The sequence below is a fragment of the Rhipicephalus microplus genome, chromosome X (genome assembly GCF_043290135.1).
Source record: "Rhipicephalus microplus isolate Deutch F79 chromosome X, USDA_Rmic, whole genome shotgun sequence".
In the NCBI taxonomy this organism is placed as follows: domain Eukaryota; kingdom Metazoa; phylum Arthropoda; class Arachnida; order Ixodida; family Ixodidae; genus Rhipicephalus; species Rhipicephalus microplus.
Genome location: NC_134710.1, coordinates 360,025,051 through 360,169,229, shown reverse-complemented (window position 1 = coordinate 360,169,229; position 144,179 = coordinate 360,025,051). Strand labels below are relative to the sequence as shown.

General features: G+C 44.2%; 1 long non-coding RNA gene across 1 annotated transcript; it reads right to left on the bottom strand.

Annotated features, from left to right (window-relative positions):
• Positions 1-49,644: 49,644 nt before the first annotated feature.
• On the bottom strand, positions 49,645-135,144 carry LOC142777291 (uncharacterized). The gene is made up of 3 exons (XR_012888012.1): positions 134,942-135,144; positions 118,590-118,691; positions 49,645-50,062 (listed from the first exon to the last, which is right to left on the bottom strand). It is a non-coding gene; the product is annotated as an uncharacterized LOC142777291 (long non-coding RNA).
• Between the last annotated feature and the right edge of the window lie 9,035 nt (positions 135,145-144,179).

The window sequence follows — 144,179 nt, the reverse complement described above, 5'->3', positions numbered from 1 at the left end:
CTAAGACTGATGCATGAATGTGCGAGAATACTTTTGGTAAAAGCCATTTTGCGAAAAATGTGTTTCATTGGTAATTTTTTGTGCGCGACGACCTTGTATTCGAGAAAAAATGTAAAATGCTACTAAGCACAGCAGCTAGGTCATTGGTGCATGCGGTTGACGTTGCTTGTGAAGGAACTTAACTTCTATGCTCCCTTATTTCGGGCTGTCTAAATAAAGCAATAAATAAACACGAGACCGATCAGTTTTTCTTTTTATCAAGGTTTGCGTTACTTACACCAAGGTTTGAGCCATTTTCTTTACCAATAGTTCTTGTGTCTCAAAAAGTAGCTATGCTGGGAGTATTAAGTGTCACCTTCCAGGAGGTCCGCGCTTATCACGTAAGTGTGGCGCATCAAGCACAGAGTATGTTTGGAAAGAAAACCATCAAAAACTGCTGTCATTCTGTTTCGGTGATGGCGCATAACGTGGCCTATGTAAGAGAAGAACGCCGAGACAAGAACACTTCGACTGGGCATTTGCGCAGGATATTGAAGCTGCGGCCGCTGTCGGTTCACTTCTATACATAGAGCCTTCCCTCCGTGAAGATAGCCGGCGTGTAACGGTTAGTCGGTATCACTAACGTTTCTTTTCTTATCGGTCCATGTACGTCCACGAAACACGACCTCATCGTTCTTCAGCTGCTCACTGAGAGTCGATGTGTCATGAGCCATTTTATCCCCACCGGCGTCGGCAAGAGCAATAAAAGAGCACTCGGCCACTGATGCCCTGAGAGAAGCAGGGTAGCGGACAAAATGACAGCAACTGATGATAGCGTTACAGATGATCGCTGAGACGAGCAGCAAAGCAGCACTGTACTTTATATCTCGCCGCACACAAAAAAAAAGACGATGCAGAGCAACGCAAAGTGCTGTTTGCTTCATCCGATCAGTAGTTACGTTCACTTATTCCTCGATTCAGACAATAGGTTGTTCCCATTTCGGCAAACCTTCCATGCGTGATGACCAGCCCAAGAGACTGTGGAAAAATATTGCGAATTGTGGACAGTCGCCTGAACCTTGGTTTTTGGTGAAGCTGGGATCGCCGGATGCTGCACAGTTGGAGGAGAACTCTTATGCTGCTGATGTAGATATACGGAAAATGCTTTGCAGTCTGCGTGGCTCTGCCAGTGTCTTCTGGCATGGTTCGTGTAATCGATTTGCAACTGCACTGGAAATGGCGGAGACTGATACGGGTGGTTTGCTTTTGGCTGCAACTAGGCAGCGTGCGTGAGAGAAAGAGAGAGAGAAAAATGTAGAAGAAAGGCAGGAAGGTTAACCAAGCTTTTGCTCGGTTGGCTAGCCTACACTTTGGAGGTGGGATGATAGAAAGAAAAGAGAAAGATAAAAAAATTCGTTCGCATGCGCTCGTGAAAGCCGGTGGTCGTCAAGAAATACAAAAGAGCTCTCGTGGCTTTTGTTTATGGTTCGAAGAGAATGTAACGAGGATGTAAAATGATAGAGCAAATAAGAAAGAAAATAAAATATAGGTAAAAAAAGCAGCAATAGTCCTTCAAATGTGATAACCAGACAGGTAAACGATATAGTGTTCAATTAAGGTATGAGGCCAAGTGACCAAACTTTTTTTCTGAAAAAGAAATAATCACTAGAAATTACTTGTCTGAAATATGAAAGACACATTTTTAGGCATATGTGAGTGTTAAAAAGCAAATCATATTGAGATTCATTTTCCATAAATAAAACTTTCATTAAAAGTACGCCTTGCGCGAACACTTTTAGCTCATGTCCCACTCGTTAAAAAATTTAATTTTTTGCGGGCCAATGTAAAGAGTTTTGGTCTGTGCATTAAACTAAAACTAACAAGATCTGTTGAAGGAAACAAAATAGGAACTAAATAATAAAAATGCTCACCGTGATGGTCTATTGGCTAAGGTACTCAGTTGCTGACTCACAGGTCGCGGGATCAAATGCCAGCTGCAGCGACTGCTAATTCGATGCATACGAAAATTCTGTGGGCCCTTGTGCTCATAATTAGGTGTCCTTTAAAGAACCACAGCTCGTATAAATTCAGGCGCCCTCCACCACGGCATCTTTTATAATCATATGATGGGTTTGGGACGTTAAACTGCACATAGCAACTAATCAAAAAAGTATGCGGTAGCACCATGGACTCCTTCATATAACAGGGAGCCACATCAAATCTTGTGGCACGATTTTGGCTGATTGAAGTTCAATGTGTCTAATAATGTTTTAAAAAAGTGTGCCTTGTTTTATTACAAATGTTAATTACCAAGAAAACTATGATTGTTCACGTATGGGAAAATACCAGAAATATAGCTTTTGTGAGAATGGCCAAAACGATTTGAAACAACAGGTGCATTGCTTACACAAGATATTCAAGAGGGCTGAAATTCTCAATATTGGTAGCCATTTCTATAGTAAACCTAACTACTGTGTGCCTTTTCTCTGAAGCGGCAACGCTTAAATTTTTTTAGCTTGTATTGCAGCGTCAGTAACAAGATGGGGCACTTGCATACTACAGTGTTGATCATTTGTGCGACACGCTTTTCCAGTGTAGGGGCCAGACTCAATCCTAATTTGCCTAAAATTATCAAATGTTCTTCTGTTGCAATTATTGTAAAGACACACATCGTCAAACAAAGCAAGTCTTACAGTGTCTTTGAGTGTGAATAACACAGGTGCCACTTTAGGCGTTCACTTAGTCAGAAGTCAACGCCTTTTATGATTAAATCTGAAATTTTGTCAACGCTTTTCGGGCATTATGATATGTTCGCACTTGATATGATTGCTAAATAGCCAATGAAGTACTACATATCAAGATAACACAATGATGCGCACAGAACTGGCACCTTCAGTTTCGATTTCGTAGGTGAGGGGTGGCCAAACACTTTTGCTTGTATCTTTGGAAAGATACTGCGTAGACGGAACTTTAAGCAGTGAAATGGCGGGCAATATATTAGGCAATCAACGTAATCAAAAACCACAAAACTACATTTTGAGTAAACGTTTGCTTTTTCTACTTGGCCTAATACTTAACAGAACAGGACGAAAGCTGATGCATCAGTAGTTGTAGTATTTTATTGAATACACCTCAGTATTTCCCAAAAACTTGTCAAGTATAAATCAAAATCTTTATAAATGCTTCTCTGCATCTTTAACAATAGCAAAGGATTGACATCCGGCCTCGAGACGGCCATTGTACAAACGATACCTACATAACATATGCACCTACAAGCGCGAACTGCCAAATACCAACGTACCTTTAACTATATATAGATCACGCATTACAATGAATATCGTTCTGTAGATGGTAAATGAAAAGAAAGCAATGCAGCCGTAACTATGTCAGGCACCTCCGCAACCCTTGAGACTAATTTGTTTATAATATTGTTCCATTTTACCGTGCACCTTGTTCAGCCTTAGTATGATTATTTGAACAAATATGTAGAAGATGAAAAAAGAGTAAGTTATCTTAGCATCCACTCGACGTGTCAACGGAGCTGAGTAAAAGTAGGAATTATACTCTGCTGGAAGAAACGCTATTATTTATTTTGATGCGAGAATACTTAAGTGCTATTTTGTTTCCGGAGTGAAGCTGAAGAATTCTTTAGATAGCTAACGTGAAAAAAATCACACAGACTGCTGTGTGTTGGCGCTCTTTCATTTGGCTTTTTAGTTTGATCATTTATGGTAAGAGCAAGACTTGGCGAAATATCATCAAGGTCCTCAAGATCACTTCAGCCAATGCGCAGCCGGAGGGACGTGCTGACTGAAGGATGACAAGACTCCTCCATCTCCTCCAAAAGCCACGAGTTGGCACTCTTGTCTACGGCCACGGAGATTTGAAATGCAAAACAGGAGATCCTGCGGAAGCGATGAGACGCGAGAACTGGTGTGCGAATATGATGAGAGTAACCTTAGGTTGGCTTTACTGTTCGTGTGCGCAATAGCCTCATCTACGCATACCACCTTCTCGACAATAATACGCTTACACGCTCTGAGCTACGCTCTATAAGGGCTATGGATACCCCCTGCCGTTGGAAGCAATGGCATGTGAATATATCCTGCCTCGGCGCACTGTTGATGTGCGCTTCGTAATCAGGTTCTTGCGATGGGATGACAAGCCGTTGTTTCCTGCCTTGTTCTTAGTTTTCAGAGCTACAAGCGTTTGAAAACGGAAAGATAGCCTCGCGTGTGGTGCTTTGTGACTAGACGCAAGAAACAAAAATTCCTTATATGACTGGATTTGGCTGTTGGCCCTGTGCTCCACTTGTTCATTTATGCAGGAGTGAGAAGGGCTTTCCACTTCAGGTGGTTCTTTTATATTCCCGCCTCAAAGAATAAGAAAGCTCTTATCGCTGATTCAAGGAAGTCTCACCAAAGCTCTTTGCTTTCTCTTGTAAGTTTGTTGGGACACTTGGAAGTAAAAACATTGAGTTTCGTTTTGACGTCACGACGTTGTCCTTATTTTCTGTTGAATCTTCCAGACAACTTGTAGTTATCAAGGTAGATTTGGAGAGGAAAGCTACGAGCAACTAAACGTTTAACTACTTTTATTGAAAGTGGTGAGAGACGTGTTAGGCTTCTGAAACATGTAACAGTTCCGTAGTATACTGCAGTATTAACATGCCCTGAAGTAAGCTCAGTGACAAATCGCGCTAAATTGTGGTTTATTTTTTACATCATTTCTTGTTATGTACGAGACGTGGTCGACACGGCGACTTCTGGGCAGGTGGCGCGCAAACACACACCTGGTTTATTGAAATATTTTGAAGTGTCAAATTAAGATAAAAATCAGATAGGAGAGATAAGTCAAAAAGCAGGGAGCGGCAAAAAGACTAAAAGAAAAAAAATACTTTTTACAACGGTGAACGCGAAAGCAACAAACCGGAATGCCACACGAAAGACCACAAGCAACTCGAAACTTGCAGTGCGCTGCTCAGCACAAATTATGCACGAAAATCACACGCACAACACGAGCGCGAACTAACTTTCACAACTCTACGCTTAAAACTCGCTGCTCAAATACAGAAAAAGGTTGTGCGAAACGGATACACAGGTATGCACTGGATGAGGACGAAAATGTGTCACAGTTGGTGCTTTGCGTTTGAATAGCGCGCTCCTTCTGCATGCGCGATAGTTTCAGTGAGTGAAGTGACCTTCGTGCGTGAGGGTAGTGATTTGTAAGCACGAGACTTCTCCGCACAAAATAACCGTGCGTGTGCCCGCGTACACACGCGCCCTACAACGTAAAGTGCAAGTGGTAGATGTTGAAGGAGTGTAGATATTGTGAGAGAGAAATTTCTCTGTGAGGAAGCGGCGTTGCGGGCAAAGCGGCGTCAACGTGGTAATGGCAGAAGCGCGTCCATCGGGATGAACGCCCACTTTAGGCTCGAGTTTTTCAAGTAGCTCTATTGCTTCGGCTGCGACGTCTGCAACAGCCTGTGGCCGCTCGTCTCGGATTCGCTAGTGAACCATCTGTACGGAATGCTTCGGCGCTGATTGTTTCTCCGCAAATGGTGCCATAACCTCAAGTCAGTCATTGGCTCATGTGAGTATCGTGAGCTGCATAGTAGCCGTGGTCACCGCAAAGTGTAGTGATGTGCCAGCACTGATGCGCTTGAGATCACATTAAGAAAAGCTGTGCGTTCTAAGCGACAAAGAAAAAAAACATCAAGCGCTCAAGTTTATGACGCTCTGACGAAAAGCACGCGTCTTATTATTTCCTTGCTATCCTCTGCCTCACGAATAGCTTATAGCGATCTGGAGTCTGACAAATTCATGTACCTCCGCTCTTACGTGAAGGATTAAAACAATTGCAGAACGCTTGCGCTTCGCTCTCAAGAGTAGATCGCGATAGCCTAATCGGGCCTCGTGCGCATCGTCATCTGAACTACAAGCTATTCTCGTGGAGTCCACTTACATGGTAGAAATATTCGAGTCAGACCCCACTGATTGGCTGGAGCTGGCGAGCAGCATGGCGCCTGTTTTCGGTCTTTCAGCAACATCCCTTAACGCCACGATGCATTCACAACTCTTGACACAAATGAGAAAGACGGAATGCGCTTCGCCACAACGAATGCTGCCCCCAGAGATTCGCTTTTGGATGCACATCTCTGAGGCCGTTCATGAACTTTATTCTCGTTAGCCCTCGAATTAGGTTTAACGTGGCCGCTCGCCTGGCTCATCTGGAAGGTCGCTCTGCATTCCCTGCATCGCTCTTCAAGCATCTCACCACGTTCATACGCACGTTCAGACTTGTCAAGGTTTTTTTAGGAGTTATGTTAATGCACATCTCGCACATTTACTTTTTCTGCTGGAAATGTGCTTGCCGGTTCGGTGCACCAGCGTCGTGAAGAGCACCATCAAGTCACGGCTCACCATTATTTGTGCAGCTAAGCGCACTGTACTGAAGTGGACATGTTCATATGTTTCCTCTTTTTACCTGGTACTGTGATAAAATCGGTTAGGAGAAGCACACGAGATATTGTCAGAAAATGGCGTTTCAAGGAACCGCCGGGTTACTAAACAGAAGAGCCACGAATAGTTTTTTGTTGTTACCCCAGATTGTGACGCTTGTAAGAAGAATTCCCGTTCAAGGCTTTCACCAAAAGACGGAATGGAATGGAATGAAAAAACTTTATTTCAGTCCTGCAGGACGCGCTTAGCGCGTGGCGGGCGTCTCCCACGTAGGGACCGACAGGAAGTACCTGGCGGCCGCTTCGTGGGCCTGCTGGACGGCCCATTGTTGATGATGATGATGATGATGATGATATGTGGGGTTTAACGTCCCAAAACCACCATAAGATTATGAGAGACGCCGTAGTGGAGGGCTCCAGAAATTTCGACCACCTGGGGTTCTTTAACGTGCGCCCAAATATGAGCACACGGGCCTACATTTCCGCCTCCGTCGGAAATGCAGCCGCCGCAGCCGGGATTCAATCCCGCGACCTGCGGGTCAGCAGCCGAGTACCTTAGCCACTGGACCACCGCGGCAGGGTGGCCCATTGCTGGTCAGCGAGAAGTGAGCTCCTGAGGGACCTCTCCCACTTGCTTGAGGTAGAGTCGGTAGCAGTTGTTCTACACTCCCAGAGCATGTGTGCGAGTGTCGCTGTGTGTCCACATGCTAGGCATGTGTCGCTGGGGTATGCATCGGGATAATAAACGTGAAGCGTGGCAAGGTTTGGGTACGTGTGTGTCTGTAAAAGGCGTAGGGTTAATGCCTGCGGTCGGTTAAGTTTCGGATGTGGGGGTGGAAAAATGCAGCGTTCCAGGTAAAAGTGCTTTGTAATTTCATTGTACGTAATTGGTGCATCCCGATTGGTATCTTACCCAGCAAGATGAGGTTGCCCTGTGGCAGTGCGGTCGGTAAGTGCGCGCTGCATCATGGGCGATCTCGTTAAGGTTGGATAGGGCACCCGGCAGCTGGCCGAGATGGGCGGGGAACCAGATGACAGTGTGGTGCTTCAGGGCACTCGGGTCCGCATTGCGCAGGATACGTGACGCCTGGTCGGAGATGACTCCGCATTCGAAGTCTTTGATAGCCGGCCTGGAGTCGCTGTATATGAATTCCCGTTTGCTGTCGAGCATAGCTATAGCTATAGCTACTTGCTCCGCTACTTCAGGGTTTCGGGTGAGGATTGTGGCTGAGTTAAGAGAAGGCTTGGTTGTTGTGATAGGCAGCGGCGTCCACGAACGAGACGTTGTCCGCTTCCATGTCTATGCGCTTGAGAATGGCCGTCGCCCGCGCAAGGCGCCTGCCTCTGTTGTATTCGGAGTGTACATTTCGTGGTATGGGAGCGATCGTGATAAGGTCGCGGATTTCACGGGGAATTAGAGTCAACTCTGGGGGGTCCCTGGCCCTCGAGGAGAAGAAGCCGAGCTCGCGCAGAATATGGCGGCCCGCCTTGGTGGTAGTGAGTCGGGTCAATTGCACGCATTCCTGAGCTTCGGCGATCTCTTCTAGCGTGTTATGTACGCCAAGCTCACGGAGGTTGTACGTTGGAGTGGTGATAGGGAGGCCAAGGGCTCGTTTGACCACCTTGCGAATAAGCGCATTGAGTTGATCGTGCTCAGCACGTAGCCATTTGTGTATAGCGGCAACGTAGGTAAAATGGCACAAAACAAACGCGTGTACGAGACGCAGCAGGTTGTCTTCTTTGAGGCCATGGTGCCAGTTGGCTACTCTACGTACGAGTCGTATGGCATTCTCAGTCTTAGTCTTGAGCTTGTGTACTGTTTGTGTGTTGGTTCCGCGGGACTCGATGATCATGCCGAGGACCTTGATGGTGTCTACCCTGGGTACAGTACGACCATCTCTGGTGTGGAGGGTGATATTGCGTTCCGCCGGAGGTTTCCACCCTTTGGGCTTGGCACCCCGGCGTTTGGGCAAATATATCAACAGCTCCGACTTCGCAGGTGAGCACCTGAGACCGGTGTGGTCGAGGTAAGACTCGGCGGTGTCGATAGCCTCTTGCAGGGCGGACTCAATGAAGCCATCCGACCCTGTGGAGCACCATATGGTTACATCATCCGCATAGATAGTGTGATTTAGCCCGTCTGTTTTTGAAAGTCGTTCGGAAAGCCCGATCATCACGAGGTTGAAGAGCGTGGGCGAGCGAACGGATCCCTGAGGAGTGCCTCGCTGTCCGAGGTCTACTTCTTCCGACACTAGGTCTCTTACGCGGAGGACAGCTCTGCGTCGAATGAGAAAAGAACGGATAAAGTAGTAAAATCGATGACCTAGGCCGAGGGCTGCGATCGCTTTCAAGATTGACGAGTGCGTTATTGTATCGAAGGCCTTTTCTAAATCGAGACCGAGTATTGCACGAGTGTCCTGAGTGTTTCCGCCATCTAGAATTTGATGCTTTAGGAGTAACATGGCGCCTTGAGTGGATAACCCTGGTCGGAAGCCTATCATGTGGTGCGGGATGCAGTCGTTATCTTCGAGGTATCGACCAACCATGTTGAGTACGACGTGCTCAGCCACTTTGCCCACGCACGACGTGAGAGATATGGGGCGTAGGTTATCTAGGCTCAGCGCCTTTCCCGGTTTGGGTATGAGAACCCTGCAAGCTAGTTTCCAAGCATAGGGTATCTCACCCTTTTTCCATATCTCGTTGATAGTTTCGGTGAGGTAAGTGACAGAGGAATCGTCCAGGTTGCGTAGGAGCTTGTTGGTGATGCCATCGGGGCCAGGGGCTGAGCGGCCATTGAGCTCATGGAGAGCTCGGCGCACACCTTCAATAGAGAAGTCGGCGTCTATGTTAGTGTTGTCACTGCCAGAGTAATCAGGGTGAGGGGTCACAGGGCCCGTGGGAAGCGGGAGATATTTTTCCACGAGGTTCTTGACAACATCTTCCGGTGACACTGTCCGTTTAGCCTGATGAAGTATCTTCACGATCGAATGACGCTGATTTGTGCGGGTGTTGGTTTCATTGAGGAGGTGTTTGAGTAAGTTCCACGTTTTTCCATTTCGAACCTGACCATCAATCGAATTACAAATTTCGTCCCACTGCTGTTTTGAAAGGATGCGGCAGTGATCCATCATGGTCTTGTTCAGATGAGATATGCGTTTGCGTAACCTCCGATTAAGGCGCTGGCCCTTCCACCGGGCCAATAGAGACTGTTTGGTCTCTAGTAAGTTGGCGAGACGACTGTCCATCTTTTCGGTTGGAAGGTCTGTGCTGATAGTTTCGGTTGCCTTGTTTACATCAGCTTTGAGCTGGGCCATCCACGTCTCGAGGCTCGTTGGGGTATCGGGGGGAGGTCGTTCTGCGCGGGTCTTACGAAGGAGGTCCCAGTCGACCTACGTGTACGACTTGGTCTTCCTGCTTACTGTGGGGAGGTGTACAGCCAATATGAAGTGGTCGCTACAGAGATATACCACGAGGTCGGACCAGCGGGCATCGGAAATATTCTTGACGATGCATTGATCCGGCGTAGTATCTCCTTGCGTGGACGTACCAGTGCAAATGGGTAAGCCTTGTCCGTAATGAGAATAAGGCCCATGTCATTCGCATTTTTCCAAAGCTCGTTACATTTGGGTGTGTCGTACGTGTAGCCCCAGATGCTATGCACGGCGTTAAAATCACCTGCAATCACTAGCGGGTTAGGCCCCGCGAGACGGACAGCTTTCTAGAACAAGCGTGTGAATCTTTGTCTATGGTGGCTGGGACTACTGTATACATTGAGCATGTATACGCTTTGTTGTGATAGGTTGCCAGGGAGAATTTCGACCATAACGTGTTCAATTTCGGGCACATTGAGACTGTGCGCTGTGCAGGTAATCTTGTTAGTGACCAGGGTGGCGATACCGCGTCCTTCCGAGGGGCCGGGCAACCACTGGTATCCTGAAAACGTGGCGGTTGGTACTACAGTCTCTTGTAATAGCATGATGTGAGGTTTCGCTTCGTGGCTACGGATGTATTGCTGCAGGAAAGCTTTCTTGTGGATGACGCTCCTGCAGTTCCATTGCCAGATTCGCAACGCGTCAACAGGCCTGGCCATCTTGAAGCATTTAGGAGTCGGCCTGAGCACCCGGCGGGTGCATAAGGGCCGCGTGATGCGGTGGACTGGGCACGGCTGTACGTTGCGACAACGGCTTACCCACGGCAACGGCAGGGGCGACGACGTGACCAAGATATTGCTCCACTTGGCCCAAACGATTACCGTGAACCGCGAGAGTAGACTGCACGAGAGCCATGCTTTCGCCAAGAAAGCGAAGGCGTTCCTTAATCACCGATAGCGTGCTCCTAATGTCGTCTAACTCTGCCTTTAAAGCTGGCTGGTCGTGGGCTACCACGCGTTTCTTGGGTGCACTCTCGCCGTCGTCGTTACCGGCGCCTACGGGTTGCGGCTGCAAAGGGGTGAATGCATTGTCGTCGTTGTCGGTTGTGGGCGTAGCAGCGTGCGTTTCTGTCAGTTTTTAGTTCGGCGATTGCGACTGTGAGTTTGCGTATTGTTTCTTTGATCATCGCATTTTCGTGCTTTAAGATTGCTATCTCAGATGTGGTGTGTGTATCATGCTCTGGGAGTGAACCCGACCCTACCTGTGATGTAGTGTTTCCTTTTCTCCGGACGGCATCCGCCCAAGTGAAAAGTCCCCGCTTATTCTTGTTGGCGTTGCCTGGCGATGGTGGTGTCGATGGGCTAGGCGATCGTTGACGCGAGACCCCGGTGAGACTGAGGTGAGGCCTGGAACCGGCGTGAGGCCCGGAACCCGAGCGGGAGCCGGAGCGTGACCCGTGCCGGGAACCTGAACGGTAACCGTGACGTGAACCAGAACGAGACCTGGAGTAGCCTCACGATATAGATCTGGTTGGGGTCCCACTTCGCGCGCTGTGGGAATGGGTCCGAGGGTGGCTCCGGGACCTCGATACACGCATGATGCGGTTCCTGGGACGACTCCGGGATCGGGACCGGGATCCTCTGCCATCGGATTGACCATCTGTAGAAAGCTTCGAAGCCTGGTCGTCGTCAGTGGTTGCGTTGAACTCGTTCATTGCTTCGTAACTGTTGTGTCGCGTCGAGTGTGCTCGCTCCCATCGTCGTCGGCGCACCACGTATGGAATGTGGTAGCGTTCTTTACATTCCCTGTCGGCAGTGAGGTGGGCTCCTCCACAAAGCTTGCATGTTGGTGTGCAGCGGTGTTCTTTTTCGGGGTTCGGCACGCTGCAGCCTCTGCAGATAACGTCTCCAGGGTTCGGGCACACGTCCGCTCGATGGCCGAGCCGACCGCAGGCGCGGCAAATATCTATCTGTCTACGGTATAGTGTACATTGAAGTAGCACCGATCCGTATCGCACAAAATTGGGCACACGATGTCCATCGAAGGCCACGATCACTGCAGTGGTACTTCCGATGCGCTTGGCAGCCAAAGCTAGTGGATTGCGGTCGTTGACAATCTTCGCATCAATGTCCGCCGAACCGTCTTGCACGGGAATCCCTCGAATGACGCCTTTGCATGTAGAATGTGGTGCCGCTTCGTAGGCACTAACTTCATAGGTCTTGTCAGCGATTAAGATTTCTTTAACACGCACGTAGCGATTAGCATTTTCTCTCTTCGGCGTGCTTGCTACTAAGATATTCTGTTTAATGTTGGGGCAGGGCGTGTCTGCTTGCTGTTCCGATGGGCTGATACCTGCCGAAGTCGAAATGGCTTCAGCGATTGTCGTTGGGCCAACCCTAGCGTTGTCAAGACCCGCTCTTGGCCTAATGATAATGCGGATGTTGTTCTTTGGTAGGTGAGGCATTCAGCTTGCTCAAATAATTTTGTTCTTTACATTTTCCCTGTTGCGGGGCTTGTGCTCGTTGCGTTTCAAAGCGCTATATGATGGCACACGTTTGGAGCCTTCATTTTTTGCTCGGCGACACGAGGCGGTCTGCCAGCCTTGGTCTGGCGTGATTTCTTCAGGGTCAATGTCTTCCCCTGTCACATGGTACTCCATCGCTCAGCGAGACAGTGCGGCTACGGGGCGCGCGAGCAAGCACGCGCCACGTTAGAGCAAAGAAGACACTCGTCAGGGCTAGCTGTCGGTGGGCGAGCGACGATGGCGGAGGCGAAATAAAATGCAAGAAGCAAGCACTCACTGCGCCCAAATTGTGTCGGCAGAGTCCTTGTGTCTTCTGGAAGTCGTTCCACTAATATGACGTTGAAATCACAAAGTGGCATCGCAAAAACGTTGAAAAAAGCAGGAGCCGTAGTGGAAGCATTCGCACACTTCGGCTTCTTCTTCTTCTGTCACCAAAAGACGGACCTAGAGGAAAAAAAATAACGCCAGGCCTGCGCGGTAGGTGCAACACAGTCACAGCGAAAGTAGAAGAGCGGTCTTTCAGAGCTTTTTCAATACACTCATTGTGTAAATACTGCAAGCACACTTGCATGACACCCACTAGGGCATTATAATAAACTTTTGGGTAGCAGGCCGGCATTCGCTATGCTTTTTTTGTCATTTTTCTGATAAGAGTGGTATCCGCTGAACACTTGCAAGGAATTTTATGCCAATTGTCCATGCAGTGGCCGACGACGATGAGGAGTTATGCCTCTAGTGGGTATGCGCCACAGTTAATAAGGAAACAAGAACAAGCTTTTGTAATAGGTAGGAGCATTGGACGACCCACTCGTTATGCTAATCACCTTGTGTGACGACTGGTTGTCCTTTTGCTGCTTTAAAACGTTTCATAAGTCGTATTAACGCAATTGCTTTCCCGACATCAAGCCTACCTAAGGCAAGTTTGACAGCAAGTCACAAGCACCGGTGTAGCTCAGCCTGTGTGTGTTTGTTTGACGTCTGATGAAGTATGTTCTGTGTACTTTACTGGTGATAATGTCATTCATTAAAGAAAAAAAATTGCCCGCAGCTTCCCTCGGGGGAACACTGAGGAGGATGCGGACCATATAATTGGTTAACGGGGTGTTAAAGTGCGACTTACTTGGGTCGATGGCTAAATTGGTTAACGTGGTTGTGAAATGGGGTGTTAAATTGCGACTTACTTGGGTCGATGGCTAAATTGGTTAACGTGGTTGTAGGAGGGGGTGTTAAATGAGTGAACACGTACACACGTATGCGAAAGGGCGGCGCTGGTCGAAGGGACGTCGATCATTGTGTTTGTGGATTCGTTGGACTTCATTTCACCGCGACCTTGGACGTCGACGCGCCATACAAACCAACCGACGAGCGGCAACTGAGCGAGCGAGCGCCGACCTTGAGTATATATACAGCACGACGGCGCATGCACTGTCAGCTGTTGAATGTTCTCGAAGCGCGACGCCACATGCGCGTCCACTGGAGAATCAGGAGATTTGTAGATGTCGAACGCGGTGTGTAGAGGAGGAAGGGTGCACAGATGGTGGAGGAGTGAAGCGCGCGCGGTGTGTAGAGGAGGAAGGGATGCACAGATGGAGGAAGAGTGGGCGACGGCGCGACGGCGCATGCGCGCGCGTCAGCTGTCGAATGTTCGAGAAGCGGTGCGGGCGGCGCGGACGGCGCACTACAAGGCGCGAGTATAAGATGCTCCGCATCTAAAAAAAGCACCGGTGTAGCTCAGTGGTAGAATACCGGGCTGGCACCCAGCGGACCCGGGTTCGATCTCCACTGTGCCATTCGCGCTAGGTCATGCCTGCCTAAGGCAAGTTTGACAACAAGTTACAAGATACGGCATAAATAAGTGGTAGAATATTGGGCTGGCACCCAGCGGACAAGCCCAGCTGTGTCATTGGTGCAAGGGCTTTTGTTTTTATAATTTCGCGCGGTGTGGTTACGGGCACCGGCGTTGGCGGACAACATTCAACTGCGCGTGATCCGAAAAGTGATCTCATAACAGCTTTCGCTGTAAAAAGCGCACTTCCGTGAGACCCATACACGTGCAGCCCAAGTTGCAGTTCCATGTGGCATGTTGACATGAAATGAAACTTTTTAAAGAAATTTCCAACTTATAGGATAAGAACTTCAGTGTTTATATTAGGTTAAGCATCATCTTTAGCTTGAAATTTCTTCTAGGCACAATGCGAAGAGAAGCTAGTAGCTAAGTGAGTCTGCATTCTCTGATAAAGCGAGCGAACTTCTCCATCAGTCGACAGAGGAGGCACAGCATTCAAACTCTGACTGGCAGTATGCGACCACAATCGTTTTCTCGCCGAGATGACAGGAAACGAGGAATCGTTCTTTTCGAATGACTTTGGTGTTGTTTATACACTAGCATTTTTTTTTCATTCAGGCAATCGAAAGTTGATGTAGAGGCAATTAAGCAACCGTATTAGTCTTATAACTTCTTTTATAGGTTCCAGCACGAAATGAGTTTTTTTTTTTGCATTACGAATAAATATGCCCGGAACCTGGCGACAGCTTCCATCTGGTTCAATAACGCAATATGAAACAGTGACAGCTGCTATATGGTAACGCCAGTGGCCAAAACGTTTTTGACTTTCGTATTATGCCGTAGAGCTTTATCGCAATGGTCTCAAGATGGGACTCGTATCTCCAATCTGCCTGCGTGTGTGTTTTGAAGACGCTTTGACGACCTTAAGTAGACTGTAATCCCATTACTGGCGTATGTAATACTATGCCATCGACTGAATCTTCCCCCTTCTTTTTTATATTCTTCGCAGCACTTAATCTATCATGCTTCATTTTGAAAGTAAAGTTTATTCACTTCCTCATATATACGGTGTTGAATTTTCCAGCAGAAACCTAAGTTTCAGCTGTTCTAAAATGTTTTAGTAACGCGTACTACTTCGCTGCAAAGAAACGTAGCTTCAGACAAGTCGTCAATGTTCAATTTTAGCTGAACGGATGGCATCTCTGGTTTTTTAAACACTTCAGGGTTTATAAAGATGCGACACATAGGGTCCGCATTAGCGATGAGAAAAAAAGGAAGCTGCTTTGCCGAGACGAGGGGAGACGACTTTTCTTTACTGCCCATATTTAACGCCCATCTTCTCGAAGGGTCACAGGCGTGGCTCGTGGCTCCATGGTTATCGTTCCGGGGGCAGTAAAATTTATGGTGTCTCCAATAAATGCCACCGCAGATTCCACCGCACGCTAACGACTCTACGCAGATGAGCCGGGGACCTAGAGGGCTGCCCAGACAGTACATGCGCCTAATGCAGGCCATCTTAACTTAATGAGGCCGAAATTGAAGGTTTAAAAGGAAAACCACAGCCTTGTGTTTAGATACGGCTTCTTACATTACGTCAGTTTCTGTTGGCACTAAGACGACTCTTTTTATTTATATTTTTCTTTCTTTTTTCGAAACGCCGAGTTTGTTGGATTGTAAATGGCTTTCAGTATTGCGCACAATGAGCGTGGGTGTTTTCGGATGCTCCTGGGCTTATGAATAGGCTACATCTGCGTTATGAACTGTTTTAAGTCGAGAAATGACAACTTTATTTTGCTTGTTTGTACTGAAATAATACTATGAGCAGAGGCAAACTTTTCGTGCAGGGTTGAGGTCCTACATCAGCTATTTAAAATATTTCGGCAAGGAGGTTTTAAGTTTACTTGAGTAATTCATGTATTGTTATACTTGTCGTGGGTTAACTGCTGATGTCAAAGAGTTAATAGAACTGCGTCTGCTAATATACCGAAAGTTCACCATCCGCATTGACACATGAAAGCTCATGAGGTATCTCTCAATTCTTTGTTCATTTCCATCAGTTTTCTGCTTGAAGCTTTGCTTAATAAGGGATCTCTATATATTTATTTCGGTTTATGCTAAGACGTGGCGTCCGATAGTGATTTCCAACTTTTGCATGCTGTGGAATTGAAATCGAGAAAGCAAAATGCAAAACTTGTTTCTACCTTCTTGAGTGGTAGTACTTAATTAGTCACTTATACCGCTATATTTATACTTCATTGTGTGTTGGACAACACAAGGATAGATCGTGGAATGAAACATTGAAAGTACCTTTTCACTTTCTAGACTTAGCCTGTGATAGATTCAGGATCGATCAAATGATTCAAATCAGCAAATGTTGAATACTTTCTGGAATATTGCGAAACCTTATGACCCCATTGTGTAGGAAATGGTGTAGGCCCGTGTGCTCAGATTTGGGCGCACGTTAAATAACCCCAAGTGGTGGAAATGTCTGGAGCCCTCCACTACGAAGTGTGTCATAATCATATGGTGGTTTTGGGACGTTAAACCCCACAAATCAATCAAAGCCCACATATCAATCAATCAATCATGAACCCATTGTTCGCTCCGGTGATTTGATCCTTGATATTATCATTGAATCGTGAAGGCAGAGCCACTCCGTGCGTTTGTCTTCAGAGACAGCTCTTTAACAGTGAAAAATGGTGTCTGCTCGATTGAAGCCCTGTAGTGAAACCCTGAATCTGCACAATCAAAACCACCAAAGAAACTCGTGTCGGAAAGCCAGCAGTAAATGCTGCACTGTGGTCACATCAATATTCGCGTGAGTGTTTTTACTTCGTGCGTCTGCCGCACTGGTTCTGGCAGTAACATCATTGACCGAAGAGACTGATATACTCAAGCAGCAATGTAATTTGTTTGATGTTCTCTCTATAATTTTGAACAGTCTATTGTCTCTTAACTAACCTCAGAATAAATGTCACTGACAACCTAAGAAGAGGGTGTTCCATTTCCGCAGCCATCTATAACTCGATCAACACAAAGTTTTGTGATTGTGCAAAAAGGTAACAAAATAACGCTATCTGCTCCTACTCCAAAAGGGCAGATGATTTCTCAGATAAGACAAAAAAAAGTGAGCATTCATTTTGCTTCGACTATTTTTTCTACTGTAACATCTCTTCGTGACCACGTGGCTATCACATTACACTGGAAATTCGGGCCAGTAGTCTTACTCGAATAAAAAATTGGCGTGAACTCACGGTGCATAAAAGAGCAAGCTGCGAATACATGCAGAGTGTCACGTTTATAATCATAGATGTCTTAACTTCGCAGCATTTGAAGAGACCGTCTTGTCATCGTCTCACGTTTCGCAATGACGCCTCACATATCCCATGTTTGATACCACTAAGCACAGCACGTTGGAAACTTGGGGTTCCAGCGCTTGCTTTCTGGTGAACGCCAGCGTCACCGAAGGGCTCATTCGTCTGTCTAAGCCAGCGAAGTGAAACGCCGGCGACGCTATTTAGACCTACAGTGATCCGCACAGCAAACAGTAAAAAAATTGCCCGCAGCTTCCCTCGGGGGAACACTGAGGAGGATGCGGAGCATATAATTTGGTTAACGGGGTGTTAAAGTGCGACTTACTTGGGTCGATGGCTAAATTGGTTAACGTGGTTGTGAAATGGGGTGTTAAATTGCGACTTACTTGGGTCGATGGCTAAATTGGTTAACGTGGTTGTAGGAGGGGGTGTTAAATGAGTGAACACGTACACACGTATGCGAAAGGGCGGCGCTGGTCGAAGGGACGTCGATCATTGTGTTTGTGGATTCGTTGGAATTCATTTCACCGCGACCTTGGACGTCGACGCGCCGTACAAACCAACCGACGAGCGGCAACTGAGCGAGCGAGCGCCGACCTTGAGTATATATACAGCGCGACGGCGCATGCACTGTCAGCTGTCGAATGTTCGAGAAGGGGGAGAAGCGCAACGGCGCATGCGCGCGCATCAGCTGCCGATGTTCTCGAAGCGCGACGGCGCATGCGCGCGCGTCAGCTGCCGATGTTCTCGAAGCGTGACGGCGCATGCGCGCTACATTATACAGCTAGCGAATGTTCGTGAAGAGGAGAAGCGCACGCGGTGTGTAGAGGAGGAAGGGTGCACAGATGGTGGAGGAGTGAAGCGCGCGCGGTGTGTAGAGGAGGAAGGGATGCACAGATGGTGGAAGAAGGAGGAGGAAACTTGCGGACGGCGCCGCACTACAAGCCTCGAGTATTAGATGCTCCGCATCTAAAAACAGTAAAAGGACGGCCATGAAACCGGACATAGATAATCGCAATACAAATGAAATAACAAAATAAAATAGCAAAAAAGGATAGAAAAAGAAGATTTTTAGTAAGCTCTCGTGGTTCACGAATTTCATCTTTCGTAATACTAATTCCATCTTTGAGACGATCAAACATGTGTGAAAGAAATGCGTGTATGCTATAGGTCATGCAGGTCGCTAGTTAAATAGACAAAAAGAGATTGCTGTTTTCATATACAAATAGAACATAATGATACGTGTGTTACTATAGTCGATGTGTTACGGCACAAATTTTAGTCAGTGTTTCTTACGATATATACAGAGCGAATACGCTAGACTGGAAAAACAATAAAAAACAAAAACAAAAAAAAGCTTTTCTAACGTAAAAATATTGCTTAAATATTTGACGCGTCGAGCATTCCCGTAACTATCGCGTAAACGAATTACACGCATACCTATCAAAGCACTGTATTTGCGTTTTTACAGAATAATGCAAAAAATGCAAACCTGTCATTATTAAGACTGATTCATTCAATGAAGGACTCGGGTAAGGTAACTTACTGAAAGAAAAACATTCTGAAGCGATTCTCAAGTACCTCCTTAAATGCATACGTACCAGATATAAACTAGGGACATTACCATTTCTCCACTCCAATAAAGGGGCTCTGTGAAAGCACCAAGCAGTTCATATGAACAGCCGCAATCCCTTAAAATTTTCCTACGCGTCAACATGGCATATTTTTCTGGGGGAATTTCGTTGATAAGCAGAATGACAGTGTTACGTTTATACTAAAACTGCCTATTGTGAGAGCTCTTAAAAGCATGTATTCAACAAAACTTACGAAATGCTTTTACATAACGTGATATACTTGACCAGGTAAGTCATCAGTGCCACTCTTTGGCGACAGGTATTTTTTTACTTGATATAGGCCAATAATAGTATAATTTAGAAATAATATTGGAACCACTGTAAGCAGACTTACTGTTTCACTTTAGCGTCCTTTTGTTTTACGGAAGCTAGATTACATAGCAGCTAGACTTTATTAAATTATGAAACCAACGTGATGTTACCAATGAATGGCTTTACGAAAGAGAAAGATTACAACCACTCGTTTGTAGCCCGAAGCCACAAGAAAATTCGTACGGAGTTCTGAGAAAGACACGCCTTTCATTTGCCGAGAAATTCGCCTTGTACCGGGGTTGGAACATCATGGGACCAGCGCCTTATTATGGCAGTCACTCGGCAAATTGGGCCAACCAGGAGGTTAGCAATTGACAGTGCCAGGGCAAATTCATCGACAACTTGAAGCACATGGACACAAGTATTGTGAATGAAGGTGGCGTAAGGGGTGAGACAGGGAATCAAGACAACCACCGTTTGTAGCATGAAGTCACCTTGCAGGTTTCCACAGAACAGATTTACAATAAATGGTTTTTCTGTGTCGCTCCTTTAAATATGGCTGCCTGCTACAAACTTCAGCAACAGTCGTTCTATCCAGTTATGTTTGTCAATTTACTAGTGGTCTGTGCACGCTTAGAAAACATTATTAGCAGCCAGCATTTAAGATGTGCAATGAAACAATATACCTGAACTGCCCATACAGCTCATTTACACCATTATTACTTTCGTTTTGTATTTCTGCTCTGAGTTCTCACTTTCTTTTTGCATGCATTTTGCATACTTTTCGGACAACAGCCGTGTATTACGAGTCAGTGCAGGTAAGAAATGTTTCATGTGCTCATTTATCTACGTCGTAAGGTCTATGCAAGAATAACACCGAGAGATGTAGACGTTCTGCTCATAAAGTAAAGTATTTCAACATGTGAACAGAATGAATTCTTTCAGCGTGGTTTTGTAAGATCGATTTGAGTAAGAAATATGCTTGTATTGTCCTATACTGCATTACATCTCAAGCAAAACCCCAAAAGGCAGGGAAAAAAAACAGGGAAGACACAGAGATCAACAGGGCGTGCCAGCGATTTTCTACTCTGTTGTAAGGAAGAGAATAAAGCCACAAAACTAAAAAGAAGGGCGAAACGTGACGCTAGGTTGAAATATGTGTAACTGTCTATTACATGCCTGCGATTGATCACTAATCGAAGTCGGTGTATAAACAGTAGGAGCACCCTCGTGGCTTTATCTGTGGCTCGTAGAGCCATAGTAGAATTGGTTTTGTAAACATTCCTTTCCCTAACTTTTTGATCGTACTACGCAGAAAAGCGTGTTAGGCGAAAAAATGGTCAAAAAGCACACGTGTTTCAACAACTCTTTAAAGTTCCACACATAAGCTGTAGATACGTTTTTCATGATACTGGAAATAGCTGATACCATAAAGCCACTGTTATCCTCTTGCTGCATACAGTGAACGGACGCATCATGCCCCAACTGGGTTTCACCGATAGCCATTGAGATGAATGCATCCCAAGCCACTGGTATTTTGCCTTGCTCTATGGTGGTTTTGGGACGTTAAACCCCACATATCAATCAATTTTGCCTTGCTCGAACTACAAAAATCTTTTGACGTTGGTCGATCACTGGTTTCTTTTCTTTCAGCTGGCCCATACGATGAGAGGACCTCCTACAATGAGGCGCACGTGTTGCTGGAATGCAGATTGCCATCTTTCCTTTCTCACGGTCACTGAATTCCTCGCGATAAATACTGCGGTATTCTCGAACACTGTTGGCTCCGTTTTGTTTTCTTTCTCGGTGCGACCGAACAATTAACGCGGGAGCAATTTCATGTTTGCACAGATATTTGCCATTGCTTTGAAGATTCCTATTGTGCCAGATTGCTTCGTGACTTAGTGAATCAAAATTTTTACAATCAGCTCGGCATTTAAAATGTGGTATTCAATTGATTCTGGCCATTATTCCGTTTCTCCGAACTTTTACAAATGCCCAAACGAACGAGCCTTTAAATACACTCGTAAATTTTTATTGGAATAGTTTGCTGCGCTCTCTGTTTTTTTCACTCGAGCAACAATATGAACCAAGAGTCTAGACACTTTTGCTGTGGATTTCGGCGGAGTACTATTGCTTTAAAACTTATACTATGTCAGTGCCGAAGCACTGCCTAAGCAGTATTAAGACATTTCTTTCGAGCACAGTGCAATGACTCAGCATTTTTTTAGTCCTAGCGCCCTAATAGTTGAGGCAGTGCTTTTAAAAGTATGCTTGCTTTTTTCAGAATAAAATGTAGAGCGCTGGCCGTCGTATAAATCACAGTGGCACGTGTTTATATTACACTGAACGTTTCGTCATTCCTGTTTCCGATTGCTTCTTTAAGCAGCAATATCACGAATTCAAGCTTTCTTTACACAATGAAACGCTCGATCGGTGGGACATCTGTCGTAGCCCGTAGCAAGAATTTAGTCCCACCTAATTTTCCTGTTATTAGAGAAACGTCATATAGGCTTGAACTCGAGCCGTAAAACAAGCCAAAATTCAAGATCGGGCCTTTTTTTTTTAGATTGGTCATTGATTTCCATGGTTGGTTCCTTCTACGTTCGGATTTTCGATTTTCTTTCTTGCCTCATGTTTTATGTATAGTAGTGAATTACCCTCTCTTAAACTCTTATGCAGAACGAGAAAACATTTTTGTTTTCCCTAGCGCTGGCAAAAACGAGTTTACATGAATGTTTTGTTCTTGAGCTTGTGTGCTTTGTGCTTTAGCCTCCTAACACAGTACTTCAAGTTCGTCCTCCTATGTTCGAAATGCAATTTCAAACTTTTTCAGCTGTGTCTTCGAAGTTCACAGCTATCGCATGAAACAAGAAAAACAAGAAATAGAGTGAATTCCCCGTAAAGCGATCATTTCTTTTTCGGAGCAAACAAGGTTCCAGGAGCTCTTCTACACAGACCTTTGCAATAAAATCAGAATTCGAACTGCATCTTTTAGAAAGATAACGGTGCATACAAGCGACTTATTCTTTGTTCGATCCTTATCATGCAGGCTCGCACCAAAAGTAGGAACTGAGCCCGCTCTCAGGAGAATAATAAGTTTAAAAGTCATTACTACTTCCATTCCCAAGTGGCAAAAAGTCGATGAGCGCATGGTAATCTCCAGAGGTAGGGGTGTTCGCAACAGCGAGGACACTATAGTGTACAATCGGTGCTCTTTAAATGAAGCGAGAGCATTTCTATTGTTTTCGCCACGCAGTCTATGTATGTTTGTGTGGGTTCGTACACAGTTGAATCTACAAGAGAAAGAAAGAAAGAAATGACCATGTTTAAAGTTGCGTTCAGGACACACTGCGTACCATGAGTTTACCTGTCGAATATAGTAAAATAAAAAGAAATACTCAGATATAGATTATAATATTCTTATAAAAAGCAAAGTGTAAATGAAGAACGAACGCTGCTACTGATCTTCCTCAGCAGCCTGTCGTAGATAAGCTAAGCACTGTTCTTTTTTAGAAAGAAATGGTGTGTATTTTCTAACCTTAACTACTCTGACTGGTAAGAAACAAGTGGGCAAACTAACAAAAATGACATTAAATTACACCTAACCTGAAATGATGTTACAAAAGCACTAGAAAATTTTACAGAAGATGGTTACCAATTCTTCTTATGTCTTCTCGCCATCTGTGTTCTGGCGAGTTGCACTTAGCTATTAAGATCAAGAGACCAGTAACCCAGACTTGACAGTACAATAAAAAGTGGCATCAAGATAAACACAAGAAGATTAGCGATCCAAAAAAAAAAGCTCCTCACTTGCTGTCTGTGCGTTTCTCCTTGACATTACGTTTTGTGCGAGCCCACAGAAGCGACATGAAAAGCATGCATGCAGGTTGACCTACAGTGTAGAAGTCGCCAGCCTGATTTACTTAGTCTTCCGTAATCTAAAGATAACGAGTAGCTTATCCTGCGTGTTGCATAATCAACCAATTCGAAGCTTGCTTAACCTCCCTAAATGTCCTCTTTGCTTCGCTCTCCATGTGTTTTATAGCTTAGCCCGTAAAAGAACGTGAAGTTCTCACACTTGCGGCATTTGTGAAAAGTAGCATTAGGAAGGTAGCTTTCAGGTCATAATTAAAAACAGCTTAGGAACTGAACAAGCACATTTGACTAACATGGCGGGACCTAATGTTAGTTAAATGTTATCAATACTAAGATATCAACGTCAGCACTTCATTCCTACCTGGTCAGTGTGTGCCACGGTCGGAAGCAGTTTCACGTCTGCGTAGACATCCTCTTTTATGGTTCACTGTCAGAATCATTCAACTGATACCACTGTTACGCGAGAAGGTTTACTTTCACTTGTATGTAACGAGCTTTTAATGAACCAAATGGCATTACCAGTTATGTGCTGCTACACGACGAATATAAAGTGTTTTGCTGATGATGACTATCGCAACGCAGCTAATACTAAATCAATGAAAAAGGGGCATCATGTGTGAAAAAAGTAATAGTGTAATTATTTGACAAAATTTTTCGTCGCAAACGTGTCGCGGACTGCGTTGACGAAATCGGTGGTACGCAGGCGGAACGTCGACAGTGACGCTGCAAAAGAGTATAACCTCAAACTATGGAAATATCAAGTTAAATTGATTGAAAAAGCTAAAACAATGGGATGAAAAATAAACGCATGCAAGTTGCTATATTCAATCATCTACTCCCTATTTTCTTATTGTAGATATGTGTAACCCCAGTGGCGAGAATACAGATTAGCGACAGATACGCATTTCAATGCGCTCATAAAACTGATTCGATTGCACGAGTCATTTTGGTGACAAAGGTGATGTGCTGAGGGCAACTAATCATAATAGAAGCTAACTATCATAACATTATATATATACTGCAGGTCCGCGTGTAGAAGCCAACTGATCAATATAAATGCAAACGTAAATACATATAAGTGGCACGAAAGTTTCAAGTGTGACAAAAGTAATTGGAATGAAATATGTAGTGGTGTACTTGAAATGGCACGTACAATATATTTACGCAAAGAAATCTGAACTATAGTTGAATCTATTGGACACTGCTACATCAGGTAAATATAGCATAGTATTTTAGCTGCGCTTTGTTTAACATAGGCCTAGACACGTTAGCCTCACTGCCAACCATCTCTCTGCTTTCAAGGAACAGCATACCGGAAAGAACTATTCATCTTCTGTGCTCGCAGCTAAAAGCCATTGCATCTAACATTTTTGCTGGAATCTCCTTAACGTTGCTTGGGGACCAGTCTGCATGAGGAGGCAAACTCGAACTTCAGTATCATCATTCTCTCCAGCAACCGTTATGTTCTACGTAACATGGGCTTCTGTGTCATCCCATATTGCGTAAGTTTTTGAGAACTTTATTATACCAGCATAGCCTCAGAGGTATGAATTATGAAACGCCCTTACCAGGATAACATAAAGAGACAAGGCTCCTTTGTGTTTTTGTAAATCATATCATGGCCGCTTCCACAAGAAAAATGCACTCGTGGGGTCCGTAGCACTGATTGCTTTTTTAGATTAGTTTTTTGAGTGTTGTAGTATAATGACCATGAAAACATGGTTAGCCAAGATGTCACCCTGGTGCAACATCTTGCCTTTCATTCGGATTCTATTTCAGGACGACAAGCCCTGTTTCGCCGAAACCTATGGCAAAGTCATCAGCATTCTTTGACTAAGAAACGTGTTTAAAAACCTATAAAAGTTCCGAATTGACATGGTCTGGCACCCCGTATACAATGTCCATGATAAGTGTATCACTGTTTGTAGCATAAAACCACGCAATAAGATTTGTTACAATGTTACAGTCTCGAAATTTTGAACTTTAGTGCAAAATTCGCCACTGAGATAAACTTGAAGTCATAGCACTTAAGCCTGAAGCCTGAAATCATAGCGCTGCGGCAGGAGCATCCTGCATACCAGTGCACATTCATATACAGCGTCCACGTTGATTTTTTTTTTTGCTACTTTATGTGCTGTGGTTGTAACCTTCTATTATGAGACTTATAACACCAGATGCTTTCCCGCCCGTTAAATTTCTATTGTCATTACTCACTCAACTGCCTCTCATAACTTGCGCGCTTTTACGCGCCAGAACTGCGGTATCAGGCACGTTGTTGCGGGAATTTTCGGGAGAAATTTTACTGCTTCTAGTACTTTAACACGCACTTGATTTTAAGTAATCAGATGTTCTTGAGTATAAACTTGTCTAAATGTGGCTCCTATGGGCGAGAATCGAACCCGCGTCCTCGAGCTTGATTGACCAGGCACCATAGTTGACAAGCTGTCATTGATAATCATGCCATTTTTCTTTAGTATTCAGTTTATTTCTGAGTGGAGTAAGACTTTCACTGGAAATTGACTAAACACAGCTCTTGAAGAGCTGCCTACGGTAAAAACGAATCTGAAGAGAGACAGCGTTTTTGCTATTACCAAGATAATCTTCTTTCAACGTGTGATTTCTATAACGCTAGTGATGTTATTGAGCCTGTCAATCATCAAATCTTAGTCGCCCAAAATTGTGGGTGTTCGCTTTTTTTAATGCTTCTTTCTAAACATGGTGATGTAGTCGCACAATTCTAAGCGTCGAGTGACGTGAACAAACGCTGACGTTGAAGCAGCGGTGATCGTGTCAGAAAACTAACCGTTTGCGTCAGTAATGGTAGTGTAAATTCTTTACCTGGTAGCGCGAGCAAAAACTCACTCTTACAAAATAATATTATTAAGCGAGAAACTAAAATGAAGAGTGGTTCACAAACACGTTTTCTCTAAAATTATTTCGCTTTGGTGCATTATTATCTTTACGATGAACGCACTGCTTAGAAGAGTCGGAAATCTTCAAGAAAAGCTTGGAAGATAAATTCGAGCACTTCTTGAGATCGTAGTTCGAGCTACTGGGAAACACCGTGAGTACCAAAATAAGAATGACACTCGTTGTACTCCGCCGCTGAGCTCCCAGATAAAACTGTTGTCTAAGAGGTTTGCCAGATCAAAGAAATGGTTCGAGGTGCTAATGACGTTTTCATTTCGAACTCATTTTCGCGCGAAGGTAAGGTTTCTTATCCTCTTTCTCTGTATACAAAATCCTTGGTTCAACGAAAGATTTAAAAAGTAAGTTAAAAAAGTTATTTAGGTCATTTACAAAGAGACCGAGAGTTCAAACAGTGTTGGAGCGAAATTGGCCTTGATGCACCATTTTCCGCTTGATTTATGTTTCGTGATGCATGTTTAATGCGTCCATAGTGGAAGGGTTTCCTTCGGAATACTCGTAGAGTGTCGAGGAGCTGGATTAAGGAAAAGTGGTGTTCTCTTAGGTGCTCGAGTGTTTAGATGGCTTGCGCTTTTCCGCTAGAAAAAGACAAACAAGAGTATGGGTCTTGACATACGTTACATAGAAAAATTTAGGTAACACAATAAAATAAATCTACATTTTTGTATTCGATGCAGTGCTCAATTTGGAGCTCAGAAACAACACCAAACATTGGAATGCTGCAGATGAACAAGCTGGAACAAAAGAATTACCAAGTCAGTTAATGGCATCCGAAACTCTAAACGTGTCCCCCACTTTCACTCTTTTTCTTTTCTTAAAGCGAACGTGTTTATTTTATTTTTAACTAGTTTATATGCTGTCATTGGTATATAATATATAGGTGTTATTAGGTCACATCTTTTGCACGCAACAACCACTGACCCCAGTAAAACTATTTTCGAGAGGAAAGACTAATAAACATTGTCCCATATTCCTGTATTTCGCACCACTTATTACGTACCTGCCCACAGCGAATCGAGTTCTTGGAGAGAACTGGGGCATCTGTAAACTAGAAGAGAAGCTGACAGCAGAAGAGACCATGTTCGGGTGGACAGTGCAGGGCAAAGCTACGTTAGCTGGAAAATTATTGATTTGGTAAATTTTTACTGTATTTCACGTTGAAGTGAACAAGTCCGGCATAGAGACGGAACTAAGTCATTTTTGGGACATCGAAACCATCGGCATGAAGGGCACAGAGCAAGACGCAAAGAAAGAGGAGGGTGTGATGGAGTATTTCAGCAGGAACGTTAAGTGTGAAAAGAAAAGATACTGAGAACTACTTTCATGAAAACATATCGTGGAACTTAATGAAAACAAGCGGATCGATATGGCAACACTGAAGTAATTCACTCGAAGGTTACAGAAGTACGAAATTATACTGCGACGTTATTACAGCGCCATCAGATAGTACTTGAATAGTGGAGTGTCAGAAGTGGCTGCAGAACAAGAGGGGGGGGGAAATTATGTAAACAAAAAAGGCAGGGAGTTCAACCAAAAATTGCAGCATTAGGTTTGCTGACCTGCATTAAGGGGAAGGGAAAGAGAAGAAAAGTGAGGAAAAAACGATAGCGAAGAAAAAAGTAGACGCGCTCCAATCTATGAACAAAGTGATGAACCCATGACACACAGCTATACTTGCCTCATCAAGCCGCCATCAGGGAATATTGTAAAACAACAACGATAAGAACAGTATGTGATGCGTAATCATCAGCCACACAGGGGCTGTCGTTAAATGAGTCTCGAAACTGAGCCTAATCTCAATTGTGATCTCGTGCACACACTGATGAACTTCTGGCGCCATTTCCTTGCAATGAAAGCTGATATTGAGAATGCATTCTTACAGAATTCAATGCTTGAGGCAAACATAGACGCACTGTGTTTTTTTTATTGTGGCACAGAATTCCACGCGGTAGCGATGCAAAGGTTGTAACTTGAACGTACTGGAGAGTAACGTCACTGCTCCGAGTACGTTCTTGCCTTAAGCAACAGTACGACACCACCTCAGTGACATGGAAAATCTATTTCTGGAGAAAAAAAAAAACAGCTGAGGAGAGACATCCACGTCAACGATGTGATAATCGGAGTCGAATCGCCCAAGGAAGCTGAAACAACTTCGATAAGAATCAAAAGAGAGTTGTCAAGAGGCGTTAGTCACCCTGACGAAGTATATATATATATAAATATATATATATATATATATATATATATATATATATATATATATATATATATATATATATATATATATATATATATATATATATATATATATATATTGGAAGGCATATTGAAAAGTGGCCGTAGCGCTGCAAATAGCAAACTTCATTCTCTATGAGAACAATAACAACAGAAGCATTCATTTCAAGTTTCGGCCAGAGTCTGGTCTTCGTCAGCAATGAGGGTAGATGCTGTTCGCGCTCACATTTATAATAATTTGCGGAAAACATGAAAAGGAAAAAATGGCAAAGACAGAAAAAAAACGAAAGAAGAAAAGTCTATAAAAATGAAAAGGTTTCTGGGGTCAATCCGCTATGCGATTGGCGTCGTCAATGTTTATTTTCTTAGAAGCAATGCGTTCAGTGTATTAGAGTGGCGGTCCCTTTAGTGTAGACAGTGGTCGGCTAACGTAAAGGAGCGGCTAAGGTAAGCACTCACGATGCCTCTTCCATAGTGCAATGACACCTGGTACTTTTCATATTTTTTTTCTGTCTCTTCCATTCTTTCCTTCTCATTCTTTCACGCAAAATATTATGAATTTGAGCGCGAAGAGCATGCACCTTCGTTCCTGACGAAGGCCACACTCTAGTCAAAACTGTAAAAAAAACGCCTATACACACACACACACACACACACACACACACACATATATATATATATATATATATATATATATATATATATACATATATTAAACAAGTCAAAAAGAAACGAACTGCTAGCAAACGTATCTGTAATGGTTGTGCTCACATGGATGAGGTAGTTTATTTTTGATCATTTCGTTCTGTGTGTAGTATACGTATATTTCCATTGTGAAAGCAGTATTCGAAATAAACAGCTATTTAGGTCACGATATTTCAGCACCGGGACAGGTTGACGTCACTTGCGAGCAGTTGTTACTAACCATCAAAACACACAGCTATACTACTAATAATATTATGTGGAGTTTGAAGTCCCAAAACCTCTAGGTTATTATAAGAGACGCCATAGTGAAAGACATCAGGAATTTCTACCCCCTGGGCTTCTTTAACGGGCATCAAAATCTGAGCACACGGGCCTACAGCATTTTCACCTCCATAGAAAATGCGGCCGACGCAGCTGGAATTCGATCCCGTGACCTGCGGGTCACATGGCTATACCATTAGGCTAATGTTCAACAGAGCAGTTAATAATAATATATAAAAATGTGATGCAAAAATAAGTACCAGCGCACCGAAGGAAGTGAATGATGTCCAGTCATGTAATTCCGACATTGTCATTCGAGCCACGTTTCCTATAGTGCCCACCACACCGAACCAAAGGCAACGGGCCTGACGCTGGTCCCGTGTTCCGGTTGCGTGGGGCTTCGATCCATCAGCTGTATATGTGCTTCGCTTTCACCGAATATGGCAGATAATTCACATACAATAAAGTCAGAGGACGGGAAATAACCTCGCGGGTGTCATACGCCTATACGACGACCACTCAAAACGGCAAAGGCGTTGTCACGTACATTTCAAAACGACAAAACCAAACAGAATTGAATACGCTGCAAGCGCAGATTACTCGGTGTTTGTGGAGTCCTGAATTATTTCATGTGTCTGATCTCGCATGACATGTCTCGTCGACAGAATATCTACCAACTATACCAGCCTTGAGCTATTTTAAAAGAGATAATTAGAGCTGATGCTACGTCAGGCACAGGCGAAAGAAAGTGCATGATAAAGTGAGATTTAGATTGAATAGGACAAACACGGCCGCTACTCTGTCCATTTCGTGCTACTCTGACTTACAATATGAGCTGCCACATATTTGCTATAAGTATATATTTAACGCACGCACATCATAAAGTGTGGAACTGTTTGACCTTATTAAAGAAACATGCGCTTACAACAGTGAACAATGTCATAGCTTAGCATTACGTTCCACGCTGTGTAATATCAATAATGCGAATCTGACTAGAGGTTCTGGTGGCCAAATTTCCCTAGGCGTGAAATAAAAAAAACGTAATATACTGAATGACTCAGAAGAATATTGCAGTTTTGGCACTTAAAATCCCACAGACTTTCATTCTACAACACTACCTACGTTCACCAGCTTTGATTTATATGAGGGGTTTAACGTCCCAAAACCACCATATGATTGTTAAACACGCTATAGTGGAGGGCTCCATAAATTTTGACCACCTGGGGTTCTTTAACGTCCACGTTCATCAGCTGCCACGTAGCCTTGGGTCAAAGCAGATTCAACCGACTGGTTCTGTAAACCGTTTTGCGGAAAGCTAGTAGGTCACTTTAGGTAACCATAACCTCACCGCCACATGTCAAAGTTTACAGTAAGAAAAAAGGCGTTGCCTAACGCGGCACTGCGTTACGAATACGGAAGAAGAGAGTCTCACCACGTACTTTATTCGTAACAACGTTACGGAAGAAGTCCTCCCGCATTTCATCGCTCATACGAGGGTTCATTGCTCAGGTCCAATACCTCGCTACTCTTGACTTTTCTCTTTGTTTGTTCTCTTTATGAAGAGGCTGTAAACATTTTTGTTACTTGGGCAAGATCACACAGAAGCGACATATTTTCGTTATCCCATGCTCCATTCGGTCTGGGCGGTAGAGCTGTGGAAATAAAGGTGGACGTAACTATTAAAAAATATTGCCCAACATTCGTGGTCTTTGCCCTGCACTGCAATTTAGAAACGGCTAAATGATTTTTGTTTCCATTCCTTCAATAAGTTTATTCCTAAGAATTAGGAACACTCCCAAGATAATATCCTATGTACTCTGTTATTCCCTTAATTTCTTTCTTTCTTTCTTTCTTTCTTTCTTTCTTCCTGTATTTCCTTCTTTATTTTTCTCTTTCTTTCTTCCTCCCCTTCCTTTGTTGTAAATTCAGCTGCGGCGCGCCTGAATAAATGCACTCATTTCATCGAATCAGCTGTCTCATGTCTCCTCCGCCTTGATGTTTGTTTGTCTGTTTGTTTGTTTGTTTGTATCCTCTGATCCATGGCTCGTACCCACTCTGGGGGATTGGCCAAGAGAACATATAGTCTTTAAAGACTCTTTCTTCCTCCCCTTACTTTGTTGTAAATTGAGCTGCAGCGCATCTGATTAAATGCACTCAATTCATCGAATAAGCTGTCGCAAGATTCCTCCGGCTTGAAGAATTTAAAGACTCTGGAATGAAAGCCATTTCTATGCATATACGTTAAATAAGCTGGCGGGAGCCGGCGTTTACTGGATGAATGGAATGGTCCCGTAAATTTCATTGTGCTAACGCAGATAGGACCACGTGTCCTAAGTGCACGGTTTCTCATTGCACCTGCCCCACAAAGGGGTACCACATACCGCTTGTAGTGGGAGAGTTGCATAGTGGAGGACGTCCCTTTTGTCCCATTCTATAAACAGCTCGCGATCTTCCGTCCCTTTGCATCGCCTGTTTGCAAAAAAGCAATGGAATTTCACGTTCACTGTTCCCAATGTTATGCGGAGAACAGTGGTACCATCATACAAAGAAAATAAAAGATGGTGTGGAAGGCATGATCGTGACCTTTGGTGCTTTTAGCTGTTCCATGAAACCAACGTACACGAGCGCGATTTATACCTTATTTGTTTGTAAAAGGCCGAGAGACCTGTTCCTAAATTTGCGGACGTAATGGCTACTCGTTGTTCTTGTCCAGCTAAAAGCAATAAGCGAAATGCTTTTCTCCATACTGAGATGCCAAAACACGATGGTTTATTAAGATAAAATTGTATATTCTTAGAATCATTCGCATTTAAATGTACCTTGAATGTGAGCCTTTCGTGCTTCCAATGATGTTTTGAACAAGGAAGTGTAGGTATTAATTCATAAAAAGTAAAAAGAAAATGGCAGGTAATGAAGGGTATAATGCGGACTAGATACGAACACAAAGTTTAGCGTTCGTCAATTCTTTTTTTGAGCTACATTTCTCTGTTGCACAGTTATTTTCCGGAAATTTTTTTCTATCCAATATACTTTGCATGTTCATTCTTTCCACTCCATAATGCTGACTATTCGCGCCGTTTCCTTCAGTTCAATGTGCGAAAAGCATTTCTGGCTTCATTGGCCACTTTTAAGCGACCCAATGCGGTGAGTTCTATGCTGTATATTACTGCGTGATTTCATCGAAGCTCCGAAGCTGCCTTCCAATTTCATGTAATGTTCCTTACGTTCCTTTGTTTTCATGGCCTATTAATACAAATTTATACAATTTCATACAATCCGTACAAATTCATACAAATTCATACGATGTCGTTTACGGCATATTGCCATTATGTCGCCTTCACGGACCCTATCTGCCTTCATTTTTTCATAGTTCATTCTTCCTTCCCAACAGCAGTAAATAACCCACAGATGTCTTGTCTTAAATTCCCTGACCTGTATCTGCTTCCTCTGTCCCCCCCCACCTCTCTCTCTCTCACACACACACACACACACACACACACACACACACACACACACGCGCGCGCGCGCGCGTTTTTAACGTGCACTCAAATCTGAGCATACGGGACTACAGCATTTCTTGGAGGCACAAATACTGTAGGCTTGTGTGCTCAAATTTGAGTGCTTGTTAAAGAACCCAAGGTCATCTAAATTTCCGGAGCCCTGCACTACGGAGTCTCTCATAATGATATCGTGGTTTTGGGTCGTTAAAACCCACATATCAATCAATCAACACACTCGCACAGAGACAGAAGTTCCGGAATTTTATTTTTCTCTTCGCTCGATATCTGCTTCCGTGTGTTGCCTGTTTTTATTTCCAGTGAGAGAGGGAGAAATATGACTGAAAAAAAATTGTCAGCATATCCACGGAGTGAATGATGGAGAGTGGGGCGAAGCATTCGTCCGTCCATTCGTTCTTGCTTTCGTCCGTCCATACATCCGTCTCTGTGACCATCCATGCGTCCATCCGCCCGTCTGTGCGTGTGTCTGTTCGTGCATATGTCCCTGCGTTCATCCATGCATCCGTCCCTGCGTCCGTTCATGCGTCCATTCATGCATCTGTCTGTGTGTCCGTTCGTCCATCTATTCAACACTCCAAGTACCACAATCTCACATCTTTTCATCATGTATTCCCCATATGGAAGCACCGCCATGCAGCGGACATTCCAAGGACTAAACAAGAGGTGGCACACGCACAGTTTCTTATGTCTCACGCTTCGGGTCTACTTCCCACCTTTAATCACCTCGAGTTCATGGTATATACTAGTTCACTGTATTCATGGCACTGCGGACCAACGCTCGCTAAACCTTTCTAAAACCAAGGAGGTTACGCCGAGCGAGTACAATGCAGCAACCTTTTCCTGTCAGATAGTGCTCAATGTACATGCCGATGGCTGCTAATGGGGAATGAGAGGCAGGAGAATTCGGCTTTTACTTTCTTACGGCTTGCGCTTCGTACCTACTTCCCACCTTTAACCACCTTGAGTTCATGGCATATACTACTTCACAGTATTCATGGCACTGCGGCTCAACGCTCACTAAACCTTTCTAAAACCAAAGAGGTTACGCCCAGCGAGTGTAACGTAGCAACCCTTTCTTGTCAGATAGTGCTCACTGTATGTACATGCTTATGGCTGCTGATGGGGAATGAGAGACAGGAGAATACGGCTTTTAGTTAACGCGCACGCTAAGAATTTTTTATTGTTCAACAATGCACAAGAGAAATCTCCCCCCGGCACCACCTTGCAGGTCAAAACGTAAGACTGGTTACACACTATGACTACGACTACGACTACAAGAGACGAACGGGTGCTGCTATAAGGATCTTCATCCCTAAAACTTCACGTAGCGCGCATCCCTGAACACCACATCTGCATTCTCAATAGATGGTGTCCGTGTGAAATAAGCGCTACTTGACTTCTAAGCAGTGCAGATATAATCATTTTAGCTCGTAGCGTACTGGCAGGAGATTTGCATGAAACAAATTGTGATGTGAAGAAAAGCAAGGAAGACAAAGTGACTCGAAGAGCGCACATGTCAGTGCACTATTGCGGCTCAGTGATAGTACAAGGCATGCATATTTTATGCCCATGCATTTTCAAGATGTTCCGGGAAAGTAGGGGACCATTAATTACTTAACCCAATGATTCTTTGCAGATCTGTTTTTAATTTTATATAAGCCCTAGCATCGGACACCAAGTGATTGTGCAACAAATTGTCCTCGAGTGTTGGTCTGGTTGTGACATCGTCATGACGACTTTGTGATGCCTTCAAAGCCGGCCCTTCTTTTTCATCACCCTGCTGCACTTTATACACCTTTTTCGTTTCCCGATTACAGCGCAGCCAACTCGGTATCGCTTCGCACTAACCGGCCTTTGTTTTCTTTGCGCTTTAGGTTCTGTCAGTTTTTTATTATTTTAGACCATTGAAGACGAAACACGATCGTGTTACAAAAGCAAGCGATCCACAACTACGGGTACAACAAGAGCATGAGGTTACATCCCGAACTGTCTTGATTCGCAGCGGTAACGTTGCACCGTCTTATTTCCCTCCAAGTTGACTTCTCTACATGCTCCCATAGCACCGTAACAAGAACGCGAGAAGTGTTCGGCGAAGTGAAACGTGAAACGTCGGACATTGTACCACGACCGATCGAAGGACCATTTTCTGATAATTTCCCGGAAATGTGGCTGGCAACAGAAATGCTCGCCTTTGACGACCTATAGCTATATTACTTCAACACATTTACATGTGGTATAATGAACACGAATTGGTCATTTCCAGAGCCCTTTACGGCGATATCCCTCATAAACATATAGTGGTTTTGGGTTGTAAAACCCCTAAAGCTATTATTACAGTTCTTCTGAGAAAACTTATCAGTGAAGGCTGAAAAAGATTTTTCGAAAAAAAGAAGCTGTCGCTAGTGAATGGGACTGCCCCTGCTGCTTGCAACCTATCGCCTTGGGGGACTTCACGAGGCACCGTGGAGATGTTACCACTAATGATTTGTGCCTCGTGTGTTAGAAACTATCTTATTCAAAATTAGTGCACAAGTTTGTCATTTATATTTTTTAGATTGCACTGCTTCTACGATAAATAGTGATTAGTGTATGTTACCAGCATTCTCGTACGCCTACCAATCCCATTCCACCACTATTCAATTTAGAGAGTAGTCTTCATCATAGCCGTTGTCATAATGCACCAATGAATGATTGAAGGCATTCGCGCAACCAATTGGTGCTTTTCATCAACATTACTAGCGCCAGCAAGCGCCGACTGTTAGGTAGTCTATCGCTGTGGTTATCAAAGGGTCGATAGGCGTTCACCTATCCCTTGGGACCTGTGTGCATATCTTCACGTCATTTAAAAAATCTTGGAGCAAGTCAGACTTGTCAGCATTTATATATAATGTTCACAATACACAAGGATTAAAGTCACCTGATTCGCTTCCTTAAAAAAATTATGAAGGAAAGGCGCCACGACCCGCAGTTGAGTGAACTACGTCCCGCAGCCTCAATCTATGATCTTGTCTTGAACGTCAATAAAAAGTTTTGTATTCTGTTGTTAATTTTAACGTAAGCTATGGACTATCTGAATGTCGTAGTAACTGAAGAGTTGCTGCTATTGAGTGAACTGTCACCAGTGCATTTAGTTGCTTCTTCATTCGTCATCGCATTGAGAAGATGCTGCTGGTGTTACAAAATGCTTTTTTCGTGAGAAATAAAAATGTTCGGAGTTTGTGCAGTGTAACTTTTTGTTGCGCTTGCTAACGCAATCATTTCTTTTGTTAGAAAGAAAAAACGGCGTTGTTAAATTTGGGGAGTCTCCTATGTCATCTCACCAGTGTCTCATGTGAAACTGTGTAATGCTCAGATTTTCTTAGTTTCCTTTCTCACTCATCGAGACATTACTGACTTATCGTTACACTTTGTTGATGTTCTTCTGTTGTCATGTGTGATTTATAAAATTACCAGACTAGTTAATTATGATGACAACCTTACCGCCCCCCTCGATCTTTTCTTATCAGGTTAATACTCTTATCAGTGGTCTTTATAATTGCAGATGCTTAATATGTTGTCTAACCAATCGTCTATTTGTCAACTGAAAGGCATGAAATTAATTAAAAGCAATCTGTCATCCAAAAACACAGAAACGGTACCATCGAGATAAGGAAAATATTACAATAGGACTTTTTTTTTTTTTCGTAGTTCTCTGGAATACCTGCCAACAAGCTGCTAACTTGCGTGAGACTCTATGAGTTCAGTAATCTCAAATTCAACGTGGATATAACGTCCGCTCACCCTAACATCAATGACGCAATTGCCGAAGAGAATGTTTACATGTGAGGAAACCTTCAGTGAATATGAAATGCTTTAAAGAAGATTTTGCAAGTCGAAGCGCTTTTTGTATAGAAGTGATGACACTTAGTCAGGGCCTTCCTTCGTAGGCAGACCGATGAGCTGAATTGCGTTTCCACTTAGTTCAATCTGATACATCAGACGAATTCGTTAATTTCCTGTTCTTCTCCTTATTTTTCAAGTTGAATATAGGTGTGGTAGTTAACTACTACTATACTCATTCTTGAGAACACCGGTTGAGTGCACTAACGGAGGCTAACACGTGTGTTTTTCTATAAAGATTTTACCCCAAATGACCATAACAGGACGAAAATAGAAGCGAGCTTACACGGGAATTCAATTTGCCAGGTGCTTAAGGAAGAATATCGAGGTCGTTTGCGCCACCTTAATAGGGTAACGTTAGGGCAGCCGATAGTAATACAAAGAAGTTGCACATGTGCCGGTAATTTTAAATAGACATGTTGGTTCAATGCAGCGTTATGTCTTTATGACAAAGCTTACAAAATTAAGTTGCAGTTGGAGAGCGCCCTTGCTGAGGCCCCAGGTGTTTCGCTATAAAGAATGTATAGGAACGAGTGTGTTACATAGAGGTATCCCTAGAGTGAAAGCTAAGGTCGCTTGGTATGTATGTATAAGAAGCTGAAAATATTGAATAGCTATGATTTACTTAAAAGGTGCTTTAGAAGTCGTAATCGATCACGTGCAGATAACAGATTCAAGCGTCATTTAGTACTATATTAAGGTGGTGATGGTATAAACGAGTTGGCAAAAAGTTATTGGTTCTATGCTGACAGTAGTAGCTCGCGGAATAGAATATAATTACTAAGGTATCAAAATGTATTTGTCTATCATCATAATAAAACTATTACGCCTTGTCTGAAGAATGAAAGAATTTTGAGATTTCGCGAGACGTTGCTGTCGGCGTATCAGGTGAACTATGGGAGAAAAAAACGTCAAGCGATACTGGAGTGAACGCGCGTGTGTAATCGGTGTAACAACAGTCACTTGACACATATGTAACATGGTGCCATTTATGACGCCATCGCGTGATGTTGTGATGTAATTTTTCGCACCAGTACGATACACTCTGATCTATAGGTAGATAGATAAAAAAAAACATGATGACTTTCGTGCCCCGTTGTATGAGACTCATTTTAAAGAACTACGTGGCTATGTATTTGATGCTTTAGAGCCGAATTCGGGTGTAAAGTGAATCAAAATAACGGTTTCTCTGCATTGATGAGCAGGTGAATACTGCGCATTTTTTTACAATATTTTATTCAGAAACTGCAGTAAGTACTCACACATGCGTTTAAAAGGCAAGTGTAGAACGAAGTGTGGGAAATTTCTGGCCGTGATTCTATTTTCGGGCTCTGCACTCAACTGCCCCTGCAAATACAACGCAACTGCACCTGCATCTGCAAAGCACCTGCAACTGCAAGTCAGAACATCGTATACTGTCCCAGCCCGCCGCGTTGGATCAGCAAAATTTCTATTATGCACGAAAATTTCGTTGCGAAAAGTACCGTACAATGATCCCGCCTTTCAATCTCGTCTTTCTACGCTGTTTTGGAGATGTATGCTGAAAAAAAACACAAAAACAATAAAAACAAGGAAAAAAGAATAGCATTGTATACGAAAACGTAGGCTCGTTTTATAGAAGACGCTGCATGGAAAAGATTTGCGTGTTTTCTGCTTTCCACTGTAGGAACGCCTATTATTCGTGTTAGAGCTTCGATCTATATAGGCCAAGCGAGAGCTTGTAGACAAAGCATCGCCGCCGGCTTATTGCGTGAGTGAAGAAAACAGAGATTGGGAAAAGGCGCTTTCCCCTGAATGCATAAACAGAGTTGGCGAAGTACATGGTCACACACACGTTGCATGCACGACAAAGGTATACTTAAAACTAAAAGTGAATGTGCAAGGAGAGGGCACGAATGTTGTGGGGAAATTAGTTTGCCAGTTGAAAAAACTAACAAACGCTACAAGTGAATTTTTTCCGGAAAACAAGTAGTGATGTATATGCTGCCATCACCGCATTTTTTGTACCGCTGTTAAGGCAGATAGGTTGCGGTGGCGTTCTTGTGCTCTCTTTGCTTCAGTTGTTACAAATATGACTTTTTTGTAGGATCTTGAACGCTGCATGGAGTACTTCTGACTCTTGAAAGCGTGGACGAATACGAGAAGTTACTTATTAGGCAACGCAAGGAACTACGTAAGCACCGATTTTATGTTGATTTTTTTCATGCGACCCATGTTGTTATCTTCTAACAGCTTTCGCTGCAATAAAAGCGTCTTCAAAGAAATACAAGTAAAGATTTACCGTACATTTTTACGCGATATCGTTAAAGAGCCCGCTTCGCAGAAATTCCAGTGTCGGTTTCGGCACTGGCGTCGTTAGTGAAAAATTATTATCTTTGCATGACCAGAATATCAAAAAAGATGCAAACATTCTGGGTGGAGCGGGGATTCAATCCGAGTATTTTGCGTGTCCAGCGGTTGTTCTACCACACAGCCATGACTGTGCTTGTGAATACAGGGAAAATAACTGCATGTGCTTGGAAATGCACTTAATGTACCTTTCTCGCTTTACAGGCAAACGCATCCTGTATACATGCTTCCGAATAAAGCATCAAATAACGCCGTAATAATGCAGAGTAAAAGCGTACATTGTCATTGGGCTTCAGAACATGACATAATTGTAATGACTTCATATTTTAAAGCTGGTCACACACCACAGATGACACGCGCTTTACTGCACTCTTAAGGTCACGTAGTGGGTGCATAGCAAGTCCGAAAAGATTTCATACACCAAGTGTTATAAATACGCATTATTATCGGTATCGCGTTCAACTCCTCAAGTCGGAGCTTGACGGTGCCCCGACTGTTTCAGCTTACTGCTCCACAAACTTTCTAATTGAAAAATTCACAAAATCGGCTGATCATCCGTACCTTTTGGAATCGATGTTATTCTAAGCGTGCTGATGGAAGGTGACTGGATGGTGTATTTTTTATTGAGCGAAGCGTTACTAAGTTGCGCTGAAGTAATGTACAATTGCACGCACAGACATACGTTAAACAGCCGCATCAGTTGTATATACCCTGTTGTATAACAATGGCGTAACGATGCCAACAGGAACATTGATACTAGAAACACCAGAAATCGTTAGGCGATACGATGCGTTGGTGCGCGTCCTGCAGGACTGAAATAAAGTTTTTTCATTCCATTCCATACGATGCGTTGGTGCTCGCGGGAGTCGTAGCCGTGGACATTGCTACATAAATAAAATTGAGCAGCAGGTGCCTAGCTACAATAGACAGCGCGACATGATGGCTGTATCATAGGTGTATATATGTGATAGTTATGAAAATTAGCCGCTGTTTGCGTGCTTCGCTGCAAAGGAAGTCGAAAGACGATAGCCTTCCGATTGGAGGCGCTGCTCGTGCTATGGCGCTATCTCGCAGCAACATAAAGAAACAAAAATATTTTTATAATGCAGAGCCACTAGTAGGTGGCAGCACCAGGTTGTTTTAGTGAATTACAGGGAACACCTGCTTTTTCTGTAATGCCCTACGGGCCCTGATGGTATTCTAATAAATAAATAACTATACATTGCTAGCGTAGCGTCTTTATATTTATGTATCTATGCGCTTTCTAAATAAAGAAACATACTACATAATACTTACGTACTGATGGCGGGCCTGAAGTATACGTAGTATTTGCTTTTTGATTGACACTGTTCATAAGTAAGAAAATAGCCACCAGGTCAAGAAGGTTGGCTTTCAGCAAAGGGAACTTTTGTTGTTTGGCTGTATCGTTCGACGTAAAAATGAACAGACAGACATAGCAAAATTTCTGCGTTTGAAATATCACAAAAGAGACTATCCTATTTAAAATTGGATAGCCAGCACTGCAACTGCATTTGAAGTTTCAAGAACACTAGGGACTATATGAAAAGTAGTTCTGAGACCTAGCGTGACTCTGTGGTAGAATACTTGATTACCACGCAGAATGCTTGGGTTCGATTGCTGCTGGGACCTTGACATTTATTCCTTGCCCGAGATTTATTCCTTGCATCTATCAGTTCAACGCTGCCGATGCCCCCTTTTCTCAGCGCTCACGCATTGAAATTACCCATGTCTACTCTTGCCGTTTCCAGGCTGATATAAATTGCCGATTTGACATATAAACACTTATGAATGAGCTGCGTCTTTCAGGCTTTTTTAACCGATGGCAATATTTGCAGACGACGGAACAGTAAAGTATGTCATCACAATAAAAGCACTGACGACCTATTTTATAAAAGTTAACGGCATTTCGCGAAGACTTCTAGCTATTAAACATGCTGAAAAAAAAGTAAAGAAAAAGACAAACCAACGAAAACGGCACGAGAGGATAGACATGTATACGTTGGGGGCGAAATTCCTCTCACACACTCGTGTTTGCCAAGGTGCATTACATGGTGACAGCTGTTGCACACAACTACAACGTTTCAAATACAACCGGGCCTTGAGCACGCGACGTGTCACCTGACATTGCTTCTTTCCTGAGTTTCTACATGCACCAATATTTGAACATGTTTTCTTATCTGTTTGCATTTTTGCTTCAACTTGACATCAGCGCACTTCTCTTGCCTAACGAGTAAATGGAAAAAGTAACAAGGACCGCCCTAATAGAAAATAAAAACGAAACGTTGGGCGAGCAACAGCGCTTCCCGTCGTCTGAAAAGGCGTCACGTCACTTCTTAATTAGGCGTGAAACGACCTGGCGACGAAACTGATGAATAGCCGGCACCCAACCCCCGCTGCACGCAACAATTCTTCTAGGCTTCCTCGCGGCGTGGTTTCGTTTCAGTGAGTTGCACGGCAAGAGCCAGGTAATGAGCATGCTGTTCGGCAATTTCTTTCGTGGGCAATGGTGAAAAATTGGCTAATCTCGATCAAATCCGTCCTGTCTAGAGAGCCCGCCCCGAAAGCGTGGCGGCAGTGTAATCCTTTCATAGAACGTTTCACTAGAGCTTCGTATAAGCTTTTCAGGTGTGAAGCACTTTATACGGTCGGGCTGTCGGCCTCTCCTTTCATCGTAGCCCGTCATGCCGTTTCTTGCAATCACCCGTCACGGTAAAGCAGGTGGGAAATGATACGGCGTGTTGACTCAGGAAAACTTCTGTTTTTGCGATGGAGGCTGTTCTCGATGCTGTCGGTGATATTAATATTGACGTGACCGGTGATTCGCATTTCGTGGCACTCTTTTTTTTTCAAAATAGTGGTAAATGATGAACGTGCTCTTCTTACAGCGCACAACTATAAAAACACCTATATATGTGAAGCATTTTCTTACTACTGTGCATTCATTTCCAAGAAGAAAAAGTGTATATATGAAATAAATGATGACTTCATGTTTTTTGATGCAACCATCGCTAAATCAAAGCATTCAGGAAATACGCAGGGTACAGTATGTCCTGTTTGTTTCCGATATGAGACGTTGCTTTCCAGAATTGCAGAAGCCGGCGTCGATCTTGAGATGATGCTTTCAGACAGGACTTTATCGGAGGGTTCAAATAATCGATATCTACCCCGCTGCGGTGGTCTAGTGGCTAAGGTACACGGCTACTCACCCGAAGGTCACGGTATTGAATCCCAGCTGCGACAGTTGCACTTTGATGGAGGCGAAATTGCTGTAGGCCCATGTGCTCAGATTTGGGTGCACGTTAAAGAACCCCGGGGGTCGATATTTCCGGAGCCCTCCATTACAGCGTCTCTGATAATCATGGTGGTTTTGGGATGTTAAACTCCACATATCACATCATCATCAAGATTAAAGCCACGTACTCTCCTGTGGGCACCACACATAACGCTCGCGAATAAACAAAACATATCGTGTGTGTGTGTGTGTTCGTGTGTGTGTGTGTGCGTGTGCGTGTGTGTGTGTCACACAGTACGTTCTGCAAAGCCCGACTAGGGGAAGGTATGACATTGTATAAAGCCGTGCTTTACGTTTCAAGTAACTCTGATTATACGAGCTAACAATGTTCACAAGTTGTGTTGATATATCATCCACTGTGATCTATTAGGTTCTGATAATTGCCGACTATGGAGACATCTGTCCTAAAAGATAAGACAAACAGGAGTAAATGCAGTATTCTTCAACAGAAAGTGGTAGCTGCACACTCCCCTGCAATGAATGACGTCACGTTTTCCTAGAAGTGAATGTTAGTTGAGTTTGAAGGCTGTCTCTTTGCTTGTATGGCAAGTGCAGCAACGGCTGCGTTGAATCCCCAGTGCACGTGGCGGGTATAAGTTCGGTCGATTGATTATTCAAGAGCACTGATTAAAAAACTGTGGCTTCGTTAACGGAATGCTTCACCGGCACGCCGCCTGACTACGAAACAAAACTTTGGGAAATGATGAAAGCAAGCGTGCAAGATCAGGTGAGGTACTCTGTCTCTATTTTGCACACGCGGTAACACTGGCGGATTTTTAATTAAGCATGTAAACGAGAGTAGAAGCAGGTGAGCTTTATACGTTCCAAATCATAGTCAAAAGTTCTAAAAAAAGGATTCAAATAATTTTTACTCTCTCTGACACCCATACAAAGTCATAAAAGTTGCTAGGGTACAGTAATTCTTGCTGTGCGCTTTTCAATCAATGACATAAGCCGGCTCAGCCAAATACTCATTTAATTACATGCAGCAATTTTTCTTTTGCATGTGGGCTTGGTGTGAAGACCGCTCATTTGTTGAGCGTGCTGTTTGTTTGTTGGTTTTATTCTTCGAAAGGGCTACGTGCGCGCTAGATTTCTTGTCGTTTGCTTGTCACACAGCAAACAACTCTGATATAAAATAGGGAGGCGGCGTACCAGTTAGGAGTTAACCCGCTATTGTTACGTACTGGCAGGCTGCGCCGGGATTAGCATTTTTATTCTATTCATTGTCACCAATCTGTGCTGCATACAAGAAGAATGCCAATACTGATTCTCATTCCTTCACGTCTTGTTTTATCTTTAGTTTGGTGCTACCGACTTTTTAAAATTCACAGTGAAATAAAAGAAGTGTGAAAGAGAAGAACTTCGCATTCGGCCTAACAAGGTGTGTTATAGAAACCCCGTAAAGTCGCCACTCCAGGCATCCTCGACGACCAGGAAGGTTGTGCAGACCCTTTCTTCGGGAAAGCCGTATACCTCTCACGGCACGCGTCATAGTTTATTAGTTACGGTATCATATTATTGTGAGAGTACCCGAGAGAGAGAAAGAGATACAGAAGGCAGCGAAGTTAGCCAGACGATAGTATCTGGCATGCTACCATCCAGTGAGGAGCAGAGAGATAGGACTGGAATGACAGAGCAAAAGAAGTTATTAAGGTGAACGAACAACTACGCTCATGAACACATGAGAGCAATCCACTCAATGTCGTTCTGCGAGGCCAGTAGATCACAGGAAGCCTTGCGCTTGCAAGCTTTCAACTTCTGTGTTTAGTCTGGACGATGGCGTAGTAGTCTTTTTTTTTTTTTGGTAAAAGCTAGTCGTTTAACTTCTTGAAGACATCACTAAGATATTTTCTCTTTGTGCTATTATACCCAGGACAGTCGAACTGTTTCTTCGCCGCCACAGTGTTCACAGGTGGTGGTGGTTGCCCTCTAGGCTGCATTAGTATAGTAAATGACTCAATGTTATCAATCAATCAATCAATCAATTGATTGATTGATTGATATTTCATTCAATGAGTGAGTGGGTGATTGAGTCAGTCAGTCAGTCAGTCAGTCAGTCAGTCAGTCAGTCAGTCAGTCAGTCAGTCAGTCAGTCAGCCAGTCAGTCAGTCAGTCAATCATTCAGTGAAAGTGTGATATACTTGGATGTTTCCCTTCTTCCGGATTAATTGCAGAACGCTTCCGTTAACAATATTTTGAACGCTTTGAGCTGAATCTTTTCAGAGAGTCACCTGGCCACTTTGTTTGTTCAATGGAACAACAGTGAAACACCGCCTAACGAGACGTCCATCAGATCACATGTGGCTACCAAGGCACTGATCGCTGAAAGCAAAACAATGTCACTGCGTAAGTCGAGCCTGTAACCTGTAAGAAGTAGAATAAGAAGTCGTAAACTTCATAGCAACTATACTTTACAAAAAAAATCAATTTGTACAGTAATGTTGCAGTACGTCAGACCGAACGAAGCTCAGTCTTCGCCAAAACAAGCTTACCGCTTTGTCTACTTGGTGCAAGAAAAACGGCTAAACACACAACGCTTCCACTCCTCTTTCGTTGTTTCGTTTTCAAAACGAGGTGTTCTACAGGTCCCGTGCTCTTCTTTGCAGAGTACTGGGCAGCGTCGCGTTGGGGAAGTGATGTCACGTCGCGCGAAGTCTTTCCGCGCTGCCTCGGGCGACGCAGACATGTGCAAGGGAGAATTCGGATGCCGAAGTGATGGACGATCATGCTGCGCAGCAATGTGTTCAGAATTCGTGGTCCTGTGTGCCGAACAAGGCACCCTGCTCTTGCTGCCGCGATCCGGCGCGGTCTTACTATAACTCGGATCAGGTGGCTCCCGTGTTCAATTTTCCGTGCTCATGTTCTCGTATGAGTATATATCTCGCACACGTCTCTTCAACAGTTCCCTCGGCCCCCGTCGCGTTTTTTTCCCGTGGGTCCCTATCCATTATCTCAAACAGGCGAAGGGGCATTGCCGCAACTCCCTCGTGAAGCAAGGCTGAGGCCGTGACGAGAACAGACTATAGCTTTTTGAGCAACATTTTTGGGAGTCCGTTTGTATTCCGAACTAATTTCAGCTTGTCAGGCGGGATTATACCGTAATGCTTTGACTTGGAGACCATAACTCTGCTTTGATTGTGGTTATTGCTGAAGCATTGCTAACAATAATCTTGACAACATTGTATTCAAGCAGACTTGAAGGTCTTAAATGAACAGAAAACAAAACAAAAAAGTGTTCTCTTTGTCGAACATTATCAATCTGGCTAACCATGTATTTCGAATATAACGTACGTTAAGCTATTATACATTATTTGGTTGGGTTATTGTACGAAGTGATTAGATGTGGTGCAAAAGAACGAAGTTGTAAACCATGATGCCCTCCATGCGATAAGTTATAAACTGTTCCTTATAATAGCGTGATGCCTTTCGTATGCACTGTAAGCCGCTTTTGATGGTCGGCAAGTTTTCTTGTTATGAGAAATGTTTCTTTTCTGTAATTGAACAGCGGACGTGCTTAATTTTTTTTGCCCATATACTGAAGCGAGACGTCAAATCACGTATGTTTCTTTTGCAGGCAATCTGTGAAAATAAGGACATCAGAGAAAACATCCAGACAACAAAATGTCGACGACCATCGGTGTGTTTGCAGCCGACGGGTGCTCGTACCCACGTGTCTTAGCTTCTTTCGTATCGGATCGTGGCAAACCAGCTAAACTGTCTTTGGTTTCGCACAGTCTTCTCTTCTTCATAAGCAATCAAACGTTGGCTTTGTCTTCCATGTAAACATCTTCAACATTGCTCTTACGCTCCAAGAATTTGCGCACTCATAAGTCCCTTCTATTGGCATTCTGCCGCATGCTCTACGTGCGTTTCATTACAGAACCCTGTACGTGGCATTACTGCTATGGATCTGCGCAAGTTACCTATATTATTTACAATATAAAAGTGCGTATAACAAGAAATAAACCACGAAATAATCCAAGCATCCCGGTGTTTCACTCTCTTGACTGTTTTACATCTGCGTTACAAACGTCGAGGTTTAGCCTTGCCGCTTCTGAACTAGATTACTAGGTGTTGTTATTGTACCAGTGTACCCATAGCTTTTAACCATGGCCAGTTATTCATAAAAATAATTCAAAGGGGTAAAAACATGAGCTCGTTGGCATGGCTTCATCATAAAAAACAGCGTGGGCACACTGGACAAGTGCTGTTATCTCTTTTGTCCCGTGCGCCCGCGCCGTTTTTACAATATCAAGATAAGGTTTTACACCAATTTTTGTTCCTATACATTGACCTAACCATGCACAATGTGTTAGATGTCACTTCGTGCGTAAGGATATTCCGTATCTCTGTAACTCGTCTATACCAGTTTTACTGACCGGGCGCTATGAGGCGAGTGGTTTTCAGCATATTCTGCATTTTGTGATTGCATTTGATACGAACTGTAGTGCCGTGTGGCTAGACTGCATATTGTGTTGGTCCTCATGTGGCGGTAGCAGACGAATTTCTGATTTTGTCGTTTGGTTAAGCTTTGACTGACTGAAATGAGTCATTTTTTTGCTCTTCCTTGGCTGTGATAAGTCGTCGTTATGATATCTGTGAAAAAGGGTAGCCTTCACCGCAGAGGATCACCCAAATATCCTGAACAATGTACAATAAAAATATATGTGTTGAGTCACACTGCTAATACCCTAGGACGTATTCTTAAGACCTAAAATAAAGCAGAGTTCAAATAAATAGAGTTTGGCACATTGTACACTTAATAACATGCATAATACGCGAAACAAGCGTCCTCAACTGTAGATTTTGACAAATTCTCACACATATAGGAGGCACTCACAATTTTGTATGCATAGTCAGCACAGGCGGGGCACTTTATATTTGTTTGTTGCACACAATACCTTATGCTGTGAGATGCTTCAGCACCAGTTTCTCTAAAATCGAAGACTACCTTCAACTGTCAGTCTTCAGCAAAGAGAGAAAGACACACACAAAGTAAATAGATATCTAGAGGAAGGCTTCACCTTGAAGTCTTCCACAGATGAGATGTACGCCCGCAGGAGGACTTAAAGATGAAGAGGAAACTTGCACACGCCCACAAAATACACCTCACAACTGTGTACAAGCTGAAATGCACGCGTCGCGTTGACAAACACATATACTGTGTAAATACAAAGGCACACAATAACAGCTATTTCCTCATACCCCATTTCAAGCTAACATACTTGAGTACACTTAATGGCAGACACAAACGTATACTATATAGCACACGTGCATAACAGAATGGAATCAAGAATGTATAGGTTTTTGTGAAGTCATACAATCTCAAAGACCAAAACACTGTATTTATTATTTGATTTCTTTCTTCTCAAGGTTCACTTGCCAAAACATCTTGTAGATTTTATGACGTGTGTTTATCAAAAGAGTTTAACAATTTAGAGCGCTTGGTATTCTACAAGGGAGAGCAGAAAGCCGTCCCAATTTCTCGAAAACATGTGAACGTCAAAGCTAGAACAATACAGTATGCACTCTATTCAACTTAAGGAAGACTTACTATTATCTAACATCCTCCACTTGCTGCCTGCGTTCTTCCCTGAGTCACAACAGTCTAGTACACGCAAACGTATATTATTCGAAACCTAACGAGATGTGAGGATATATTTGCGTGTGCGGAATCATATTTATATAACAACCACGTTAAAATCTATTGTGAATATAAAGACATGTTCCTTTTTTAGCGCACTTTTTTTTCTGCACTCAACAACAAACCGCGGGCATCAACAAGCATCAAATATAGCCTTCGTCTTCATGAAGTGTTTAGATGCGTCAAGCTTTCAAGTCATGCATTTGCCTGTATTGCTGTCAATGGGGCACTGCTTGTGAACAGTGACAGGGTATAACGTAAAACATTGAATGATAATAGTGATTACTGCGAATAAACATTCATGATATTTGTCATTACAGCACATGCGAATTCAGAAAATCTATTCATCGCAGTGCACCTAGAAGCACGCTGTTCAGTTATTCGCTTCACGAAGCCTTCATTTCACACATTTCAGTTTGCATTGTGAAGTGTGCGCAATTCGTTGTGTGGCTATATCGACTTCTTTGTTAATGCAGTTTGATCTTCACGCCAATGTGGCTCTTTTTCAAGTCATATCATTTAGTAAACTTTGCTAAAGTTGTCTTTCATTATTTATTGCAAACTTAGGTCATGTCAAGTATCACGCCTTACATTCTTTCTTCAATAAGTTATGCGTAAATTAGCTGACATCGTATCGACAAATACCATACATCCACTTCGAAGATGCATCGATCGAGAACCTTAAAAATATATTTGATAATTTTTCTATCTCTTATATGTCGTTTAAGAAAAAGCCATGGCATGTCAGAACCACTTTCTCATTTTCGATTCATTTTTTATGCCAAGAACACTCGCTTTCTAAGGTCATATCTAAGCCACAGAGTCGCTGATTGCAGGAGATAGTTCCAGGCAGAATTGGGTAGCACAACCGACTACTTTGACAGTTGTTCTCTCACTTGGCGTTCACTTTTACATGATCTTACCTGATGCATCAGTTCATTCGTCAAGCCTCTTGCACGCTTTCTTTCCTTCTTGCTCAGTTCTGACCTAAGTTTCCGATCGAAGCGTCAACTGATTCGATTAGGATGAGAGTGGAGGGAGCAGCTCACAGAATTCGATAGCGGCAAAATGTGTTGTGAATAGCTTTGTAGGGGTTCTCGGAGCAAAGATAGGACGCTTTTATTAGGCAATTTTCTCGTGTCATCGGGCGGGAAAGGTCAAGGTGTTTGGGGTAAATCAGACAAGGCGTTTTTCACGCCGCTGGCTGTGATTTCGAAAAGCGAGGCCATATAAGAACGTGACCCCTGGGGGCGTATTTGGTGGCTTGCGATATCTATTCGTCTATCGGTTTACAGAGGTTTAGACGCTCTGGTGGTATTTTTCTTTCTTGTTGGTTCGCAGGGTACTTGAGCGGTCCAATATCTCGTGCCAGAAGCTCAGTTAGCCAAGTGTAATTGCTGAGGTCTTAGTGAACAGAGTATAAGGGTATATTATGCTCATGTGCAAGATTAAAAGAACAGAAATTCACATTCATAAAGGTTATGGATTTTATGGTAGGGCGAGTATTGCGATGAAAGAATGTTTCCAAGGTATGTAAACAGAAATAAAATACAACATTGCGATACAATACACCAAAAAATTGAAGTCACAGGCTAGGGTGAATTCCGACATTTTCGGCATCCTCTCGGCTTTATCTTGCCATTATATCTCACCATATATACTCTGCTTCCTAGCCGGAAAGAAAAATCACAGCATATTGACGGAGTGAATATGAGTGGCTTGAATCGTCCGTCAGTCTGTCCTCGTTTTCCTCGGTCCATTCGTTCTTGCTTCTGTGCATGCGTGTGACCATCTGTCCATTCGCCCATTCATCTGTCCGCGCGTCCTACCATGCATCCATCCGTGCATCTGTCCGACCATATGTGTGGCAGTCCGCGCATCTGTCCCTGCGTTCGTTCATGCGTCCGTCTGTCTATCCATGCATTAGTCTGTTCTTCCGTTTGTGCATCCGTTCATGCATCTGTTTGTGTGTCCATCTGTCCATCCATGCGCCCGTCTGCTTGTCTGTCCGTGGGTGCTTCCATCCACCTAGAGAACATTCCAAGTGTCACCATCTTACGCATTTTCATCCTATATTCGTCATGTAGAAGTACCGCCATCAAGCGAACAGCCTAAAGGTTAAATGAGAAGTGGTGGGCTATCTACTACTACTACGACGACTACTACTATACCTATATTGTGGATGCACGACACACTGCTTGAGGAGCTTCGCCCCTAAAACAAGATTTATAACTCTCACTTTTTTGCCTTGCGAAGCTGTTCTCATCGCACGTCGGTCTGATTTAGACCAACGTGCGATGAGAGTGGATGGCATCTCAATACAACAGCTATTGCAGGGTGTTAAGGTACGACTTTTATGACTTTTTAGACCAGCAGAGAAAGCTAATGATGTCATTCGGGCTCGTTTAGAGCTTAGAAACAGAGAGCTGGGAGAATATAGAATTCCGCCCATATAAAAAAAATTGTTCAATATCATCGACAATGCTCTTGTTCTAGCAATGCGTCTTTTTGGTGACAAAACACCCAAATTACCAATTTAATTTCTCCATTCACCAAGCAAATAAAACGAAATAAATTTCGTACAGTAGCTTGACATTTCGCAGGCTCTGTGAAACACCGCGCCATCAACAAAGAAATAAGGCCGGACTTTGTAACAAATTCAGCTGAGTAGTTTTCTCTTGGTCTGATTCTCAAACACAATATCGATCAAGCATTTTTTTATCAGAGACTCTTAAAGAATTACCACAACGTGGTCTTGACCTTTTACATCTCTCCTCTTTTCCGAATCCACTTACACATGACCTTCTGAGTCTTCCTCGTCAGCCCACAAGGTCACCAATCTAACCGAGTTCCTGGTATGCTCATCATCATCTGTGTTGTATTTTTTCTGTTTTCTCTTCGTCTTTTTATTCCTCTACAACCTGTGTCATAAAATAATAAGTGGCCAGGGTGATAATTACAGGCCACTTCTGCTGTAGCCGTCATCATGTCTAGCAACATTCGCATGTTATCCCGTTGCATGAATCAACAGCAAAAAAGGGAATAGTAACAGTGTAAATACGTTTGTCAATACATTGATAAATTTTGGACTAGTGGCTTTGAATTCTAACTCTGTTCGATTGCCTTCCTCTTTCACTCGCAAGAGAAGTACACATACTCGCACTTTTAGCAGTCAACGACAGATTGTCTCGTTTGGCTCACAACTTTATTCTTCCAATACTTACCAAGCGGAAGAATTTATGAAAATGAGACGGAATAAAAGCAGTCTTGCATATTTCAAGACTTTTGTCAATAGATTACAGTACACCGATAGTAATAGCAGTCAGACTATCCCTTTTATTGGCACCCATCTATTATCACCTCTTTTAGTAAAGAAATTTCTTTGTTGTGCATACGTTATTGACTACTGTTTGTTGTGCAAGGCAGGGTCTGTTATACACCCACTTAAATATTTTAGGTTGCAAAATGGCGTGGAAGCATTATTGTTGTAGAAGCCTATTGCAGTATACTTAAGTGAAGCAAAAATTATCATCACGTGATGACATCATCATGTTAGTAACAAGTCATTAAAACTGTGACGCAAACGAAACGTCAATATAATGTCATGGCGATGTTTTCCAAGTAACGCCACGTGATAACGTCATCACCCGACGTCACCACCTCGTCAAACGTCGGATCACTTTGAACGATGATGAAGATGACGAAGAGAGCGCATGCCTGTTCATGATGATGATCATTTCTGTTTTCGTGTCCTTGATAAATGGCCACCGTAAACAGCCCCATGACTAAAAGAGCACGCGCAAGGGTTCACACCTTCATAATGCACGCACACGTGAGCGCATTTACGTAAGGACTTCGTGCACAACACACTAGACGGGGAAGACGCAGGTGCGTCCAGAGGCATCCTCTCGCTATTCATCCCCGGAGTGTCAGCAAACACGGTGCGAGGCACAGACGTTCGAAGACAGTGCTTCAACGATACTGACTTCAGCCTCCTTTTCAGGAATTATCTTGTCTGCAAAGTGTCGACACCTGTGTTCACTCTTGCTGCTTTGGGAATCGGCTGTTCGGCAAAATGCAGCGTCATATTTTGACTCGTTTGTGACGGGGAAACACGGCTGTTATGAGCAAAAATGTTACGAGATTCCAGTGTTTTTGCCATTAAAGCGAGGCAGCTTGGTTTTAGACCCACGTAGGCACGGGTTTATCCAGAAATGTCAAAACGATAACGCCAATAATATTGACCCCCCCCCCCCCCCCCACAGTTTACGGCATGCGTAGTTCCGAGTGCCAAGCGTGGCCTGCGAATACTCGACGATCACTGGTTTCCGCTGGTTATGTGCAGATGCGCTGTAAGCGAGGTCTTTTCCATTTGAGACACCCGCAAACCATAATTGCCCACTTTTAAATTCACCCTAACTGAAGACGACAATTTCGTTATCTCGCTGAAGGTTTCACATCCCGCCCCAACAGCGCCGTTGCACTGCTAGATGATACTTGAAGTATTCGTGTAGAGTTACATAGCTGCGAGCACCGCCACCCTATCGAGACTGAGCCCCACGCGAGCATTTGCGCCAGCGTCGGCCACCAATGAAACAAACGAAAGTGCAATTACAATAGGCAGATATAGAAACAGCATGTACGCAAGGCTTCGCGTTCGCGTTTGTCGCCACTGCGCATGCCAAGTACAATAACCTCAAGGTGGCGCTCGTTACGTTACGCAAATGGTGGGTGACCACAAAGAACGTTCGAGTACGCTACTTTAAGTGTCCCTGATGTTACTTTACCAGCTGTCGACCGCAGTGGAATCGCGATGAACGTGCTAAACATTGCATATTTGCTTAGGCGCACTTTCATGTGTGCCACATGTGTTACCTTTTAGTTCGGGCAATTGTGTTTGTTAGACGTCAGGGGTGGCACCTGGGGTGTTCCTGCTGCGGAGTGGTAACTAAGAGTGTTCACTGAGTTAGCTCCAAGCAAAGAGAAAGGAAGCGTAGCAAACGCCAGCGCTGTATACAACACGGCCTTCTGGTGGTCACCTAACTAGAGCACGCAGCGCCTAGGGTGAGGGCGCTGCTTGCGTCGCTCATTGGAGAGACCACAGCTGCGAGAGAGCACAGCGGCAGCCTGGCGGGAGCAATAATGAGAACTTGTCTACACGCCGCAAGCAACGAACCAGACGCGAGCATAAGAAGCTTGACGAGCTAACGAGGTCCCGGAAACTCTCAAGTTCAAGTGATCACCTGTAGAGGGCGAAAAAATCAACCGCAGCGCGTTTTTGTTTCAAACACCCATAGTGGATCTACTAACCTCTCTCGCCACTCGCGCTATTGCGCTGATTTGTAGGGGCGCCCTTGTCCGGGTTAAGTTTTATTTTAAAATGATTAAATACTACATCTTTGCGTACACATACAAAGCAACTTGTTCTTCTAGCAAGTAGTTTTTTTTTTTTAACATGTGCTGCGTCATCAGTTTTTTCGTAATAGTTTTTGCTCCAGCTGACTGGAGGTCAGCAGCAGCTTCTTGACATCATTATCCTCATATCAAAGTTTGCGGCGGCCAGCGGTTGTGACCGTTGCGACGGCAGGTAACGTTTCGCGGTACGTTCGGATGTGTCTCGGACTGTTTCGTTTCGCTGTAAATATTTCGTGCCTCTGCAGACCGACACACTCTTTCTCGTCCTGTTTATTTTGACTCGTTTCAATGCTTTCGCGAAGGGAATTCAAGTTACTTCCGGGGAACGAAGCTGGTGGGTGTTCTGTGGAGCAACCTCCTCAAATTTCTGTTAACGGCCCTGCTCGACACGACGTACGCACTTTCGGCTTCCCTGGAATCGCCGACGCTCTGTGTGCGACTGCGCCGACCGCTGCCAGGTGAGTGAAAAATGCGCGACTGCATACGTCACAACTTTCGTAGCGAGAACGTCATTTTTCATACGACATTTCGGTGGTCACCACGTGTTTTCGAAAAATCGGCCGTTTATGTTGCGCTGATCGAGCGAATAATAGAGCAGAAGAATCCACATTCTCGCATGGCGTATGCTACGTGTTCAATGAACGCTATGGCGATTACGGCTATTTGCTTCTGGAAACCTGCCAGTTACAAGAAAATAAGACATATTGCACAACAGCATCTTGAGTCCTTCAAGGTCCGGCTGCTTTCAGTGACGTCCTGGTAACCATGAGTGTGGTGACAACTCATGCCTTTTAGCTTTGCATACTTTGTAACCACTTATTGTTAACCCTGCTACTCGTCATGACAATGTTTGACTTAGTACTTCCCTACAATGCCCGTGCACGTAGTGTCGGCGGATGCACTTGCACAAAAGCGCCACAAAATGCATTTATGTTCAATTAATTGTTTTATTTAACCAAGTTTTTCGAGGAACGTGAGAAAAAATGAGAATACAAAAAAATGATATAGCATTGCTGTCTTAAACTGAGGACCTTCTTGAAGACGTGCACCGTGGCGGTGTAGAAGTGATAGTCCCTGGCTGCTAGCTCCAGGGTCGCCGACTTGATCCCGGCTGTGGCAGTCGCAGTTCGGTAGCGGTTAAATGTCTGAGTCTCGTTAATTGGGCTATATCAGCACACGTAAAATAACACTAGATGGTCGAAAATTCCGGAGCCCGCCCACCACCAAACCATGTCTCATAATCATAATCGACACGTAAAACGACTGATGTTTCAAGAAGGTGGGCGTAAGTCTCGTTTTCTCAAAGCCTACATGCTTTGAGCACAAAAGAAAATGTGACGCTTCAGCCAGGATGCGAAAGAGCGGATTGTTTAAAAGTGGTTCTAATATAAATGGAATTAGTCGTGTGTATAACGCTACGGGTTCAACAATATGCGTCAGTGCGCTGGTTATTTCCTTGTTAAGAATAATCTTTTGGGGTTTAACGTCCCGAAATCACGATATATGATTATGTGAGACGCCGTAATGAAAACCACGGGAAATCTTGACTATTTGGTGTTGGGTTTTCACGAGCACCCACATCGCACAGCACACGACCTCTTCCATTTTGCCTCTATCGAAATGTCACTGCCGCAGTAAGGAAGCGAATCCGCGACCTTCGAGTAAAGAGCGGGAACTGTACCCGCCACAGCACCGCAGCGGACTTCTTTCATTGTTGTACCATAGAAAAAAAAGCACTAACATTATAGAGCATGAAGACTGATAGAAACACAAGATTAGCGTCTCGACATGCACTCTTGTGCGGCGTAGTTTGCGTGTTTCACTACATTCTTCAATGAATTATCTAGTATACAGCTAACGATTCAATTATGTTCTATTTTTTTGAAGCAGGCCTTACTTTTTGTTGTTTATTCGGACATTATCTTATGATTTGTCCGTTGTCTCTTTCCTTCTCAAGAATTAAGTACGCTAATTTGATGTGTTAGTGCACTGATCATGGTTATTTCAACGCGACTGCACTGAAGAGCTCGTTTCGCAGAAATTCTTGCGTCGGCGTTGTTGCTGGTGAGCGAAAAATATTATCTTTCCCGTGACCGGAAATTTGTCGAAGATTGAAATAAAGTGAATCAAACGTTTCATTCGTGAGAGAATCAGGTGCTCCACCACAAAGCCATGGTCCTGTCTGCAAATGCTTTGAAAAAGATCACTACAATAATGTTACGCAGCGAACAGAAATAAAGTAAAATATAAAAATAACTTCGTTCAAATGAGAGTGAAACCAGGCCTTCTGCTTGGCAAGCAGATGTCCCACTATATAATCACGGTGTTTATGCAAACCACGCACAATAAAAAAAACACTATATTCACGTCAAGTAGGGAAAGCAATCTCCTGAAAGAGGAACTTTGGTGCATATGAGACCGTAATAAAGGAATGCCGTTTTGAAATAGCATTAACACCACTGTATCAGCTCGGTTGGTTCATATTGCTGATAGAATCATCAATTATTTTTAAATAAGCAAAAAAAACAACTAATCGAGACCGAAACAGGCAGCTGCTCCGTGCTGGGTTCACGATGACGTCACGACACGCCACCACGGCTGACCAAGGTGTAAACATAGCAGACGTTATTTTTCTATCGCGCCAAAAGTAAGTTGGCGATGTCATCTGACGCGGAATCAAGCTGAGCCAGCTCGTCTGAACTCCACTGCAAGGCTGAGTGATTATTGCAGCTACTATCTGATCGCTGAAGTATCGTAGTTTGATTTTGACCCACCGGCGCGTGAAGCACCTGACGGGCCCGAAATCGATCTCCTTGTTGCTCAATATTGTGCATGCTTGGTGCAAGACCTAATGTCAACGACGACCAACATGATATGCAGCTAGCAAAACCTAACTGGTGCTCGCGTCCTCGTCGTCTCATAGAATAGGGCCTGAGCTGTGCCCATCTGCTGGGCGAAACAGGGTTTTGAAAAAGAGAAGACACATCACATACACAGGGGGACCCATGTTTACAAGTGTGATTCCAGAATGGGCTACCAAGTTTGAAATTCAAAATTACTGTTTTATAATTTGGAACATATTACCATGGTGCCAACGAGAATATACGTTCAAATTGAAAGTGAATTATTAAAGTTACGCGTGGTGGAAACGAGCGGAATAAAATAAATTGTTTCCGAACGTCAGTACTCATGCTCAAATTAACGTTCGCACAGTTCAGGTGCGGTACTTTGACCACACACAGACGAAAGTTCCGTTCAGATACAAGTACAGCTTGACGATTGGCTTAGATGCACGACTGCTGGCATTGATTGATTGATATGTGGGGTTTAACGTCCCAAAACCACTGATGATTATGAGAGGCGCCGTAGTGGAGGGCTCCGGAAATTTCGACCACCTGGGGTTCTTTAACGTGCACCCAAATCTGAGTACATGGGCCTACAACATTTCCGCCTCCATCGGAAATGCAGCCGCCGCAGCCGGGATTCGAACCCGTGACCTGCGGGTCAGCAGCCGAGTACCTTAGCCACTAGACCACCGCGGCGGGGCCGACTGCCGGCAGTGTCACGCAACCTATGGTGAGCGTGAACGAAAACGTCGGTAAGTACAAATTTGACACAATGAAACGAGTCAGAGCGTAGGCGGCCTTCGTGAGGAGCGCCTAACGCGAAGCAATATGCTGTGTTGTCACCCCATGCGTCAACTCGGGTATCACGGTAGTTTTAGCGCCCAAAACGCAGAAGGACGCAAAAGAACGGCGTTGGCACCACGCCCTTGTTTTCCGTGCTCTTTTGTTTTTTGCGATAAAAAAATAGAGGGGAAATGAATAACCAACATTCACAAGCATATGACTCTTAGACAGGGTTGACTTAAAAGCTAACAGGCGCCATCCCCACGCCGTATTATTAAACGAAACTGGATGTTCGTCGCGCGTGGGGTGCCACTACGATTCTATTCAAATTCCTCGCTGTATACCAAAGCCGCAATTGCGCACTTTGCTTCTACTCCAAACAATTCAAACAAAGAAAAAAACTAGCCTGCATTCGCACAATTTTTCTATCATCCGGGTGAAACACTTCACAAAGAAATGCTCGCAATGTAAACAAGCGCTCACTTACCGTTAACTTGTTCAAAAAATTGTTTCAAGGCGTTACTCTTGCGTTCGTGCAGTTAACAAAGTATTGACCGCAGCAACGCGAAGCGGTACTTACTTATACTGTTTCACTTCGAGTACTTGATGACGTAATTCCGCAAGTCTCCTTTTCAGTATAGTGCATCTTCATAATAAGCAGCACGGGATAGGGGTACAAGAAGCCTATGGAGAGTTTCGCATCTCGTATAATTGAATACCTCTAGTTTTGCGTACAATCAGTAACACTTTTCTGGCTGTCACACCAATTTCTTTGATTACGCTTTCATGATTTTCTACGATAGCAACTACGGACATCCATGACCACAAAGGGCATGTTTATTTACTAATCAATCAATAAGTATGAACGTTAGTTTTGTTGTAGAGATATATCAAAAAGCGTCAACGTGACTGCCATATATCTGAAATGATGTTTTAGCTACTAAACACAAACACAAATTGTATAGGCTCTCTTATATCATACTTATATCAATGTACAGTTTATATTTCTGCAGGAGCACGTTTTACATTCGCGTTACACCGATCCTTATGAGGGAAGGATAAACCGTGTTTTCTTTTTCATTACCCGGCCATCGTTTGTCTAAAGAATAAAGCGTAAATTTCATTTGTTTTTTGCAGTGTTTTGTAATGGGTCAGTTTTTAGGAAATCTATATTTTTAGGACTCAAAACACCATCATTTCACAACAACATGCGAAGAGGCTTTTCAGAATAGCTTAAACCATGGGCGCACTTACTCATTTGGGTTCACAAACATCGATCGAAAGGTCACACCGTTGGCTGAGAGTGTAAGGCCCACGGTATAGCTTTATGCTCTCCCATAGCCGAGTACCAAGTACTCTAATAAGTTATTACCTTTTTTCTAAACATGTGGTGGACAATATCCGTTCTTTACAATTTCCGGCGTGAACTTGTTGACGGCGTAATTTTTTTTTCAACACGGCCTTGTCAAGTATGACGTCCTTGGGATGCCTTTATGCTCTCCCTTAATGGAGTACCGAGTACTCTAAATAGTAAACCGCTCTTACCCCTATATTTCACACTGAAGTGTCCACTTTCTACAGCGACCGAAATTTTCTTGCCACCGAAACGCAGCATCGTTCACACTGGAGGCGCCACGCGTCGCCGATTACCCATCTACTACGGGGCGAACGTGGGATAGATGTGCTGTCACCCGGTTCTTGTCGTGGCTCGCAAACAGGCTATCCGATGGTCTAGTGTTCGACGATTCTCCTACGCAGGAAGCAATTGGAAGCAGTAATATTTCTCTTCAGTACTGCTTACTTTCTTGGCAAGTCGCTGTCTTTTAATGCATGAATATAAAAAAACCAGCAACGCCGCTGGCGTCGGTGGATTCGTCATGCTCTGCAAGACCACGACAAGCTCGGTCACCTCTTTCACGAAATAGGGACGTGAAGTAGGCACAAAGTGGGTTCGACTCCCGTTGGTTACAGCCCTCAGTTACGTGCACTGTGACATCACAGGGAAGTAGGGCTTGGCTGCGATTGTTCGAAATTGCTTTACAAGCGCTCCTATTGGTCCGTGGCGACCGATTCAGTGGCAGACGCCGCAAAAATTGGTCTGAGAGCAATCGGTGCTAAGAGGGCCCTCTCGTCGGATCTCACTGCCACCGAATCGGATTCGGCGCACTTTCGGTGGCCGGAATGCTCAGTGTGAGCGCGTTCTTAGGGGCGACGCTCCTTACGCCACGGGTCGTATGTCCCGTGTCGTAGTCGTAGTAGCCACCTCTAGTTAAGTCCTTAGAATGTCCGCTGGATTGCGGTACTTGTATATGATGAATATATGATGAAAAGATGCGAGATGGCGGTACATGAACTCTTCACTAGATGGACGGACACATGGATTGATGGACAGACAGACGGGCACACGAACAGGCGGGCGCTTTGCCCTACTCATCATCATTCACTGCCCTGCCGTGGTGGTCTAGTGGCTAAGATACTCGGCTGCTGACCCACAGGTCGCGGGATCAAATCCCGGCTGCAACGGCTGCATTTTCGATGGAGACGGAATTGTTGCAGGCCCGTGTGCTCAGATTTGGCTGCACGTTAAAGAACGCCAGGTGGTCAAAATTTCCGGAGCCCTCCACTACGGCGTCTCTCATAATCATATCGTGGTTTCGGGACGTTGAACCCCACAAATCAATCATCATTCACTCTAGGGATATGGTACATTTTTTTTCTATTCCCTCTCCACCTTCTTCAATCGTCTACAGATCAGCGCGCTAAAATTATAGTACGGTCCTCCTGTGGTTAGCTTTAAGAAGGCAGCGTTACTGTGGCAGGTTGTACACTTCTAGGGCGGTACTTGTAAATGCACACCTTGTATATTTAGATGCACCCGTCCACGTCCACGCATGAAGAAAAGTCACAGCATATCTACGGTGTGAGTGATGAGGAGTGGTGTGAACAGGACGGATGTACGGATGGACGCACGGACGAACAGACGCTCCCCCTCTCTCCCCTCGCATTGCTGATGCGGGCATGCAGCGTCTGCTAGTGAGCTTCTTGATTTAAAAAAAAGGCTGCTCGCGAGCTGTTTAGCCCTCTCCCCGCTCACTAGTATGGACTCCTGGCCATCAAGGCCTCACAGGAAATGAGGCGGTGCACTCCAGCGCACTCAATCCCCGGGTTATTGCCTCGTCCACAGATGAACCCCGTGATCCAAAATAAAATGTTCGTCTCTTAACTTATAGAGAGATAATTAAACATTACCGGAACTCTTACCGCCGCTTTCCTCCACCCTACAAAGGACTCAGGAAGGCGAAGAAGAGAAGCCTTCTCCGTCTATCCACCAATACGCTTCTGCGCCAGGCATTGAGTGCTTAAACACTTTGACTCTTCCTTTTCCGGTCTCAGCCAGTACTGTGTTGAGGTGGCTGACAGCTCAATCCTTCTTTACCCCCAAACCCAAATCCAATCAGAAAGGACTAGTCAGCCGTCCTGCTTAGTTCGCAGGACATTCCGGCCCAACAAGCCATTGTCCAGACTGCCAGAACAGCGGCCACGACCGATGGGGTCCCTGACTAGGGACGCCACCTGACGCTGTAGGAAAACTCACCCATGAAAGGCTGGTTTGCCTAGCGACCTTTCTTTTTTTAAATAAATGTTTACCACCACCATCACGCTGCACAATCGTCCAGTGGCCAACAGAGGGAATACTGCGCTTGCACAAGCGGAGCCATGAACGCGGTGGTGTTCAGTGCCAACGCGGCTGTTTTCGCGTCGCTGGTGTGACAGCATTCCGTCAGAGACCGCACGCGCGGCTGTTTCCGCGAGTGTCGTGTCTTCTGCATGCGTTCGTCTGAGGCTGGATTTCAGGTCAGATAATTTTTTGTATGGGGGGGGGGGGAGGGAGCATTTATTGATAAAGACGAGCTTCCATACGAAGTAGGCCATGTGCATAACTCAGAAGAGCTTGTCTATGTGGGCGCATGCGTGTTGAGCATGCTGAAAGGTCCATGTGTGTCCCAAAGGTGCATCCCAAACATTTCGCAAATCTAAAGGAAACAAAAAAATTGCCCGCAGCTTCCCTCGGGGGAACACTGAGGAGGATGCGGAGCATATAATTGGTTAACGGGGTGTTAAAGTGCGACTTACTTGGGTCGATGGCTAAATTGGTTAACGTGGTTGTGAAATGGGGTGTTAAATTGCGACTTACTTGGGTCGATGGCTAAATTGGTTAACGTGGTTGTAGGAGGGGGTGAACACGTACACACGTATGCGAAAGGGCGGCGCTGGTCGAAGGGACGTCGATCATTGTGTTTGTGGATTCGTTGGAATTCATTTCACCGCGACCTTGGACGTCGACGCGCCGTACAAACCAACCGACGAGCGGCAACTGAGCGAGCGAGCGCCGACCTTGAGTTTATATACAGCGCGACGGCGCATGCACTGTCAGCTGTCGAATGTTCGAGAAGGGGGAGAAGCGCAACGGCGCATGCGCACGCGTCAGCTGCCGATGTTCTCGAAGCGCGACGGTGCATGCGCGCGCGTCAGCTGCCGATGTTCTCGAAGCGTGACGGCACATGCGCGCTACATTATACAGCTGGCGAATGTTCGTGAAGAGGAGAAGCGCACGCGGTGTGTAGAGGAGGAAGGGTGCACAGATGGTGGAGGAGTGAAGCGCGCGCGGTGTGTAGAGGAGGAAGGGATGCACAGATGGTGAAAGAAGGAGGAGGAAGCTTGCGGACGGCGCCGCACTACAAGCCTCGAGTATTAGATGCTCCGCATCTAAAAAAACAGGAACCGGTGTGAACACTGGCGCCGGCCGCAGCGTTCGAAACCATATCACCCCACGAACGCGCGCGCCGCTAGAGGCGTTCCACTCTGCAGAGAGTTGAGGTCCCTAAATGAAACAAGGAAACTAGTATCATCTAGGGACCTTACAGAGAGTTAGAAGCGCCGTGTATTAACTATAAGGGGAAGCGCCATGTATTAACTATAGGTGCTATGTGGGTCTCTGTGTCCAATCTGAATTTTCTGCCTTTCATTGCCCATGAGCAGTGATTGGCATGTTACAGTATACGAAATACTGGTCCATCACTGTGTGTTTTGCACCTCCCCAGATTTCTCTCCTGCGCAACGCTGTGATGAGCACCAACGTCAGCGTCACCGCCAGGGTAAAAGTTAACGATTGTTGCTTCGAATCTACACATGGTTCCCCTTAACGGGAGATGACGTTATTTTCTAAAGCTTGGTACTACAAACTTCTTCCTGTTTTGTTGTATTCCGCCACCATTCTAATTGGGCTTCCACGCAATCAATAGAGCTCATGATCATGAGCAGTATTAATAACGCATTGCCACAACCACTTGCCTGCTGCTGTGTATCAAGAACCAACGCAGTGTGCAAAATTCCCGCACAATAGTCAGAAGCCAGAAGCCATCAGCTCCAAATTCCCAAAGATTCGTCCCGTAAGTGTAGAACGCGTACCCCGAAAATAAAGTTTCAAATTGTAGTCTTAGAAACTGCGCTTTTCAAAGGCACGTTTAGCGTTCATACTACAATTATGAACAGACTCGGCAGCCACTGCTAGAGCACAACAAGCGAAGGCCGTGGTAGGACTGCATTTGGCTGTCCCATTAAATCCCTGCATTCAGTTGAAACAACATATCCCAGCTTTCAATAGCGAATCCATTGACCTTTCGTGAGGACCCAATCCAAGCCACTCGACGATGGGCTGGTTCGGCCGACTAGATATATCGAGTGCGCGCAGATGCTTTCAGGGCGTTCACAGGAAACCTATTTCGGATGAGAGCAAATCGATGTTGCACCCATGATGACAAAAGTGGTCTTTATTGGCAAAAACACAGATGCTTCAAAAAGTCAGGCCTTGGTTAGTCATTGGGGTGCTGCGCTATCAAACATACTGACAGATGCACATGATAGATGCGACGAGCTGACGCTATTTCCTTTTTGTTCAACTGGATGGAGCAATGCCGGCGCAGTCATGAATAAACAGCTGGAGGTGGCATCTGCCACCCACGTTTTTATTTCACTAAGTTACGTGCGAAAAGAAGATACGTCGTCATTCAATTTACCTTCATAGATATATCGGTAACTCAAGATGTCCAATGACACGAAAGCCACATTAAACATCTCGTTATTATTTTAGACCTAAGGAGAGGCGCTGTTTATTTCAGAAAGCTAGTCCTATCTTGACGATCCTCTACGAGTTTGTGCGGGTATAAACTATTGGCCGAGAGCCCACACATCTACAAAGCAAGTGCTGCTGCGATAGGTCCCGTCTTTGAATCGCTTCACCACTGAAGACAGCGTGTCCCGACAAGCAGTGTGCAAGAATTTCGATCGTCAACGACGTGTCCGCAGCAATATCAAGGGCATTCACTCAGTAATAGAAGTGGCGTGCCCAAAGATGAATGTTAGAGATGAGCTTTATGGCATCCTGTTACACTCTTTCGGAAATCACTCTCAAGTCTTGTCATGCATTGGCCTATGAGAGATTCAGCCTTAAATGAGAGAGTAGCTGATGGAATCATGAGATTTCCCAATGGCATGTTTTCACACAGTATAAAGTATTTCAAATGTTCAAGCTTGATTACTCTAGAATTTTTTAAGGGTATCATCACTAGTTTTGAATTGTCCACCGATGCGGAACAATGATTGTGTTGCCCGGCAGCTGACGCGATGTTCGCGGTGTCGATCCCCGCCGCGGCAGTCGTCTTTGAATGTTAGAGGCCCGTGTAGTGTGTGATGTCAGTCCATGCTAAATACCAGGAGGTAGTCAGAAACTGCACAGCCCTCCACTACGCTACGCAAGCTCTCTGTCGTATATTGAATTGAAGAACACACACACACACACACACACACACACATATATATATATATATATATATATATATATATATATATATATATATATATATATATATATATATATATATATATATATATATATATATATATAAACCGGGCGCCCCGCCGCGGTGGTCTAGTGGCTAAGGTACTCGGCTGCTGACCCACGGGTCGCAGAATCAAATCCTGGCTGCGGCGGCTACATTTACGGTGGAGGCGGAAATGTTGTAGGCCCGTGTGCTCAGATTTGGGTGCACGTTAAAGAACCCCAGGTGGTCGAAATTTCCGGAGCCCTCCACTACGGCGTCTCTCAATATCATATGGTCGTTTTGGGACGTTAAACACCACAAATCAATCAATTGTATAAACCGGGACACTTTAGAGACGTAGTGAAGCACGAAATTACATTTCCACCATCTTCACTTCAGGTCATACCGGCGTAGTTTGAACTCGAACACGTAGATCAGCGCGAGCATCATCTTTAGAGACCACATATGCCGCGAATTGAGTTGGTTAGCTCGGGCGTTTGCGCATACCAGTCGTTACACTAAAACATTTATTAGCGTGTTTGAATACGCGTGTACTGTACAAATACTCTCTTCGCTACAGGCATTTGATTCGACCCCGGTGTATATTACATTGACCGTCAACATCGCATGTATCAGCTGTGATTGGAAAACAGTTACTAAACTGGAAAGAGCAGTAACGGAAGGGTGTAACATAAATCAAGCTCAGTGCGGACCATAACCACTACTACAGAAAAGGACCAAAAGAAGAATAGAAGTACTAGAGGAAAAGAAAGCTTTACAGCACGTGAAAGTAAACAAAATTATTCAAGAGGTGGTCATTCGGTCACGAGTAATTCTGTACACAAGCTGAAAACGTAAAGCAATGGTTCTGCGTAATGAAAAACTCAGAATGCGTTCGCATCGAAGTCCTGTGAAAACCCTATCCAATTGACTTTTATGAGTGCCATGTCAAAGGTGGCCTGTTTTTGTTGTGTTAGGAAAGGGAGAGTCGACGCCTTGCCATAATTTTAACAGCCAAGTGGTTGACTTTATATAGGCCTGACTTCATACAGCGTTGGTTTCAGCTGTCGTTCCAATTACAATTTGGCAGGCGCTCCCCGGATGCTACGAACGGAATTTGCCGGTATTGCCATGTTGCGGAATCGTAAGAAGTTTAGCATGCAACTTCCCAATCGCTTCAAGCTGACAAACGAACCATATATGTAATCATATATGTAATACAGCATTTGACAGTATCCTGCGTATTACTATTGCACTGACCATTATCAGTATTTTGCTCGTAATGATTGATCACTTCGGGGATTCCTAATGAATAAATAGGGTGAGTTCTTTATCGCCTATAGTACAGCATACAGCATAGATGTGTTTTTTAAAGGAGACAGAGAGGCTCTGTTTTGAATGTGGGATCATGCATTGGGTTCACCTAGTTCGGTTTAACGTGGCTAAAAAGCTGGAGTGCCATTGCATGTCTCAATTCATCAAGACTGAGGGGTGCCTGGCTTCCGTGAAATCAGTCAGTTCTCTGGGGCTGTCGATTGTGGACTTTTTATGCCCCTCGTCAAAGCATCGTTCCTGCAAGATGGCAAGTTTAATATTTGTTCCTGTTAACTTCCTTGGCCTTCCTGTCTCTCCTTCTTCTATGCCAAGTCAGCTAGATGGAGTGGAAAAGCAGCATTTGTTGCTTCGTTATTGATGCATTCATTTATTTGTTTGTTTGAATGTTTGTTCAATTAACTGGCTGATTGATTTTGTTACATTTTGAAAAGTCAATGTAATTACACTAAAATCAAAGTAGTCTGCTATTTAACGTATACTTCTTGTTATTTTGAAGAGGACCAATTCTGTAATTTTCTCCTTACTGCTTGTTAAGGAATGCTTTCCGTTTTGATATATCACGCTTTAAATCAGCAGCATCCACTCCTGACCAATATTTGTTCATTTAAAAGATTTTATCCCTTGCTTGAAAGCTTGTTCGCAAAAATGCGTCTCTCGTAGCAGTAAACTGCAGTTAATTTCCGTGCGTGTGCCTGTGTATTTTAGTATTTGTTCCTGTCTAAAAAACTGGTAGCACTGCTTATAAAATTAGAAAACGCTAGCAAACGCTGCCTGGTCGGCGTTGCGAGGCGAGAGAAGGAGAAACGTAGGAGAGAGAGACTGGGGGATTCTCATTTGCATTAGTTATTAATACGTGGGGTTTAACGTCCCAAAGCTATTATATGATTATGAGAGATGCCATAGTGGAGGGCTCTGTGAATTTTCACCACCCGGGGTTCTTTAACGTCCACCCAAATCAGAGCACACGGGCCTACAACATAGCCGCCTCTATCGGAAATGCAGCCGCCGCAGATGGCATTCTAACCCGCGACCTGCGGGTCAGCAGCTGAGTACCTTAGCCGCTATACCACCGCGGTGGGGCGACATGCGCATTGGTGGCGTAAACGCTACTAAGAGGAATGGCTACAGTGGGGATCGAGTGTAGGCTAGCAGACGCTACCTGAGTCGGCGTTGAGAGGCGAGAGAGGGGCAGCGCAGGAATGAGGGGGAGAGGCGCGCATGCGCTGTAAGGGTGGTCATGCCGCACACCGGATTGAGGTCGACCATAAAGCGCTTTGCTTCTGCAAAACGCTGTAATAATAAGGCAATGTCTTCAGCTAATAAGGCGCGAGCCGAAGAAGAATTATTTGGGGACGTAAAGCCCCATGACTGCTGTCTTGTCCTTGATTTCGAACCCAAAAGTAGCGCTTAGATAACCGTAGCAAACACGTTTAGCTGCCCGTTTTAAACTATATTTCGCTAGAGTGTTGATAGAACTCAATTTGATAATCATTTGCACGCTGGCATTGCTTGCTCATCAGGTATCAGATTAACAACGTTCGGGTGGCTGTTTTACGTCTATCACATGGCTGCAGGAGATCTGAGCACAAAAATAAGGTAGCAACTAATTGTTGATTCTTTCATACCTGCTTCACAAAACATACAGTTACGGTGCTACGTATCAGTTAAAAAAGCATCGTGTTTATAAACAAGAAGTTTGAATGCACTATTGCAAGCGACAATGTCGCATACGGGCAGTGCGTTGTGAACGCATTGGAAACCACGCTGTAATTTGTTTTACTGAACAAGCATCGATACAACGTAAACAGAGAAAGATTCAAATTTATTGATTTAATCATACACCACGGTTACTTGAGGTGACGGTGTATATCACAGGATATTTTTACTGGAAATTTAAATGTTTTCTACAAGAAAAAGGATGCCATATATTTTGCGTGAATGGGTTTTTGGTTAATTGAACCAATTATAAAAAATTGCGCTAATAATACATTATATGCGCTAAACACAAGAAAAAAATATGGGCAGCTTGCGTTATGCATTCATCTGTGCAGCGAGTACATGCTTACTTCCTCCAATACAACGCTGGACCTCCGGCAGAGCTTTCGCCGACAGGGCCTTAGGTCTCCCACGTGGGGACGTCAAGACCTTGTCTTACCGCCACCTCGCGGACCTGCTGGATGGCGCAGAGTTGGTAACCGAGGCCGGGGCTGCACAGGGCTGTGGCCAACCACAGCGGAAGGGTTCAGGATTTAGCACCTTGTGGATTTTTGGCGCAGTTAAAGAGCATGTGATTTATAGCGGCAACCTCAATATGACATATCTTGCATATATTCGTCGGCTATATATTGGGGTACAGTCCGTTAAACACTGATGGGATGGGATACGTGTGCGTCTGCAGCTGTCGTAGGGCCGCCGCCTGCATCCTGTTCAGCTTCTCGCTGGGTGGACGAAAGGTTCGGTGGGCCAGGTAGAAATTCTATAATTTATTTGCGAAGAGTGGATGAAGCATGTCTACTTACAAATCTTCTTGACATTTGTGGCTGAAAGATCACGACTGCTCTTCTGCCTTTCCCACTGAACTTCATTCACAACCAGGAGGTACATTAGGCAGCGTGGTGTGTAGCTTCTCTCACTGGAAGAAAAGAAGAGGAAGCAAAGAAGAGAACACTATCATTGTCTATGCGCCTAATCCAATTCCGAACGTAGGATTATGGCTTGTGCGTGGGCTCCAGTGAGCAGCCTTGAAGCAAAAGCGAAACAGTTGACGGACGCTGTTGGGCAAATCCCTCGTATAACAGGATTAAGGTTAGCTCTGTCGACAAAGGCTGAGAGTCACTTTGCGTCGCAATACATTTGCATCTGATGGGATCGGCTCAGCAAGCGAAATAAAATTAAAAAAAAAACAATGTCCAAGGCCCTCTTTCAGCAACGTTCTTTGGTGCGTTTTTATGCTTTTTAGGAACAGCTTCTCATGCTACTTCGCTGTATTATCCTTTCGAATTGACATTAGATTTATGTGGGGTGTTTTCCATTCGATAGATTCCCACTTTTTTAGACTTTCGCAATGGCCTAATTATAAAAATCCAACCAGAGAATTGAAACTAGCTGAATACGCAAAGTCACTCGAGGGATACTGTAGATGCCTAGAGCGTATTGTGAGGAGTCCCCTGTTCATGTGTAGTCTGCCAGAGCGAGTACTCTTTTTCTCTGCACAATAGTGAACAAACTTACAATTGCATTACCTAAAGCCAATGCTTTAGTACACAGGCTGCTTTTCAGTAGAAGTACTTGAAAATTTAGCCGCGGTGTCTTTAAAATAACTCAGTTTGGTCAACACTTTTTGGGGAAGGACACATTCCTGTTACACTTCAAGTTGAATCTTGTTTGACGAATATCATTTTCTGCAATCAATGACATGACGGGTGCCACCTTGTGTGTTATGAACAAATGAGTGAATAAAATCACGCGGCTACAGAAAGTCAACTGAATCTGAGAGAAAGCTCATAAAAAGCTATCACTGCTGCCACTGAGGTCTCTCTCGTAGTGATATCTTTGTCTTTGCGATCAGACATGTAGTGAATAATTAGCACCCCTTCATATGTGTACACTTAAATACATTATTTCATGCAGGTGACTAGTCTTTTTGAACCGTCTTTCCGTGTTTTCAGAGCGCACTATTTCTCCGCAGTCTGATGGTTCCTTTAAGGTTGTCGTTGCTATAGAGGAGTGCTAGAACGTATTGCTTTTAGAACTGCAGTGAACATGTCTGTGCGAACTGCCCCTTTTTAGAATTTATATTTACATCAATCGAAAGGGCCATGATACTTCTATGTAATTTCACAGACCATTAGGACAAATCATAAGCCTGCTTCAATTTAAAAAGAAAGGAACAAAGTGCGTTAAAATCTGTGCCATTTAATGAAGTTTGGTGCAGACCTAGGCAAGACTTCCACGTTTGCTTTCTCGGTTACTTTCTTCCCATGGCAGTTCCGTACCATTGACTGTACATTGTCTAATATAATAAGTATTATTGGACGTCTTCGCAACCGGTATACACTGAAAATGGGAACGCGAAAATCCAGAAGTAGGTCACGAGTGGACTGGTAAGGCGCAGATGTGTCCTCACGTGAGTGCTTCAAACACAAAATTGGTTTTGGAGCGACAGTGGCAAGATCGCGTGATCTTATTAGCATCAAAGAACTGTTTTTTTTTTAAATGGCTGCAAGAAACTGAATCAAATAAGGCGCAAGTTGTAATATGACAATGGGTACACGTTTTGTGTACTTTCTGCTGTATCTTTTGGAAAAACCATCCGGCATAAATCAATTCGAAAATATTGCGGTATGTGTACTCACAATCACAAATTTTCTGCATTGACTTTTTGGCACTTTTACAGCGAAAGCTCTTAAGAGATCACAATGGTCGCGTGCGCCGTAGTCTCACCGCAGCCGAAGCTGGTGTCCGAAGCCACCATCGCACAAAATGAGAACAAAACTAGGTAAATAAAACATTAATGACACAAAAGGATTCAAACCCTGCAAGCCCTGCAAGCCACCCATGTATTCTACCACTCAGCTACGCCGGTGCTTAAAACTCCTTTGAAAACTGACCACAGGCATGTTTCATACCGGCAAAGGAATCGCATAAATGTGTGTAATAAAGTGCTTTAGAACAGATAAGAAACAGTAAAACGTTACAGAATGCGAATCACTCAACTAGTGGGTCTTTTAGTGGTACAGCTCATTAATATAGCGCTAAGCATAATTCTTCATCGTCAGCCACAGAATCGAAATATGCACAAAATTCCTTGCAAGTGTGTAGCGGGTACCACGCTTCTACGAAGAATGATGAAGGATGGCTTGGTGAATCCTCCACGCTACGAAAATTATGACAATTTATGTAGTGAGTATCCTGCAAGTACTTGTGTAGCAGTTACTCATATAGTGTTTAAAAAGTATCTGAAAAGCCACTTTTTCATATTTCGTTGTGGTGTTTTTTAACTTTTTTAATCACGACTATACTCAGCTTGTCCTTCAACTCATCCTATAGCTCTTCTTGCTTTTTTCAGCGTAGTTCTTTCTTTTCTCCTGAAAATATCGCGTTTGTGAAGTACTGATGAAGCCGCTTCTCTCAGTGTTGTTTCCGTGACCTGAATGGTTATGAACAGTCGCCATTGATAAATATGAGTGGTTAATAGCTTCTGTCACTATCATAAGTGTTTCAAAGAGTTGAGCCACGTTCGCTGTGAAAGAAACAAACTACCTAAATAGCACAACCTCAGTTGCAACTGTCGTGCTTTTTACGGTTCGTATTAAGTGAGCGTTCTCTGTATTTAGGATAACGGTTACCCTAAACTCAGTTGGCTTAATCACCTCATCAGTTTGAACAAGGAGAAACTGAATACAAAATAGGCTGGTGGTGTCATAAAGACGGATGACGGAAAGATTAAAGACCACGGGCTAACTTGTCAGCCTCCTGATCAGATCGCCACTGACCTTACTAGTCACACGATCACGCATGATAGTCTAATTTTACGCCTTCAACTTCGCACTAACTTCTTCTTGGCATGAAATCTGGCAAAGGACAATGTTTTGAAAAATGATTTCCATGACTCGGTAATCTTGTGCACGCGATGAAACACAGAGATACTGAAGGTTGCTCTGTTGTCGAGCATGCATAGCTGATCACGGTACGCCACCAAATTATCGCAGAGCACTTAAGTATACAAGAGAGTGATCGCACGATTACTAGCGTTCCCCTAGAAGCGACATGGCGCCATACAAATGCTTTCGTGCGTGCCAAATTTGTAGCTTGCTGTTCGTGTTCTGTATCGATGCCCTTCACTTGATACTTATTCTTACCTATACTAATACCTCCAGAAAAACGTCAATAGTAACTCTATACCAACAGGTACGCAGTTTAACCCACATTCTTGGGAAAGTTATGTCGCACGTCCATCTGCGCAGCTAGCTTATCGTTCTGCGCGTTCTCGCACGCCACGCGTTTCTTTGTTTATCTGACAGGATACTTACCATACACATAGTCTAGCGACATCATCGAGCGTTCAACGACATCACGTGCTTGCTTTATTGAGGTCAGAGCCGGGAGCTTCATTCGATTGTTCGCCTAGTGATGCCGCGTAGACAAACAACTCGATTGTCGACAAATATACAACACATTCCTCGTTTGTGGCAATTCTATAGCGACCAGTGTGCATTCCTGAAAGTTCTGAAGTTTCTTTTGCAATGTTTCTGATTGCCCACACAGTAGACTGCGTTGTCCAAAACCGTCCCGCTGTTTCCTATCTGTGCTGCGTGCCTGTAACAGCATCATAGGTGCAAGCAAGGGCTTCGGCTTATGGCCGACATAACTGTATTGTTCGGGCACATTTTCAAAGTTATGCAAATCATGGCATTTTTGTCTTGCAGTGATGCCTTTGTTTTCATAAAATCGTTAGATTGTGCTACGTAAAGCGGTCACATTTATCTCGCAGCTGATTTTGAGTGACATCATGAACTTTTCTGACTTTATTTGTCTCGAAAAAAAAAAACCTTCCCTTCTCTACTCTTTTTCCGGATCGTCAGGGCAAGTGCATTAGCTAGGAATTCATTCTAAGTGGCGTGTTCTACTACTGCATTAGTCACGTGATCTCGTCAATGCTGTGTTTCATTTCATTCGACAATACTGATCTTGTATATACCACTGTGTCACTCTGATCAAAGTGGCAAGAGTTGTCTGAACTCATGAAAGCTCATTCAGCTTTCGCTAGCATCAATTACTGCCCCATTGTGTGCCGGGTTAGCAGGGAAGTCTGCCAAAGGAACTTTTTTTTTATATTCCTTTGTCCGTTTAAATGTGTGTTCGTATACGTACACATCCAAAATTGAAAAACTGGATGAGGGAAAAGGGAGGTTTGAACACTTCTCGTGGCTACACCAGTGGTCAGGAGGCATACAGAAGAGAGGGAGCAGGCACGAACGGTAACCAGGTGAAGTTAGGTGGTACGTTAGCCAAAGCAAGAGAAAGGGGCGTAGCAGCTTGAACGTTAGAAGAACAGTGATAGTGCGTTTCTTTACGAGAGAGAGAGAAAGAGAGGCAGCTCACAGTATATGTCAATTCTATGCGGTTTAGGCACCACATCACTACTATGCAACCGCCACTCGCGCCAATATTTTGTCTTCAACAATTTTATGAATGCTTTGGTCATCAATATGAGTCGTGAAAAATTGCACAATATGTACAGAGTAAATAAGGCTATTCATAAAATCGCATCTTTGTTTTCTTCAGCAACCTGAACTACAAGCTCCTTTTGGGTGCCCATGCAGTGGTGAGCATTGTGCTATCGGAAAAAACGAGCGTCTTATTCGCACACTCTACCCACCCTACGCACATTCGCCATGTTTTTTTTTTCTAATTTATGGAGCGTTCTTTATCACACTACTGTTCAAATTTATGATCTTACTCAGAGAAATAAACGCAGCACATTGTAACACGAATAAGTGTGAATTGCGCACGGCAGCGCAGAGTGCCGTGCAAACATTAAGTACCTGCAGTCACGCATTCTTGGACGCCCAATAAAAGGAGAAGAATCTGGACGCATAACTAGCCACGCATTCAACTTTTCGAGCAATACGGTCAAAATCTCGTGCGTCTGTTATACCGCTGTTACTTGGGCAACCTCGTAACGACTTTGCACTTCCGAGTGGTTCCGGAGATTGTTTGTTTCATTGCTTTGTTTGCTGATTTTGTTTGTTCGCATTTGGCTTGCTCAGTACTGGTATGTGGTGCAGCATTTCACCCTCTTACTCAGTATTTTCACGATGTTATAAGCTGTATGGGCGAAAAAGTGTGGACAGGAACTACGCTTCTACCACTTCGTCCTGCCTTCTTGGTCATCGCACTTCAATCGGCTTTCCTCAGTTCGGAAAGTTCACCTCATATTAGACAACCAAACAAGCAAACCGAAAGCAGAGCCAACCAAACACTAAAGAAGTGAAGTGTCCGCAGCACTTGCCGGAAATGAAACATTGTGCCACACTCGATAAAGCAGCGCGTTGGAGTAACGAAAACAGCCTTTTTGTGGCTTCTCCTTCGAAAGTTCAGCTGGAATTCAGCGTCCCCGCAATTTCACCGGCTATTTGTTTCATTATCTTTTTTTGAAACTCTAGTTCTTGTCAATGTATAGACGTAAAGATGTACTTAGCACCTGCTGTCGCCTTTTTTGTACAAACAATTTTGCCATTTCTTTTTATCTAACCTTTCGCAAAATTGTTTTTTTAGTATCTCTATTTTTCCATCATTCACCCAACCAAGGCTTTTATTTGTCTCAAAGTCTTTTCCCAACCAAACTCCCGCATTGGTGTTTTATTGCAACTTCTTCTGACTTATTCGAAGAACAGGCAAAATCAAACTCTGCAGCAGGGCCCTCTGTATAGATTGAATAGATGCTCAATGTATTTTACGTTGGCTGGTTGGAACAATTCACAATTCGAATTCAGGAAAACAATCATCTTCTCTTTGAGATAGAGCTACCGTAATTCTTTTCACTTCCTCGCTCCATCAAGCTCTCCTTAATGCATATAACGTTGACACTAATGTTGTCTTGAACTGCGCTGGGTGATTGCGAAAGTGAGCAAAAAATGCGGCTATAGCACTGCTTCAATTTGGCGTATTTAGCTTGACTACACAGTGTGGATAATTTCTCGTGCTTTTCTACTGCCCTATATATTGTACATTACGGAACAATAATAGGGCGGGCCAAAATTTGGGCTGCTTGGTTTGCGGTGAGCTGAGTCACTTGCATTAGTACTGAACAAGACACACACACACACAGATATATATATATATATATATATATATATATATATATATATATATATATATATATATATATATATATATATATATATATATATATATATATATATATATATATATATATATATATATATAAGGGAAAGAAGTGTATACCTAACGGCTCGTTTTTCCGTATTTTAACACAATATTAACGAGATCTAACAGACTGTAATGCCAAGGAATGTACAGGGGAAGTTATTAGAACCAATGGAATGTAAATAAGAAGAAAGAAAAGTGCATGAAGCCCACGGTTGGTTATTCTTTCATCCACTTTTCTTTCTTCTTATTTACATTCCATTGGTTCTAACAACTTCGCCTGTACATTCCTTGGCATTACTGTCTATTAGATCTCATATATATATATATATATATATATATATATATAAATATATATATATATATATATATATATATATATATATATATATATATATATATATATATATATATATATATAGGCACAGCCCTAGTCTAAATCCCTTTATCGCAAGGCAACAACGTCCGAGTACTCGAAGCTTTTCCGTAGAAAACGCCCCGTGACTAAAGTTTTCACCACCGGAACCAGCGTGCGTATTAAATAAAAGTGGGCTGCGTGTCTCTGTGTCTAGAGGAGCCCCCAGTATAAAGGGCGAAGCTCCTAATGGCCTCGGCATGTTGGAGTGTCTGCAGCATTAGACTTCTCAAGTCGGCTGGCATTTTCCAATAAGAAACAGTGGTTCATTGCGGGGTGCCCCGCCACGGTGGTCTAGTGGCTAAGGTACTCGGCTGCTGACCCGCAGGGCGCGGGTTCGAATCCCGGCTGCGGCGGCTGCATTTCCGATGGAGGCGGAAATGTTGTAGGCCCGTGTGCTCAGATTTGGGTGCACGTTAAAGAACCCCAGGTGGTCTAAATTTCCGGAGCCCTCCACTACGGCGTCTCTCATAATCATATAGTGGTTTTGGGACGTTAAACCCCAATTATCAATCAATGGTTCATTGCGGGGTCTTTTGCTCCTCCCCAAGTTTCACGTCATTACAAGCTCTTTTATGCACCCATTTGCGTGTATACTGGGATTCTGTGTGCGCTAAAAACATCTCTTGTTATTTCGACACAGTGACGATTCAATCTTATCTTATCTACATGTAGTTTAAATGCAGTATATTCCCCATTTAGTGGCTTCTGCAAACGTAAAGATATACATTTACGTACGTACTGCGTGAACGTTTAAGTATCGGAAGCTAAACTTTCTGTTTCACCGCAGCATTCACTGTATCGTCTCATCTGGAACTGTTGAATGACTTGTGCATTACGGCAGAACAAGAACGTGGCTAGGGTCGATGACTTGAGGAGAAACGATAACCCCTTTACACCACCGGCGCTAATTACTTCCACTTGTTCCCGCTCTTTCGGCTTCACTGCGCACTAGATCTTAAATTCGCGCTCCAAGACTGTGCACCAAAATTTACAAACGAGGTTGGCGACTTGAAGTCGCCATCAGTCATGCCCGACTTTCGGCTTGGGCAATCAGCGATGAGTACCAGCTGCAGCTCTCGATGTCTGGCCCAAAATGTGCCTGTAGCAGTGCGTCTTGAATGAAATAAAAGACGGAGGAAAAATTGGCCAACTGATTCTTCATAAAAAAACTAACCTGAAAACATGGAAGACACACACGAGGGCACGATAAATAATAGGTATAGTGACGCACAGGTGCGAACATGCATGCATGGTATAGAAAGCAAGAAAGACATGAAAAGTGAGAGGGTAAGGCGAGAAGGTTAACCGGAATCGACGCATCTGCTTGATGAGTCATACCGAAAAATAAGTGTCGAAAAAAAAGAAACAAAAAAGTAAATCTGAGGAGTACGAATTAAATGGTCTGTCCAACAGGCCATCTTTCTGTGCGACGATACTTCAACTCGAAGTTGCAATACTATTCCGCCAGGGGCCGGTCGTTAGGCGGGCCACGGCCATTAGTGGCAGCCTGTGCGTGGTGTAGCTTGAATAGCGGCAGTGTGTGTGTTCGCTGGAGACACGCAGAGATGTGAAAAGGTCACACAGAGTTCATCCAATGGTACAGATCGATAGAGGGCAAACACAAGTACGCAAGGTGTCCGCCACATTAGAGAGGAGGTTTTCTCGAAAGATCTTCCCGAGGAATGTGGTGGTGTCTACGCGCAAGTGGCACAGAAATGTTCGACTAAAGTAGAAATTGAATGCTCCCCACATGAAAAGCTGGTAAACAAAATGGACAGCTGAGGAAAAGCCAGCGATTCAGCGTCTTTCGTATGTGTTTAGGGCATTACATCTCTCTCGTTTTTATGAGTGGCTCTCTCCCTCTTTTGTGAGTGCTCTCTGTCTCATACATGCACCTATCACTCTTATTTGGACTGTTTGTGCTAGCGATAATATTTACTGATAATGGTTACTGATATTTATCGACGCACTTTCCGGGCGGCCGGCAAGCTCGTCGATACAACCTTGCACTGTTCGAGGAAAAAAAGGCAAGGAATGAAATATTATTTTGTGTATTTCCAAAAACCAAGACACGATTGTGGGGCAGGGTGTAGTGTATGGCGCTTGGTTAATTTTGGTCTGCTGGCGCTTCTTGAAGTGCTCATCTTTTGAAACACATCAACAATTTATTACTTTGTTTATGTGGGCTTCATAGCTGGGGATCGAACGTGTGACGTGGACATAAGCTACCAACACCATGTTCCTTGATCTATTCCTGCTTGAGCTTGTTCTTCGCAGTATCATTATTGAGGTCGGGCGAATGACGACTACTGGATCCTTCCTTCCCCAGATCCTTCGTGCCGTAATCTTTAGCAGCGGCATAAACACGTGCGTACACGTCGACACGATGTGGCACACTCACTCACATATATTATGCGCTTGCTGTATACAGAAAGCCATACTGCTTTCATCCATCCTGGGAGTTTGACGCTCTTTTTTTCCTTTCGCAGTTTATCGGTAAGCCACTAATTTCTCACTGAGACCCGGTAAAACATGGACCATTAACCCACACTGAGCAAGTATTTCTTTTTATTTCAGCTTATAAGACAGAACGTAATGGGAAAACACCTTTCTTTTGTAAATTAATTGGCACATTTTTTCCCATATTCTCCCTCTTTATCCAGCATGCGGTTCCTCGCGCGCTGAAGGTATACAATATGTACGAACTCGGGAGCGCTCACTACAATTTTTCTTTCGTTCCACTCTTTATTGCCCTTCCCAATGGCGTAGGGAAGTAGGATGGGTGTATGGTTGGCCTCCCTGCTTTTTCTTTCTTCTCCTTCTAGAGGCGTGGTTTCACTAAGCATTGTTTGGAGGGGCTTGGAAGGAAGCGGTGCTATTTCCTGAGGAAACATAACTACAGCCATGTTTACTACGGCTATTTTGTACACCCTGAGTTCAGTGTAAGAAATAATTCTAGACAATTTCAATTACAGTAGAATTGACACAAGTATATATGAAGGGCACAGGATCCCGTGTTTTTGTTACAACAGTGACACGAGTTTAATGTTTACACAACATTTTTATTTACCTGTACTTTTTTCAATATGTAATATTTAAAAATTTCCTGGGTATTGTCAAAAAATTGCTCATATATTTTGGAACGATGAAAACGTGGGCTACTTCGGAGGACTTCGGGCTAAAAGTACACGAGCCATGCTAATGCGGAGATATTTCATTTTCGAAGGTCTTCGTGGGAAAACTTTCCGGCAATATAATAGAAATGGGCTTGTTAGGAGCGCCTTTTTTCCACCTTATGTACACAGCACGTGCTAGATTGTTCCATCAGAAACTCCCACTTGCTCGACATTCCAGACATACAGTGAGGGCTGAATGAAATAGTTCACTTTATCGGCACGACGCAGTGCCGAACACGAAAAGAAACGAACGGGAAACGTGCGCAGTGATTTTACGCCGTTCTTTGCCAAGCATCGTTTTCTTCACCAGTCCGTCGAATGAAGTTCTTTAAACAATAATGGTAACTTCTCGATTGGATTGTTATTAGCATATTCTTGGCTTGATATGTAACGCCTAGAAATTTGTGTGCTTAATCTGAGACACATTATATTTGTGTATGCTGTTTCCTATGCATACATGGAAAACATAAAGCAGAAACAAAAGTTAGCGAACACATGTCGTATATTAAGAAAACACAATCAACATTTGCTTAAACTTATTTCTATTTTTTATGCGAAGATCTTAGGGGCTCGGCTTTTTGGCGTCTCTTGTCGACATGGTGTGACTTGTAGCCATGATTAATCACAAAGTTCACTTCAGGTGATGACACTTGAGCTGATGACCTTTATGATGATCGCACGGTTCTTCATGAAGTTCAGTTTAGGCGATGACCTCGTCCTATTGTGGCCTGACGATGACGCAAGGTCAACAAATATTGTGCTCCCATCATGAAATAATGATGACATGGTGAGAGGTTTAGGGCATCGACTTGTCGGCGTCTAATGTCGTGATGTGTCATGTTGTCATGGTCCATTGCAAAATATATATGCACCTCAAAAATAGGGTAAATCATGCTACTCGCCACCAGTCCATTAAGAACTAAGAAGGCAACAGTTAGACGAACATATAGCATATGATGCTAGTGCAGCAGAAACACTATTCCCTACAGGCTTTGCTCCTCTCCAGTTTATTTTTGACCGCGCCCCTACGTGTGCGTACATGCATGTAAGTGGTATTCATAGCAACTCGCTCACATCTCCGTATATCATTATTTTGGTTTCTTGCTTCAGTGGGCTTGTTTTCGTTCCTAGCGCACAACACCGAAAGTGGATGGGAATTGTTGACAAGAAAACTAAGTTTAAGGAAGAACGGGGATGTGAAGCTGGTTGCTGCCGGAGTGCCTCCAAGTGGCACCATAGGAACTACAAGTCTGTACCACTCCTATAGATACAGCGCAGCCCACTGAAAGAAAGGCAAGAGTTCGGGCGGGCACTTGGTTGACGAAACCCGATTTGGCTGACCCAAAAGTCACGAAATCAAATTTGTTGCACTAGCAAAGTGTAAGGCTAGTGCATTCTATTTACTCGATTTGATTTACAACTTGATGAAAACAAAAACATTATTAGGAGTATAAAGAAAATTTCGCAAAGATGTTTCAGGATGGTCAGCAACAGTCTTGTTCACCAGCTGTTAAATGGAGGTGTGAAGTCATGGGAAGTAGCTGCGTGAGGGCACAAAATGATTTGTTCTACTAATTGAATACCAAAACTAGAACTTGTGATTACTGTTATAAACGTCCTGGGCCTTGCAAGATTCTGGCAGTGTTCTGTAAACCCTGTGAGGTGTACTTCCTGCACGCGTCGCTTAACCTCCCATGTTTTAGAGGACGTGTTATGTATGCCGCTTTTGCAAGCCACAAGAAATAGCTCTGATATGTGTGGCTTAACATCCCAAAACCACCATATGATTATCAGAGACGCCATAGTGGAGGACTCAGAAATTTCGACCACCTGGCGTTCTTTAACGTGCACCCAAATCTGAGCACACGGGCCTACATTTCCGCCTCAATTGGAAATGCAGCCGCTGCAGCCACTGCAGCCGAGATTTGATGCAGCAACCTGCGGGTGAGCAGCCGAGTACCTTAGCCACTAGACTACCGCGGTGGGGCAACAAATAGCTCTACAGCGCCGCACATTGCAGCCTGTGTTTGTCTACGTTGCTAAAACTAACTGCTGATGATCGGAACTTCCTAGTCTGTTCTGATGTCCCACCCATGATGCCTATTACACATGGCAAACAGTTGAAGTTCGTGAGAGCAGCATATCTGTTTTCGTAAATGCTACAACATATTTAAAACGAGGATGCATTGTTACCTGGGCATCATAGCTGAATCGCTCGAAAAAAAAAGTGCTGAGATAAACGGTTCTCTAATGCACAAATTGATGTGGCATATATATCCTACAAGCACTTTCAGGGCTGCTTTTTGAGATTACGTGCATTTATCTCACTAACTTTGGGGTTATGTGAAGCGTGCTTTAGAATGCATGACTCCATGCATGTGATGGTCGTTGCCGTTAGGGGTATACGGCGCTGAATGGTATGCGCTGAAGCATCGGAGGTGTTCGACTTCCGGATACATTTAGTTGTCTCTTAATCAGCGCTAAACGGATCAGTTATGCTTGGACTTATAGCAATTAGTTGTGATGCAAGAAATCGAGTGTCTTATTTTAAACCATATATTTGTGTCCGCACTGAAGGATTACTCCTGTTAATCTGCAGTTTTACGAAAGGAAATGTACAAAAGCCCTGGTTTTACTTCTGAGTTTTGCTTGCTCAGAAGAGTGAGTTGTTCGTCATTTCTGTCCGCGTCTTCATTATATATATATATATATTATAGCTTAGTCATAATACGCTGCTGGGTTTTTAATCTATCATCTGCATAAAAATGTCATTTTGTTTGCGGTTATTATTATTAGAGCTAAGTTTCATCTTTGTATACTACAGTTGCTAACTTTGCTCCTTATATCATACATCTAACAGCTACATAGTTATGAAAAGGCAAATTATCGAAGTAGTAACCGCGAAGTTCTCAACGTTGCATTGATTGGGATGGCTCTGATCATGAGTGATCGCTGATGTGGCTTGACACTTCGGCCTTAGATATCATTTAGACGTTACGTATTTTTTCGTATTATTTTTAGCTTTCCTTCCAGTTACAAAATTTATCTCTATCAGGCGACGTTTGACGAACGGAAGCACTACGTGCACAACAGGGGAAAATGTTGCGGTTCAATTTCATAGCGTGGTATTCTTTAACAATCACTCAATGTTGCGCAATTCATGGTTTTTATTGCACTGTGCGGAATCCTTCTCGTTCTTAACAGTGGCGTAGCCGTTGCGCTGCGTCTAAGTGTAGCTGGATTGATGGACGGAGGAATAAATAAACTTCACTGGATCCTTCGGAACGCACTCGTGACATTTTAAAACTGAGCCATTACTTCTTTCATCTCGGCAGCTCGCGATACGTGGTCGCGGTATCCGTCAAGTATTTTTTCGCATATTTATACTTCTTGAATTCTTCTTGAGAATCAAGGTAACTACTTTTAACACTAAAAATCTGCGAGCTTGAAAATCTTGGCAAATATGCACGCTTTATCGTACTTACCACAATACCCCAATAGCAAGCCTACCACATTCTTCTTGCTGGCGACGTGTTTTCATCCACCGGCATAGGCACACCATTAGGTGCATTAATGTGGAGCATAAAAAAACTTCATGTATCTTCCAGAGTATTCCTGAGCAATCAGCATTAAGTGGCAAGCTTTATATATGCACAACCATTCACCACTCTATAAGAAAAGGAGTTTCCTACAGTCTATACCTTGAAACGATCTTGAGCAACAGAGGTCGCGTAGAATTCGAGGAGAATTTTGAATGTATCATATTAACCCTGTTCGCGCATTTGTGCAGATGTTAACGTGGTGCGTGTTTTTAACATGTTGAAATCCATGGCAATTCACAAGTTTTATCACACCAGGTAGGCATCGTAGCTGAAGTGTTAGAGAGTATTTTAAGATTATAATGTTTTTTTAACCTCTCGCGAAATGTGCGATTTTTGGCGTGGGTAACGATTTACCTGCACAAACGCAACCTGAAAACTTCTATTGTTCTATAGAGGGTTCACATTATTATCAATTTACATTTGGAAGTGTTCTTAACGGCTTCTTCGAGCGCTAAATGCGGAGTCTTTTAAAGGGCCAGGCATTCGTACGCTGTCGTGTGCTGTCGTAGTCGCTTAGCGCAATGCAAGAACCACACGGCATTGCCAGCGCATGCCCGTGCCAAAGAGAACTATGCTTCTTCGAGCAACTTGATGACAAGACCTATGATATATATATATATATATATATATATATATATATATATATATATATATATATATATATATATATATATATATATATATATATATATATATATATATATATATATATATATATATATATATATATATATATATATATATATATATATCTGCGTGACTCGCGTTTTCGAAGAGATTGTCTCGAGTGACGAAGGCTTGCACTCTTGTCGCAGCAGACGTAAGAATACCTTATAAGAGGCCTACCTCTGCAGAGAGCACGTACACAATGGACTGTCTCGTGTGCCTGTGCCTCCCATCTTGAGAATAAAACGAAAACGAGAGAAAAATCTCCAACGTGACTATAAAGTGCTCGAGTGGTTTCATAAAGTACTCCTTTCTCTTTTTTAGATTCCCTCCGTTTCTTTACTCAACCAGCTTTTAGGGCGCTTGCGGTTCGGGGAGAATAGCTTTCAAGGAACCGCAGTCGCATCAGCTGTTGAAAGCGGTGCGCTTAAAGAGGCACGCATTTTTTTCCCCTCTCTTCTAACATGCACCGATTTTCAAACGCGACCCGGCGCATCCAAGTTGTCAAAAAAATAGGGGGGGGGGGGGGGGAGAAATCGAAAGGAAGAAATGCGATCACAAGCTTAGCTCCCGGCGGGGGCGTTGCACTGCTTCGGTCTGAAAAAAAGATGACGCTGAGTTTCAGAGAAAGTCCGCGTCAACTCATGGCTTTGCTCAGCCGGCACCGGCAAAAATGAAAGGGTTTGAATGTAAATTGCAGAATGCATATATATATATATATATATATATATATATATATATATATATATATATATATATATATATATATATATATATATATATATATATATATATATATATATATATATATATATATATATATATATATATATATATTAGTGAAGGTTAAATAAACAGCGATCGTTCTCGAACTCATACTTGGTGAGAGGAAGAAAATGACGAAGAGAAAAACAAGGCGGAATAAAAACAGCCGGCCAACCATACGGACGTTGTGTCTTATTTTGCTGCGCTAACAGTATATATTTATAAATGATATCCCAGAACTAAGAATGAAGCAATATGCCTCAAATGTTGAATCAGCCACGCCGAGCATTCTTTTCCACTGCAAAGTACTGGTGTGAAATATGCCCGTAAAATTGTTATCTGCACTAAATTGAACATTCAAATAGAACCACAGAATCCCGAAACAATACACACAAAGAATACGCCACACACTCATGCATTTCAGGCCACTCGATATTTTCCGTGAGCCCATTCTGCTACATTGTGCCTTGTTTCTAAGTTCATCACTTAAAACGTTTGTCTTATAAACACAGCGGTCGCATTTCCTGCGTGCTTGACTTCCTCAGTTTAATATTTTACTAATAGGGAACTTCACCTTCAAGAATCAGTGTATCAAAGAGTAGATTTCTTCGAAAAGTCATTTATATAGAGGACAAAAATGCTTCTCTTGATTTCTGCGCTGATGTCAATTACAAAAAGCCTAATAATTAGCTTTCTTTAGTCATTTCATTGTAACATTAGGTGCGGAATAGTACCACCAGCTCGACGTACATTTCGTACGCGGCGACAACGATTGCTTCAGTATCATGGCAGCCTTTCTTTACAAAGAATGCAAATATCCAGAACAACACCTTCTACATGGAAGCCTAGTCCTAGAAGAATCTCCCAAATTAGAAGTTCTATAAAAGAGAAATAGAAATCCAGCTGCTTCTAGCATGACACCGCAAAGAATAGCATACCAGTGTCGCAGCTAACCAAGCTGCTCTGTGAGCGATAATTCGCCCTTGTAGAGGTATTGAGCCTTCGAAATCGCATGCATATATAACTGGAAGGCTCACACGACACAAGTACATTCTGTTTATGGAAGTTCGTATCACCCAAAATGGCAGATGTTGCCTTCACCCAACATATATGCTACGATTACCGCTAATTTAGTGCGTTATATATGCTCAGGCCACCGCCGCAGAAATGAATGTTTTATACTCGTACACGACTGCCCCAAGAGCGCCACTAACAGGGGAAGGAGTCACTGTGTCGCTACTTTCTCGGCGCCAAGCAGCATCAGGACGTGCGTGGGAAGCACCGGGCGGTTGTTTCGCCTCGGGGATCTTTGAATATCGCCGCAAGCGTGGGCGCAGTGGAGCATACTGTCCCTTCGGTAGAGTAGCGTGTACACTCTAAAGCCGAATGCCAATACCGCAGGCACCATTTACATTGCTTGGAAGTGGGCCATACAGTGACAGCAGAGTCAGTTCACTTGCAAAGCTTCATGGCATGTCCTACCTATCACTGTCATCGGGAGAATGGATAAAACACCCTGTGGTGAAAATAGCAATATAGTTAGAGGCGGATTTACGGCCTCACAATGCTGAAGGTGTGATAAAGGGTGCTGAGCCGGAGGCACGGCTTACTGCACAAGCGCCGCCCAAGTGCACAAGAATCGCGAGAGTGGAGAAGCAGTCGCAAGCCTTAATGGGTAATATCCGAGACCTCAAGTACGGTCCGCGTTACGCTACCTAAGTCATGCGTTGTCCGAACCGCAGCCTGCTAGCTCGTGTCTCCTAATTGAATTGCGCCAGAAGTCGCCAATTACTCAGACCTACCGGTATGACTAATGAAGCAGCCAAGAGGCTTAGCGAATAACGTATGATACTCTTCAGCGCAATTATCGGGTCGTTGGCTCGGCATTCATTATTACACAGCTTGTGCACGCTTAAAACTGCCGCGAGTTCGAGGACGTATTCGAGTGGTTTGGTGTATAGCCTCTAAAACATGCACGTGTGCATAAGTTCGGGCATACACCGAAACACGGCATCCGTCTAGCCGAGCTGCCTTGTTGTCGGCGTATTTTCACGGTTAAGGTTCTGTTTCGAGACCAAATTTCCATACTCTGCCTGCCGAACAAAACCACCATACACCACCCCTTGTATGCTGCACTGTCGGAAACAGGTAATGAAACGGTTCTTTTCTGTGTGGTTAGTGATTCGTTGTCCTAGTGGCTGCTAGCACTGATGTAAAACTCACGTTCACGGTTTGTGCTGGTTCACAGGGACAGAGATTCTTCGGGGCCTAAACAGTTTCTCTTGACTTTGGTCGTAAGAACATTATTATATGCGTAGAGGAGGCACACGATAATAATACCTGTTCTATAATTATTGATAAGAGTAGAATCAGAGCACGACAAAGTGTAATGTCCCTTAAATGTAGAACTCGCTTCGACCTGCAGAAATATATTCCTTTAAAAAAAACTGCACTAGAAACTTGCTGATAATGATGGTCAACGTTTCTCAAATTGTACTTTGAAGAAATATATTCAACAGTAATTAGGCTTTGCTATACGTCACTTGTTATTAAAGTGATGGCAAAAAATTACGTATAGCATCAATAAATAACAAATGAATGAAATTCTTATTAGCTAGGTTACAATTCTGTTACAACTGATTTTCGAGATAAAAAGAAGTGGCATCCTCTGAATGTATTGCTACAACGCGCTGTCAGAGATAAAGAGGAAGACAGCAAAGACGGAACTCAACGCTCCCTGATATCCACGTGAAAAAAAAATAAGTAAAAGGGCTGTTTTTTACTACGATTTTAATAGTAAAAATAATTCTTAAGCACGTTTAGTTGTAGTCAACAAAATTACTATTCTGTCTGGTCTGAATGCGAGAACAACACTTATTGAACTTTTATTGTTTTACGCACATTATTTTCCATAAATATTCAATGTTTGAAATGTCACTCATGTATTCAGTTCTTGGCCGATCTCCCGGAGTGGGTATGAACCATATTTAGGTGTCATCATCATCCTAATCATCATAGTCATCCTAACCATCATCATCATCATCATCCGTGTGGAATTTGTTCTGACTTGCGTGCCTGACGTTATTTTCTGAAAGTATATTCTGCAACGGCTTTTCTCCCCTGAACACTTTGGTGGAGAGTGCGGATTCTTTTAGCCTTAGCCTTCACGACGATTCTCTATATCGGACGCTGCTTGGCTGCCCCTGCTATGGCTAGTCAAGACGAAAACGAGGATTCTTCGGAGGAAACGTCACCAACTGTGCCTCGGCCAGCCGGTCGGAACAAACCGCCTCTAGCCTCACCGTCGTCTGACTCAACCACCCGACTCAGGCACCTCTTCCGGCAATGAAAACACTGATTCTGAAGATTGACTTCAGCTCTATGAAAGGGTGGGTGCACTGTATAACTGGTACTCGACGCTCATGCTGGCGAACATCCTCTTTTACCTTGAAGGCACAGCCAAAGTTTGGTATTGTAATCACGAGTAAGAGATAACAAGCTGGGACATTTGCAAGCACAAATTCATTGATCTATCTGGCAAGCCCATTGGGCGACGTCGAGCTGCACAGAACGAACTCGCGTGCCGACTCCAGACCTGCACCAAGTCATACTTGACTTATATTCAATATGTGCTCTCGCTATGCCACAAGGTTGACAACAAGATGCCAGAACCGGATATGGTGGCGTATATTCTCAAGAGAATTGCAGATGAGGCCTTTACTTTTTTCTGTATTCAGAAACTCTACGAGAGTGAACGACGTCATTAGCGAATGTCGGCATATTGAAGAAGCGAAAAGTCGTCCCATTAAAATTCAACAAGGTCGCAAAAAAAAAAAACGTGTACACCCTGTCACGCATAGATGACGCCCTTCACTCTCTCAGTGGTGCAAAGTATTTCTCTTCAATAGACCTCCGTTCAGGGTACTCCGTTCATGTCATCAAGATTGCACTTGATGACATGGGCCCTGAAAAAACCACAATTATAACACCTGACGGCCTTTTTTTCAACTTAAAGTGATGCCATTTGGGTTATGCAACGCCCCAGCTACATTCGAACAAATGATGGACGCTCAACTGCATGGTTTCAAGTGGTTAATATGCTTACGCTACCTTGATGACGTATATATCCTTTCGCCGACATTTGGGACACACCTCGAGTGCCTCTCGAAAGTTTGTTTTCCGAAAGGCAGGGCTTCCACTCAACTCGTCGAAGTGTGACTTCAGCCGTCGGCAGCATACTGTCCTCGGTCATCCTGTCGATTCTTCTGGTGTTCGACCTGATCCCGACAAAGTGCACGCAGTCAAGGATTTCCCTTTTACGACGTGCGCGAATGATGTTCGAAGCTTTTTAGGCCTCTGCTCCTACTTTCGAAGATTTGTGTGCAATTTTTGCTGACATTGCACGCCCTCTAACAGACCTACTGAAGAAACATGTGGTTTTTATCAGGGGTACCCAACAAGCCACTGCATTCGCTGAACTTATACATGTGCCTCACGTCACCGCCGATTCTTGGCCACTTCGATCTTTCCGCTCCAACAGGACTGCGCACCGACGCCAGCGGCCAAGGCATTGCCGCTGTTTTGGTTCATCTACATGGTACTGACCTTGTCATTGCATACGCTAGTCACCTTCTATCACCCGCGGAGCGAAATCATTCCACCACTTAACGCAAATGTCTCGCTCTCGTTTGGACCGTGGGCAAAGTTCGCCAATACTTGTATGGATGGTCATTCATTGTTATCACGAACGACCACTTCTTATGCTGGCTGTCATCGTTGAAAGACCATACCAGCCGGCTGGGATGGTAGGCCTGGCGGCGACAAGAGTACTGATTTACCGTCCCCTATGAGACGGGGCGCCCACACGAGGATGCTGATTGCTTGTTTCGTCACCAAGTAGATCCACCTGATCTTCCTGAGAAGGTCTTGTCCACGTGAGTGCTGGTGCTTTCAGCATTGGCAAACATCCGAGATGAGCAACGACGTGATGCTGCCTTGAGAGATCATCAACCAGCTGAGTAACCCCACTACTCCTCCATTGCTCCGTATGTTCGTGCTTCATGATGGCGTTCTATACCATTACAACATGCGTCCTGATGGTCCTAACTTGCTGCTGGTCATACCTACCCACATGCGTCAGACTGTTCTCGCGCACTTGCATGACATTCAACTGGTCACCTGAACGTCTCAAGGACTACAGACGGTGTTCGACGTCACTTCTTCTGGCCCGATATTTACGGCTTCGTTTTTCGTTACATTGCTTCGTGCAAATTGTGTAAGCAACGCGAGACACCAACCACTATTCAAATCTGAACGCAAAACAACTCGGCATATTTTAGAGGCTTAAATCTAGTTCCTTTCCTTTGTTCACAATTTTATTTTTATTTCGTCTACTCAAGCATCGTACAATTTATGGGAATGCCCCAACGGAGTGTGCGTGTGGAACAAGATCACGTTTTGTTTGTTTTTTTGCTCATGCGTATGCTACAATTTTACGTTGCAATTTTTTCATAGTTTAGGCTCCCAGATTGACCAAACTTTCATGCGTGTAAAATTTTGAAGAACAATAAATAAGTGCGGTGAGTATTCCTAATGATAATGGGTCTGTGCAAAGAATGATATGCACAGTAAATACTTTTCAATGGTAATAGGTAATTAGGCAACACTTAGCAAACACTAATTAGGTATAGCTCATATTTCCCATTTACGGAGTTAAGTCAAACGTTCCTGAAGTGAAGCATAAAATCAAAGCTATCAGTATTATATGCGTTTGTGAGTGAGATCTCCGCGTCATATATCTACATAAATGGCAGTTAAAAATAGTCTGGCTATGAGGACGTTCCAGCAAAAACTACGCTGACATTATATGAAGTGAAATCGGTGAAAGAGAAAGTACGTGCATATATTACGCCTATATTAGTGCATTTGAGACTATGTGGCGGCCTTTTATCCTGCCATTTATCTGATAACTTATTCTGCCACCGTGTTTCAGTCCATAAAACTTTTTAATGGACTTCTAAAGTGCTTCTCACAGCTTCGTCTGCTTTTCATATTGTTACGTGAAGGAGACTGACTCAGAGGGGTAGTCACCGATGTATTTACAGCCGGTTATAGGCGAGCAGCGCCAGACACACAGATTAGCTCGCGCTAGTCTATCTGCTTTATCTTCTTCAACTCCATGCACTGGCACGTAGCATGACCCCCGGCGTCGGAGGCACCGTCCCGGTGCTTTAAAGATCGTTCTCTGACGCATTATTGCAGGGCTTGATCCGCGAGACGTGTACGATATCACTGGGCCGCATAGTGGATGATGATGGCCAGATGGGGCTGATCTCGTAGGTGACAGGTGTTACTTGACGCAATATATGGTAGGGTCCCGTGTAATGAGGCAGAAGTTTTTCGGATAACCCAGCCAACGATGAGGGGACCAGAGTAAAACGAGGGTACTGGGAGCGAAATGTACGTCTCTATGTACCACATCGTACCAACGGCATTGGTTGGTTTGCGACGCCATCAGCCGAGCGCGAGCGAGCTGACGGGCATGATCGGCTCGCGCAATCGCGTCGCGGGCATACTCGATGGTGGACGAGCTGTGAGCTGAGATGACTGTGTTCAGTGCTAAAGTCGGCTCTCTTCCGTACAATAAGTAGAAAGGCGAAAAACCCGTTGTGTCGTGACGGGATGAATTATACGCGAAAGTTGCGTAGGGCAAGGCAAGGTCCCAGTCTCGGTGGTCGGGCGACACGTACATAGCGAGCATATTTGTTAAAGTGCGGTTAAATCGTTCTGTGAGGCCGTTTGTTTGAGGGCGGTAAGCGGTTGTCAGTGTGTGTTGCGTGGAACAAGAACGCAGAATGTCGGCGATGACTTGAGATAGAAATGTACGGCCACGTTCTGTGAGAAGCTGTCTCGGAGCACCGTGAATCAATATAACGTCCCGTAACAAGAAGTCAGCGACGTCGGGTTGCACAGCAGGTCGGTAGAGCTCGCGTAGTAGCGTAGCGTGTAGCGTAGTCTGTAATAACGGCTATCCATTTGTTTCCCAATGTTGATGTGGGAAAAGGACCAAGCAGGTCTAACCCAACACGGTAAAATGGTTCCGCGGGTATGTCAATTGGTTGAAGATGGCCAGCGGGTAGCAGTCACGGTGTTTTACGACATTGGCATAGGTCACACGTGGCGACGTATCGGCGTACCGAACGAGCAAGGCCTGGCCAGAAAAAACGGTGCCGGACGCGCTCGTACGTGCGGGATACGCCAAGGTGTCCAGCCGTGGGAGCGTCGTGAAGTTCGGTGAGAACACAGCGGCGCAAATGCTTAGGCACAGCAATGAGAAGGTTGGGCCCGTCTGGTCGGAAATTGCGACGCTATAGCACACCCTTTTGAATGACAAAGTAGCGGACGGAAGCATCATTTGTGGAGGATTCCATGCGGCTGATGATGTCAAGCAGCTATGGATCACGCTTCTGTTCTTCCCCAATAATAAGGAAGTCGGACACTGACAACATACTTTGAGTTAAATCCAACATGAACTGATGTGGTACAGTAACCCAATCCTTAGATGTATATTTTCGTACCATCAGTTATACATTACATTTTACATTTCATTGAGGTTGTTATGACCATATTTCAAGAAATGCACAACACTGATTAGACCCATAGCCATAGGCTAGTAAGGGGTCTAACGAGAGAAAGTATACAAGCAGAATACAATTTGTGTATAAGAAAGAAATCAAAACATCAAAAAAAACGTTGATTTTTCAACAAACGAACAAAAATACAAGAAGATACACATTGTTGCACTTTGTTCATAAATAATGAAATAATCAAGTAGAGATAAAACATCAAACTATGTGTAAGGCTTAGTACATGGTCATTACTATTGATCTACATGTAGCAAATATTTTTTGAGTGCGCTCGAGAAAACCCTAGAATCTTTAATTTGAAGTGGTATGTTATTCCACACTTTAGCTCCTACGAACTGTAGTAAGCGTTCAATACACACGTTTTTAGTGGGTGGAAGATTAAAATTCCGCAATGTCATGCATCTAGTGACGCGGGACAAAGAAGAAAAGATAGATACATCGAAAGGTACACTGCGTGCAATAACATTGTTGATGATGACTGCGGTTTTATGCTGCCGTATGTAATCAAAAGGTAGAATATCCAATTTGTGAAACAAAGACTCACTGGGTTCATTATATGCCGCATAATCTATAATTCTAAGTGCACGCTTTTGTAATATCCGGATAGGATCAAGGTAAGTTTTAAAGGTCCATCCCCATGAGTCTAAGCAGTATGGTAGATGACTATGAACAAACGAAAAATAAAGGACTATGAGAATATTTCTGCTAAAATAATTTCTAGCAGCCAGTAGCATACTGCAGCCAGATGCTAGCTTAGTACAAACAGAGTTAATTTGTTTTTTCCAGTGTAATTGGCTGTCAAACACTACACCAAGATATTTAAATTCATTTACATGCTCAAGTTGGCAGTTGTTCATTTTAAGTCGAAATGACTCACAGTTTACATTTCGGTAACGGGAGTGAAAAATGGTGTATTTGGTTTTCTTTGTATTGAGTGTTAATTTGTTCACTGTAAACCACCTAAAAATATTTTCTAGTTCTTCATTAACTCTACATTCTAGATCGGCTATGTTATCGGCGGTAACTATTAAAGCTTTGTCATCAGCGTACATTAACAACTCGGCCGATTTGAGTATGCATGGCAGATCATTTACGTATAGTGAGAATACTAGTGGCCCCAGGACGGACCCCTGAGGTACCCCTGTCTTTATGTTTAATAATGACGACGTAAGATCTTGCATGTTGACCATTTGATGACGTCCATCAATGTAGTTAGAAAGGAGCCTAAAAACTTTACCGCGGAATCCATAGTGTTTTAATTTCATAAGCAAAATGTTATGGTTGACGGTATCGAATGCCTTTTTTCGATACCGTCGAATGCCCTTTTTCGATACAGTTTCGTACCATCAAAGATGCCGCAAAATGAGGTGGCCTCAACACCGCATCAAAGTTAAAGCTGCTGAAGAAGGTGCCACGCAAAACGGCATCAGCCTGCGCAGTGTACAGGAAAGAAGACGCATGATAAACTGGGTTAAAAGATAGTGGTTAACGGTGTTAGAATAAAAAGTAAAAAAATAAAAGAACGAGAACACGAAAGAGAACAGAAAAACACTGCTGTTTTTTGTTATAGTTTGGTGCGTGTGCGTCTGTGTACGTGCGTGCGTGTGTGTGCGTGCGTGCGTGTGTGTGTGTGTGCGTGTGCGTGCGTGCGTGTGCGCGCGCTGTTACACTGGAAAGCAGTGGAAGTTTGGGTGCTGCGGAAGTAAACATTCTCGCCTTACAGATTAATTTCAGGAGACCGTGACAGTCTATCAGAGTTTGGGGAAACTTCGGTGAAACCCCGCTAATTGATTGCGTTAGCGAAGGCAGCGGTGTCGGATGTTGCTTCCGAGCACTCGGTCTGATTGCAGTTCTTTTGAGGGGAATCAACGTTTTGCGCGTTGAAAGCACTTGATGGTGCTGGACTTCTATTTAAAGGGAAATACTTTGCGGGGGTGTCGTCAACTGCTGCAGTGCTGCTTCTCTTTCAAGTAAATTGTTGTCCCTTCACAAATTTTATTTTTCTTTGGAGGTAGATGGCAACGCAGGGGCATTATGATGTGGCCGTCGTTTATAATGCTCTCATGGTTTCCTCACGGCTATTCACCACATATACTCTCTCTTCCTTAACACTTTTAAAGTCTTCCTTCACCACATCTGGTGATGGATCAAAGAAATTTGCTAAAAACTATCTTTAAATGAATTTTGAAAGACACAGAGATAAATGAAGCAGATGGAAGGAAAATAAGTTGGAAAGTTGAGAGCACGCTACACACAAACGCTTGGGCTAACATGGCTTTTCATTTTTCCATCCTTCGATACATTGGTATCGCAAAGTTGTAGAGCGTTTTTATACATTATAAAACATACCTTATCTAGAATGTTTTTTTCAACAAATAATTTTATAAAATATAGATTCATTGCTTAACCGGAGTTTTCTACAGAAGGTGCCACTCATTCATGGGAATCGCTTCCCTAATACAGTTTCCAAAACACCTATACATTGCGGAAGGACTTGTGTGGGAGAATTATGTCGCGCATAACGTGTAAACTTTGAACCCATACTTTGCAACTAACAAATAAACAATGTGTTTTTATAATAATAATAGGTTACATCACTTTCTTCTATAATTAAATTATGTTATTATTACAGAAATCGCGAAAGACCGGTGCTATATTGGGCTACGTTAGTGAAGTGACATAAGAAGAAAAATCCTGGATCCGCAAACAAAATAGGCGGTTTACATACAATGCTGTTTAGACCACACGGCTGATATCGCATCCAAAATGCTGTCGACCAAAACAAAATAAAACTGTTTGCATAAATGATTTTTGAGAGACATAGAAACAAAGAAGATGGTGATATATATATATCTATCTCTCTCTCTCTCTCTATATATATATATATATATATATAAATAGATAGATAGATAAATAAATATATATATATATATATATATATATATATATAAATATATATATATATATATATATATATATATATATATATATATATATATATATATATATATATATATTTTTTTTCTGGGTGGAAATGTATACGTATTTTCGTCATTCAATAGAGTCATTCGCATGATTGCATAATTAAGAATGCTAGAATTTGTCTGCATAAATAAGAAGCGCTGACTCAGCCTTTACAAAACTTACTATAGCAATTACATTGTGTATCTAATGTCTGGATGTGATAACTTGGCTGATTCTATTTTCAGGTTACGTCGAATGCTTTGTTTTTGTGAGGAAGGTAGGTGTTCACATACCCCCTAATCGTCTATATTGAAACCATATTAAAGTAATACTCTGAGCAAGGCAGCCTGAGCCCTAGGCTTGAACTAGCCTATGGATAAGTTCCCCGCGTGTGTAGAAAACATGCGGTATTGTGGAGCTTAATCTTGCGTCAGAAGCACGTCATCTATGATAAAGGACGTTCTGTTTTCAGTATGAAGTATTTTTACGGTTACTGACCATCTGGGCTTGGTTCGGTGAGCAAGAAAAAAAAATAAAGAGTGTGAAAGAGCCAGAATTGGCTAAATATGCCCCGGCCACGGCACTGGCTAATGAACAAAATGAGTCAACAGGTAGATTTTATTCGGATGGACGACCTTAGATAAGAGAATAAAACTGAAACTTCATGCTGGGTTCCATGGCACGGTATATGAAGTGGCCTACGAGCAAAATGACTCAGCACCACGTTTAAACTCTGGAATCAGCAGAAGATAGACTCAGTTGAGTAGGTGCTAATTAATTTCTAAAAACCTATAGCACCAATCACACGACAATACCAACAAACCCGCTTTCTGTACTAAATTCGAAAAAAACAAACAGCAAAATACAAGTGGCACAAAAGCGGTAAAAGAAACTTTAATTAATTTATTGTATAACTGAAGCAAAGTTAAACGAGGAAGCTTTTGACTCAAGATATCAGATTAAAACGTATTGCTAGTTACCCGCGAAGAATAAAGATCATATACGACAATATCAGAGAGAGTATAGAGAGGACCACTTCTCTAATTAACACCGAAGCTTCATCTCGTCATTTAGTTGAGATACCGTCAACAAAGCTTCACTACATCGTCACGCCCACATTGTGTTGTTGTAATGGTTGAAGTCTTTATTAGTGCTATGCAATTTGCAAAATGTGAAGGTCACCTTGCCGGGTGCGGCAATATTTAGTTCGATGAAAAGGAGAACAAACGAAAAATCATGGAGGAAATACTAGATTATTTACTTCAACATGAAATGATGTTGCTCTCCGGTAAATTGATTACTGTAAATTCCAATGCGAAAAAGTAATGTTAGCACTCATCTCACAATGATTGTCTACATAAAATCTTGAGAATTCGCATGTATGCCAGATAATTTAAGTTTGTCTAAGCAGTGAACAGCCAACAAGTACCATCTTTCCTGGTCAGGATTTTTTCTTAAAGAGGCAGGCACCCTGAATTCTACCTGGCCATCCGGTCGCACACATTCACAATATCTTCCGCGTGACAGCAATTAGGTGTACCCCCGGTATTGTGTTTCAACGCTGTCCCCTTATCGTGAATAAATATTCGAGTAAACTGTGCACAATGTCACCTATATACAACAATTTATATCTTACAGAAATACCAGAAAGTTTGATATACTCTTCAGGTTAAATCAGCGACGTGACTTTATAGGTATACGGCGCGATACAACAGCGTTTACAACAAAAAATTCTTTTTTTCACCATGACAGTTCGTGAACTTCGGCAAATAATGCGAGCACCTATGTATACGATGGAATGCAAATTATCGTAGAAGAGCGTTTCCTGTATACACATGTTATTAGGAGTGCACTCGCCGTGGCGCACCAATTTCTCTCAGCACGATGCCTATATTCACATAGGCACGAGGGTCGTGGAGAAATCGGGCACATCTGATTTTTTATAAATTGTTTATTTTTTGCCCTATATATATGTAGCAAAATATTCATTTCGATATGCGTGTTGTTAACTCCAATAATGCTTTAATGATGTCAAAATCAATTTCATAAGGAATAAAGAATCCGCTTTGTTTTATTCTTTGCCCTTTTACCAGAAAGAGAAAACGCGATGTGATATCTTCTATGCGCATGGCGGTGTATTGAAATAGTTCATCACGTTTATACCAACTTATATCAACCAATCGTTCTCTTATTTCTATTTGCAAATTCGACCTTAATATTTTGAATCGCAGAACTTTTTTCTTTATTGTTAGTGATATACTCAGGTCACTCAAACCCTCCACTGTTGTTGTAAATATTTCGGCTTACGTTTGTGGTTCAGGAATGCCATCAAGTGGGCAGAGATAAACTAATTGAGAACATGCACGAAAAATAAATAATGCAGAATCCAAGGTGAACATCTGGACTAATTGTGTTCTATAAAATACTTTCTCTATCCACCAAACAGCCAGAATGTACCAAATCCTTTTAAGCGACTTCTCTGTGTTCATTTCGCACGCGCATATGGCGCCCCAAGGGAATGCTCTCATAAAACACGAAAGATTAAAGGACCTGTTTGGAATAAAAATGCCGTAAAATATTGCCATATATATTGTACATCCTTGGATATTTTTCTGTGTTGCCAGGATGAATGCATGTTCTTCTTCACACTCTTCCATCTTCCTGAATTCGTCCTAGCAAGCTCGTGAGCTTCTTTTTCTTTCGTAAGCGTTTGGCTACAGAAGAAGGTGACCCCGAAAGAGTGGTGGTGTTGTGCTGCTTGTTCGCTTTCCCACGCAATGCCTTTCTACAAAAGGCGTCATGCAGAGACGCCTGCCGGGAAACGATGCTGCTATTGAGTGGCATGTGGGTGCGGTCATATATAGCATGGGCTACACCCGTATATCTTGAAGCTTTAAGGGCTTCTACTAACTAATGAGTACTGGTAATCACAGCTAGATGCTATCTGTATAACCAGTACTCGTTTAACGTTTCCATCAACGACGCCTGCTCAAACCCACCCTCTCCGCCCCCTATACCCAAGGCACATTGTTAGTGCCTCAGCCATAGTTGGTGCCGCACTTCTCTAAGGAAGAGGAAGTTCCCAATTTTCTGGAACTATACGCACAACATGTAGGCCTAACCAACCGACGAATAAAATTTATAGTTCAACGACATAAAGTGAAAAATAGGCGGTGAAAAACATGCTGGCGTAAACTTGACGAAGCTTTATTTGTGGTAGCCAACAACCTTCCGTCTGTTCGTCTGGACGCTCGGACGGACGCTTCGCCCCACTCATCATCATTCCCTCCGTGAATATGTTGTGACTTTTCTTATATACAACCAATCTTTCAGTAAATTAGAGAAATTACTCCACTCACAGATTAAAATGTGGAACTTGACGACTAAGTAATGCACGTACTTTACGTTTACGGCAACGACAGCTTGTGTGATATGTACGTAATTTTATCTCGAATGCTTATGTGAGAATCAACGTTACCTTTAGTGGCCAGATTTGCAGTTGCTTCACGTGAGTATCGTGAGCAACCATTTATAGCAGTCGTTAAACCAAAAAAATAAAGGATGTCATGCTTCAATCTCTGAATTTGCGCTTAACCTGTCTTGCTTTACCTTGAGTGCACAACAGCTAGATATATTCTGCTGGTTCAACATAATGTCGCTACTGTATACAATGTGCTCCAATACGCTCTTTTCTCATTTTGTAATGTCAAAAATATGTAAAAACTGCGAGCATGGCTAGCTGGTGCCAACAAGAAGTATAAAGGTTTCAGCTGCTTCTATAACATTTCTATGAAGGGAGCGTGCACTTTACCGAAATTTGCCGCTTAATTTGAAAAGAGCATAAGTTGCCGCTCACGTATACATTCATCTTCCCCTTTGTTAGTGTGTTTTATTGTATCAGAAGTGCAATATAGTTGGTTCTTTTTCTTTTTTGTACTATGCGTTGGAATGCGTGAGAGTGGCCGCGCTATAAATGTGGGTGGTCGTCGTTCTGATAAAATGCCCGTCTATAAGCGCCAGTGTATATATAATGAGCATGCATTTAAGAGTAGGAAGACGACATACTCCGTACAGCTTTAAATACTTTCCACAAGCGTTTCATATATTTTCTCAGACAAGACTTATAATTGCGTCGGGGTGCATTCCACAACATTCGATATCTCATTCCCTGGCATACGAGCTACGAAGGAAGCATAATCAGCATGGCCGAAATACAGACTGTATGTTTTTGTTTTGTCTTTCCCTCAATAAGCGACCGTAGAGCTTGGTGCTGTAGCAGATACAAGCAGAGTCATTAATAATGGCTCGCACGCAGACAGCCACGCACAAGCACATCCGTGCTATCAACCAGGTAACAGTTTCGCTCGCTTTTTAATAATCTGGCTGACGCTTTCGCACCTAATGCCACTCCCTGTCCCTGGCACCTAATTGTTTCATCCACGCGGTGACGACGCAATGGGACGCCAGGTCTCGACAGTGATGCCATCAGCGAGAGGGAGTTAACGATGTCAGCGACAACGTTGCTCACCAAAGAATAAGGAAAGATAGGCACCTGCATTTCGGTAAAAAAGGTACTTTGACGAAAGAAAGCTAGTGTTTCTGAAGGAAGAGGTTGAAAAAGAGAATATAACAAAATGTACAAATTTATAAATTGTATACCAATTCGTCTTGTAGGGGTACCTACACAGGAGTCACAGGAGGACGATTCTTGAAGATGGAACTGTTGATTTGTGCGATAGCATAACCATTCTTGTAACAGCCATTTACTGAGCAGTGGTATCGCGGCGATAAAATGAGCTTCGTGATTTCGATGAGTCCCTCCCGCAGCTTTAGTTGCTGATTTGTGAAAGGCTGAGCAGTGCTTTTCTCTGGGCTATTTAGTACGACATTTGTGAAACAAATCGGCATGATGGATGGGACAAAATAGACAGCACAACAAGATCAGGGATGAACTGCCAACTGAACTTACCTTGATGAAAGTGCCTTTTTATAGTGTCACATGTCACCGCCGTCAAGAGGCCACATGCAGAAAAAAGTCACAGCTTTGCCGCAAAGGCGAAGCAATGAACATGACAGCGACAAATTGGAAGGTGACGCACTGAATGGCAAGTAAATAGAAGCGTACTCCAGTTTCTAAGTTTCTCACGTACAAATGACGCATAAAACGTACTCAGAAGTACAGAAGAACGCGAAGAAGCGTCTCGGTTGTTAATTCGCTGTGTCTGAAAAGCGCGCCATTTTCGCAAATGGAGGTTAAGGAACAATTGCAGTGACCTTTGCGCATGCGGTAACTACAGCAGAATCGTTCCGGCGAAACCCAAAGGCTAGCCAAGACGTACGATCCTCCCCACAGCAAGATAAAGGCACTCGATCAAGCATACCCCCCCCCCCCCCTCCTTATTCTCTACGTGGGCCAAAGAACGCGTGAGAGATGAGAGCCACCGCGCGCTCCATACGCCAACTTGCTGATAACGCTGAAAACACGATAATCTCTCGCCCCGAGATGCCCGACAACAGTGGTAAGTAGTAAATATAGATAGCTTACAGTTTGAACGTCGAAGACGTACTGTCACCTTTTGCTTTTTGCAATTTATGTGGAACCATTATGCTTAAGTGTGCTTCTAAAGTCCAGCATAAGAGGCTACCGATATGATGCTGAGGAAGCTAAACTTCTAGCTTATGCAGATGACATTGCCTTCTTTTGCGCTGATAAACCCAGCGTTCAAGAAGCAGTCAACACTACTTTACGTTTCTGTGAAGCCGCTGGCACCAGCATAAATTTTGATAAAAGTAGTGGATTCTGGCTAGGCATGTGGGGTACAACTCCTTCGGTCTTCGCAAATATTCATTGGAATGCGACTCCTATGAAATACCTTGGTGTGCCTCTCGTTAACTATCGTAACAGCGGCCCACACTGGACCGCTGCGATAACTACGATCCGCCGAAAGGTGGCAACATGGCACGGACAGGAGCTTTCCATTTTTGCCAGAGCGAAAGCGTGCAATATATTCCTTGTATCGAAGCTTATTTATATTCTGCAGGTGTTGCATTGCTCTCGGGTACACATTCAAGCCTTTCATAGGATATTTGCCTGTTTTATTTGGAGCTCTTCCTGGGAACCCATGAGAAGAGACAATCTTTTTCTTCCACTTGAAAAGGGTGGCCTTGGCTTTGTGCATTTGTTCGTGCGACAGTTGGTGTTCCGATTTTTCTACCTCAAGGATGTGTGCCACCCATTTCTATTAGCAATTCTTCGTAACCGTCTATGTTACCGCCTTCCTTTTATTCTTGTCACAACAAGTGTTGCTAAGGAATTGCCGTTGCTAGGATTCCTAAAAGAAATTGTTGATACTGTCAGTTTTTTGAAAGCAAGGTTTACCTTAGAGTTTTTGTATACTATTGACAGAACAAATTTAACCGCTGCACTTGTGAATAACCTTTTCCCTGAACCTGTTTATTGAAAGCCATATTCGCTTCTGCCTGGTCACGATGTATTATTTCGTGTACGTAGAATGTGTATATCTCCTTCAGCGAAAACATTTTTCTTTAAACTGCACACTTCCACGCTGCCAGTGAAAACGTGGCTGAATGCAAAATCAATATACGTACCCTGGACAGTAAATTGTAGACTCTGCAACCAACCTGAGACTATAGAGCATTGTTTTATTCACTGTCGTGATGCTTTTTATTTTTGGGACATTCTAAGAAGAACGTTAAGAAAAGAACTTCTAATCACAGCCCATGGTATTATGTTCCTTCCGTTCAAAAAGAGTCTGACTGGTAATACTCCTTGCGACTTGTTTATGTGTTTGGGACTTTATTCATTATGGAAAAGTCACATGATCGATAGACACGCCGAGCCACCACGGTCGACGAGATCTGTTTTCCGAGAAGCAGCTGCTCAAGTGCGCAGTGTTGTCGAGACTTGTGACCCCGTTCCGGAGTGGCTTCCCGTTCTTGACGCTTGTGTGTGTTTGCCTAACTTCTGATGAAGTATGTCCTGTGTACTTTACTGGTGATAATTTCCTTCATTAAAAAAAGTACCCCACAGTGGCTCAGTGATTAACGCCTCGCATTCATGACGTGGAGGTCCCACGTTCGATCCGTGGACTGGAGTCTTTCTTTCTGGATTTTTTTTTTCTTTCTTGCGTTTTCATATCGGCGTCGGCAAGATGCCGACGCCGATGCCGACGCTGGTGGTGAAATCCAGCCGAAAGTATCTATATAGTCGCTATCGCAATAAAACTAGTAATAGCAGCAACCGAGAACGCTATCTCTTACAGTTGTGTGAAATACCCAGTGAACTAATAAAAAAATACTGTGCGGCGTACATCCTTATTCGGTGCTATTTTAAAGTAACCGCCGTGTATATAGAACTGTGCGTTTTTGGAGAAACCTGAAGTGAACGTCATTATTGCATCATGCTGCAGCATGCAAGCAGTAAATCTGAGAGTCCTTATGAACAGCGATCGTTTCCAGGACAAGGAACGTTAAAGCGATGCAGTGGCTCTCAAAATGATCGCCGAAAGCACTTTTCACAAAAGGATGGCCATCACTCTCGATTCTTCGGCTGTGTAATACCTCCCCTTTGGGTTTCAATCGCACTAAGTTCGTATAGAGACAACGCTGCCGATATTAGTGACGCAGTAAACAGACGTAGCTAAATTAACCTATACAGCATTGTTGAAATTCTGTTCATATTTCTGAGAAGCAAACAAAAAAGGTTTGCTATCCTTTCGTAATTTAACATACACACGCAGGTAATACAAAATTTGCTTCTTTCTGCATGTGATTCGATTTCCCGTTCCTTGATAAAGTATAAAAAATGGCAGCATATCCACGGAGTGAATGATGGAGAGTGGGGCGAAGCATCCATCCGTCCATTCGTTCTTGCTTCCGTCCGTCCATGCGTCCGTCTGTGTGACCGTCCATCCGTCCATACGCCTGTCCGTGCATGCGTCTGTTTGTGCATCCACACGTACATCTGTGCGTCCGTCCCTGCGTTCGTCCATGCATCCGCCCCGAAGTCCATCCATGCGCCAATCTGTCCGTGCAGCCATTCATGCGTCCGTCCATGCGTCTGTCTGTGTGTCCGTTCGTCCATCTAGTCAACACACCAAGTACCACCATCTCGCATCTATTCATCGTATATTCCACATATAGAAACACTGCCATCCAGCGGACATTCCAAGGACTAAACGAGAGGTGGCACACGCACGCTTTCTTACGGCTTGCGCTTCGTGTCTACTTCCCACGTTTAACCAGTTCGAATTCATGGTATATACTAGTTCACTGTATTCATGACACTGTGGCCCAACGCTCGCTAAACCTTTCTAAAACCAAGGAGATTGCGCCCAGCGAGTATAACGTAGCAACCCTTTCTTGTCTTCTGTGCGTTGTTGAACAATAAAAAAATTCGCAGCATGCGCGTTAACTAAAAGCCGAATTTTTCTGTCTCTCATTCCCTCTTAGCAGCCATTGGCATGTACATTGAGCACTACCTTTGATTGTTCTACAACGCACAGAAGAAATCTCTAACTGGCACCACCATGGAGGTAAAAATGTAAGACTGGTTACACACTACGACTATTACTACGACTACGAAAGACAAACGGGTGCCACTTCAAGGAGCTTCGCCCCTAAAACTGAATTTATTATGTACGCTTCTGCCATATTTTGCAAAACAAGCCCGTGGACCATCGTGGTTGTAAAATCTATAGAAGGCTGCAGAATCTATAGATGGTACTAGGGTATTCATAATAAGTTCTACAACCTATGCTAAATAATTTACTGCGTTGGCGTGTGCCCTGCCACTTTTACAAAGTTTGTCCGAAAAGTAACGTCAATTATTTGATGGCGTAGTGAATGTGTAACGTGACGCGCTGGGGCCAATTTCTGTTTGTTGAGGGGGCAGAAGGGCGGGGGCAAATTTCGCTTATGCGCGCACGTTGGCTGTGTAGGTTATGATCTCAAAAGCAAAAATAGGCTCTTCCGTGAAGTTCTTTTTCGTTTGTCGTGGAAGATGTAATACTGCAGTCATTTATACAAAGGAGAAAGGCTCGGCACGACCTTTGTGTGAAATCAGCAGATTCAAAGCGTAAGCTTGTCCTGCCATAAAAACAACCTACATAGGGATTGTTGGAGAAACAAACGTCCCACCAAAGGGCGTCATTTTGACACACTTGAAAAAGTCAAAGGTGCTGGCTGGAAGGCTGTAATGGAGATTTGAGGGGGGCCTCATTGACGCCAACATTGGACTAAAATCTTCCTAGAACCGCCGTCTATATGCAGACGGAGGCAATTTTAAAACATTCGAGCATGTTGTAATGATATGGTATTTTTTTTGATCAACTCACTGAAATTACTTCGTGTATATACCTTGCGTATGTCACCGTCGTTGTTGGAGTGTTTTGTTTTTTTATGTAAGCATTTACTTTATCTGCAGATTCGTGGAGTTCCATCATGCATACTGTATGACACTCCTTTGGTTTTGCAAAGAAACTTCTCAACTTGCTTTTTTTTCTTTGCTGGTAAATAATGTGATCTCTTTTGTACTGACATTGTGAGGACTGTTCAAACAAGTGCATAATTTTCCAACAAAGGTTGGTCGAAAGCTGGTGGTTTGTATATCTGTGTAAGCTCTAATTAGATTCCATACCAACACGCATCATGCAGGCATGATCAGTTTTCACGACAAATAGCACCTGCTGACTTACACTTTTTCTGCTGCTAGCCTACGCCAGTTATCTTACTCCACTATGAATGGATGGATCGTTGAAAGAACTTCATGATTACCCTCACGTTCTTTTTTTAATTGCGACAGAGATTTGTCACAGTGCCCTCGAAAAATTGACGCCCATGAAGCAGAAGCGTGTTAGCTGTATTCAAGTGATCACCCCTGCCAAAACCTCACACACGCTCAAGCACACATGTGACGCAAACAGACGTACCCTTTAGGTAGCGGTGCATCACGACTTCTCCTTGAACTAAGGTAGATCTATGGTTATCATTGAGGAGCAAGATATTACTGTGGCCTTTGAAAAAATGGAGGGGATGTTTGCGTGAGAATACCTAGCCTGATAAGTGAAAAATCAAAGTTGAATTTTAGGAATTTATTAAGCGCGTTATGGATGCCAAAAAGAAGCAGACAAAACAATGCCTAATGCCTTCACTATCGCAGAAAAGGCGTAATAAATTTTTATGCCAGTGCACATAATTTCGAATGAACACGTGCGTGGATTCTATCTACAACGAAAAAAAATGTTATTTTTAAATATGGCACAAAGTAACCAACAGGTGAATAATAGTTGTGCTTTGTGTGGCAAGGTTCACAGAGTGCGGTCTATCCGCTTATTTTGTGCAAGGCAAGTGAAATCTCCACTGGCAAATCAGCATGGCCCTAGCTGTCATTTCGGCATGTAAGAAAGGCAGAGAGCAAGAAAACAGCCAAAAAATACATAGACCAGAAGAGAGTGATTCCTTCTATTGACCGGTTGATTTTAGTACAACGTACATTTTCTAAAGGTAAGCTCTTAGCAATTAGCACAGCTTGCATTGGAGGCGCAGGGTTACAGTGACAGCAGAGGTGTAGTCCCCAACAGGAAACAGTTGTGAAAAAGCCAAATTTAGATTCATCGATGATTGATATGTACGGTTTAACGTCCCAAAACTCTCATGTGATTATGAGAGACGCCGTAGTGGAGCGCTCCGGAAATTTCGACCACCTGGGGTTATTTAACACACACCCAAATTGAGCACCCGGGCCTACAACATTTCCGCCTCCATCGGAAATGCAGCCGCCGCAGCCGGCATTTGATCCCGCGACCTGTGAGTCAGCAGCCGAGTACCTTAGCCACTAGATCACCGTGGTGGGGCAAACTTGAATGCAAGAACACAGCAACTTTTTACACCTCTTCATTCTTGCATTTGCGGAAACTGTTGCGATACCGCGAGATGTTCATGCAATTTTAAAGTTTGTGACTGAGTGTAACTCAATTCTAATTCTGATGATTTTTGTTGTGAAAATCTATAGCTTTCCTCGATGTTTAAATACTTTAAGTATTGTAGATTATAATTGACTGGGTCATTGTATACCATAGCAGCCACTGAAATTCCTGGTAGGATGAGTAATGTTGCGTAGCCCCGCCGCGGTGGTCTAGTGGCTAAGGTACTCGGCTGCTGACCCGCAGGTCACGGGTTCGAATCCCGGCTGCGGCGGCTGCATTTCCGATAGAGGCGGAAATGTTGTAGGCCCGTGTGCTCAGATTTGGGTGCACGTTAAAGAACCCCAGGTGGTCGAAAGTTCCGGAGCCCTCCACTACGGCGTCTCTCATAATGATAAGGTGGTTTTGGGACGTTAAACCCCACATATCAATCAATCAATCGAGTAATGTTGCGTAAAGCCACGTGCAGTGAGAAAAACTTTTCACCGCACAGAAACCAAATGACGTGAATGCAGTAGAACTGGAAACGTTTTTAAAAAATCAGGCATCAGAGTGCATTTCAGAGAGTATTAGGAGCTTTACATGACTTTTATCTGCTAATATAGTGGTACATGAATATTTAACTCTGAACAAAGCGAAGTCTTCTTTTATTTCTGATTGAGCGGAAACTCGAAGACGTTTATCATCCAGCAGTTCTCGATTATCGGCGCAGACAAGCTTCTTTGCCATTCTACGTAACCACTAATACTGCCTGTTTAAAGGCTCCCCCCTCATACCACTCAAACAATGTATGTCACTCGAACAAATGTATGCTTGATGCTAATTCATCTTCATAGAGCTGCTGCCACAGAGACGACCAAAAGTCCTTTTTCAATCGGACAAGGCATTTTGCAATCTGCATGTGTTAATAATTTGTTCCTCAGTTCTTGCAACTGTTCAAAGTGTGTTGGTATAAGCTTCGAGGTGCACCGAGGTTTCGAAGTGTATTGGAATCAGTACAAGTAGTGTATACATTTTTCGCAACAGTGATCAGCCGTAAGTAAAACAAGGTTGTAGCAGCTTGCAGACAGGTGCGTGCTGTGAGAATTGGAACAGGCTGATTATATTGATTCGTCTTCTTTCATACACTGTCGGGCTACTTTTCTTTTTAGCAATAACGCCAAGCGATCAGTCTCACTGTATTGGGAAGACGAATGACTCGTGTAATGATTAACACCCTTGCATTTCTTTCATCCTTATACTGAGTCTCATGAACGCTTCACTACAGCGCTCTCCTTTTTCATCCCCATTGTCTCGAAGAAGTACGCCTCTAAGAAATGTCAAGGCAAAGAGTCAGACGCTCTTCGAACATTTCCGTAAAAACACAGATCTCCAATGTCACAGAGTCTGGTAGTTGGTGCACATGTACGTAACAGATTGCGAAACTATAAAGAACCACAGGCCATTTTGGCAAACAAAAGCATGAATTACACGTTGCGTCACAGTTTCTAGCGCCAAAATCGATTTCGTTTTTTTTCCTTAGAAGACAAGTAAACGAATCGGAGCCCACGAGACACCAATGTAAATGTCACTCTTTGGAAATTTCTCAATCTTTTCGCTTTGTCTTGAGTCAACTGCTAATATTGCAAAACACTCTCAAGAAAGATGTACCCTCAATCAATAAAAAAAACAGCCAATAGCGAGTAGCGAATGGGGCATTAGATCAATCTCAGCTGCAGGTGAAGCGGAAGAGTTTACACAACATTTCCCTGAAGCTCACTCCCGAAGAAAGCATTCCTTACTGCTTGTTTTCCAGGTCATGACATCTTCTTTTCTTTGTTTATTTTTTCCATAGTGGCACCGAGGCATGCACACTGAAAATTCGAATCTGAGTCACATTTAAAAAGTTGGCTATCGTAGCCAACTTTTTAAATGCGAAGCATTTTTTTGCGTACTACAAGCACATTTGACGTCTATCTATCTATCTATCTATCTATCTATCTATCTATCTATCTATCTATCTATCTATCTATCTATCTATCTATCTATCTATCTATCTGTCTGTCTATCTATCTATCTATCTATCTATCTATCTATCTATCTATCTATCTATCTATCTATCTATCTATCTATATATCTATCTATCTATCTAGTCACCTACGGTGCTCTCATGATCACCCCCTTGGCTTGGGGTACGCAAAATTTGTACGACATGGTAAGATGGTTTGACGAATACGACTCGCTGGTCATGAGATGAATAATGTCGCAATCCCGTCGCGTACGTACTTGTTTTCCACAGAAATGCCAGGTCTGCGCGAAAAGTGCAGCACGGTCACAGCGAAAGCTGGAAGAGCGGTTTATAAGAGCCTTTTAACGCGGACCGAACCAGGGTTGTTTGGGTTTAAGTGGAGACAGAACCGGGGTCGTTTGCGTGGCAAGTGCATGTCCTACCACACGGCCACGCTTTTGCTTGTAAGAACAGTGAAAAGAACTTCGTCTGCTTGGAAATGCAGTGAAAGTAGCTTTCATGCTTCACAAACACACACGTCTTGTATACATGCTTCACATCGCAACATGAAATATTGCGGTAATATTGATGCGTGGTACAAGCGTTCATTGCCAACGGGCGTCAGAATATGTGATTATCATTTTGGCTCTATGGGTGAAATACGGTATCCCACTACAAAAGGCGCACACGCTACTGCGCCTATTCCCTTGAGGCCACGTATAGTTGGGGCATATCAAGTTCGAAAAGGTTTCAGCACTAAGTGTTTGAAACACCCACTAGAAATAGGATGTTGCTATCGCGTTCAACTCCCAAAGGCGAAGCTTTAGGGTCCCCTAATTTTTGTAATCACTCTAAGTAACTGCTACAAGCACACATGCTTGGTGCCCACTACGCTAATAATCATAATTTCTGGGTAGTAGGCCGGCATTCTCTACGCTATCATTTGTAATCTTCAGAAAAGGTTGGTATCCGCTAAACTCTTGCGAAGAATTTTGTGCCAATTTTTTATGCAAGGGCTGACGATGATGATGAATTAAGCCTGAGGTGGGTATGTGGCACAGATAATAGGTGATCAAGAAGAACCTTTTGTAACGTGTTGGAGCATTTGACTACCTACCCGTGACGCTATTAGCACTTAGTGACGCCTGGTTGTTCCCTTGCTGTTCTATAAAGGTCTATTATTCATAATAACGCAATTACTTTCCCGACATCAAGCCTACCAAGGCAAGTTTGCGATCAAGTCTTAAGCACCGGCGTGGCTCAGTGATAGAATACTGGGCTGGCACGCAGTGAACCCGGGTTTGAGCTTCACTTTGTCCTTGGTGTTTTTATTTACTGTTTTTTTTTATTTCGCGCGATAGTGGTTACGAACACCAGCGGCGGCTTTTTTGGGGGCGGCGGTGGTGGACAACTACGGCACCACGCGTGACCCGTGTTGGGGGTCTCATAACTGCTTTCGCAGTAAAAAAAGAGGCACATACCCGGGGGTGGGTATGTGAAGTTGATTTATAGGAGTGTTGAGGGCTGCCATCCGCGCGCGCAGCGCAAACACCAGCGCTTCGTATCAGCTTACCACTTCTGAAGTTGTTAATTCCCATGTTGCTGTTGGCATCGTTACGGGACTGTAACCAACTGTCAATATAAAACATGTGCGGTTGTTTAACGTATGTGTGTGCGTAACTTTCTACATATATTTAGGGCCACTTTATAACGTGCTGCTTAATAAAAATAAATAAATAAATAACGAATTCACCTTCTATGCGCATGCTTCACATACTATTGATTCCCAAGGTACGTGGGATCTGCCAAATTTTTCCGCGCAGGCTTCTTTTAAACTATAGGAGAAGAAAAGTCTAAGCTGTTCGTGTGATCGCAAAGAAAACTTTGAGGTATGGTATGTAATAATTTTTTTTTCGCTAACTCAATCAGGAAAGTTTCTACCCTTTGCAACATGGATGTTTAGAAAAGTAGGCTGCAAAGCCTTGGGCAAGATGAAGATGGTGAAATGGTGGGCTCTGTTTTTTTTTCTCTTGGTTAAAAAACACCCAGGCTCTGTTTTTTTTTCTTCTGGTTACAAAACCCGCCAGGTCAGCGCGGAATGCGCAGCACTGTCACAGCGAAATCTGGAAGAGAAGCCTTTCCAAGCCTTTTTTAAACACTCTTTAGGTAACTATAACGCACACTTGGAGGGTACCCACTACTCCATCAGTTATTGTGTATCCTACCGTTTGCACGCAATGCTTCATGCTATTAAAAGAGCACAGTGGGTGCTGCACTCGCTAGTATTCCTGACTTGTCGTCTATTGGGATTTGTACGTTACCTCTAAGTGGCCTTCACGGCGGCTGTACCTGCAGGCTCTATGTTTCTCAAATAGAGAAGCGCTGGTCTTCTCGGACAGTGTTGTTTATTGCTCGTCACATACGAAGCATCAGCGACAAAAAGTATGAGTGACAGGAATCCTCAAAGCAACCAGGCTGCACCACAAGTGCAGCGACTCCCACTCGTTTAGCGAACAAGTTGTGTAATATTAAGGGACTAGCTGTTGGGCAGGTTAATTTATGCTGGAATTTATTTTTTCTATTGGTTAGAGAGAAATTAGTAGGGGCGCTTAAAGGGACAAACCATAAACGTTCAGAAGGAACTACGAGTGCAAGGGGAATATCCAACATGAACATATATGAATATCAGACATTTGATACAAACACAAAACTACATCTATGGCTTGACTGAAACATTCAATCTCTTTTTGTGGTAATCATTTTGATGGAACGTTTGCAAATTTGTGTTTATGGTTGGAACTTTTCTGAGCGATTTCAAGTTAATGCCAGCTTCTCGCTCAATTCCTCCTTCGCACAAGAAACAAAGATTTCGCTTTTTAAACATCCACTTTAAAATAATAACTAGCATATCGTAGCCCACATTTTCATACCCAATTATCTACTAGAGAATAATTAATGTGCCCTAATTTTCCCAGATCAGTAAGTTCATGTCAACATGAGCAAGCAGGCCTGCGAGTCCGCAGCGTTGTCGCTCTATATCGCAGGCTGACAATCCAATAAGCTGTCCCTCGCCTTCAAAGTCAGTCCGCAGCCCGATGTGTTAAGTTTACTTTTGGTTCTGTTGATACTGGGGGCCGTCCGCAGGGCCTAGAGAAAGCTCCGGATTTATTCTTTACGCGTACAGATCTTCTCGCTGGCGGCTACGAGGAGATTTCTGCCTTTCGTCACATCGAAATCTGTGGGAATGGCTCAATAGCGAAATCTGTTGTCATCGACTTTCTAGATTGTCCTCGTTCATTCCGTTGCTGTCATGAAATCAACTGCCGCCTCAGGCAATATGGGAACGGCCAGGCGAGGCAATCATCAAGAGCCCAAAGTGGGGATTGTCCGAAATATAGAAACGTCGAGACGAGAAGCGAAAAAGAGAAGACAAGAATAAAAAACAGGGCGTTGACACCAATAATGTCCCCGACAATGAACGGTGTGGCTGCGGTAAATCTTCTCAGGCAGTAAACTAAAGCTCCCTTGTAATATTTGAAAGCTTATCATAAATTGAAATTTATTCCTTGAAGGAATAAAAGTCGTAATGTTGAGTTATTAACTTAATGTACACCTGTACTCATGCATTCATATTTCGACATTATTCTCGGAAATTGGGAAGGAGCAGGCCCCGCTGCAGTGGTCTAGTGACTAAGGTACTCGGCTGCTGTTCCGCAGGTCGCGGGATAGAATCCCGGCTGCGGCGGCTGCATTTTCGATGAAGGCGGAATTGTTGTAGGCCTGTGTGCTCAGATTTCGGTGCACGTTAAAGAACCTCAGGTGGTCGAACTTTCCGGAGCCCTCCACCACAGCTTCTATCATAATCATATGGTGGTTTCAGGACGTTAAACCCCACATATCAATCAATCAATCAGTCTCTCGGAAGCAGGAATGGCGGCCTGACATAGCTGAAAGGAAAGTAGGTGAGAAAAATTATATCTATTTCAAAGGGCTAGTTATCCAAAATGAGTCCGAGTTATGTGTACACGCACTGGTGTAATGTGGTAAAACTGCGGTAACGTAAATACAAAGCTTTTGGCTCCCCAGGACGATTGAACAACTCCCATATAAACACATGGGGTCTCATGGTCAAATATTAAAATCTGTGTGAAGCCAGGCAGTTCGTAAGACAACTCTGTAGCGTTGCCAGACCTTTAAAATAAGCATCTGCTGTATAAAACTGGCAGTCGGTTTTTATAACTACCTTTGTTCGTCAGATATGGTCTTTATCGCGTTTTTTTTTTTCATTCAGTTACGGCAGGCCGCTGGAATGGCTGAGGAGAGATAGCTATACGTGCTCATGTCCCGTAATCCTCGTCATGGCTAGCTGTAGCTTAACCTATTTTTGCGGCACCATGCCTTTTTACTGGCACTGTTCTGTGAGAGCGTTTTTTTTAATTGTGATCGCAATTATAATGACATTCTCAGCTGGATTTTGCCGCCGACGTCGGCGTAATTCATTGTATATTTATACGTATCAATATATACGAAAACGCCAGGAAGAACAAAATCCAGAAAAAAAAAGACTCTGGCACACGGAAACGAACGCGTGACCTCCACATCGTGAGTGCGAGGCGTTAACCACTGAGCCACCGTGGGGTACTTTTTTTTTAATGAATGAAATTATCACCAGTAAAGTACACACAACATACTTCAGAAGTCAGGCAAACACACACAAGCGTCAAGAACGGGAAGCCACTCCGGAACGGGGTCACAAGTCTCAACAACACTGCGCACTTGAGCAGCTGCTTCTCGGAAGACAGATCTCGTCGACCGTGGTGGCTCGGCGTGTCTATCAATCATGCAACTTTTCCAAAGTGAATAAATCCGCAACAACATAAACAGGTCGTAAAGAGTATTATCAGTCAGACTCTTTTTGAATGGAAGGAACCTAATACCATGAGCTGTGATTGGAAGTTCTTTTCTTAATGTTCTTTTTAGAATGTCCCAAAAATAAAAACTGTCATGATAGTGAATAAAACAATGCTCTATAGTCTCAGGTTGGTTTCAGAGTCTACAATTCACGGTCGAGGGTACGTATATTGATTTTTCATTCAGCCACGTTTTCACTGGCAGCGTGGAAGTGTGCAGTTTAAAGAAAAATGTTTTCGCTGAAGAAGATATACACATTCTACGTGCACGAAATAATACATCGTGACCAGGCAGAAACGAATATGGCTTTCGATAAACAGGTTGGGGGAAAAGGTTATTCACAAGTGCAGCAGTTAAATTTGTTCTGTAAATACTATAAAAATATTCTAAGGTAAACCTGGCTTTCAAAAAACTGACAGTATCAACAATTTCTTTAGGAATCCCCGCAACGGCAATTCCTTAGCAACGCTTTTTGTGACATGAATCAAAGGAAGGTGGTAACATAGAGGGTTACGAAGAACCGCTAATACAAATGGGTGGCACACATCCTTGAGGTAAAAAAATCGCAACACCAACTGTCGCACGAACAAATGCACAAGGCAGAGGCCATCCTTTTCAAGTGGAAGAAAAAGATTCTCTTGTCATGGGTTCCCAAGAAGAGCTCCAAATAAAGCAGGCAAATATCCTATGAAAGGCTTTAATGTGTACACCAGAGCAATGCAACATCTGCAGTATATAAATAAGCTTTGATACAAGGAATATATTGCACGCTTTCGCTCTTGCAAAAACAGAAAGCTCCTGTCCATGCCATGTTGCCATCTTTCGGCGGATCGTAGTTATCGCAGCGGTCCAGTGTGGGACGCCGTTACAATAGTTATCGAGAGGCACACCAAGATATTTCATAGGAGTCGCATTCCAATGAATATTTGCGAAGACTGAAAGAGTTTAGGCACACATGCCTAGCCAAAATCCACTACTTTTATCAAAATTTATGCTGGCGCCAGCGACTTCAGAGAAACGTAAAGTAGTGCTGACTGCTTCTTGAACGCTGGGTTTATCAGCGCAAAAGAAGGCAATGTCATCTGCATAAGCTAGAACTTTAACTTTCTCAGCATCATATCGGTAGCCTCTTATGCTAGACTTTAGAAGCACACTTAAACATAATGGTTCCAGATAAATTGCAAAAAGCAAAGGCGAGAGCAGACATCCCTGACGTACAGATGAATTTAACTCTATTATATTGGAAAGATTGCGATTTACAATTAACTTTGTCGTGCACTTCTTATAACAGAGTGAAATACTTTTGTATAGTACATCACCCAACTGCAGGTGCCTTAGGAGCCGGAACAAAAAAGCATGCTGTACCTTATCAAATGCTTTTGCGAGGTTTATTTGAAAGAGGGCTACTTGGTCCATGCTACCGTCAATACACTCAAGAACTGAACGTGCAATATAAATGTTTGTCTGTATAGAGCGACCACATATTCCACATGTTTGGTGGTCACCTACACATTTAGTAATCACTGTCTGTAGCCGATTTGTCAACAATTTATCAAATATTTTGTAGTCAATGTTACATAACGATATAGGCCTGTATTCGTTAACTCTCTTTAATGCGTCAGGATCAGCACTTCTTTGGATTAACGTTGTATGGCTCTGATAGAAAGAAGGAGGAAGTTCACCATGGTCATAAGCCTCTTTAAAACATGCTCAAGGAAAGGTATCAGAAGTTCTGGAAAAGCTATGAAAAATTCGCCACCTAGGCCATTTGGGCCAACAGATTTGTTTTTCTCCAACGTTGTTATTCCAAATCTAATTTCCTCTCTGGTTATTCTACAGTGAGTCTATCTTCATCTTGTAACTGAGGCACAAGGGCAATGAAGTGGTCAGATTCTTCCTCAAAATTCACCTGAAGCTCAGCCGCGGTGTACAAACATTTGTAATAATTTTCAAATGCGGCTCTTATTTCACATGTCTCTGTGCAAACGGAACCCCGCGACTCAATTTGCAGTATCTGTTTAGAAAGTGCACATCTATTTTCATCCCCGAGGGATTTTTAGTGGGTTCCTATTCGTTGATATGGGTAACACTGGAACGATTCTTTGCTCCTCTGTATAAATCTGTATCATGTTTTTGTATCTGTGCTCGAATCACATTTATCTCGTCCCCATACAATCCCGGCTGTTGACTTTCAAAAGTATGGAGCTTATGAAGTAAATCATAAAGATAGCGTTTTTGAGCTTTTTTTTCTTTGCGCTATTTACATGAAATACTAATTGCCTGATACTCGACTCTTTCTTTGAACCTCTCCCATTGAGCGAAAATTGCCAGCTGTCGACACTGTGTTACCTCTTGTATCGATTCTTTTACTACTTTAACAAAATAATCTTCGCGCAACAACTGTACGTTAAGCTTCCAGAGGTCCCAGTTTAGAGGGGTTTTACGAAAGTTTTCAGGACCCCAAGAAACAGTGACCAAGCAATGGTCTGTAAAAAATATGGGCTTTACAGCCTGATTATGAATGTGAGACCATAAGCTTAGAGATGCATATACACGGTCAAGCCGAGCATGAGAGATGCCTTGAAAGTGCGTGAACCTCACCGAGGAAGGTGCGTGCGCTCCCACATCTATTAAATTGTGGTCATTCAATAGTTTCTGCAGTAAGGCGGCACTTGCATCATAACGATTTGATATATATGAATAATCTCTCGCGTCACAAACACAATTAAAGTCTCCCAAAACTATCAAAATTCTGTCAGTGTTTAGCATCGAAGTTAAACAGAGGAAAAAAGAATTCATTTCATTCACTTTGGAGGGAGCATAGACAAAAATAAACCTCCAATTATGGGAATGAAAAGATAAGTCGCAACAAATGAGGCGTCCTTCCCCATCAGCATGTAGTGACGTCAAAATATGATTCAAGTGGTTTTTAACTAATTAAAAAGCATCCAGCCAAGGCACCGCGTGCTGGGCTAACGTATAAATTGTAATCTCGGAAAACTTCCAGTGTAAGATCGGCGTCACGACCAGCTGAAATCTTAGTCTCTTGCACTGCAAGTACATCAATGTTGTACTGCTGAAGCACGTGGCGCAACTTCCACTGACGCCTTACATTCCTCAAGCCACGTACGTTGAGTGTCGCTACACAGATGGGAAACGTTCGCGCGCCAGCCATTTTGCTATCTTAGAACTTTCGTAGGTCACCTTTAGCCACAGGGCAACCAGTGGCTGTACCTCCTTTGCACTTTTTAGGAGCACTTTCCCGAGAACGCTGGCATAGGCGGCGCGTCCTTTGGTCCCCAAAGAAGGTGACACGTGGACCACATGAAGACACTTGCTCTGTCGTGTCTGGCGCACTCATTGTTGCTTCGTCGGTGACCAGTGCCTGACGCTTCCTTGTCTGACCGCTATCCATTCCTTCTTGTTCCTCATTGTCAGGAGACTTGTCTTTAAGGTCTTCCAAGTGGTGTTCTTCTGCAGCATTGCATTCATTTAGGCTTTCACTGGCACCGTTAGCGATGTTATTTTGCGTGCCGAGGGTATCCATGGACAAGTGTTCAGCTTCTTTTAAGGCACCTTCTGCTCCTCCCGCTGCTTCTCCTGTTGCATCAACTACCTCAGTGACATTTATAAGATGATCCAGATGTTGCGCTTCTGTGCCTTGGCCAGAACGGAGTTTGTTGGCATAAGTCGACATGCAGGCATCCGACGAGTGACCAAATCGCTGGCACTGCAAGCACCTCGGTGTTTTGCACTGTCGACGTGCATGCCCCACTCGCTTGCACCGAAGACACAGTGGAGGCCTACCGGGAATAAGTACGAGGCATTGGTGGCCATAGAATGACATAAGGTGTGGTATTCAGCTCACAGTGATGGTGTGCTTGAGCTCCAAGGCAACGTTCCTATTTTTTCTCATCCATTGTTCCATTGCTGCACATCTCCATGCCTCTTTTTCAACGGACTTCACGACGCTGTGAGCTTGGAACGCCTCTTCAACACGTCGCGATTCAAGATGAGGCGGAAGCCAAAGAAGTTTCAGCCTAATATTCTGGGTTTCCGGATCTAGCACCATGCACTTCAGCCCTTTTACACGGAGCTCCCCACAAGTGACGAGTTTGTTGAACCATCCATACATGGCTCATCCATCATCAAATGAACCATCCATACATGGCTCATTTGATACTGGCCAACTCTTATAATGTCCGCTGTGCTCACCACTTTAAGCAGCGCGTCATGGAAGTTTGGGGCAGAGTACGGCCTACCGCTCTAGTCGGCATGAAGGAAAACGGAATTCAAAACGTCGTTACCAGTTGGAAGACGTGGCAGGATGACTTTATAGCTTGAGTCTTCATCTCGAAACGTTGTCGATGATCCTCGGCCATTGGCCGATATGCTGTTACCAGCAGAGAGAATTTTAGAACGCAGCCGATCGGTGCGGCTACCGGGATCGGTGCGGCTTCCGGGTTCGGCTTCCGGTGTGGGTATCTTCTTGGACGTTCAAGCGGCAAGGTATTTATATCTACCACTTACCGCTGTTGGCAGGCATCTCGGAGGGGAACTATGGCGTCTTCAGCAATATATGGAAGATGGCGCACTGAGCGCGCGGCGGCTTTCATCTCTTACTCGTGCTTTGGCCCGCGTAGAGAATAAGAGGGTGTATGCTTGATCGCACACCCTTATCTTGCAGTGGAAATGTCCGTACGTCTCGTACGTATTCTGTTTTAGTTACCGGGCGCACAAAGGTTGCTGCAATCGTTGCACATTCTCCGCTTGCGAAAAGAGCGCGCTTTTCAGACAGGGCGAAGTACTAACTGACTGAGACACCTATTCGCGTCCATCTGTACGTGTGAGTACGTTTTGTGCGTCATTTGTGCGTGAGAAACGCGGGGCACATTTAGATCTCCTTGCCATTCTGCGCGTTACCTTCTAATTTGTTCCTACCGCGTTCATTGCTTCGCCTTTGCGGCAAAGCTGTGGCTTTTTTCGTTAATGCATGAATTTTTATCACGCACAAATGTTATCATGCTTATTAGATTAAAAAGGCATATTAGGTTTTAAAAAAATGGTAAAGCTCGCCCTCAGCTGCGCAACGCTGGTAGCGTATATCGGTTTTATCTAGGCGTTAGCTAAGTGATACTACATTGTCTATACGTTGACTCTCTGCGCAAAAATATTCCAGTTAAATCTCGCACATCCACGAACACGACGCTGATGTCCGAACTGCAGACTCGAGCTGAAACCAAACGTTCACACTGCCTCATTGGTCTACGCTTCGGGCTCTTGTCGCAGTCATCGTTGCCTTTCCCGTTCCCTGGAATTCTCTCGATGTATGTGCTCTGAGCTTTGGTTCGCGGCCGTCGCATCGCAGTCATTTGTTGGGCTAACTCTTGTCTTCATCATTCCTAGTGGACTAGTCGGGAGCTGTGGAACTTGCCTAATTTCTGTGGCACCCACCAGTTTAGTATTATGACATACATTTTTTAGAAAAGTCGCAGTCACAAGTTACGGCTGGCTTAAGCAGTTTCATTATTAAAATACATGTATTTCTCAGCAGCGTTCGCACTATCCTAAAATTAATATAGAACGGAAAAACGTGCTCTTGCAAAAAAATTAATTCCTTATGCGGGTTGCGGTTTTGTCTCAAAGTCCTTAGGACCGATCCACGCACTTCCCGCACAGCCACAACGCACGTGCCACGACCCCTACCGCACGCAAGCGGGGGACAAATAAGCCAATTGGCGACGCTGCGGAGGGTGAAAGAGCGTCGCCAATTGGCTTATTTGTCCTCCGCTTGAGTGTGGTAGGGGTCCCGGCACGTGCGTTGCGGTCGTGCGGGAAGCGCGTGGAACAGCCCTTACATACACAACAGTTACGTTTACAGAGCAAAGTGTTCGTGAGTGAGACATGTAATAAATAAACGCTGCAATGTTCCGTGTTGACAGCCTGGAGAACTTAGCATTGTTATATGTATATGATATATCTCGCCTCTCATTTCACTGCAGCTTCGCAAGTTACTGCAAACGTTACGAGCTTTAGTGTCTTCCTGTGTCACAGTGGCTGGCTCAGGGCGTAACTTCTGCAAGATCCTGCACGACCAAAATCATATATTATTATTAGAGCACGAACCAAAGGCAATAAAATACGTTCTCGTTTGTTAAGCGGATGTAATAAAAGGTACAACAGATGGTAGCCGCAGGAAGTGGAAAAAACGGCGTTGCAAAAGACGTATGTTTTGTGCTTCCATAAAAATAACTCCTTCGGCCGCGCTAGTAAAAGCCATCGTGATACAATGAATCACAAGTAAGACTCGAGGACCATTAGTTGCTTCACCTAATGCGGCTATCAGAAAGACACTATATCTCGCTTTGGCAGTCTTTATACCGCATCGGCTACTTGATAGGTTAAGTGTGTTCATTTTCACTGAAATACATGGAAAGAGTCTCAGCAGACAAAGGTTTACGTGATTATAGATTTACAAAGAGGTTCCCCGATGCTTTATCGTGGCTATAGCAGTAATCGTGAAAGGAGCAAAAAGAAGTGTAGATCCTAGATACCATGAGGTTCACATACAGTAATGGCTGCACTGGAAGCTGTTGAAACTTTAGAAGTTTTCTGTTCAAATGTGTACCTGCATCTTAGTCACGTACTTGAGTTATGACTTCGCATACTCTGAAGTTCATTGGCACTGGCTTATATTTGATCAGAAACGCACAGATAAGTGTGATGAGTCAATATGTTCTCGCCTTTTAGAACAACAATAAGAAGAATAATAGGAAAAGCTGGCAATGTTCGTATAAAATAGACGACTCCTTTGAAAATAGTTTCTCTTAGTTTACAACAGCCAATTGTTACCCGAATAAAACATTTGTGACATTTATACGGAGACATGTTATGCATGAATTTATTACCTTCTCATGTATGCTTTCTTAGTGCGATAAATATACTTCTCAACACTTCTACGCTTGCTTGGGACTCTGGGTTATTACACTCACTTTTTTCCCTGTTATATTGTCGTACAAAAACGTGATAGGTTCATGAAATAAGCACACTGTTACACACATGCACATATAAAAACACACATTTTTCACTCAGGGCTTCCAAGAATGTTATATCATGCCTGCGTGTGTGGTTTTTAAATTACACATACAACAACCAAATACCTACACAGTAAACGCCGCAATTAAAAAATATATTGGTTCCCCGGCATTTGCAGTATATTTGCATATATCTAATTTTCTTCCTTTTAGTTGCTTTCAACGTCAATATTTCGTTTTTTTTTTCAACTTGAAAAGAGTACAATATCTTAAAGTAACTATAATACTTACGATTGTGGGCTGGCTGGGCGGAAGTGCATCTCTAGTATGGGCGCACTCTGGAAAATTTATGCTGCTGGTACTCAAAGGAATGCTCCGTCGGAAGTGGATGCGCTGTAATGGATACAGGGGAGGATGATAGATAAATGGCTGAGATGCGATTGCTGTACTTCCATTTCCACAACTTAGACTTTCAACTCGTCATCTCAGAAACCGCGCTTCTGAAACTGCACTTAGCAGATGGCCGCACTTACCGTTTTCTCCCCACCTTCTAACATACGTATAGAAGTCAAGAAAATTTACGTGCAGACAGATTTATCAGCGTAAATATATAACGAATAGCACTTAACGTGGACAGGAGTTTCCGCGTGAACAATGCACCAACCATTTGTTATAGCCTTGAAATGCATGGCACGTGGCTATACATTACGACACCGTGAACCAGATGCTACCTACAGAGGCTGCAGAAATTTTTTTTCTACCCGTGTTATCATCCATATCTACATCCGTACAGAAAGCCAAGTATATTTCGACGGGACTACGAAAACAGACCTCAACACAACATCAGTATCAACAGCAAATAAAGATGTCAAGTGTTATGGAGTTTTTTTTTATAATTGCCCTTTGTTACCTTCATGATTACCTCTGTATACACAATACTGCCAAAAGTTCCATTACAGCGTAAATATAGCGCGAGAGAGACACAGACAAGAAACTGCCCACTACAATCACTTACTCGCAGCTGAAAGCGTTACATTTACGCTATAATGGGCCAGTACCAACTCACTGGCCTCACCGTTTTGCTACCAATAGTATAGTTCGTTAATTTTGAGTTTTGACTTAAACCTTTAGTATAGATGCCCGATTCTTGAAACAATAATTTCAATTACATAACATATAACTCCTTAAAATAAGTTAAACATAACTGCTCACACTGCTAAAAGCTTATAGCGACAGGAGTAAGTACAGTTGGTAGTCAATCAAGCAAAATAGTGGGGATACTCTCAGTGATGTATTTTTCAATGGCGCCGTATACATGTGTTCATTTATTTATTTACATATTCATTTATTGTTTAATTATTTTTCGTTTATTTATTTATTTATACCAGCGCTATAAAAACATGTTACTGGCATAATTTTGCAACAATGGCACCACCACCATCGCGTGATTGCGTAAGCAGCGTTCCTTGCGTGGAGCTTGCAAACTAATAACTAATAATGACTCAGCCATGGCAAGCTAGGTTATCCAGGTCATTTTATCAAAGCTAGATAGTCATAAAAAGAATCAGACACTGTTGCAGACAATTTCAAAAATCAATGCTTGCGATTAACTCGCATGTTAAGATTGAGGTAGCCTGTATAGTCCTTGCAGCCTGCGATAATAAATGGCACACCCGAAAAAACAACGGAAGCCACACGAGAATCGACACTGTCCACATAATGACTACGATCTGAAGCCACTCTTGTCAAGGGGACGAGTGAGGGGGGACGAAGGGATGGTGCCCACATAGTCAACAAATGCAGACGCCGCTCGAAAAGACGCATCGTGAACACTTTGGCTCAAGACGGCATCGTCCATCATGCTCTCTAACTTGTGTTCTGTATATTTCGTGAGGAACCAGCGTAGTGCAAAAGAGTCTGGGAACGTGCCGTCTATTATGGCAACTGCAGGTGGCGTCATGCGCACTATGAATATGGTGTTTAAGGCTATAAAACTGAATGGTAGCGTGCATACTGGTCAAGGTATGAAAAAAAGAAAAAAAAAACCTATAGTCGCAATGCTAGTCAACCGAATTTCACTCCCTTACTTTACTGATTATTGTTGCTAGCATTGTTTACTGAACAGTACTTTTAGATGCACAGTAAAGTGTCTCAGCAGGACGATTGGGCATTGCATATGCAATGGCTATTGGCGCAAAAGGGCCAAACCCTATATAGGTTGGCACATGACGCACCGATACAACTCCCATGATGTCATTACTGGTGCCCTTTATTTATAGAGAACATTTGGAAATTTACCATCTGGATTGCTAAAAATAGTCGCTGACGTCTTCGGTAAATTCGCGGCTGGTAGAGAACCACGTCCTCTCAGAAAACTTGATAGAAAAAAGTCTTTCAAGTGTTTTAAGAAGTGGCTGAAACCTACTTCATTTTTCTTTCGCAACCGCAGGACATGTTCCGTCCATTCAACAACTCCCATCGCATCCAGCCAGACCCGAAAAAAAAAATCTTCCTTCTGTATGTCGGTAACAGCTTCATGCGATCCGCAAATTGGCTTTGCTCGCTTGGGGTAGAAACAATGATGTCAAAAAGTAAAAAAAAAGAAAAATGGAACACAAGTGGTTTCGGCATTCACCCTGCGCAGTGATTTCAAACAAGACTCGCTTCGAGTGTACCATTATCAGTTGCAGAGCACCTTCGGTAGGTCCCCAATAAAACAAAACACTGGTGCTTCAGAAATTGCCTTTCAGGTCTGCAGCAGCTAGCGTCTCTCGGGCCTTCCCGTTTTCATTTTCGTACCTGTAGGCTAACTTGCTTGCTTCTTTATTTATACTAGCTCCCATTGCATGGAAGCGTCTGCTGGGACTATCTCTGTCACGTGCCACCTCGTGTGATCTCAGCCCTCGTCATGGAAACCTTGACTCAAACTGACCGAGTAGATACCCGACCACAGAACAACATTTATTGAAGTACGTAGTGGCCCTCGATTTCAGAAACACGGCATAGGTAAGATAAAGAATTGAATGCGTGTCTAGATGCTGTTGATTGAAGTTTGGTCGCTCTCTGTTCAAGCTTCACGGATGTCTTAAAATAGTGTGCGTTTAAACGAAATAAAAAAGATTGTAGACAGTTTAGTCACTAAATTAAAATTGAATTAACACAATGTAGTTGTCGGAAGTGCTGAGAGACATTAGTTAACATCGATTAATGTACAGTCATCAATAACCATCAGTTACAGTTAGCCAACATTGGCATGCACTTGCCCCTTGTCTTGTCAGCATTATCTAGAACTTACTAATACTATTGGTGTACTCATAATCACGATGATAGAAATTGGTCAGGAATCACTTATGCTCTGTTACGCAATGGGGCCATAGCCGTTAACACGGTTCTCCATTAGTAAAAGAAAAGCACAACCATCCCCCCCCCCTCCTGTTCTAGTGGCCGAGTGCTAATGGAAACAAGCTTCATAATGAACGCAACACGTAAAATAAAGCAATGACAAAAAACATTACAATGACCTGCCTACATTGCCGTTCGCTTTTTAGGCGTAACGGTTACTAAGGTAGCAGTTTTTGGGATGCAACATCAGGAGTGCTCGGTCGCCACAATTGAAAAAAAATTATGGTTATTCCATTGTACTATTAACAATAGCAGGACTGGTCCAACTGAGCAAAAGTCTTGAAATACTTTATATCCATTGTACTATTAACAATAGCAGGACTGGTGCAACTGAGCAAAAGTCTTGATATACTTTATATGTGTTTATCGGCTTAGTGGCGAAAATTACGCAAATTATACATTACTGCAGGGCTTATTCCCAGATTATTACACAAGGGTTAACGTGAGCCGAAGTATCTCGAAACTTTTAGGGCGAAAAAAAAAAGAACGACTATTTATCCCATTTTTTTTTGTATAAGCATTAAATGTTGTAGGTGGCCGACGGATTCAGGTTTGCGAACTTCGGAGGCGATCGCCCTGCCCATAGTTTCTTTTTCGCTATTTGTTTTGAACAATGACCCGTTTATGTTTGTTTTCAACTTAGTGCGGGTGTGCTACTTTGCACGCAGTATTGTATCGCATCCCTATCTCACCGTACCACCCCCCAACATAGTCGTCGTCACTCATCACCAGTCACATGCGAGGCCTCTAGCCGTCAAAAAATTGGTCCGCCAAAAGTAATTATTTGCTCAAGATGGAGTAGGAAGTGCACGGAGAGGATATTTCAGAAGAAGAGTTTACTCAAGATAAAGGTTGGCAGTCCGCTAGGGCCAGAAGAGCTGGCACCAAAACACGCACTGCTGACTCTTACGCACTATCGTCGCAGCCGGGCGCACGCCGCGGCAAATCGAGAGGCGCTGCGCTGAAGTCCAAAGTAATACGGACGAAAAAGATGCCCTCCCTTCCTCAAGATGACATCAAGATTGTGATCCGGCCGAGAGGGGGACTCAATATCTTGAAAATTGGTGCAGCTATGGTGGCGGACGCAATACTAGTTGCCGCTGGCATAAGCCAGGAAGATTTGTACCAAGATACTCTATGTCCGAATCTGCAGCAAAATATTATGGTTGCCAGTACTCCCAAGCGCGAAAACGCCGACCGATACATTCGGATGAAGCAAATACTCATTTCACGCAAGGTGCAGGAGCTAAGTGCCTATGAGACTGCCCCACACTCCACTTGCAAAGGGGTGATTCGCGGCGTCTCACTTCAAGATGGCCCTGACGTCATCGATGCGAAGATTGTTAACACAAATAATCCACTCGCCTTAGCAGCCAAGAGAATAGCCCAAACTGGCACGGTCCTCATCGCTTTCGACGGGTATCGTGTACCGAGCTTTGTCAGGTATGGACCAGTGCTGATGCAGTGCTCACTCTACCACAAGCAAATCGACGTGTGTTATGCGTGCGGCCGTCTTGGTCATCGTGCTGACGTGTGCCCCACTCCCGGTGACACGATTTGCCGAGGCTGTGGTGCAGCAAGCCCTGACAAGCAACATGTGTGTACTCCCAAGTGCAAATTCTGTGGTGGCCAGCATCTCACGGCTAGCAAAGACTGTGCTCAAAGGTTCAAGATCCCGTACATTGTGCACCGTCGTCGCAGTGAGAATGCCAGAATGGCTGGTGCTGCGTCACCGTCCCCGCAACGTCACCTCGAAACTGCGGACGACTTCCAGTCTTCGTCACCCACCACGGATGCTCAGCGCAGAGGACGCCCCCGTTCCAGGGGACGCTCGGGAGGCCGCTCCGGATCCAGGCGCCGTGGTGCCTCCAAGGGATGTTCCCGCTCGCGCTCCAGGTCGACAGAATGTGCCCGGGGAAGTTCCTCTTCTCAGCCTCGCTCCAACTCAAAGCCGGGGCACGTTTCGTCGGGGCCGACCAGGTCCCGCTCTCACACGCCCACCACCTCTAACAGCAAGAAGCCGACGCTCTCCTGGGCCGACAAGGCCCGAGGAAGACGTGAGTCTCCTAGAGGCGACGAAAAGAATCGCGGTTTTCCCCACGCGAGTGAACTCGACGAGATGCGACGAGCTAACGATTAGCTGAAGATAGAAAACGCGCAGCTTAAGCAAGAAATGAGCCGGCTAGCAGCGGAGATGGCGGAGATTAGAAAGCTCGCGTCCTCGCCCCTTCGGCGCAGCCCGCTCCAACCCCGGTCCCCATGGATACGTCCGAGGCACTTCATAGGCCTACCGGAACCAAGCGCCGAGTGGTTGAGAACACACAAGAAGAAGAGGTGGTAAACCTACTGTCGGAACTCAAGGTTTCCTTTGTGAACATGCAGGCTACCTTAGCGAAAATTCAAGAAGCCGTGGCGCACCCCAAGATGGGATTAGGAGCACTGAGTGAACGCATAAGCAAGTTAGAAGAGGTCGATGTGAGGAGAGACCGCGGTCCGACTCCTTTGCAGGTCTCAGCACAACGCAATGTACTAGCGCCATCGACTGAGGGCGCGATCCTCCGGGCCGCTATAGCTGCTCAACCATCCCCTCAGCCTAAACATGGATAGTGTGGACGAAAACTTCAGAATGTGGCAATGGAACTCTGGCGGGTTTACTCACGAAAAGCCCATTCTACAGCAATATTTAAGAACTCTCGATGTTAAGCCCCAAATCATCGCTGTTCAGGAAGTTGCGTCTGGCACCCCCATCAAAATCCCGGGTTACCTAGTAGCGTCATCACATTCAGGAGTTGCCACACTTATCAGCAAAAGGTACAATTACCTATCGCGTGACCTCGGTGCAGTTGCCGATGGCATTGAGTACGTAATGACTGAAATTAAATGAACTCACCCAAGAAGGGTCTTCGAAGAAATAGCCTCTTTATTCTCAACGTATACTGGAGTCCCAGTTATCGCAGGGCGAGAGCAAACTCTCTCATCAAAAGGGCTGTGAGCATGACCAGTAGTTATCCCCTTGTAGTCGTAGGGAATTTCAACGCCCCACACAGCGTGTGGGGATACATGTATGATACCCCCAAGGGACGCGAGCTATGGCAGACTGCGACAAAAGCCGACTTGATGCTTATAACTGACAAGTATTTCCCCACTAGGAGAGGTAACTCCATATGTCGCGATACCACCCCGGACCTGACATTTATGAAGAATATAGATGGGGTCAAATGGGTCAACATGGCTCTAGACCTCAGAAGCGACCACTACATTATCGAGGTATCCTTCGCGATTGCCTGCTTTCGGACGAAAAAATTCAAGGTGGTCGACTGGGACGTTTTTCGCGAAGTCAGAGCTGAGAGAGCACCGACGGCTGGGGAAGACTTTGAAGGATGGTACAAAGGAATCAGAGATGACGCCATGGCAGCGACCAAGGAGGTCGTCACTTACCTCGGTGTTGAAAACATGGACAGCAGGTTGGCACACCTACTAGAACCCAAGCAAGTCCTACTCACGAGGTGGAAGGGACAGAAGCATAACAGGAAGCTCCGCAAGAAAGTTTCCGAGGTTAACAGGGCGATCGAGGAGCACTGCAAAACCTTGTGTAAACAACAATGGCATGAGCTCTGTGAGCATCGAGGGTCAGCTCAGATCTGGGAAGAGCTGGGGTCTTCTCAAACACCTTCTCGATCAGGGCAGCACCAGGTCCAGCGAGATGCGATCCCTCGCGCGAGCCATCCATCTAGGTACTGACTCTACCCCGGACAAATTGGTTGTCAACAAGCTTATAGACAGGTGTCTGCCAGTCGCGGATAGCTCTGCACCCACACAGTTTCCGGATTACGCGGGGTGCGACGTACCGGAGTTGGACCAGGACTATACTGTGGCCGAGATACGGCAGGCTCTCTTTTCCCTAAATGCCAAATTCGCCCCTGGCCCTGATGGCATAACCAATAAGATGCTCAAGAACCTTGATGATGACTCCATCGAATTCCTTATGGAAAAGATTAATGAGGTGTGGTGCAGTGGGGAGGTTCCCGCACAATGGAAGACGGTCTACACAGTTCTAATCCCGAAACCTGGTAAAGCACCAGGAATAGATAATCTAAAACCGATTTCCTTAACTTCCTGTGTCGGTAAGGTCGCAGAGCACGCCCTTCTGAACCGACTCACGGTGCACCTCGAGACCAATGATATGTACACCCACAATATGATTGGTTTCAGAGCTGGTCTTTCGACACAGGATGTCATGAAGCTGATAAAGCATCAGATCATCGAGCGGAGCACAGGAGATACCAGAGCCATCCTTGGATCAGACCTGGAGAAGGCTTTCGACAACGTTTCTCACGAATTCATTCTCCAGTCTATTGTCAGCCTAGGGCTAGGGAAGAGGGTCTACAGCTTCGTGAGATCCTTTCTTTACCAGAGAACTACCAAGCTCAAGATAGAAGGGCACTTCTCACGAGAGATCAACCTCGGTTCACGCGGCACGCCTCAGGGCTCAGTTATTTCACCAACACTATTAACATCGCGATGATCGGGCTCTCCAAGGAACTCGCGAAGACACAAGGAATCAATCATACCATCTACGCAGATGATATAACCATCTGGTGCACCGGTGGGAGCGATGGTCAAGTTGAGGAAGCCATGCAGCGCGCAATCGACGTGACCGAACGTTTCCTCCGTCCCACCGGTCTCAGGTGCTCCCCATCGAAATCTGAACTTCTGCTCTGCAAGAAAAGACCCCGAGGCGGCGGCCACCGTGACTGGAAACCTGCGTCTCAAAGTGAAATACGACTTTTGACTAGTGACGGGTCCCCAGTGCCCAGAGTGGATTCGCTCCGAATATTGGGTATGTATATCGAGTCCAACGGCGCTAACAGAACTGCACTGAGACAGATCACTACCAAGACGGAAAGTTCTCTCAGCCTCATCCGGAGGATCACCAACAGACACCGGGGAATCAAGGAAGACAATCTCATCCGCATCATACATGCGTTTGTGCTCTGCCACCTTTCGTACTCGGCGGCCATGTATAATTGGCATGTTGCATATGGAAGTAAGCTCAATTCCCTCATAAGAAAGGTCTTCAAGCTCGCGCTCGGCTTGCCTGTAAGCACTCGCACTGAAAACCTTTTCAAGCTTGGTGTTCACAATACACTCGAAGAGATAATCAAGGCGCAAGGGCGCTCACAGCTGCTCAGGCTTTTCGGAACCAAATCGGGGCGCAGATACTCGATAATTTGGGCCTCAACTCTATTGACCAGTGCCCCGATTCCATGCAGATTCCCAGAAACATCAGGTCTCAACTGCGCATCGCACCCATTGCCCGCAATATGCACCCTGCGCACAGCGTCGGTCGGTGTAGGGCCAGGGGTAGAGCTCTGCTCGAGCACGTCCGTAGCAACCCCACTGATGCAAGCTTTGTGGATGCTACGCCATATGTCCAACAATAGGCATTCGCTGTTTCCATGGTCGACTCAAATTCCAGGCCCACTTGCTTCACCACAGTACGCACATCGAAGCCCGTGATAGCCGAACAGGTTGCAATCGCGCTGGCTATGCTAGATAGTCGCAGAGAGTCAATATACAGCGACTCCAAGATGGCTAACAAAGCCTACGAAACCGGGATGGTAGGCCCTCAGGCCCTCCGCATTCTCCAAAGCGTCAAGAGTATCACGCCCATTTCTCTCACTTGGTTTCCCGCTCACCTAAGGTCGATTGAGGGCTCTACCTCTAACCCGAACGAGGGCGCACACGAGGCCGCGCGAGGACTCACTGACCGCGCTGCCTCCACAGTCCCTCTGCCTCGCTGGGAACCCTTACTTACGTTAAACGAAATAACAAAGCACTTCTATCTGTCAAGAAGGGTATTTCCCTCTCCCACACTCGGCCTTGTGCAGGGCGCAGGCAGTCACCCTAAGACTATTGCAAGCCAGTGCGTATCCTAACCCTGCGGTTCTTCATGCCATCTACCCTGAACGGTATCCAAGTGCGGATTGCCCCGCTTGTGGGCTGTTAGCCTCATTCAATCATGTGTTGTGGGAATGTGAAGCCATCGGCCCCGCCCTCAGCGAGGACAGGTGGGCTGCGCTCTTACGCAGCCCCGAACTTAAGGATCAAACCCTGGCCCTCCAGAGTGCCCGTGAACGGGCCGCCAAGCTCGGCTTGACGGTCCCAACGTGGGATTATCTGGGTGGTGCGGGGTCTCCCCTGTGTCTTCTCAGGACAAAAATAAAGTTTTAATCAATCAATCAATCAATCAGGTGTTCCTGTTCTTAGCCCCAGTAACACGTATGTCCATGGTAAACGAGGTAAACTAATTCTGAGTGCGTAGTCCAATTAAGAAGGCAGCACACTTCAGTTCTCATGGCCACTTTTCACGAAACTGCCGAGGCCTTGTTTTTGCGCCTTCATCAGCGTGCTCGGTACAGCTGTATTCATGATAGAGAACGGGAGTGCCACTTATCCTCTGCTTACTTGGTGAACTGAAACACGACAACTGCATTAAAAGTGGTGCCTAATCGACTTGCTCGCCAACGCGTTCTATTGCTATCCTAAAAGCATGGAGCCACTAAATTCAAAAAGCCTGGTGCTAGGGAAAAAGTGAAGTTTAGCAAAACTGCTGCCACACTATAAAAACCAAACTCAGAGTAGAAATTCGCTGATTAGTTGCGTTAAACAACTTAGTATTTTAGAGTTTGTGAGCCTTGATAAAACTTTACCGGAGTGGTAAGCATGCGCGTGCTTGTTTGTTTGCCCCCCAGTGAAACCAACCGCCGTATTCACAAACGCTCCTCGACTCGACTTTTACCCTTCACTTGACAGAGTTGATCACTGCGCCGCTGCTTGGCTTGAAATGACGCTGCGCTATGTACTCAAGAATCCAGCAGATTATCGCTGATGTTCAGCGACTTGCCGTGTCCAGAGACGGTGCTTTCATCGGCTTTCTCAAGTAAAGGTGAAGCGTTGAGTGAAGGGACGTTGTAGAATACAGTGGTAAGGATATGAACAGGTGAGCTTATTGGCAGTGATTCGCGGTAGAAAAATATACCAATGCATTTCTTCGTGTCTCTTTTGTAATGGTATATACATGAATGAAGAAGTCACTGTTTGACAATTCTCACTTTCCGTACCCCTGTTACTGCTTTTAATTTTTATAAAAGTATGGCTACGTCTGCCTAATTAAGATTTCACTTTAGAAGTAGCACTATCATCCCTGCTTTGTTTTGACGTCCTTCCTTTAGTTTTGATAGTGAATGTACAGAATAGTAAAACTCTAGGGAGTGTAGAAACATCATAATCATGAATAAGTTTGTTATCAATAGCTGTTGTTGACTTTTTTCGTTTCTTTAAATACAGTGGTGCTTTTCCAAGCTCTGCTTGATCGAGTGTTGTTCAAGTCAGCGTAAACTTGCTATATTTGTGTGAACGTAGATTCGACTGACTTTATTGATACCCACTGTATTCGGGGAAAATATTCTGAAATATACTGCTTATTGAAAAAATGCGTAACATGTACCAAAGCATAAAGCATGAAAACCAGCATACGAGAAAGCCTATAGCTATATTGCCAGGAGAAGCCACTGCAATTTGTCTTTGAGATTCTTGCGACGATATAGAACTTTTTTTGTGTTTGTTATTTAATGCATGAATATATATAACTGGAATCCGTTGCTAACACCTCGCTGTGATGATATGCAGAGCTGCCAAAAGGTGTACGAAATTCGTCTCTGGAGTTGACCAGAACCTGCGAAAAATTCGAGAAAAAAGAACAACCAAGCAAGAAAAGGAGAAGTAGTAAGAGACGCTTGAAGGGGAGAGAGACAGCATAGAACAAAGATGAGATGGTATTCCTTATTAGAGCAGTCACTTGCGTTCGCATAGCATACACTTGGCTTTTGAACATGCTAATAGACCCAGCCTTGTGAATTTTCAAAAGACTGAAGTAAAAAAGAAAATAAAGAAAGAAAGTTCAAAGAAAAAACAAAAACAAAAAACGAAGAAAGAAAGAAGAAGGAAACATGAAAGACTGCGCCGTTCAGCTGTATTAAAGCTCGTCACCACCACTTTGTTCTGCGCTCTCTCCTTATTTCTTTCCCTTACTACCTCACACATAAAAGCATGGCATGGCAGTGTGGTAGAACACAACACAATGTCAGACACAACCGCGTGACCGGACGTATGGATGTGTGCCATTCCACGCAGTTTGTTTCAAACATAACTTACTCCTTTCTTTGGTCTTGTGACTATTCTTTTTGCAACTCACTTTGACAACAATTACTCACCCACTATTTTTTTCTGTGTATGTACTTTTATTATGTATGTAGAACATCCTAAAAATCTTTTTTAACGGGAAACACCATATATTGCTGTTCAGTAAATAAAAATGGGCAGATCCCACGTACAGTGGGAACAGATGATATATGAAGCACGAATGAGAAATGTTAATATGTCACTTTAAAATCAGCACAACTTAACGAGGTGGAGGTAAATCATGCCGTACATGACTTCCATGTCATGATTATCAGGTTTGAATGTGTCGTTTACCTTCGTCATCTATTCGCGTCACGTGATACCGAATTCAGTATATGTGGAGCTAGCGAAACGGCCGCGAGCACGCTATGAGCGTGGTATGTTGTCATGTTCTTACATGACACGCGTGTCAGGATTATCATATTTGCACCAGTGATCTATTTCGTCATCCATTGACGTCACCTAACACCAAATGTGGTATATGTGGAGCTAGCAAAACGGCTGCGAGCGCATCATGAAGCGCCCAATATGCTCTATTGTAGCGTTGACGTGCGCGCACGCTGGGCACAGCGACGTTACGTTAGCAAAACACGAGCACTTTATCTATATATAGTCTGACGCCAGGCGCGACTAGTGTCCATCAGCGCGGCCCGACGGCAACCGGCGCGAAATGCGACATGCTGCATTTGATGCCCAGACAACACTGCGTCTCCCTATTTTCGTGGCGCAGGGAGGCCGGACACGCTGAAATGCGCATGCGTTAAAGCAACGCAGCGCGGCGCCCGCCTGCGAGTACATGGCAGCACCGGCGCCTGGCGTGGCACCGACGGCGTGACGCGACGACGTGAACGCTGGCGAGAACGCGCCCCACGTCACTGAGAAATGTATTGACGCCTTGACAGCGACATGTAGTCGTGTTCTCACATGACAGGCACCCCATGATTATCTTGCTTGCACCAGTCACATACCTTCGTGATTCATTGGCGTCGCATAATACCAAATTTGGCATATGTGAAGTTAGCAATACAGCCGCGAGCACGTCATCAGTGTGACCTGTAGTCATGTTGTTACATGACACGCATATTAATATTATCATGGTTGGATGTGTCGTTTACTTATGTCGTCCGTTTTAGTCAGGTAATACCGAGTTTCGTACATGTGAAGCTAGCGAAACGGCCGCGAGCGCATCATCAGCGTAGCATCTAGTCATGTTTCACGACGCGCACCTCATGTTTATCATGTTTGCACCAGAATAACACCTTCGCCATCCATTCGCGTCGCGTAATACCAAATTGGGTATAAGTTAAGCTAGCTAAATGGCCGCCAGCGCATGATGAGCGTGGCATGTAGTCATGTTACATGACACGCATCTCATGATTACCATGTTTCCACCAGTTACATACCTTCGTCATCCATTCACGTACTGTAATACCAAATTTGGTGTATGTGACGCTCCCGAAACGGCCGCGAGTGCATCATTAGCGTGGCATGTAGTCATGTTGTTACATGACACGCATGTCATGATTTTCATGTTAGGGTCTGTCGCTTGTGTTCGCCATGCAATCATGCCATACCATACCAGTATTGCAACATGCCTTGTGAACGAAACCACCGCAACAACTGCAGGACCATGAAATGGAAATCATGACATTCATGATGTACATTTCATGATTTTCATGTTATGACTAGTCAAATATGTTCTTCATACAGTCATGTTATGCCATAGCAAGTTTGGTATCACTGCCACAATCGAAACGGCCAGAAGAGCTAAGTGTCGTAGGTGGATAGATAGATAGATAGATAGATAGATAGATAGATAGATAGATAGATAGATAAATAGATAGATAGATAGATAGATAGATAGATAGATAGATAGATAGATAGATAGATAGATAGATAGATAGATAGATAGATAGATAGATAGATAGATAGATAGATAGATGCTCAAAGTCGCCGAAGTTCGCTAAGAAATGCTTCGCATTTAAAAGCAGAAGTCTGCATTAGTTTGAAACCCTTTTAGAGGGGTATTCAATAGGCTGACGATAAAGGGGAAGGTAGCAGGCCGTGGTGGGGGTTAGGATATTTGAAGTATATGAACGGCATATCGTAATAAGCAGAAAGTGGCAAGGCACCTATTTTTCTCCACCGGTATAGTATCAACACAAGTTGCGAGATTATAGTTTGGAGAATTTTGCGGCAGCTCACCGAGAATTTTCAGCCTACGTTACTCAACTTTATGCCTGACTAGATAAAACTATTTTTTTATTGGAATGCCTAGATAGCGGAAAGTAAATATAGTCGCTGGCGAAGCTCTAACGCGCCAGCTCGCATTTAGAATGCCGCCTCAGAAGAAACGACTATCCATCTTCCATGCTTGAGCCTAAAAGCGTTCGAGACCTCACATGGTTGTCGTATTGACTCTGAAGTTATGCACATTCCATGCACATAACTAATCTTTTTTGTCATGCTAATAATAATCTTGGAAAGTGGAAGCTTTTTCGTGGATGCGGAAGTGCACTATCTTCAATAATCGGCGCGCAATTTCTTGCCGTCTTTTTTTACCGTTGGTCGAATTGCTGAACAAGTAAGGAAAAATGAAGTGTAGGCCGAATAGTCCTGCGTTTGATGGTAACAGAACATAAAAATGATGTACTTGGTCAAAATAACACTTAAGTTATGAGCTACAACTGCGGGAATTCATAGAAAGGAAATCAGGACAAATAAAACGAAATGATTTGTAGTCACTTGTATTATTCCTTTCTCTTAATATTTCCTTAATTACTTGTAAACTTTGGTTTTTGAGCTGCTGTAAAGAATAGTGTTCATACGTAATTTTAATATTACTGACACCCGGCTTACGCAACTGTTTACCCCGAAACTGGCACAAAAAAAAAAAGCATAGGTCGGTGAACTCACTCCGGAGTCGACTGCACTCCGTGTCGTGACACACTAAATTGCACCCCATTTCGGTTTTACGAGGTTCTGGGTGCATTTATGGTAGAAGGCTGCACGCGATAAGGATGTGATGCGTAAAAGCTACAACAAATTCAAAAGGCTCCTCAGTAAACGCCTATTTTCGGGCGAAACGTGTGCAAACTGCTCTGCAATTGCTAGGTCATTTGTACATATAGAGAATCATGCACATCATCTACAAAAATTAAGCGTTTCACGTCGTTCCTTGTTTAACCCTAGCGACGCTGTTGCTGTAAGTAAAAAAAAAAAAAACATTATCCATGTTCTCCACGCTTTCATGCGCTAATTGAACAGGATGACAAAATTTTTCTGTGTGTACCTAACGAAGACAAATTGATTAGTGTGGGAACAGTACAGCGTTTTTGCCTGTTATTTTAAAATATACTTGTTGCTGTGAGCAAAGTTGACGAAGGAAGCAGACAAAGAGAAAAAGCAGGGAGGTTAACCAGAAAGACATCCGGGGTGCTATGCAGGATAGTGGCAGCTTATCGGGCAGCAGAGTTCGCTCCAAGCTCGTGAAGCGGCCGCCATAGCTTGAAGACAGTGGGGAGCGAATGATAGCACCGTTGCTAAATATCGCTACAGAAGCGCGCGTGGCGTTGAAAACTCGTGTAGGACATCTGCGGCTGCTATCGAAGAAACACCGCGTGTGAACCCGTCAGCGCCCTCAGTCAACATTTCAACCGTGCAGCGACGTTAACGTGATTGTCACGCTATCGTTTCGCGAACTCAACCAATGCCACCTAGATATCAAGCCTGCTCAATGCAGCTGCGACGCCACGCGCTTTGACTGAGCGAGGGCACACGGGAGGCTGTGAAGCCACTGCCACCAGCGTCTTTGATGAATAGATATAACGTTCGCAGCAAGTTTTACACGTGTACAACAGCTTAATTGAACTCTTTGTGCCCGGACTGGCACTTGTTTAACGACTGTATTGCACTTTAAATTCTTTGCCGATTTATTTCTCAGTATTTCTTATTTTGTGTGAACGTAGAAAAATATTTCGTGCTATTGAATACACGACTAATTTATAGCAGTAATATTTGGTGACCCAACAAAGAGGCGAAGTAATTAAGGTGAATCTCATTGATTAAATTTTATTTACACACACACAGAGACAGTCCTTAAGATGCACACAAAGTGTTCCTATTATTGGCTAAGCTTCTGCAGTTTTCTATGCTGAGTCAGTGCGTTTGTTCTGTTGTGCATTTTCGTGGAGCGGTCTGCTTGGTAGTCATCCTCAAGTATTCCGGCTTGAAATGAAGCTCACATACATGAAAAATCATTCAACAAAGCGCTTTATCACAGGCTTTCTGCTACACATACGCCTTATTGAGAAGCTACAAAATAGAAAAATCACAGAGGTATGCACAGGCACCCAAATTCATAGAGAGCAGAAGCAGATATTTCAAAGACAATAAATTAGGTGAATTTACTGAAGACACTGATGCATAATTATAATACTACCAAGAAATGATCACAGCAGCGCTAAGAAATTCTACGTAGTATACGTAACAGACGCACGACATAATGCACTAGACCTCGTTCCTTCACCTAAACAATGGGACCGGAGGTATTACAATAAGACCAAGGTGCTATGCGCAAATAGCAAAATGTTCACTGACCCAAAAGGAATAACGTGTGTTCTGAGAATACATCGCCACGCGGCGATTATTGCTTTATTTTGATGTGTTTGCGGTGCGAGCACTGGAATCTGAAACACGCTGATTGAGTGGAGCGTGAAGCTGCATCTACTTCATCGTCATTTTAAGCCAAGCAGAGCACGTTTCGTCAAACGTGCTCGTCGAAAAACGCTAAATCTGTGCAGTTCCTATTACTATTTCGGAACGATACGTTATCGCAGGGGTGAGTGCCAGCGACGCTTGGCTGTAAGCGTTCATGGTCAAGGCTTCTGCTAACAGTTCAGAAACGTACACGACAACATTTCACAGAGAGAACTAAACGTGCCAAAGGTGGCGCTTTTAAAACAACTCAAAATCAAGTAGTACACACGCACACATACCTTCGAATCACGGAGAGAACGTTAATGAAAACACTGAAACCTTTGGCACATTATCAATATCGGTGGCAGCTGGGTCCGCAGCACTGCTCCATTGCGAGAGCTTGCAGGTGTACGCTACGCAAACATTCAGTGAACGAAGCACTGCACATCACCCCGCCGCACTTCACATACGCAGAAAAACACGTTCATATCCATGCAGTCGCCAAAAGAAACATCAGCACTCTACGAAAAGGCTTCGTCAGGCTTAGCAATCCTCCTATCTCGAACGGCGGGCGCATGCACGCCGTTCGAGATAGGAGATACGTCTACTCGGCAGGAGACGAGTGTCAAAACTGAGTGACGTCAGAGGCCATGCCCAGTGTAGTGAGCAGGCCTGGATTATTTTTGGTCAACACGCGCCTCCCATAGCGTGTTCCTGTGCGTACACCCTCTTCCGGACACATTCTTTCGTCCACCTGCAGCATGGAAATGTCCACTCTCGAAGGAAGCGAGGGTGCACACGCAGCACTCTCGTGCTGCTCGTTTTGCTTCTACCAAATATTGCTGATAAATATAAGAACAGATGGTGACCGGGGGCACTTGCATCTCGCAACATGGTGGCAACGTGGCTGTGAGTGGATACGTCATGAGCGTAGTGAAATTCAATGCAAGGCGCCGTAGCCACGTGGTGATATCACTTTTCTTCTGCGTGCGTGTGTGCATAGTCTGCGCGATAAATCTTGTAGATTGATCGTTCCGCTCGACAACAGTACTGCTCCTCTGCACGCATCTCATGATTATCATGTTTGCACCAGTCACACACCTTCGTCGTCCATTCCCGTCCTGTAATACAAAACTTGGTATATGCGAAGCTAGCGAAATAGCGGGGAGAGCATCATGAAGAGCCCAATTACTGATAATGATTGATATGTATGATTGAACGTCCCAAAACCGCCATTTGATTATGAGAAACGCCGTAGTAAAGGGGTCCGGAAATTTCGACCACCTGGGGTTCTTTAACATGCACCCAAATCTGAGCACACTTGCCTACAACATTTCCGCCTCTATCGGAAATGCAGCCGCCGCACACGGGATACAATCCCGCGATCTGCGGGTCAGCAGCAGAGTACCTTAGCCACTAGACCACCGCGGCGGGGCCCCAATATACTGCGACGTAACGTGACGCGCGCACGCTGGGCGCAGCGACCCTACGCTAGCAAAACGCGAACACTCTGTAGTCTGACGCCCGACACGACCAGCTTCATTGGGCGCGCAGTCGGCGCGGCCCGGCGGCAACCGACGCGAAATGCGACATGCTGCATTTCGCACCGACAACGTTACCCAGAATGCACCGCGTCAGCCTAGATTCGTGACGGAGGTTCGCAGGGCACTGATGGTTTCCAAATAGGACCTATAAAGCGTGTACTCGACCTTCATTGTCCTGCTCACATTCATAACGTGATTCTACCGTCTGGCCAATTTCCGAAAGACATTCAAATAGCTCGAGTACAGACGGTATTTAAAAAAGACGATAAAATGTTTCAGGTAATTATTGCCCAATATCAATTCTACCGATATTCTTAAAAACAATAAGAAGAATATTCATGCTAAAATATTTTCATATCTAGGCAAAAATAAATTATTAGCTGACCATCAACGCGGCTTCAGGAAGCACCGTTCCACCAAGACTGCTCTTTTAGCTAAGAAAACAATATTAGAAGCTTTTAATTATGAAAAGTTAATAATGAAAATCTACATAAACTTCTAGAAAGCATTTGATATTGTGAATCATAAAATCTTACTTAGTTACGCGCTTATGGTATCCGTGGTATAGGCTTAGAGCTCTTCGAATCTTACTTATCGCACAGAGCACGATAATTAAAGCTAGGAAAAAAATCTAGTATTCAGGCTGTAGGAGTCGGAGTTCCGCAAGGGAGTATCCTTGGGCCACTCCTGTTTATAATTTATTTAAATGAAATGCCAAACACTTCAAAAAAAGCAAAATTTATCTCCTATGTGGATGTCACAGCGATATTTATTTACGCTACATCTAAGATTGAACTTGATCATCAAGGGAACATAACGCTTAGAGAATTTAAAAATTGGGCTGAAACGAACTGTTTACGAGTGAATGCCAGCAAGACAAAAGTCGTGGTTTATATGCAAAAAGGCAAACAATAGCAAAGCCAAATAAAAAAGGAAGATAGGTGCAGATGAATTAGAAGTTGTCAACACAGTCTCCACATTAGGTGTAACGTTTACGAAAGACCTAAGTTGGAACGATCACGTCAAACGTAATAATAAAAAGCTTTCTTGCCCCTAGTAGCTTTCTAGTGGCTAAGGTACTCGGCTCCTGACCCGCAGGTAGCGGGATTCAATCCTGGCTGCGGTGGCTGCATTTCTGATGGAGGCGAAAGTGTTGTAGACCCGTGTGCTCATATTTGGTTGCACGTTAAAGAACCCTAGGTGGTCGAAATTTCCGGAGCCTTTCACTACGGCGTCTCTCATAATCATATTGTCACGGGGTCATGACGTGGCGAAAGACAGGAAACTTCGTGTTGGGATTTAACTGTTTATTTGGGCGAACCTGTGCCCGGTAAAGGAAAAGTCTAATTACAGCAGCAGTCTTGCACAGATAGCAGTCTCGGACTGATAGCGGCGAACGCAGCGTCGGCCTTCGATCAACCACTGACAAGCGGCGAAGCGCGTCGGCATTTATACCCTTGCCGTCGAATGTTCTAGCGTTATCGCTGGCGGTGGCGTAGGTTCCAGAACAATCTGTACCGTTCGCACAGTGGGCGTGACCTTATCGAAATGATCTACTACAGTCCGGAACCTTCTCGAAACCTGCAGGCGCGGTTTGCGCCGAGAATCGTGTGGTGTTTCGGAACGATAACAAAAACTTGTGAAATGGAACGTGGCATTGCCCCCCTCTGAAAAAAGGCCACGTCCCGATGCTTTACCTACAGATGAAGGTACAATAATAATGCAAGAAAGTACAATGAAAAAATTACAATACAACAATAATATAAAAAACATTGTTTCAGTTTGTTAACGTGCATGAAACGGCTTGAGGCGCGCGACATGGACGACTTCAGGTCGCGATCGGCGTCGTTGAGAGTTCGTGATGCCGTCGGGGACAACCTCGTAATCAAGTGGTCCGAGACGACGAACCACCTTGTACGGTCCGAAGTACCGTCGCAGAAGCTTTTCGCTTAGTCCACGTCGGCGTATCGGCGTCCACATCCAAACACGTTCACCGGACTGGTATTCCACAAAGCGTCGTCGAAGGTTGTAACGGTGGCTGTCGGTCGTCTGTTGATTCTTGATACGGAGACGCGCAAGTTGTCGGGCTTCTTCGGCGCGTTGAAGGTACTCGCTCACATCGAGGTTTTCTTCGTCGGTGACGTTGGGTAACATGGCATCGAGCGTCGTTGCCGGACTCCTTCCGTACACCAATTTGTATGGAGATATCTGCGTCGTCTCCTGCACCGCCGTGTTGTATGCGAAGGTCACATACGGAAGAATGGCGTCCCACGTCTTGTGTTCGACATCGACGTACATTGACAGCATGTCGGCGATCGTCTTGTTAAGCCACTCGGTGAGGCCGTTGGTCTGTGGGTGGTACGCTGTCGTCCGGCGGTGGTTTGTTTGGCTGTATGCCAAGATCGCTTGAGTTAAGTCGGCAGTGAATGCCGTTCCTCTGTCGGTGATAAGGACCTCCGGGGCGCCGTGACGTAGGACGATATTTTCGACGAAGAACTTAGCTACCTCGGATGCACTGCCTTTTGGCAGGGCTTTTGTCTCGGCGTAGCGGGTGAGGTAGTCGGTAGCTACCACGATCCAATTGTTTCCGAAAGTCGACGTCGGGAACGGCCTAAGTAGGTCCATACCAACCTGCTGGAAAGGTCGGCAAGGTGGATCAATTGGCTGCAGAAGTCCCGCTGGCCTTGTCGGCGGTGTCTTGCGTCGCTGACAGTCCCGGCATGTCCTCACATAACGAGTGACGTCGGTGGTAAGACGTGGCCAGTAGTACCTTTCTTGTATCCTCGCGGGAAACACTGAGATGCCCTGCCGTCGGATCGTCGTGCAGGGCCTGCAGGAGTTCTGGTCGCAGAGCTGAAGGCACCACAAGGAGGTACTTAGCTCGAAGCGGTGAAAAGTTTTTCTTTTGTAGAAGACCGTTTCGTAGAAAGAACGACGCAAGTGCGCGCTTGAATACCTTCGGGACTTCGGCGGTCCTGCCTTCGAGGTATTCTATTAGGGCTTTAAGTTCCGGGTCGGCCCGCTGTCGTTCAGCGAAGTCGTCGGTAGTTATCGTTCCCAAGAAGTAGTCGTCATCCGAGTCGTCGGGTAGCGGTTGGTCGACAGGTGCACGAGACAGACAGTCAGCGTCGGAGTGTTTTTTGCCGGACTTGTAAATGACAGTAATGTCATATTCTTGAAGTCTCAGGCTCCATCGTGCGAGGCAACCTGAAGGGTCCTTCAAGGTGGCTAGCCAACACAAGGCGTGGTGGTCGCTCACAACTTTGAAGGGCCTGCCGTAGAGGTAGGGGCAAAATTTCGACGTAGCCCAGATGATGACGAGGCACTCCTTTTCTGTTGTGGAATAATTTGCTTCTGCTTTGGATAGCGATCGGCTGGCGTAACTAACAACCCTTTCAAGTCCGTCAGCCCTCTGCACAAGAACCGCGCCAAGAGTACGCTGCTTGCGTCAGTATGTATTTCTGTCTCGGCGAATTCGTCGAAACGGGCAAGTAACGGAGGCGTCTGGAAGCGATGTTTAAGCTCTTGGAAAGCGTGTTCCTGTGGCGTTTCCCACTTGAACTCCGAGTCGGCCTTGGTAAGGTTAGTGAGAGGATCGGCGATGCGGGCGAAGTTTTTCACGAACCGCCTATAATAGGCGCACAGGCCCAGAAATCGGCGCACGGCCTTCTTGTCAGTGGGCGGCGGGAAGTCGGCGATGGCGGCTGTTTTCTGTGGATCGGGACAAACTCCATACTTGCTGATAACGTGCCCCAGAAACAAGAGCTCCTCATACGCAAATCTGCACTTTTCTGGCTTCAGTGTGAGTCCGGACGTCTTGATGGCTTGAAGTACAGCTTCAAGGCGCCGAAGATGCTCGTCAAAACTCGAGGAAAACACGACGACGTCGTCCAAGTACACAAGGCAAGTCTGCAACTTCAATCCTGCCAGTACTGTATCCATAACGCGTTGAAAAGTTGCAGGCGCTGAGCAAAGGCCGAAGGGCATCACCTTAAACTCGAAGAGGCCGTCCGGTGTTATAAACGCCGTCTTCTCTCGGTCTCTTTTGTCGACTTCGATTTGCCAATACACAGTCTTGAGGTCCATTGACGAGAAGTACTTGGCGTTATGGAGCCGATCAAGTGCGTCGTCTATTCGTGGGAGAGGATACACGTCCTTTTTTGTGATTTTGTTCAGGCGGCGATAATCGACGCAGAAACGTAGGGTCCCATCCTTTTTCTTCACTAACACCACGGGGGATGCCCACGGACTCTTGGACGGCTGGATAATGTCATCTCACAGCATTTCATCAACTTGTCTCTTCATTGCCTCACGTTCTCGCGTCGAAACCCTGTACGGACTCTGACGGAGTGGTCTGGCATTTTCTTCGGTTATGATTCGATGTTTCGTGATTGGGGTCTGCCGAATTTTTGATGACGACGAAAAGCAATCTTCGTATTGCAGGAGCAGGGCCTTGAGCTGTTCTTTCTTCTCGTTCGGAAGTCTGGGATTGACGTCGAAAGCTATGGGAGGGGCTTGGTTCCTCTGAGCAGGTTCCGCAGAATCGGCGAGGGCGAAAGCACTGGTGGCTTCGACAATTTCTTCGATGTATGCGACCGTTGTTCCTTTGTTCACATGTTTGTACTCATTGCTGAAATTCGTGAGCATAACCGTTGCTTTGCCTCCCCGCCGATCTGCAATTCCTCTTGCGACGCAAATATTTCGGGTGACCAACAGATGCTGACTCCCTTCAACGACGCCTTCCAAGTCAGGTGATTTAGGAGCGCCGACTGAAATAATGACGCTTGAGCGAGGCGGAATGGTAACTTGTTCTTCCAGCACATTCAAGGCATGGTGTCCTGACGGCGTGCGCGGTGGTAGTGCTTCTTCTGTGGATAACGTTATCGACCTTGTTTTTAGGTTGATGACAGCACCATGGAGGCATAAGAAGTCCATGCCAAGGATGACATCTCTCGAGCGACGCTGTAGGACTACGAAGTCTGTAGGATAAATACGGCCGTTAATGGTGACCCTCGCTGTGCAGATTCCTGCAGGCGTTACGAGATGACCTCCGGCTGTGCGGATTTCAGGGCCTTTCCAAGCTGTCCTAACTTTCTTTAACTTCGCGGCGAACGACCCACTGATGACAGAATAGTCGGCTCCAGTATCGACGAGAGCAGTCACACTGTGGCCGTCGATAAGAACGTCGAGGTCGCTAGTTCGCCGTCTCGCATTACAGTTAGGGCGTGGCGTCGGGTCACGGCTGCGTCGGCTTGTTCCGCTGCTTCCATGTTGCGTCGTCCGGCCACCTTCGGTAAGTGAACTTTTGCCTTCAGGGCTTTGCCTGGTTGGTGTTGTGTTCAAAAAGCTCCGTCGCGTCGGCGTCGTCGTCGGACGATCTTCGGTAGTTCGTCGCACAGCAACCGCACCTCCATCGGTTGCTGCCCTTAGTTTCCCGGATACGGGCTAGGAGACCGGCCCCGAGCTGGGCCAGAGTACTGCCGGGGGTGCGGTGACATGCGGCGGCTAGGCGACGGCGAACGAGAAGGACTTCGTGGTGTCCATTGAGTTCCTGCCAGGTAGTCGGCGATGTCACGTGGCCGATCTCCTGGCTGCGGACGCGGTGCATTGACGGCGAAGCCACGCAGTCCCATCTGTCGGTACTGGCAACGGCGGTATGTGTGCCCGGCCTCGCCGCAGTGGTAGCAGGGCGGGCGGTTGTCAGGTGCACGCCAAACGTCCGTTTCCCTCGGTGCAGTGCGCTTGCCCGCTGGTGAACGGTAGGACGTCGGTTGGGGTGATGGCGGCGGTGGCGTCTGGCGACGGAAGTGTGACGGGGCGGCGTTTTGGTGTGGACGGGGAGGAGCGTTGTGGCGCACTGCAGCGGCGTAGCTCATAGTTTCTGGCTCGGGCGGCGGTGTTTCGGGAATCCGAAGTGATTGCCGGACTTCTTCTCGCACAATGTTGGCGATCGAATCCACTTGAGGCTTCGCCGAAGGCAACAGTTTGCGCAGCTCTTCCCGCACGATCGCTCGGATCGTTTCACGCAGGTCGTCGGAGTCACTGGCTTGAGCAGCAGCGCATTCTGGAGTCAGGCGACGATTATACTGTCTGGTGCGCATGTCCAGCGTTTTTTCGATGGTGGTCACCTCGGATACAAATTCTTGGACGGTGTTCGGTGGATTCCTCATTAGTCCCGCGAAGAGCTCCTGTTTGACCCCTCGCATGAGGAAACGAACTTTCTTTTCCTCAGGCATGTCTGAGTTAGCGTGACGGAATAGGCGGGTCATCTCCTCTGTGAAAATTCCAACCTTTTCATTTGGTAGCTGAACCCGGGTCTCGAGTAGAGCAGCGCCCTCTCTTTGCGAGCGACGCTTGCGAACGTTTGCAGAAATGCACCGCAGAAGACATCCCACGTTCGGAGCGTGGACTCCCGATGCTCTAGCCAGGTCCTTGCGGTGTCTTCCAGGTAGAAGTACACACGACGGAGCTTTTCTTCGTTGTCCCAGTGGTTGAGGGCGGCCACACGGTCGTATGTTTCTAGCCAGGTTTCCGGGTCTTCAAACGATGAGCCATGGAACGTTGGTGGTTCCCTGGGTTGATGAATGACGATCGCGGGCTGGGACGCTCCGGTTGTCATTGTCGCTGCAGTCGAGGTCATGGTCTTGGTCTTCCGTGCCTTGTCTTGTAGAAGGCCGTACTCCGGTGGGAGACCTTGCTGTCGGCGGCTCGTTCGCTGCTCTTGGTTGGCGTCGGTGTCTTCTCCGCGACGGGGGCTGGGTTCACGGCTTGACGGGGGCGTCCGGTACATGAAAGAAGCAGCACCTCCACCAGATGTCACGGGGTCGTGACGTGGCCAGAGACAGGAAACTTCGTGTTGGGATTTAACTGTTTATTTGGGCGAACCTGTGCCCGGTAAAGGAAAAGTCTAATTACAGCAGCAGTCTTGCACAGATAGCAGTCTCGGACTGATAGCGGCGAACGCAGCGTCGGCCTTCGATCAACCACTCACAAGCGGCGAAGCGCGTCGGCATTTATACCCTTGCCGTCGAATGTTCTAGCGTTATCGCTGGCGGTGGCGTAGGTTCCAGAACAATCTGTACCGTTCGCACAGTGGGCGTGATCTTATCGAAATGATCTACTACAGTCCGGAACCTTCTCGAAACCTGCAGGCGCGGTTTGCGCCGAGAATCGTGTGGTGTTTCGGAACGATAACAAAAACTTGTGAAATGGAACGTGGCAATATCGTGGTTTTGGGACGTTAAACCTCAAAGATCAATCAATAAAGTAAAAAGCTTTCTTCTGCTGCAGGAACCATAGCTCGCTTAAAATTTTTTCTTCCAGTTAACATTAAAATTTCCTTTACAGTGCTCTAGTATTTTCAATTTTACAATACTGCCACTTGGTCTGGGTCACGGCTACAAAGAAAAGCTCAACAAAATTGCACTTACTTCAAAAAAAAAAAAAGCTGGGCACTTCATTGCCAACGTTCCACGCTTATATTTTACAAAACATCTGCTCGCGAAGTATAAAATTCTGCTTGTGTTCTCTTCATATGATAATCGCTAAAGTTTAACCTACAAGTCATATGTAAAATCCATTAATTTTATTACACTTTCACTGGATGATGTGAGTGTACACCACAGTACTCGTCATACTAGGCATAAGAAAAAAATGGCATGTCCCTATACCTCGAAGCAAATATGACGGACAATCGTTAAAAAATACTGTGGTAGTGATACTTAACAAGCTTCCTAAGCCCGATTTCGATCTTCTGCTCAACTGCAATCGAGAAATAAGTCTATTTTGTCAGTCGTGTCACAGAGATTTCTAACGTTGTACATAATATATTTCTTTTCCTTCCTTTCCTTACCCCAGTGGTTCAGTTGTGTAGAACATGTTACCAAAAATCGTATACAGGTGCGTGTATAGACCAGCATATACTTGTGTATCGGGTATGCAAATACGAATCCGCAAAATCTGTGTTTTTATTCATAGGCAAATATTTTCTTGT